General features: G+C 50.3%; 1 protein-coding gene across 2 annotated transcripts; it reads left to right on the forward strand.

Annotated features, from left to right (window-relative positions):
* Nucleotides 1-874: 874 nt before the first annotated feature.
* ITPKB (inositol-trisphosphate 3-kinase B) lies at nucleotides 875-97,795 on the forward strand. 2 transcript variants are annotated; one of them, XM_032624974.1, is made up of 8 exons: nucleotides 875-1,158; nucleotides 2,516-4,638; nucleotides 83,064-83,163; nucleotides 84,512-84,725; nucleotides 88,988-89,192; nucleotides 91,292-91,393; nucleotides 93,052-93,123; nucleotides 94,515-97,795. In XM_032624974.1, exons 2-8 carry the CDS (start codon nucleotides 2,728-2,730, stop codon nucleotides 94,728-94,730), a joined length of 2,820 nt encoding a protein of 939 aa, XP_032480865.1. In that variant the 5' UTR covers nucleotides 875-1,158; nucleotides 2,516-2,727; the 3' UTR covers nucleotides 94,731-97,795. The 2 variants fall into 2 exon arrangements, with proteins under 2 accessions (XP_032480865.1, XP_032480866.1); XM_032624975.1 differs by having other exon boundaries at nucleotides 875-1,154; nucleotides 94,515-94,730.
* The last annotated feature ends 40,987 nt before the right edge of the window (nucleotides 97,796-138,782 follow it).

A 138,782-nucleotide genomic window follows, 5' to 3' on the forward strand; every position in this document is an offset into this window, starting at 1 on the left:
TGTAGAATTTAGGGAATTATGGAAAACACACTTGCAGCACCAGAGCTTAAATGGGGTAAGATCCCTGACCAGTAGTAATTGCTGATGTTGGGGGAAAAAGTCTCTTGAAAATCATCCAGCTGCAGGAGACTGAGCAAGGGGGTCTCAGGCTTTCTTAGTTCCAGGACCATCCTTTTTCTTAAAATACCCTTGAGAATTGAGTGCAAAAATATGCCAATGTCACATTTGCTGTGTGCATTTAGTAACAGAAAAATGTGCAGTGCAAAGGCGTGTTTATACAACTAGCAATTGTACTGCAAAACCATCAACAGCTCACAGCCCAACCAGTCTTCCAAAATACAAGTGTGAAGCATTTAAAATCTGCAACTTTGCAACGAGGTGCCCACAAAGTACCTTCTTCGAATTTGCATATTTGTGTACAAGAACACAAACCGTTTATATAAGGCTTTAGCCCGTTTTAAATGTTAAAAAAAGTCCCCATGAGTTGCTTTGCTTAAAATGCACGCTCAAACTTTATTAAAAACATTTTTCAAAAAATGTTTCATAAAGCTAGCCGTCAGCGAGGCTCACTGGAGGGTGTGGAAAATGGATCGTATATCTTTAACCCGCAGAAGTTAAAAGGTTTTTTTTTTTTTGGTTGTTAGCTAACAATGGAAACTTTTTTTTTTTTCAGTGTTTCCCTCCCTCGGTCTTGCCAAGCAATAGAAAAAAAAGAAGAAAAGAAAAACTTGTTCCGCTGAGTTCAACCCCAGACAGGCTCACAACTTCCTTCCTGCTTTCCTCCCCCAAGCCCCCGCCTTTCTCCCTCCTCCCTCCTCCACCCCAAACCACCCCCCGCCCCAACTTTTTTTTTTTTTTTTTTTTTAATCGCACATTGAACAAACACTGAAGTAGCCGGGAGCAGACACTGACAGGGGTAGTATCTCCACAGCCCACAAGGGCGTGCAGGGCCGGCCGGCGTCGCCACCGCCCGGATCTCCCGCCCCGGCCGAGGAGCTTTCCCTCTTTTATCCCATTCCCCCCTTTTTTTTGTCTTCCAAAAGAAGTGAGGAAACCATTTCCGAGCTTTTTGACTTTTAAAGCCGTCTTTCTCCTTCGAGGTCTGCTTCCCCGGGCCATGTAGTCTGCACAGGACGCGGGAATCTTGAGCAATTGTAGGTAAGTTTGGCGGCTTTTTAATGGCTCTCGCCTCCGAACCCTCTTTCCCCTCTCTCTCTGCTCTGGAGCGAATCTGAGGGTTCCGGGTTCTGAAAAGGCGCAGAGAGGTGGGCCGGGGAGACGGGCAAGGGGGTTTGATTGGGGAGGGTGGCGTGGAGAGGAGGGAGAAGCGAGTTTTCGGCGTTTCCCGTGCTCGCCTTCCGGGCCGCTGACTCCCCGCCGCCTACCTCGGCGCGCTGCAGGCGTCCACGGGCTCCGGCCGCCGGGCAGCCGGCTTGGCGCCGGGCGAGGCTGCCCAGGATGCGGAGAAGCCCTGCACTCGGCCGCGCCGCCTCCGGGCTTAGAGCGGGGCCCCGGGAGGTTTGCAGAGCCCGGGCTTCCGCCCGGCTGCAGCCATGCACACCCTGGAGTCCTTCCGAGTGGGCAAGGGTCCCGGACCCCGCAGAGGCAGCCGCGTCCTCCGGCACAGGGTGTGCGGAGTGCGGACTCGCTGTCCGCGCGCGTACACACACACACACACACACACACACCCCTACGCGGGGGGCGACAGCGTGCGGGGGGGCGGCGTGTATTGGTTCCGGTACAGGGGACGAGCAGCGCCTCGGCCCCGGGCTCGCGCAGACGCACCCACACTCACAATACACACTTGTTTGGGGACTGGCGACAAAGCCAGTGCTGAAAAATGCCTAGGCTGCGGCCCCGCCGCGCGCCCAGGCCGTCGTAGGCCGAGGGACACAGCACCAAGGCCAGGGTCAGGAAGGTAAAAGGCAGGCACGCAGGGGTCTTCCTAGATCCGGGCTCAGGCAGCGACCGGGGAAGGCAGGTCCAGCTCAGGTTCCCTCCGAGTCGGTCCCTGATGGCCAGAGAGGGTGGAGCGAGGAGATCCTGAAGCCCAAGGCGGGTGGGGGGAGCTGCCCCGTTATACCGGATGCAAGCAGTGTTTGCAAAGCCGAGGGGACCCAGAGACGGTGGAGGGGGTGTCCTCACTCTCGGAGAGCTCGGAATCTGCCGCGACCCGCACATAGCCCGCTTAGCAATCAAGTGGTTGTACAGTCCCCCGCCCGTCCGCGCGGCTCTGGAGGCAACTCTTAGAATTTGGAATTTGAAGGGACCTTCAAGCGCATCACAGTCTGGGGCGAAGGGTGGGAGCGCACTCGGAAAACACACCCACAACCTAGCTGGCGACCGAGGGCCCCCGGGGTTTGTGTCCTCGCCGTGCCGCACAGCCCCTGTAGATAAGATGCCCAGTGGCACCGATCCCCGACAGATTGGGGGATCCCAATACCAGTCCTAGTCCGCTAGCCGTCCCCCGCACCCGCCCTCTAGGGTCCTGACTTTTCTCCCTGTGTCTCCACAGCGGCGCTGTTGTTTACGGAACTCGGCGGGGGCTGAGCCCGCGGTCTTGCCCCCCGCCCAACGCCCAGGCCATGCCACCCCATCCGCGCGCGGAGCCGCGGCCGCCGGGCCTCTGGGGCTGAGCCGGGAGCCGAGAGCCTCGGGAGGAGGAGGCGCCGGCGGCGGAGCCGGAACAGGAGCGGCGGCGGCGGGCAGCGCGGCGGACCCAGTACTATGGCTATGTACTGCTATGCACTCAACAGCCTGGTGATCATGAATAGCGCCAACCAGGTGAAGAGCGGCGGCGGCTCTCGGCCCAGCAGCAGCGAGACGCCCCCGCCGCCGAGGAGGGCCGTGTTGAGCCCCGGCAGCGTTTTCAGCCCCGGGAGTGGCTCCTCTTTCCTCTTCCCCGCAGCCGAGTCGTCGCCGGAGGAGCCCGGGAGCCCCCCGGGCTGGCGGAGTGGCCGGCGCAGGCTGAATAGTAGCAGCGGCAGCGGCAGCGGCAGCAGCGTGGGCAGCCCGAGTTGGGCGGGTCGCCTAAGAGGCGATGGGCAGCAGGTGGTGACCACCGGTACCCTCTCCCCTCCGGGGCCGGAGGAGGCCAACAGGAAGCTTCGAATCCTACAGCGCGAGCTGCAGAACGTGCAGGTGAACCAGAAAGTGGGCATGTTCGAGGCACACATCCAGGCGCAGAGCTCCGCCGCTCAAGCGCCCCGCAGCCCGCGTTTGGGCAGGGCTCGATCGCCCTCCCCGTGCCCATTCCGCAGCATCAGTCAGCCCCCAGGAAGGGACCTGGCTCAGAGTGAGGGGCGGAGGACAAAGTCCTGGGGGGAACAATGTCCGGAGACTTCAGAGGCCGGGAGAAGGGGAGGGACGCCCAGCCAACGCCTCTCGAAGGACAAAGAGGGCGTAGCACCTTTCCCCGGCCCTGCTGCCCCGGCAGGATCAGCGGCTCAGGGTCCAGGTGCTTCGGTGAAAATGAGGAAGCCGGTCCCGGCCGGACCCCATTGTGGCTCACCCATTGCTATGGAAGTTGACAAGAGGGTTTCTCCTCCTTTGGGAACTCAGAATTACCAAGCTCCCCCGTTGGGGCTGGTCGGAGTGAACCTAATGATGGCCACAGAAGTGGCAGCGAGAGCCACATCCACTGGGCCACACCATCCACAGGACCCTGCCCTCACTGAGCTGTCTGAGAGGGCCCGCGAGCTTGGGGGTGTGTACCTTCGAGAGGCCCTGGCCAAGAGTCAGGGGCAGTCTTTGGGCAGTGAGACAAGTCCGGCCCCAGAGAGGGGCGGGCCCTGCAGTGGAGAGCCCCCTGGGAAGGTGGGGAGAGGAAATCTGCCCGGTGGCATGCCAGGCTCCGGGGCGCCTGAAGGGGACAAAAGGCCAGAGGAGAGGACTGTGAACGCGCAGAGTCCGGCGGACTCCTCTGAGGCCCCGAGCTGGTTCATGCAGCCCAGAGACTGGGGCTCAGTAGGCTCCGAGGGGACCCAGAGTGGGGCCCTAGTGGCCAGGGAGGCACGGCCGCGCTCCAACAGAGTGGATGAAGGGTCTGCGTCGCTGGGCTTGCTTGGGGGCAGCAGCTCAGCACAGCCAGGCCCGGGGGAGTTGGAGGCGGGGATTCCCTCTGGCGGAATGCTGGAGCCTTTGCCCTGTTGGGAAGCAAAAGATCTGAAAGAACCTCAGTGCCTTCCTGGGGACAGGGTGGGTGTGCAGCTTGGGAGCTCCAGGGTTTGGCTGGGCTCCATGGAAGAAGCGGGTCTGGCCTGGACGTGTGTCACAGGGGTACAATCCGAGGGGACTTGGGGAAGCCAGCCTCAGGGCAGAGATGCCCACCCCAGCCCAGAGCAGCTCTCCCCAGATCAGAAGGACAGGCCTTCCCGGGGAGAGGCCTGCAGCCGAAGCAATATCCCTGCCGTCATCATTACAGACATGGGTGCCCAGGAGGATGGTGCCTTGGAGGAGGCGCAGGGAAGCCCTCGGGGCGGCCTGCCGCTGAGGAAACTGTCCTCTTCCTCTGCGTCTTCCACTGGCTTCTCCTCCTCCTATGAGGATTCGGAGGAGGACATCTCCAGTGACCCCGAGCGCTGCCTGGACCCCAACTCTGCCTTCCTGCATACCCTGGACCAGCAGAAGCCCAGAGTGGTAGGTCTTGCCCTGAGATTTTTCTAGAACTTGTGCTGCTTTCATGCCCACGTGTCCCTTTTTCTTACCTTCTACTGAGTCAGAAAGACTCTGACCAGGGCCCTGGGGCAGTCACAACTTATAATTCTCTCCAGGTGTGTTTGCTGGGGAGGTACCTAGGCACTGGCCATGCACTTTGTAGCTTGGACAGTGAACCGGAGTCATTTCTGTTGTTATTTCCATGTACATCTTAAAAGACATTTTTTAAGGTATCTCTGGTAGGTCACCACTCATTTTGGGGGAACATAATATTCATGGGTGTTACCAAAAGCTTCCTGGTGAATCTCCAAAGATAGTGAACAGAGCTGCTGAGTGTAGCTTTTGTCTGATCAGGTGAAACACTTAATTCTGTGATTCATTTGGGCAGAGGAGAACTGACAAGGATGTCATCGAATTAACTCAGACTCTACCAATAGGCTAGGAAAATGAGTGACGTGATTCTGGAACAGGGCCCTGAAACCTGCAGATGTGGCATTGGCCGGTCTTTTGGGTGAACAACCACCTAGCCTCAGTAAATTGTCAGGACATTGCAATATTTGTGGGGCCAGCAGAAGATACAGTTTGATGTATGAATTAAAATGAAAACTAGGCTTTGAGCTAAGCAGATAGTTTCTTTAATAACAGGATATTACAGTACATGAGGTTGAATTGCATCTGGGTGATATCCCTAGGGTAGATACCTCCTCATGGATAGGCTCATTGGCTGGTACAGGTACATTTCAAGTACGTTTTCAAGTGCATCTCTTGTGATTCAGCACACTGACATCTTGTTCTGGCGATGGCGGTAGACGGGTTTATTTCTGTACACAGTTCATCTCAGTCCTAGGCTGTTTTCACTTTTAGGAGGATCAGAGCATCGTGTGAAAGATGTAAGAGTTGAAGCTAGCACTTCTGAAAAGGTCTGGACTTTCTCTCCGCTTTTCCAGAGTCTGGGGAATTTCCTAGTTCGGCGTGTAAGGGGTTCTTGTGCTACCTTGGGCGAAAGTCTGTATTTCATTGTAGTAGGTAGTCTTCCGATTTAATCTTGAATATCAAGTACTATTCGCTGTACCTCAATAACTTAAACCACAGCAACTGAGAACTTTATATTTCTACTCTACATGCTGCTCTAAGTTATTCTGGACTCCAAAGCATGTGTCTGTCATACTCCCACTTCAGAAATCACAGTCTGAATCTTTGTAGACCAGGCATTTCTTTTCATGAGACTCTGCCTTCTGCTGACGATGGGGAGGCAAATATGTATGCAGAATCTGGCCCCAATCAGCCTGGCATTTTGTGGCCAGCACAGGGCATCTGGCACGGGCACACCACCTTTAGAGGAGGGATGGTCCACCTGGAAGGGGACGGATGGTGGTGAAGGGCAGGTGGAAAATGCTTCTCACTGAAGGTATGGCTCAGGTTTCTCGGTCTTCTTGCCCACAATTAAAGGTCTATGAGATGGTCCTCTGTTCCAGTCCTCCCTTTGGCTTTTTATACCCTGGAGCGTAGCCAGCATAGCCAAGTTGTTTTAACTTGTTCTCCAACTTTCCATTTGCCCTTTCTAGTGGTGGATTAGCAGCTCCTACTGGCTGGCTCTCAAAGTATTTTGTGTGTCCCAATGTTTGAAAAGGGCTCTTGTCTGGAAGTGAGTTAAAGGGGAGATAAATAATGATAGATGACAATTTTATTTTTTTCATTTGCCAGAGGGATGCCAGCTGAGAAACCAGAGGATTGAGTGGTGTCAAGGTAGCGAACGGGTCCAGAGGTAGCAACGAGGCCTGCCTGTGGTCCAGCCTACCTCCCTTCTTTAAACAAGGTTTCAGACACCCACAGAGAAGGGCCAGGGAAAAAGCCCCTGCCAGCCTCGCTCTCTGGTCATGTGCGGCTGATAGGGAGTGTCTGTGGGGGAAAGGGTGGGTAACCAACTGGAAATTATGGGATCCTAGGGACTTTTGAGCTTTTGGTTGAGTGCTTGCACGATACGCTCAGTTTTCTTTGTCACGTACAGATTGTTGTGGCGGAGCCTTATCTGTGACACCAAAACATCTCCTCCTTGAGTCAAAAATCACTTGATTACCTGAGATTGATATTTTGTCTACAGAAGGCCAGACAACTTGATTGACGGGGCCTTTTGGCTCGGCTGTTCAGTGTTTTATAGATAAAACCCCAGCCGGCGCTGTTTGAGGCTCTACAGTATCAATACTCGGTCCTCTCCTCGGACTGTGCTGCTTCTGTCTACGCTGCTGCACCGCACTCAGGGGCCCCCGTCCTCACCCGTGCGCACCCTCACACATACACTCCCAGCAGCCCGTTCACACACACAGGTTGGAAATTGCATGTTCAGCCTCTGGTCACACAACCAACCCCTGACCTTCAGACCCATACTGAGAACACTTTTTTTTTTGTGCTGCTGTGTCTTTGAGCAGGGTTAGACCTTTCATGCCTCGTGTGCGCGGGCGGTTCTTTGCTTCTGCGGAGGGATGACTGTGTGTGACGAGGTGCGCAGGCAGAGGTGACAGCCCCGCAAAGCCTGGAGCCTGGCTGCTGGGTTAGCTCTCCTGCTGTGTGGCCTCCCTGCCAGCTCATCACTGTGAGAAGTCCCAGCGCCAGCGTAGGGGAATTCGAAGATGTCCCTGTAGTTAAAAACAAAGTGCAAAGCAGGTTGTTTGGAAATGCACTCTGAAACTTACTTAGTCATTTAGACTATGCACATTCGCTAGAGGCCTTTTTACTGAAAGGGAACGTGTTGAGAAGCGCCTCTGCTCATTTGCTTCCACGGGCAGGAGCTGTATGCAAAGTGCTTCAGGCCTTTCCTACAGCTCAGGCTTCAGATATGCCTGTCTCTGAAATAGAGTGTTCCAGAGTTTCTGCTCCTCTGTGTCTGTTTGTAAAGGAGCAGGCGCTTGAAATTTGCTCACAAGTAGTTGTATCACGCGCTTTGCGTTCAATGGCTTAAATTCGGACGTGTTCACATTTACGGTTTTCTGAGATCTGAACAGAAGCGAATTGCCCTGAGGAAGAAGGGTGTTCTCTCTTGTTCTTTAAGACAACTAGAAATTAATCAACAGCTCTTGACCTCCCTGTGTTATGCCATTTAAAAGTAACTGGGCCATTGAGACACCAGGTTTAAAGTGCTAAATTAAAATAAGCATGCATCTTCCAAAAATAGGTTTTCTTGATTTATTCCAAAATTGTACTATCAGTCATGTGTACAAAAACCAAAACAAAACTCTGGTCTAGTTACCTGGGGGACATTGAAGGAATTGTAATACAAAATCCTTGCCTTCTTGGTGCTCACTATTTTTTCAGGGCCATTGGAATTTTGTTTCCTTTAGTTTTTTGTGTGTTGACTAGTTTTGTTGCCTTTTTTAAAGTAGAAAACTAACTAATATATATGGTAAAAAAATTCGAGCAGTTTAAAATGGTTTTATGTGGTTTTTAAAAGTGTGAAATTTTTATTTGAGGGTAAACCCAATTAAAGTTTAAAAGCCTTAGAGGGATACTTACTTAAAAAAGAATATGGTGGTAAGTACTTTTAAGTGGGAAATTCTTATCTGGAAGAGAATATGGAAGGTCCAGATTTATCGGGTCACGAGTTCGGGTTGCATATGCTGTTTTCTTAAGATGGGGCACCCTTCCCCCTCAGGTGTGCAGCCAGGATCTTTCTGGAAAGGCTTCAGGACTTTTCAGATCTGGGAGGACCCCTAGTCATTTATGTGAGGTTCTGGGTGTTACCCTGATCTGTTTAAGAAGGAGGAAACCAAGACTCAGAGGGGCAAAGGGACCCAAGGGCTGCAGCTCTGGCTCAGATTCCTCCTTTTAAAATACGCATTCTGCGTGAGGGCGAGCTCATGGGGGCCTGTAGAGTTCTAACTCTCTGTGACTATGTAATTCCAGACATTTGATTCAAAACCTGCTGTATGTGAAGTACGTATCATGGTGTCTGGAAATGTGACAAGATTTCTTTGGTGTGGACCTTGGGCAGTCGAGGCCGAAACTGGGCACATTTAATTGTGTGCTTTTCCTTAAGATCCATTAATTATCTGCCTCTCATCTCTCTTAACTGGAAGAATGGTTCTTTGTAATTTCACATTGAAAAAGTATCATCAAAATAAATGAGTACAATACCCAAGATTCTCGTTAATGGTTAGACTGATTGATATTAGAGGCTGTGCTGGTAGGATGCCAGCACATTAACCTGACAGTGAAAAATGCATTGTTCTCTGAGGGCTTCGGCCTCCTCAGATAGTTAAGTTTGGAAACTGAGGCTTTGCCTCTGCAGAGCCAAAACGTCAGTTCAAAGACCTCGTTTTATCAAAGATGAAAGTAATTCATCCAGCTTGAATCCTTTCAAATAAAGGTGGGACACAGAGAAAAAGAGAGATTTGTGTTTAGGCATCACAAAAACACAGCTCAAGATTTACCAGCCTTTTAGGTTTAACAAGGAAAAGCATATTAAACTGGACGGCTTCTGCTTTTAGAGAAATGTATTTCAGGTGTTACAGAAAGCATTTTCAGAACTTTGCTTTTTAGCGCCAAATTGCTACCAAGCCACTTTTTCTGATTTTGTTGGTACATGCCAGTTAAACGTAGTTACAGATTAGATTAGTTCTCTGTAGTTTATTTATATTCCTGCGAGCATCGATAACATTGTTTAGGCTTATTTTATTTTGTCAGGTTTCAATGTAGTTGTCTAAAGGCAGAATTTTAAAATATTTAATGGTAAGAGTTTTATATCTTGGTTGAAAAAACTTTGTAGACTTCAGGTAATCAGTGATTCAGGATTAACTCACGAACTCTTCTAACTTGTGCTGTGGACACACTGTCAGCATGGAAGGATCTATCTATATATATATTTTAAATTTATTTAGGCTGCACCAGCTCTTAGTTGCGGCACTCGGGATCTTCAGTTGTGGCATGCCAACTCTTAGTTGCAGCATGCATGCTGGATCTAGTTCCACGACCAGGAATCGAACCTGGGGCCCCTGCGTTGGGAGCGTGGAGTCTTATTCACTGGACCACCAGGGAAGTCCTGGTCTATGGGTTTTGATAAGAGATGAGATCTTGGCATTGTAGGTTATACACATTGTTCCCTCCAGTCCATGACAAATGTGCCTTGCAATGATTTTTTCCTGACTGGGTGGAATTGACATTGTGAATGGTGTATTTTTCATGAATTGGGGAGCTCATTGTTTGCATAATCACACCAAACCCAACTGTGAACTCTCTTGTAACGTGAAAAGCCAGTTAGAGTGCCAACCTCCATTGTCTCATTGGGATATTTGGGATTTTGTATGTCCGGTTCTCTTGAGACTGTGTGCCCTCCTGTGGTTGCATACTGTTATCTTAGTTAACTAAGGACTGTGGTACTACAGGTGGCCTCAACGACATGGAAACACTCAGCATTGTAGCATTCCCTCAGACCGATGGGTCCAGTCTGCTAGACTGTGGAGGCCACCCTGGGGGTCTGGAAGAATCTGGTCCAACGTGGTCCCATGATCCTGTAGTCGGACATGACTTACTGTAGTTCTGCCATCAACTATCTCGTTGTGGTTCCCCCAGACACCTGGTCGTTCATTTTTCCAGGGGTGTATTATTATTTTAAAGACAATTCAGGTCTCCTGGGCTAAAAGACACTATAGATATAAATATGATCTCATTAGGGAATTAGGCCTCTGTTCTTAGAATTTAAAAAATAACATTTTTTTTCTATAACCTACATAAGTATCATAATATAAATCTGAGTCTGGGAGAGGCTTTAGAGCTCATTTTCTCCAATACCCACATTTTACAGGTGAGGAAAGCGAGGCCAGAGCGTATTCAATACAGTCATGTTTACATTTTTCTTTTCCCTTAAAAAACTTCATTAGTGGACAAACTGCTTACTCACCTGGGGAGATCCACCTTGGCTTTAAACATAGGTCGTGTTTTTAAAATGTTTGTTAAAGGAATGGATGAATGAATGAATGATAGACAGTAGCTCTGCTGCATTATCTACCCATAAAAGAACTGTCGAGTCATCCGGGAGAGGAGGAACAAAAAAAGGGAAAAAAGAACAATTAAGGCAGGCTCATTGCTTATTCCTGTGACCTTCCTGCCATAGGAGTAGGGGTGCCAGACTGGGGTTTAGGAGACCTGGGTGAAATCCCAGTCTGCACATGGCCTGCAAGCCCTCTGAAAAATGGAGAGAGTAGGCATGACCTCATGGGGTGGGGAATGAGAGTTCAGGGATGCAGTGTTCTAAAAGTGCCTCGGATGGCTCCTGGCACATGGTACAGGCTCAACTAATGTTAATGGAGGTGGAATTAGGAGACATCTTAAGTACTGGTGAGGCAGTGTCCGTCTGGAAAATTCGTTGGGTCCCTTGGAAGAAATGCTTGGTAGCAACTCTAGGATTTTGTTGAGGTGCCACTTTCACCCAGTACCATCCTGGAAGATGATTCTGCCTCACCCAATACGGCTGCAATGAAATGGATTTCTCAAAGACCGGTATTCACAGGCTACCCGTGAATTCACACGCTATTGTGGGACCACAACAGCTTCCTGAAGTGTATTTCATGGAACATTGAGAAGAAGGCTGGTCTTACCCTCTGTCTCTGTTTCCTAGTGTAGTTTCCTTTGGTTCAGTTATGGGGCTGGGGATCAAAGACCAATACAAGCCTCAGGGAACAAGGTCAGTGACGATACCTTCTCACAGAGTGTGTGCAGGGAAGACCGCTCTGATGTTTCTCATGGGAAGGCAGGGCCCTCCAGGCTTTCTCTGATGAGGAATGATTTATGATCATCATTTCACTGGTAAGCCAAGACGCAGGCTTTTGACTAACTTGTCTGGTGTGTTTCTCAGCAGTTCCATTAAGAATTCACTCCTTAGGGCTTCCCTGGTGGCGCAGTGGTTGAGAGTCCGCCTGCCGATGCAGGGGACGCGGGTTCGTGCCCCGGTCCGGGAAGATCCCACATGCCGTGGAGCGGCTGGGCCCCGTGAGCCATGGCCGCTGAGCCTGTGTGTCCGGAGCCTGTGCTCCACATCGGGATAGGCCACAACAGTGAGAGGCCCGCGTACCGCAAAAAAAAAAAGAATTCACTCCTAGAGATCTGATCTTTCCCCTCCATTGAGCTTTACTTGGGCGTTTTATTTACTTGATATCACTTTATGGAAACCCATTCAACAAAAGGTATCTCTTCAGGCCGCTAGTCAGTAATGTTTTATTTTCTGAAATGTTTATTTCTATTTTGCTTCAAACCAGCTGATAAGTTTTATAAGTAACCAAAAGTAGGAGCTGCAGACAGGAAAAGTGGTGAAAGTGGCACCTCAACAAAATCCTAGAGTTGCTACCAAGAATTTCTTCCAAGGGACCCAACGAATTTTCCGGACAGTAAGCAAAAGCGGAATGAACCTCTGCAGTTCATATTTATGTATGATTTAATGGGGTAGGGGGGAGCGTGGAGGGGGAGTATACTTGTATACTCTAAGTATACTTGTTGTTTTTTATGTTTTTATTTTCCCATCTCAGAATGAGTAGGAAAAAACTTCTCATTCGACCTGGTGGTAACCAGTATTCAACTGAAGAGACTCCACCCTCTTGAAGGTCACTGTTATCCTGTTAATCTAGCATTTTACCTTTGTGGTAAGATTCTTGGGTGGAAAGGGAAAATAAAATGATACAGCATCTCAGACAAAGGCATTGAGATCATTTCCATTGACCTGGTGACTAAGATTAGGGTTCGCCTAACCCAGAGATGATATATGTATTGTGAGGCCCAGTAAGGCTCTGTCCTTGGAGAGCTTGCCGAAAGGGTGGTCTGGTCCATTCGCTCATGTTTATAAAATTGGTCTTAATGCATCCGGAGGGCAGGAATGAGGTACTTTGGCCTTGGGCTTTGGGGGCTGTGACAGTTGTTTTCTTTCTTTACCCTTCTTAATGGGTCCTCTGCATCCTGCCCCCCCCATTCCATTTAATCAGGAGAAATAAACTGATTGTTTATTGTTCTTCCAAGAAGAAGCTGTAACACATTTTATATTAGCAGTGCTTAATATTTTCATTCACTATGGGGAGTCTTCGGTGTGCCCCGGGACGGAGGGATTTGCCATCCACCGGCTCACCTGGCAACTTCTCTTGGTATGCTGACAGTTGGTGGGACCCCGGCAGTTACCGGGGAGGTCCCTGCACCCCCAGGCGGTTCCCAGCGAGTGTTTTTCCAATTGCACTGACATTCTTTCCAGGCTCAGCTCAATTTGTTTTCTTCTTCTCTATGGTAATTGATGACTGAGTCGTAAAATGTATAATTCAGCAGGATCTTGTGTTAAGTGCTTCTTCCACAGTCGTGCAGGAGCTGGTGTTTGGCTAATCCTCTGCTATACATGGGTGTGTAAGATTTTCTTTTTGCAAGTTAGCTATCTGGAGAGTAGGTTTAATACAATACATCTCATAACTACGGGGAAAGGAGACCGGCTGGGGTATGGAGAGGAACTCAGGGAGTATCACTTCTGTAATTCTTATCTAACCTGAATCTATTAGCAGGAAACTGAAAAGGCCTGTGTATGACAATGAGATAAACAGTTTAATCTATTAACAATGTCAAGTGGAAAATCCAGCCGCAGCCAGTAACTTAAGAAATGGCTCGGAGGTTTTGTTGGGACAGCAGATCCTGAGACCCAGGTTGCTGAGCCAAGGGTAGGAAAATTGGTTGCTGTATATTCAAACTGGGAGGTTGGGAAGACACCGGTTTGAGAAACTACTGAAAAATCCTTACGGATACAAAAATATGCTAACGTAGGGGACATTTTGAATGCGTTATAATTGATATTTTAGTCTGTGTGAGGCCATTGAAACCTTTTCCTCCTCTTCACCATTGTCACAGCATTTAAGTACTCATTAGTATTCAGCATCTTGCTAATTCCAGGTAATTTAGGACATGTAAGACCTTCTCTGAGAACTTTCCTGGGCATACTCTAGAAGTGCAGTGTGCTGGAAAGACTAGGACTCTCAGATTCGGCGATTGGCCTCTTTGGGCTTTAGTGTCCTCATCTGTAAAATGGGTGCATCGATAATCTTCCTACATCATGTGGTCTTTTGTGAGTCTTAAATGAGATTGTGTCTGTAGAGTCATTTTGAGAGTGTATTCTTTCCCGCCTAAATTTTTTTTTCACGAGTGCTATGATGTTGCCTTTTTCCCCCAGATTTTCTCTTGATTTCTACAGTACTCATTTGTTTATTTCTGTCCTGCACACTCTAAGTATACTTGTTGTTTTTTAATAAACAGTGATCTATTTTATTTTTTTAATTGACGTGTAATATTGCCTTATAATATTATATTAGCTTCAGGTGTACAACTGTGACGTTGTTTTTAAAGCTTTCCCAGAAGAGGACGGACCAGGGCAATCACTGCACCAGTGCAAGATATTCCCACATCTGTGTTGCTGAAAGAGAAATCGCTAAGGACTCTGTCAGAAACAACCTCTATGTCCACAGCACAGCCAGTTCTGACGTGGGCATGGCAGTGGGCCCGGGGAGCAGGGATGAGTAGACATTCGGAATTACATCCTATTTCCACGCTGCGGCTGCTCAGTAGCGCCGCCTCCTGCCCAAGGGACCATCGAAGCCAGTGCTGACTGTGGACGAAGCTTCATGCCCCTGTGGTTTGCTAACTGGTCCATGGAGATGCGAATGTGCGAATGTGATGGACCTGAGGAAGGGCTGGAGGGAGCGAGGAGGGGCCGCAGAGCAGGGGTCTGATGCTCCTGGAGCAGGTCAGCTACTGAATAATTGAGAGCAGACTCCGCTCCATCCAGAGTCCGAGCATGCTTAACGGCAGCATTGACTTTTCCAATACCGAGTTGTGGTTTTCCCTTCCGTGTCCTGGAAAGTGAAAGGGAGGAATTCGGCAGTCTTGGGTGTTTTTAAAGCAGACGTTACGTTCAGCAGCTATTTCCCGGGCACTTCCTAAGTATGGCCGGGCCCTGGGCTAGATCCCGAAACCCTTTCACAGGGCTGGACCTCCCTTCTGGTGGCTGCCCACGTTGAGAGGCGGACGTGGCCACCCCGTGGCTGCCAAGCAGCAGGCATTTATCCACCGCCTCTGTCTTCAGATACCTGTGCTTCGGAGAATGGCTTAATTGATGCTATCCCTGTCCTTGGGGATGTGCCCTCTAAGGCAGAGTGGATGCCAACAGACAGACTTGAGATTTGTGAAACTCAAGAACGAGTTGTCTAGCCATTAAACGAGCACATTCATTAAATATGAGTCGATAAATAATGAACCAGTGTTGGCATGGGAAATGCAGGAAGCTTCAGTGCGTGTCGTGGAACAGGGAGTAGAGGAATTGAATTTGGGCGACAGCCACTGAGGAGAGTCAAGGCCTTGAGGGGTTTGCTGTCTCTGTTAGAAGTGGTCAAGCAAAGGGACTATTCTGGATCCAAAGACTCTGCGAGGTTGGAAGGGAAGAGGGCACGCCCCTCCCTCCGCAAGCCTTAACGCCCTGCGTTGAACACCACACAAATTGATGCTCAGCAGATAAAGGATGTAGCGCTTGGACGGCTAAAATGGGGCCTCGGGAGGACCCCCATCCCCACCCCAATCCACCAGAGGGACATGGTCAGGAAAACTTGGGAGAGACTTCTGCTCAGTGAGTGTCTGCTCAGTCTGAAGCTTTGGAAGAGCCCTGGGGGTGGCTGGGCTGGGGGTTGTGTAGACCCTTCCAGGGAGAGAGCCCTGGTGTGGCGTCAGGGCAGTCCTGGGTTTGAGTCTAAGCTCTGCCACTTCCTGACTGTGTGACCCTAGAGAAAGGTTTTACCTTTCTGTCCCTCAGTTTCACCATCCGTGCAGTGGGGCTGCTAATACCAGCCTTAAGGTTGTGAGCCTTAAACGAGGTCATGTGTGAAGTGCCTGGCACAGCGACTGGACATACTATAAATGCTCAATAAACAGCAACTGCGAGGACTTAGAGGCAACCGTGCTCTCGTTCCTGAGCGTATTATGCTGAACCTGCAAGTCCACCATTCTCTTTGTTTAGGTGAAAGTGACGAGGGTAACCAAGGGAGTATTGCTTGCGGGTGCCCTTCTTCCCCTAGCAGAAAAAATGGGGCCTGGGGGCTCGTTGATGCTGAGGTTAGTAGGAGGTCTGTGCTAGAGTGGGGAGGAAGTGAGAGGGTCTGCTGGAGAGGGGGCTCCGGCCAGCCACACCTGAAGCCACGCCCTCACTCCGTCCCAGACCTTGGCAGGGACTTCACTTCTTTGAGCCTTGGTTTCTTCATTTCCCATGTGAGGATGACAACCCTCTGTCACGCGCTGTTGCGAAGATGAACTGAGACCGTGCGGCCCGAGGACCTGGCACAGAACAGGCAGGGATAGAGGCAGCCCCTCTTCTGCACCTGCAACCCCCAGTTGCGACGCTAACTTGCCTTCACTGAGTGGCCTCAGCCACCTCATCCCAAAGTGCAGTTACTTGTAAAGGATGATGACCAAATCGGCAGCAGGACTTATTTTTCCAAGAAGGTTTCTCAGTTGCAGGAGAGGCCTCACTTTGTCACCAGGGCTCAGAGCTTAAAGTTTAAAAAACAATCCATTTTATTCAGTAGCTTGGCAAGAGGTGTCAGGTTACTCACCAGGGACCAGCCTCTTTTTATTCTGTTTTGGAGGTGGAAACTGGCTGAGGTCACCCAGGCCCGGGAGGCCCAGCCTTTGCAGGCGAGGAAGCCTCCATCTCTTCTCTCCCCTCCCCTCACTCCTCTGCTTTCTTGGTGTGTCTTTTAGAGTCACCATTGCTCGTAAGAGAGAGAATGAAATATATATACATGTGTATGAGTAACATCACCGCTTTGTATAGCTGTGGCTCTTCCTGCCAGGGAGGTCTCTGAACTTGTATGGGATTTAACTGGCCTCCATTGCTTTCCTGTGCCGTGTCTGGTGGCGGGCTGGGTACGTGCTTATTAAGATGTTTCTTCTTCTCTTTCTTTTTTTTTTTTTTTTTTTTTTTACATCTTTATCTTCTCTTTCTTAGAATAAGGAGATGCTTTCTTCCATTGCAGACCCAGTTGAGGTCTTGAGGCCCAGGCTGGTGGTCTCTGTAGCACACTTTGCACACCCCAAAGGAGGGTGAGCAAAGGAGAGCCTGCCCAACGCTTCCTAGCCACACGGCTGCTTTTTGCCTTTGTCCTGGCTGAGCAGACCCGGCCTGCTGGCCTGTTCTCAGGGCTGGGAGGGTGGACGGTGGTATGGAGGGAGAACGCAGTCAGGCGGCCGGGCTCAGCTGGACTGACCTGGGCATACCAGCATGCTTTGGAGTTCCAGGAGGGCCTGTGGGAGTCTGTGCAGACCCTGGCTGGAGCTGGGGCTCTGTGGCCACAAGTCCCCGCCGAGCAGCACAGACTGTTCCGGGGCCAGACATCACCATAGTCTTGGGCACCCTGCCTGCTAAACACGGGCTTCTACTTTGCTACACACTCGATGTGTGATGTGGAAATCCCTCTTTCCTTCTTGGCTGTAATATGGGGTGGCAGCCTGTGGTGTGTACCCTTGGGGTTCGCATCCTTCCTGTCTGCCGCTGATCCATGCTCACCTTCCCACCCCAAGATGGCCACTAGGCATCCGGGCAGAGTTTCCAGGCCCTAAACTGTTGGGTCCTTCACGTGACGTCACTGGGCCACGCACCTTTCTGGAGAGATGGGTCTCAGGGCTGGCCTGTGCTAACATCCCCCCTCCCCCGAGCCCTAGTCTCCTCCTGTCCTTTGCAGGGATGGAGGGGCTGATGTCTGGAAGGAATGAAACCACGAAAGGAACTTGTTAGTATGTGGCAGCCTTGACCTCAGAGGCGGTCTGGAGAGTGGGTGCACAGGACAGTAACTCCCTATTGCCCGGACCTGGAAATATACACAGGACGGTAATGAGTTTCCATCCCGGGCTAAAGCCACATGGAGCAGCGTCTGGGATGCTGTTTACATTGCGGTATCACACTGCACATCAGAAATCAGCCCGCTCCCTCCGGAGAGCCGCCTGCCCCCTCACTGTGGGCCGGCTGCTGGTTCACGCTGAGAAGCTGAACAGTCTTGCAGGTCAGAGGTTCTTCCTGGCATCCTTTCTTTGGCATTCTGCACTGGCCTAGATTTTCTGATCTGTCACCATTGGCCTCAAGTACCACATCCCCAGGGGAAGGCAGGAGTGTCTCACCAGGAGATGCAGAGGAAGGGAGCTGGCCCTAAGGGTCGATGGGGATGAGCCTGGCGGGAAGTGCCCTGAATGTCCCAGGTGGCACACTGCTGGGGATCATTAGCTTGACCTCCAACCGTGGTCTGCAGACATGTTACACTGATTTTTGAAATAAGATTTCAAGAATTTCAGAAAATAGTTCAGTATGACTCCATGACCAGGTATTGTAAAAGAGGATGTAAGTCCCGAGTCGAGGTTTTGCAAAGTCAGCTGCATGGAGGATGGGATGGAGGGGATCCAGCTCAGTAATATTTCTTATGAAATTCGCTGGGAGTTATAATGTTAACAAAAATTCAGCGTGCGTTAGCTGGCGGTGCAGCTGTTACAGACGCCCAGCAGTCTTAGGCCACACGGCAATAATCAAACAACGGTAGCCAGGATTGCAGAAGTATCTGTTCTGTGCCAGGCACGTTCCATAAGTTACGTCATTCAATTTCTGTAAGGTGTATATTACCTTCCTCCTTTTACAGCGAGCAGACCAGGGATCAGGCAGATGAGGTTGCCAGTCCCAGGGGCACAGCTGGGCATTGGCAGGGCTGCGATCTGAACTCATGGGTATCTCCCAGCTCCCTGCTCCTTCCGTTGTCCATCACCTGGAGGAGAGAGGAAGGGGCTGCAGCTCTGTGCAGAGGGATGCTGAGTCAGTTCTGGGCTCCGTGCTTCAGGAATATGGGGACTAACTGTACTGAGTACAGAGGAAGATGCTGGGCTGACGAGGGGTCTGAACCACAGGCCTTGGAGATGGTTGAGGGCACTAGAGTTGCTTGTTGCCGCGGACATATTACATCTGGAGGGGGGCAGGAGAGTTGCCTTCACATGGTTGCCTTGGAGTAGCATTTTAGTCTGGTTCAAGATCAGTTTTCTGTTCACAGGGGTGGAACTGAGAGAGGATTCTTTTCCTTCTAAATGAATGGGCCTTTGTACAGAAACACAGATCGGTAGATGGAACCGCAGCAGAAGCGAGCTTCTGGAGTTGCCTCTCGGCCCCCGGCCTGGTGGAGTGGAAAAGTGGAGAACCCCTAACCCAAAAGGGCAATGAAAAGTGAAAGCTCCTCACTGCTCGGACAGAGCTGGGCTGTGAGCCCCTCACCGTGGCGGGAGGGGAGGGCATCAGGCATTCGTCCTGCAGCCCCCAGGGGCCCTGGGGACTCGCCTGCCCCCTCCCATAGGAGAGAGAGGGCGGTGCTGCCCGAGGACAGGGGTCCCCGCAGAGCAATGATTTGTATGTGTCCCGTTTCCTCAGGCCACCCAGAGGGGCGTCACTGGTCTCTTCGTTTCGTGGGTTCCTGGATTCAGTTATACGGTGCAGCCCCAGGCGTTCTGGCTCCTTTCAAATGGCACAGGTGAAAGCCTGTCCTGGGTTTATATTTCAAACACAGTATTAGCACCTCACTTGGAAGTGGGTGCGTCATGTTGCGTCACCTGCCTACAGACTTCAGATAAATTAGGAGACACTGGATGAGCTAAGGGAGGAAGTTTATTCCAAAGGGGCAGGTGGCCGGGAGGCCCAGGCTTCACACAGGATGACTGCCTCGGGGCTCCTGACCTACAAGAAGAGACTTTTCTGTGCATAGCTTCAGTGGGCAGAGCTGAGACCTGAGGGTGTGAGCTCCGAGGATGCCGTGCGTCTCCTTAGAGAGGAGCACAGCACTGTCACCACGTGAAGGTGACCCCCGCTGAGCACCACGTAGGGGCCACGTGGGGCAGCGAGCAGTGCCACAGGGCAAAGGCAGGCCGGGGCGGAGGGACCACCAGCCTCTCACGGGGTCCCTCAGCTTGTCAGTTGGGATTCTCAGCCTCGGCTTGGCCTTCTGAGACTCTGAAGAAAGTCTCACTTTTAGGAGGGGACATCTAGCTGCTTTCCAGTTTTTGGTTCTTTAGATAGAGCTGCTGCGAACCTTCACGTACAGGTTTTTGTGAGACCGTGAGCTCTCATTTCAATGAGCGGAATGTCCAGGAATGCAGGCGCTGGGCCATAGGCTGTTGCATATTTATTACGTTTTTTAAATAAACTGCCAAGCTGTTTCCAGGGTGCCCACACCCTCGTACGTTCCCACCAGCAGTGATGCCGTTTCCCCGCATCCTCGCCAGCACGTGGTGGTGGTACTAGTTTTTATTCTAGCCACTCCGATGGCTATGCAGGGCTGTCTCTTTGTGGCCTGATGGTGTTCAACATCTTCCCATGTGCTTATTTGCCATCTGTATACCCTCTTCGGTGAAATCACCTGACTTAGAAAAATAAAAAAATTCCGCAGAGTTGCTGTGAAACCATGGGCAGGGGTCAAAAGCCTTGGGCATTGGTACCCCGCCCCCGCATGAGCTTCCCCTCTGAGGGCTTCAGGTTGGGGGTGCTTGGTCGTCTCTGAGGTCCCTTCATGCCCCCAAGCTTCTCTGACTCCAAAATAGCGTGGTGACCTAGAGCAGCGCCTCCTTGGCGGGACCGCGGTGTGCAGGAGGGAGGTCCCGGGCGTCCTCACCCACACACTGTCAGCTCTTGTGTCCTCAGGATCCCGCCCAGGCTGACTCATGGGTGTTATATTTAAGGAAAGGTGTCGTTGGGCCTGGAAATAAAAGGAAAAACAAAGGAAGAACTGTCGAGTGTCTCCGTGCCCCCTCTGGGCCTCCTGGAAGTTTGTGGCCCAGCAGGCCCCCGGCCCCCAGATGCTCCTTTCCTCTGCGTCTCCTCAGCGGGGCCTGTGCTGTGCGGTTTAGTTTTGCAACAGGGTCATGCTGAAGGTCCCAGCAGTGCTTCCCTTTTTATGTTAATTAAACAAAAAATGTGTTTGTGTAATTTAAAACGGCTAAGGACAGTGGTGACTGAAGTCAGTTTTCAGGGTGCACTGAATCGCACCCTCTCAGCCTCGCCTGCTTGGCGGTGTTGTTGATCTTTCTCCTCTTGCCTCCTGTGTCAGGAGTAGGGGCGGCCGGAAGTGGTCTTGAGTGTTAATGGAATTGCTACCCGTTTGAGGGCCTGCTGGAGGGTTTGGTCTCCACTGGGAAGCAGGGTAGATGACATCTGCTTAAGAATGTAATTATTTTTGTTTTTCTGCCTAATGATGTATATGGGACTTTACAGCACGTGAAATAAGCATCCTTGATCTTAGCGTCAGTGAGTCATAAGAAATGAAAAGACATGGTTGTTTCTCCCTCGGTATAATGAAGTATATAATATTTGCAAAATCTCCTTTGGTGAAAGTGTACAAACAATCTATCATAAAGAACGAATTGTTTTCTGTGTGGGCTTAGAGGAGTTTCGGAAAAAGAGCAGAGGAGTGTCCCTTGAGCCTGGCCCCGGGCGGTGGAGATAGTCTCCTGAATGTGGATGGTCACGGGCTTTTTCCCCGTGGCCCGTTAGAATATTCCAGCACATTGTAGTGGTCATTTGATTGGGTCCAAGACCAAAGATAGAGCTGAATCACATGATGGTTTGGTTCAGAATACTTTTCTGGTTTGGTACTTTTTGAAAATCTAGGTTTATTTCTGGTTTGAACTTGTTCAATAGAGTTAAGAAAGAAAAAAAAAACTCTCTTGTTACGTCCCTCGTTCAAATTAAAATTTTATGTTTGCACTTGGTTTGAGGTTGAATAAATCAGACGTATTATGGCTATTGGTGAGAAGTTCATTTTGATTCAAGTCACTTCTCCAGATAGCATCACTGTTATAAAACTCATTTCCCATGAACTTGCATTCTTCCAGGATGGTGTGTGTGTTGACCTCATTTCTTAAATATTCTGGATAATGAGAGTTACTCTACTTGCATTAGTACTTTGCAATGAACTAGAAGTAATAAAATACTTAACGTTAAAACCAGCAGAGGTTTTGTTAAATGCACAGACTTGGTTTTCTTGGGACCAGGCGGAGGGTTTTATCTACTATTTGCAACTAGCTAACTTTCAGGGAAGGGTGAACTAACTCTTTATTCCTACGGCCCACAAACATTTATTGTGTGCTGACTGCATCCAAGTTGTGCTGACAGGTAGGGATCTGTATATTAGTGAAGCTTAGTTCCTACCCTCTAGGAATTTTCAGTTCAATCGAGGAGGCAAATGACAATACCTAACATCTATCCTGCGTTTATTTATTTCACTTTTTTGTTTTGTTTCGTCTTTTGGTTTTTATGGCCGTGCCACGCAGCATGTGGGAACTTAGTCCCCTGACCAGGGATCGAACCCATGCTCCCTGCAGTGGAAGCTCGGAGTCTTAACCACTGGACCGCCAGGGAAGTCCCTATTACGCATTTATTATGTGCTCGGCATTGAATGAGGAGTTAAGTGACCTGCCTAAAATCACAGTAGTAGAAGAGTCAGAGTATGAATCCCGACATTCTTATTCTAGAATAAGTTTTCTCAACTTTGGCACTATTGACATTTTGGGCCATATATATTGGGGGACTGTTCTGTGCACTGTAGGGTGTTTAACAGTATCCCTGACCAATAGCACTCCCTCAGGTTGTGTCAACCAAAAATATCTTCAGCCATTGCCAAATGTCCCCCGAGGGGCAAATCACCTCTGGTTGAGCCGCTGCTCTAGAGCTTGTCCTAGTAACCATGGCTCTATACTGCCTACCCAGGTAATAAGTGCTTAGCACAGTATCCATGTGTTTAGAATGATAAGTCCATGTCGGAAGCAGAGGACAGATGCCACTCTCTCTGGGGTCATTGGGAAGAGAAGTCTCCAAGATAGTGCTGTTTGAGTTCAATTTTGGAGGAATTCACTTAGGTGGAGAAAGGGGAAGGATATTCGTAGTAGAAGGACCCACAGGCACAAAAGCATGAAAGCGTGAGAAGACAAGGCGGCTTTAAGGGATGACCGTTCACTCTAGACCCTTCACTTCCCTCTCTTGATGTTGTCTTGTTTCCTTAGCACCAGGCTGTGTTCACAGCAGCCGTGTAATTCTTACTTTGAATCAAAGGTGTTGTATCAGTCAGGATGAGCTCGGTTTTGTCGCATGACAACCTCGCAATCAGCCGTTTAAAACATCAAGCGTTTCTCGCTCATGCCGCCTGCCTGATCTGGGTCAGCTGTGGGCTCTACTGCTTGTCGTCTTCACTCTGCGACCCAGGCTGGTGGTGCAGCCACTGTCTGGAACACTGCTGGGCACCAGGGCAGAGGGGTGGCGTATCCCATCCTGGCTCGTAAAGCTTCAGCCCAGAAGTAGCATCTATCACTTCTGCTCATATTTAATTGGCCAAGCGAGTCTCGTGTCCTCAACTTTAAGGCGGCAGGGGATTCGAGTCCTACCACGTGCCCGGGGAAAGAACCGGAAGTGTGCTGCAGACAGCACTCACGTCTACCACAGGTGTCAAAGGTCCTCACCTGGGATGCGCGACCACAGACACCTCATCCTCTCTTTGAGGGCCTCCTAGCTTGGCTTTCAGTGATGGCCTATTGCCAAAGCCAGTGTGAAATCGCTGAGCAAAAAGAGAAAATTAAACTATTAAGATTCCAAAAAATTTTAATACTCTGAATAAGCCAGAGAGGTCCTCGTGGGTTAGGACCAAGTCACAGGCCCTCATTTTAGAGTTTGGACGTTGGGGGTGGGAATGGGAGAAAGGAGTCGAGAAAATAAGACCTGGATGCCGTAGGTTGTTTTATGGAAGTGGGTCTAGTTGTTCAGGACACTGGTAGTTATCTCAACACCCACCCAGGAGGCTTTCCCTGGCTGGTCCTGTAGTAAGTAGAACAGCTTTCAAGCCCAAGCCAAGTAGCAAGATGGTGTCCTTTGTGGACTGTAAATTTATGGGGCTGTTCTGAGACAGAAGGAAGCCCTGGATGAGAGCAGGAGCCACCGAGAGCATTTGGGATGATTTTAGAAAGTCTCAACCGATGCCTTATAAATAACCCAGGAGCATTTTCCTTGCTGGAAACTCGCTCAGACCGCGCCTCTGTCCCAGGCCCTGGGGTGAGGAGATAGAGACAGAGGCTGGCTGCAGTGGATCTAAAATGGGAAAAAACCGGAAACCTGTGGGGAGGATGCAGTCCTTGTCACCCCTAGGCAGAGGGGGCACAGAGGTCTTAGAAAAATAGAAATAAAGATAGCAATCGTTGGCCACTTCCCTCCCCAATGAAGTGCTCTCTCCAAACCTGGTTTCCACTCTGTTTCCAAACTGTTTCTCCCCGTGGTGTGCAGGGAGACAGGGCAAGTGAGGTGGACAGAAATGGGGAGGGCGGGGGCGACACACAGGCATCGACCCTCAGGGAGACAGGATGAGTCACAATCTGGGAACTTGGAGGTAGGGACTCCAGGCACCAGAAGAGCTGAGAACAGCCAGCTAGGTCCAGAGTCTCCTTACCTCTGCGGTCTTGCTGGAGCGTGTGTGAGTGTGAGTGTGAGTGTGAGCGTGCGTGCGCGCGCGTGTGCAGCTGTAGGGGCGCGTGGGGTGCCTGTACCCAAGGGAGGGCTGCGATGCCAGGTGTGCAGTGGGGTAGCGTTCCTGACCGTCCTGCGGTTTGCTGACAGCTGCCTAACCTGGGTTGCACGGGCTTCCTCCCTCTGCTGTCGGCTACCCCAGGTGCTCCGTGATGCACGGTGGCTCCTTTCCATTTTTCACACCCCCATCCTGTCCTGTGCTTTCTCCCTCTGAGAGCATCAAAGCCGATGGTGCCCCTCAGCAGGTTATGCAGGACCAGACGGGAACAGACAGGTGGGCCTGTGGGGTGCAGGGCCAGGGCCAGGCCAGCTGCCCCTCCGCCCAGGCCAGGGCTCCCCAGTCAGGACCAGCGTCCCTTCAACACCTTTTTCTCGGCTGTAAAGTGGGCATCCTGCAGGTAGCCGAGCAGGAGCTGTTTGCAAGTGCACGGGCTCTGGGGACCTGTTTGGGCGGAGGAGGCCTGTAGCCCAGCTGCCTTTGCCATCTTTCTCAGTTGCCCACTTAGTGTGGGGAGGCTGTGAACTCTTGCTAACCCTTCACTTATCCTCGGATTGGCACTGTGCCCACAGAGATCAAGAGTGCAGGGGACCCAGACTGCTGTGGCCCCCACAAGGGCCCGACCCTTCCCAGCAGGGCTCCGAGAAGGGCTGCTTCCTGGTGAGCCCTACCCACCCCTGGGGAGGTGGAAGGTGGTTAAACCTGTCCTTCCCCGCTCTGAGGTCTCCGGAAGACACAGGTGCTATATATAAAACTCAGCGATTATCTCACTCTTGCTAAGTTTCCACCCTGGCTTGGCTCACTGTAGCCACCGCAGGGAGATTTCCTGAAGCCCTCCTCCCAGTCCCAGGGGCTGGGGAACTCTCCCCGCGAGGGCATTGCAGGGTTTGCTTGGGAGGAGGGTGGAAGGGAGCGAAGGGCATCTAGAAGAGTGATCAACCTCACGCTCAAGCTCCTGCTAACTGACTTGGGGCCCCAAATGGCCCCAGCCTGCTGTGAAACCCCTCTTTCTTGCCCTTCACGTGGGGCCTCGGGGCCAGGGACCAGCGTGGTGGGTGAGGGATGCTAAGTACTGGCAGACACCCCAGCAGTTCAGCTCAAACCTGGAAGAGACAACGGACTCCTGAGCTATTTCTGTTGTCGCCTCCATGACAAGGGAGAGGAGGTCCGGAAGGGCAGGTTTCCACTGAAGCTTTGGTGACTCGAAATTCCCCTGCGTGGTTTTTCTAGCTGGGGCGTTGCTGGCATATGCTGGGTAGGACCCGTCTCATAGTTTGGGACTGCCCAGCACACTGCTGGCCATCTAGTATTTTCCACCACTGGGCAGTATTTGCCAGTAGTAACCCCCCTGTCCACTGTGCACCCCCGCTTCCAGACACCCCCTGGGGCCAGGCCACGTACTGTGTCTGGTTAGGAACCACTGCAAGGAAGTAGTTACTTGGGCAGCATCTCAGGAGGACACCAGTCACAGCCAAAGGATTTTGGAGAGGTGGGGAGAAGACGGGGGTGGGATATTAGGCAAACACCTTGCTAGCTTGAGCCGGGTATGGGCCTCATATATATATTTTTTGGTTTTGGTCATTTATTTATTTTTTAACATCTTTATTGGAGTATAATTGCTTTACAATGTTGTGTTAGTTTCTGCTGTATAACAAAGTGAATCAGATATACGTATACATGTATCCCCATATCCCCTCCCTCTTGCATCTCCCTTCCACCCTCCCTATCCCACCCCTCTAGGTGGTCACAAAGCACCGAGCTGATCTCCCTGTGCTATGCGGCTGCTTCCCATTAGCTATCTAGTTTACATTTTCATTCCATCTTCTCTGAATCAGCACTGTTACCTCAGGGCCGGCTTCATGGGTGCGTGGCAGTGCAGTCACACAGGGCTCCGTGCTCCCTGCAAAGTCCCCACCCTTGGGCTTAATGCTCTGTAGTCGCCATCTTGAAATTCTTAATAATTCTGTCTTTGAGTTGTGTTTTGTAAATGAAGTCCTGTGAGACAATGGAGCCCGGGTCCCCTGGGTTGGGGCGCCACCTGCCTCCTTTCCCCACCCCCCAGCAATGGCTGATGTCCCAGCAGGGAACTGGGGGAGGGGTCAGGGAGGGCCAGGATCTGTGCCACTGGTGTCGCAAGGTGGGGCGTGGTGGCCATCCCCACCCCAGGCTGGCAACGCCACAAAGCAACAACTTATTGGGTCGAGCCTCACTCTCCCTCCCCATCCACGTACCAAGAGTGTCCCACACGGAGGTTGTGATCCTTTGGGTGCTCCCATCCTGGGGTAGGTGAGCCCGTGGGGAGAGGAGACCTCTCTGCCCCTGACCTGGCGGCTGGTGGGAGGGGACCCAGCAGCCCCCTTGAGTGGCCAGAGTCATGGGGTGAGACGCCTGGGTCCCGTGAGGGTCAGCATTAGCCCAGAGATGTTAAACAGCAGAGAATCAACACTGCCTCCGGTAGAGAAAGAGAGACTGTGGAACAAAGAAAAAAGTTTTATATTTTACTACCTTTCCTGGCCCTTTTCCCTGCATTTTGAACAACAGGTGCTACTGTTTTCACTTTGCCCTGGGCCCTGCAAATTATATAGCATTCTTACCTGCCGTTTCTGTTTAGCTCTCCTTCCCGTTTCTGGAAGGAAAAAAGACAAGTAATTAAAAGGGATCACTGTGAATGTAGGAGATTCCATGTGTTTTCTCCCTCTGTCCTTCTGAAGGTCATGGTCACCAGCCTCAAACTTTTCCAACAATACCTGTTGGCACAGCAGCTTCTACAGGAAGCAGCAAACGGGGAAGAGAAGAGAGAGGGGAGGGGAAGGGAGATCTGTCTGTCGCTGGAACGTGGCTGGAGTTCTTGGTCAGTCAGTCAGATCTTCCTTAGTCGGTAGGCTGTTTCTTCACAGGCACTTACTGTGTGCCAGTTCTGGGCCAGTACTGGCCTAGGCAGGACACTGGAGGGATCCCAGACAGGAACCATAAAGCCAGGTTCCAGGAAATGAGGCTCCCCTGTCATCGGCAAGCTGTATTAAGGGATTGTCTGTGAGCAGGTGTAGATAGTGTCGCACCAAGCAAATTACACACACCTCGTGCTCGGCCTGGGGGACTGTGCCATAAGACATGGCCTGCTGGAGAGAGACCATGCGGCCGACGTGACCACACATGAGGTGAGTCTACAGACAGTGGACCGGCGCTGCCCAGAGGCAGGGGAGTCATATTCAGACAGGGCAGGCGCAGGGAAGTTTCTGCTTCATCGGTGAAGCTCTTTTGGGGGAAGTTGGAGGTCAGGAGCCTCTGTGTTTCTCCAGGTTCTCTACCGCCTGCTGCATAGCTGCCAAACCTCCCAGGACCGTAGCGACGCCTGCCCCACCCCTGCATTTGAAGCATTAGCCGCTTCTTGTCCATTACTATATCATGCTTATCAGACCTTCCTAGAGTCATCGGAGACCTCGTGAGGCCAGACGCAGGCCATCCTCCTACCCATGGGCCAGCCACATCCAGGGCAGCCCAGATGATGGCCGGGGGTCAGGGGGGCCATCTCCATGTCCAGTGTGCAGGCAAAGGCCTTTGTCCCTAATCTGGTGCCTGGAAGAGGGGGGAGAGCTGGAGCAGAGGCACGGAAGCCTCACGTATGGGATATACTTATACTAAAAAGTTACCGTTCTTTATCTGACTCAAACTTAGCTGGGTGTCCTGTACTTTTCCTGGCAGCCCTACTCCAGAGGGCAGTTTTGTCCTAGGCTTTGTGAAATGTGTGAATCCAGAAATGAGCGTTGGAGGCCAGGAGGCCTCTGGAGGTCCCCTCTTAAGGGGCCAGACGTCTGGGGCTCTGCTGCCCAGTGCTGTCACCTGCTCACTGTGCTACCTGGAGTTGTCCTTAGGCCTCTTTTGTAAGATGGGGATAGAAAAGCCAGTGTCTTCTCTTCTTCCACCTCCCCTGACCTCTCTCCCGGGATGGGCTACAATGAGCCTCCTGGCAGAATCCACAGGGCCCGGGGCTTCGAGGGGGCTGCGCAGGCCCCCTGCCTCATTAGTTAAGATGCTCTCGCTGTATCAGAAAACTGCAATTCTGCGGGCTTGAACGGTAAGGAAAACATAACGTTTCACCTTAATTAATTAGCTCCAGCATAGGCAGCTGCAGTGCTGGGTAATTCACTAGAGCAGCAGAGTCACTCATGTCCTTTGCATCGATCTGCTCCGTCCCCACAGCACGGTGATGCCCCTCTTCTCTGGGTGGCAGGACAGCTGGTGCAGGTCCAAGTGTCCTGTGTGGAGGGAAAAAGGGGATGACTCTTCCTTGTGTCTGAGGCATCTTTCTCAGAAGATGGCTGGCAGATGGCCCCGTCTCGCTGAACAGAATGTGTCACAAGCTTGTGCCCAAGTCCGCCTGTGGCGTGGAAGTGACTTAAAACCATTAGTACACGTTTACTCCTGGAAAGCTTCACCCAGCACAGTTTTGCCGGGTTCCTTCAGGGCGGATGTAGACACCCAAACACTATCAGGTCCCTTGCTCTGTTCCCTGCCTCATCCTGCAAAGGGTTTGAGGCAGTGTTGATTATTTCCTTTGTTCTTTTTGATTTTTAACATAAACATTAGGGAGAAAGACTCTTAACGATAACCATGATCAAACGAGGGATTTCACTCATTCTGAGTGTACTTTGATAAGCTGCGTAGTTTTGTTTTACATACGTGTAATCTGACTGTAGTATTGATAGTTTTATCTTTTGATTTCATCATTTTAATGTCATCTCACATTTTCATTTTCATGAATTGACATGGGGTCATCTGCTTGTCATTTTAAGTGAATATAATAGTGATAGCACCTAACTTTTATCAAGTACTTACTGTAGAGCAGGCACTGTTCTAAGTGTTTTCTATGGATTAGTTTACTTAATCCTCATAGCAGCCTATTTTCAGATGAGGAAACTGAGGGACACAGTATCTAGAAAGGTACTGCAGCCTGATTCCTGAGTCTCAGCTTTGAACCGCTATGTAATTTACACGGTCATGCCTTTACTGTAGCAGCAATGAGCATTTTCATAAAAATTACCCTCTCTCTACTCCCTTTAGTAACTAATTTGGAAAATGTTCCTCTTAGTGGTATTGTCGGTCAGAGCCCAAGAACATATGGCTGTGTCATCTTTCCACCTTACCCTCTGGAAAAACTGAACCAATTCAGGGTCATCTGCAAGGTCTAAATGCTCTGGCTTCCCTGTCACCATTGGGTTTTCTTTCTAGTTTGGTATTGTCTAATTGTCCCTTAAAATTTTTTTTCCCCTAAAATTTTAATTTGTAATTCTTTAGTTAAAGTGAGACCCTACATGTTTCCTTGTGATGATGCCTTTAATTATGCAAACTGGCTGCTTAATCCCCATTGAGCAGCCATGTACTTGAATTGCGGTATTAATGGCCCGTGTTGATAGCATTTTTCTATAGTAAGTGATCAGTTATATTATTTACAAATGTCTTTCTATTCTGTGGTTTTCTCTGAAAAGCATACTTTATTTTGCAACAGTGTTTCATTCCGATTTATTCTAATCTCTTTTTCTCCCCCCTTTGAAACTGTTCTTAATTGCCTGGCCTGGAAATAGGGACCATGTGGTACTGGAGGGCAATGATTTTTACTGACTTTTCTTATGCAACCAACCTTTGTGATGGGTCCTTGGAGGACTGAACTGTGCCTCACCCTGTGAAGACTGGGTTTTTTGAAAACCCCCTTTTGAACTCCCAGGAGGCATTTTGGTGGAGAGCTGGTGCCTGGGTGCTGGCTAGCTGGCGGCTGGCCATATCCAGCCATCCCCAGCCCCCGGGCCATCTGTACACCTTGGCAACCGAGTGGCAGTGGCGACCCGACCGACACACCCAGGCCCAGAAAGCCAGACAGAGTGGCGGCTGGAGACTTCACGGAATCCTTGTAATTAGAAAGGGAAAGAGCCTGTTAGCGCATGCGGTGTCCTCCCCTCCCACAGGCCCAACCAGCTTTAGAAGGTGGCTTGTAATTTGCTCTGTCACCTGGAGCACTCAATTGAGTTTCTGGGTCTTTGAAGTCCAGGAGTTGGACTAAATCGGTGGTTTTTAACCCCCTTTTGGGTCTTGTGCTTTTGGAAAGTGGTTGAAAGCAGTGCACCCTTTCCCTGGAAAAATGCACATTTCAAAAACCATTTTGCATTCTCTTTCAGGACGTGTGCAGCTAGAAGCCCATCTCAACTTCATTCCACAGTCTGCAGGTTTAGAACCCAAAGACTCGTTGATCTCTGAGGTCCCTTTTTAGCTCAGAAAGTCCAAGTTCCAGAAAGTTTCCGGTCAAGGAACCTGGGATTAGAAGTGGGCAAAGGAGAACCTCTTGTATGTACTTGGAGGAAGCAACTGTCCAGCCCGAAGGGTTTTACTATCTGGTTTGTTTGTTTGTTTTGTGTTGTTTGTTATTTTCCAGGGTTGAGTTCAACTTTGTGATACCGTGTTCTTTTATCTTATTCTTTCAGAATTTTGTAGTGCCTCTGAAACTATCGAAATCTTTTAGGGTTTTGGGGGTGGAGATGGGTTCCGAATGCTTTTTGACATTCCTATCACAGGAAGGGGGAGGGGAACATCTGCCCAGATGTTCCTGGCAACTCCCAGCAGCTATTAGCCTTTGCCTGCTGACCCTTCGCCTTTAGCAGCTTGGGACATGAGAGAACGGGCTGGTTGCATTGATGTTTTTGTGAGCAGATGGGTCCTTGGGAGTTGGAAGAGGGGGAGGAAAATTTCTTCTGGTTCATCAGAGTGCTTTCCCAGCACCTCTGGGCCTGCTTGGTTAAGAGGCTTTGCTTCAGTTCCCAGGGACTTTTCTAATTCCTCAAATGACCTGCCTGAGAGGGAGCTGAAAGGAATGACTCGGGTCTCAGAGATCTGTTCTCATGGGTCAGGAGAAAAGTCCCAGTGTAATTTGGTATTAGCTGGAGGGGAGATGCCCACAGTCACCAGCTGGGCCTCCAACTGTCCAGGCCAGCCCAGCCTCCTGCAATGGGACGGAGACAGTCACAGATACAAGTCTTTCTGGTTGGAGGTTGAAGGTATGTGTGCGTATGTGTGCACACAGCTGCTTCTCGATATTTGGATTCGACCCAGGAAATTGACAGGACTTGGGGCAGGAGGGAGAGAATCAGAATCTTCAACCCCGATTTTATGTTTCTGGGATCTCTTCCCTCCCACTGGCCGTCAGAATGTTTATGTAAAATGTGGGGCAAGTGATAAAGGAATTAGCCCCTAAATATTTTACAGAATTTTAGGATGATTTTGCTGTGTGGGAGAGTGGTCTGAGTGTGGGGAACCTATGGACCTGTTTCTACCATAGTTACTGGTACTTTTTTAGTTTCCTGCGTATTCTGGAACTCACCTCTGAACATTTAGCACTTTTAACCAAGCAGGAGCAATGCTGTGATTCTTCTAGAAAGCACACACACGATTTTGCCAGTAGTTCTCCCTTCCAGTTCAAAGTTTTGAGGGGTTTTTTCACAGTGCAAGAGAGCCTACAACTTTAAGAAAGTTTATTCCAGCACAAGATTTCAAATGAAGCTGAAACTGTGTGAAGTCACAGTTTTTCCTGTATCAGCTGAGGAGGCGAAAGCCTCTTACTCCTAGACTGGGCACTGCATTGTTGAACGTCCATCAGTTACCGTTTAAGTAGCCAGTGATCCCTGAAAAAAGCCTTCCTGTAAAGTTGCCAAAATGATGCACTGCTTTGTTTCAAGCCACTGTAAACTCTCTTTCCCCATGTCATTTTTATCTCCAGTGCTTTGGTCAAGGTCTTTTTCTGTTTGTTTCTGCAGAGTGAGAAAATGTTGCATTCCCCAAGAAAATCTCCCGGAAAGACAGTTTTCATTGTTGCCTGCTCAGTTCAGCTCTTCATAATGACCCAGGAAAGAAACTTGCTGGGTTTTTCTCCAGTCTCATACATTTTCATCAGCACACACAAGTTTTACACAGGAAATTCTCACAACTTTGACCAGTTATGTTGGCTGTTGCGGGGTGGGTGTGTGGCTAGCCTGGATCATATAACAATTTTTAAAAAGATAAGTCATTTTTATTACTTTCTTAGTCATGTACAATTACATCGGGGACCTAGTTTTATAACAGTTAATAATTTGTAAATGATATTTTATGGCATGCTAAATAGATTTTTCTTAAGTGCTTGTACTGTTAATGTTCCTTCTGCTCTAAACTCTTAGTTTAGCAGCCCCCTTTTTTCATACATATTGAATTCAGCCTAAGACTGAATTATCCCAGGTTCTCTGGGCTGTGAATAAATAGTATTAGAGCCTGACCCTCTCAGTGTTTGAGGTCTAGGGAAATACAAGCTTAAGTCTGTCGGTTTCATTTGCGGAACTGGTTAGTACCCTACGCAACCGGTCAGTACCCTCCACAAGCTGTCTGTGGCGTTGGGCACAGTGTTTTCTGAATAAATGAAGGGTTTTGTTTCTTTGTGGGTTTTGGGGTATCAGCCCTTACACAAAAGTTAACTAACAGTGAGACCAGAAGTTGTTGCTCCTGGGGTGTGAGAGGGATGGGGAAGACATAAGAGCCGGTGAGTTCGGTAATTCAGTGTGGGCTGAATTCAACATACTCGGCGGTATGAAAAACGGGGGCTGCTCAACTAATGAGTCATATAAATAGTAACAGTACAAATACTTTAGAAAAACCTGTTTAGCGTGCCGTAAAATACCAATTACAAGTTATTGCTAACTCAGTAAATTAGGTCAGCAGACCTAGCTTGTCCCTTTCGGTTCTCACAAAATCCCTACAAAAGAGCTATTCTACCCATTTTACAAATGCCGAAACCGAGACTTCGATAAATCCTCCCAAGACCACGGAGCTGGCGGATAGCGGCACTGAGATTCCTTCCCAAACGGTGCAGTGGCGGACCCCAGCCTTTCCCACCGCCAGGGCACCGAGCAAACACCCAGGAGAGGCTATTAGGTCCCCCTAACCCGGCTGCGGGCAGAAGCACGGACCCGCCCCTGCCGTCACGTGACCGCCGCGGGCGCGCGCCCCGCCGCCGAGCATGCCGGGAGACGGTGGCCCCTTCCAGGCCGCGGGCTTCCGCGAGTGGGCGGCGGGCGGCGCGCCCCGGAGGAGCACGCGCTGGGTGGTTGTGGCCGGGCGCGAGGAGGAGCCGCTGGGCGGCCAAGCCCCTCCGAGTGCCGGCTCTCTTCCGACCTCCCTGGCAGGGCGAACCAGAGCGGACGGCGGAAGGCCCGCCGCTCCGTCGCTTAATTGTAAACAGCTCGAGTGGGAAATGAAGTCAGGCTTGGCCCCCTGGGTCCCCGGTGCAGGCTTCGCTGGTTTCAAGGGAAGCTCAGACCTTCACACCCAGGGGCGCTGCCCCTCGCTTTTTCTCATGCTTAGGCGATAGGACTTTGTGTGCAATCTCATTTTTCTAGCGATGTGTGCACCTCTTTTCCCCTTCACCTACTCAGACATTCCCGTGTTTCTTCATAATCACTTTCTCCTACTTAAACATACACACTTAGCCCTTGGCAAGCGAAGTGGAATCTTGGGTCCTTGTCAGACCTCAATGTTTAAGCTGCTGAAACGCAGGGCATATTTGGTTTAGATATTTTACTGTTGTGAAAATAAACCACCTCCTGCAGTCTCACCAGCTCAGATTTTTCCTCGTTAGGGTCAATGTAGATTATCTACTGGAGGAAAAAATGTTTAATTAGAAAGGAATGAAATTATTCTAACTCCTGGTTCCTTGAGACTGGGGGGAGCTAAGGCAAGGAGCAGTTACATAGATGAGTACAAAACATACCAGGGACTAAAGAAACCCCTGTTGAAATGCAATGTCTGTTGGCTCCTGGTGATGGACTTGCCTTAACTTTGCTTTCTGGCTCACAGCACGTGGCCCCAGGTTCCCTGGCTCTGGGTTTCCCTGTTCTTACTCCGCTCGAGTCTTAGAGAGTTCTAGACCGATGAAGTGGGAAGGCGCCCTGTTAATGGGTCTGCATTACCACCTGCCCGGTAAAGAGACTGAGCAGTTGTTCCATGGGTTTCTTAGAGCCAAATGATGGGAATTAAATCTATGCTCTTATCTATGTGTAAGTGTGGTCGCTGCCTCAGCTCCTCTCTCTCTAGGCATAGTGCCTGTTGTTTCCTGCCTTTTTAACAGAGATGCAGTGAGGCCCCAGGAAGATGACAGGCAGCACGGCAGAAGGTAACTCTTGGTACCTCACTGTGATGAGATAGAGGGGGAGTCTCAAGTTGATCTTTCTGTTAGGGAGATAGTTGCCCTGCTCAATAAATACCTGGTGCAGTTTTCTTGTCTCTTTCTGTTCTCTGGTATTTTCTCTGGCCTTAGGCAAGCATTTCCTGCTTTTTCTGATCCTCTCAGTGTGTGTGCAGGGGTGTTAGAGGAGGAAGGAGGAGGAAGATTTCTGATAAGGGAGCAGCCGGTGAGCAGGAAATGGCTATTTGGTACTGGTTGTTCTGCAGAAGTAGGGAGTGTCTATGGTGCTGATGCTGTGAGGTCAGTGAGAAGCATTCAGTTCATGACCACGAGCCTTCTCATCACAAGCGGGTACGTTAGTGAGGGTCCCTGAAGTGTGCTCATTTCAGGCCCAGTCAGCAGTGGGCGGAATCCCCACCTCTTCTACTCCCTGCCGTGCTGACAGTTCACTGAGCAGGTCTCCCATGTTTCCGTGGCGCTTAAAAGATGAGGTCCTTAGAGGACATGGGGAAAGTCAAGTTTTCGAAGTAGGGCTCTTGTTAGAAGATGTTAGTGTCCTCAGAGCCTTACAGGAATTCTCCTGTTGGGATTGTACTTTCTGTTCTGTAGAAATGGTACTTCCAAAAGCAGGAAGTTCCCGGCTAGTATAGCAGGGAGCCTCACCTGGAGCTCACACTGACCCTGCATGGCTGGCTTCTGAGTGCCAGGAGTATCTGAAGCTCTTGGAAGCGTGTTCACACGAAGAGTGGAAGGCACTGTGTACTGCCGTGCGATGCCCTGTGCGATCTGAAATCCAGAGTCCAAGGGAAAGCTCAAATGATGACAAACCTAGGTCCAGAGAAAGACACAGACCTTTACGAGACAGTGAATTGCTTCTGAGGTCCACAGCGTCTCCTTTTGTATTCTCTTCTTCTCTTTCTTGACTTCTGTTTGGGCTTCTGTTCCCGTCTTGCTCTGTGCTGAGCGGGTTAGCAGTCAGGCAGTGTAGCCCGTGGGAAGAAGAAGCAGGCTCTGTAGTCAGAGGCTGAGTTTCAATCCCAGCCTGGACAGTTACTGGTATCATCTTAGGCAAGATATTTATCTTCTGTGAAAATACTTCCTGCATTGGGCTTATGTGGGGAGTGAGTCATGTAAGTCTCCACGGTGCATACGTGGTAAATGGTACTAATTGTTTTTGTTTTACATCGATGAGGCCGTGCTACACTGGGCACTGCGGAGAATATCCGAGTGAGGACTGCTCTCAGAAAGTTGACAGTAAAGACGATAATAGTTAACTACTGTGGGTTTACTATGGGCCAGGCATTGTTCTCAGCGTTTTCAATCTCTTGGCTTATTTAATCCTCTTGATGGCCCTGTGAGGTAAGGCTGTTAATATATCTGTTTTGCAGATGATGAAACTGAGACACAGGTTAAGTAACTTCTCAGGTCTCAGAGAAAATTCTAGTATGTGAAAATAGGCAGCCTGGCTCTGGGGTCTGGGCTCTGAACTACTCTGCTCTCCCCTGCCTCTCAGTATAGGCTGTTAGACTAGGGAATCAGTGTGGTCAGCAGCCAGTGGGTGCCTGGTGGTGCTAAGACCCTCAGAGGTCATCCTCCAGGCATCCTGCCCTTGAACCTTTCCTTACTCTGTCCCAGTGCCACTGTGACTGGGAGGCCACCTACTCAGCTTTCCTACTAAACAGACGGCCCACTGAATGCTTCCCTTTTGGCTGAGACCTTTCCCTCTCTCTTGGCCTGATAGACCCTTATTATCAATGTGTTAGAAAGTCAGGCCTGTTCTTTATGGAAGATGGTTGGGGGGAGAGGAGGCCACGGGGGGAGAGGAGGCCACAGGGCCTTGGAGAGTTCAAGAAACCCAAGGGAAACTTAAGGCATTGTTCCTTGGCCATCAGCTGCTCCCTGGGTCCTCCCCAGCAGTTTGTTGCAGTTTCCAGATGACCCTGGTTTGATATGAGTTTTCCAGCTCTTTCTTGAGCTGCCAGGTTCAATCTTCTTCATTTTAAGCAAGTAAGTGCAGCAGGTTGGAGAGGCCTGAGCTGTGACCAGCACAGCAGAGCGAGTGGTGCCCAGGGCTCTTCCTGGAGCTCATCAGCGGATCTGTGAGTGCCGAGTCAGCCGCAGGGGAGGAGAAGCCAGGCGCAGGGCTGAGTTCGAGCTCAGTGGCCTGGCGGGGAGAGGGTTGCCCCATCCAGGATGCAGCCTTCCAGGACCTCCTGCACGTGACGCCTCTCCTCTTCCTGATGCTCTGGCCTCAGTCAGCAGCTCCCGAGCTTTGGGATGGGCCACGTGCATCTTTTCTGTTTGTCTCCAGCTGCTGGAGTTATGACCCATTCAAATGTGAGTGAACAGTACCTGTCACCGAGCCTCTGTCTTTCCAGGTGTGGTTAGGTCGGGCCCTGCTCTGAGCTTGGGGAGAGGCGAAATGAAGTGAAAAGACACACACTTCCCAGCCTTACGATTCTGAAAGGCGCTCCTCCTCTAATTAGCTCACAGCATCCACATTCTCAGTTAAGAGAGGTTTCTCATCACCCATGCATTCAGCTTCCCGAGCCCTGCCCCTCTGTCCTGAGGCCAGCCGCGTGCAGTCCAGAAATGAGCTGTAACTGCTGCTTTAGAGGCCTTAACGAGTCAGTGACCTTTCTCATCTTTCACATCAACAGAGATTTCCTGAACATCCACCCCAGGCCAGACACCATGCTAGGTGCTGCAGAAACAGAAATTCAACGTATCTTCTGCCCTTAGGAAACTGTCCAGTGTGAGTGATTCCTCTTGGCCCCTTGACAGTCACATCCATGACATTTAGGGAACAGAAAACAAGGTTTGAACCGGTTGGGCAGAGAAACCCAAAGCTGCCCTTCAGCCTGTGGTGCTGTCCTGCCGCGGGACAGTGCCACACCGTCTGTCTGGAGGGGGCAGTGTGACACATGTGCCTCTGGGCCTGGTAGCTTTGACCAGCCCTGTCCCAAGAGACTGTTCGCTCCTCTCTGGGGCCCTTTGTGTTGCTGGCTGTCCTTGCCCACTGTGACAGGGCCCTTCCCTGGAATGATCTCTGAGGAGCTGCTTCAGCCTTCATGCACGTGGAAAGGCACTTTTGGGGGATAACGTGTAGCAGAGGACCGGCCACATCACCAAATTCTGCCCTCCTTTTAGGGTTCGGCTTTGGAAGTTACTTTTCCCTTTGAGGGCTTGGCTTGGGCAAGGAAGGCTCGAGAGCCCGTCGCCCCTCAGTCCTAACCCCTCAGGCCCTCACCCACCTCTGTGTGGTCTCCCAGGAGACACCAACAATCCTAGCTAAGGGCCCTGGCCTGGGGCATGGCTGGGGCCCAATGTGCCAGGCGAGGCCGGAGACCCGTGGCCTCGCTGGGGCAGCCCTTGCTGGGAGAGCTCAGGGTTCTGGGCAAAGATCCTGAGAGTTGTGTCTCTCTCACTCATGCCACCCGGAGCGGGCTGCCGGCGTCTTCCCCTGTAATCACCCACCCTCCAGCCCCGGCAGTTGTGCTGAGAAGTGACTGAGCCCTGATTAGAGTGCTGGGAACCACGTGCAGCCCGTCTTCATGTGAGATGTGCTCCGTGTCAGCTTCCCCCTCAGCGTGGAAGTGGCTAGATGTCAACTGCAGAGTTGGAGAACCGGAGCAAAGGGATCCCGGACCCGATGTCCGGGCAGGGAGGGTGCCAAGAAGAGGAACCGGTGCCTTCACTGGCTCGTGCCAGAGCTCTGTCTCCTGTGCTCGCTCGTCTCCAAGGCGGGGATTCTGTTTCTCGTGTTTGCCGTACTGTGTGTTCGTGATCTTTTCAGATTTGCTTATTGGTGGAGAAAAGGGAAAGAAACTTCACCTCTGTTGAATATTCGCCAAACACTGCACCGTGCCCTTCAATGCGTTAATCCTTCATCACACCCCACGGTGATTATTTCCGCCATCTCTCAGCCAAAGAAACAGATGCAGAAAGGTTTAACCACCTTGCGACAGGCACGTAGCCTGAATCAGTGGATTTCCTCCTGGACCTACCAACTTGTAGTCGACGCTTGCCCATGTTTTCTGGTTCAGTGAACTATATGGTTATTATTCTCAGATGATTACAACTCCAAATTCAAGTGAACCAGTTTGTTTAGTGGTTCCTGGTATGATTTGTTCCCAAGAAGGCTGGATGAATGAACGTCAGGGTGCGTCCTCTTTTTAATCAGGGACACTCTACCTGTCCTTATGTAGGAGGCTGGCATCCCTGAGTGTGATCCGTGCTGGGGATGTTTCCTGGGAGTGGGGACGGGTTGTGCCGAGCTCCCTGCAATCCCTAAGGGGGACTCAAGCCTAAGGGGGAGGCTGGGACCATGTCACCTCTGCAGTGTCTCAGCTCTGAGATTCTGTGACCTTACTAAGTGGGATGAAGCACTTAGAAGATATGCAGAGCCCTCACTGGACGTCAAGGCGTTGTGTGTTGTCTCCCTCATTGCTAATGCCAGCAGTGACTTCTCCGGAGAAAATCGGTCTTCTTAGTGGTCACTTTGTCTCTGAAGGGACCCTGAGAAACAGGAGCAGCTAATGCTCCAACTGGAAGACGATGTCCTCAGGAAACGGAGGAGAAGGTGCAGGGCCTGGCCCGCCACCGTTTCCTCTCTCAGCTGTGGCCTCGTCAGAGGTGGGAGCTGGCATACGGGGTAATAGAATAAGGTTACTGTCCACCTGCCAGGGTTGTCCATTACATCTAATTCCAGGTACCAGGAGCACTTTTTGTGGGCCAACCTAATTCTCATTTAATCCCATAGCAAAACTATGAGCAAAACTATTATCCCCATTTCACAGATAAGGCAACTGAGGCTTAGAGAGATTAAATAATTGGACCAAATCATACAGCTAGTAATTGGTAAAGCCAGGATTTTAACCAATTATATTGAATTCCAAAGACTCTCAGGTAGGGCATTAGTGAGCGGGTAGTGGGCGAAGCTGGGTGTCCTAGGTGAGGGGCAGGCAGGAGCTGGAGGGACGAGGGAAAATGAAAGTGGGAATGACAGTTGGAGGGCTGGGGGCCATGAGTCTTTTCCCCTGCTCTGCCTTTTTCTCTTTTCTTCTTGGTCCTGGGCCTAGGGCCCTTCCGCCCTCTCCCTGCCCACATCCTCCTGCAATGCCCCCGCACTGGGGGTACCATTGGTGGTGTGGGCCTTGCCATATTTTCTCCATTGCCCTCCTCCACTTCTAGCCATTTCCCCCACCTCCCTTCCTTTCCCCTCTCTTCCTTCTTGCTGTCTGTCTGCCAGTTTTACGGCACGCCGGACTCCTCGGAAGGACAGGGTGAGGATGGGGTGGAGGCAAGTTCTCCAGGGGCAGCGGGGGCTCTGCAGTGTCTCAGGGTCCTCTGCCATGGGTGGGGAGGGGAGACAGGACCACGGGGAGGTGCTGGGGCAGCGGAGCTGGATTGAAGGGCGGGAGACACCTGCAATTCACGAGCTCAGCCCCCGCCCCCGGTCTGCCGTATATAACTGCTGTTAAACCGGCATCAGCCTTACGGCGCAATGGGTATCTTTAACACCAAAATACGGACTCCATTCTCTTTTATTATTGATTTTGGCCTACCATTTCACTCAAGGTAATTCTGACTCCTGTGAATTTCTGTGATTTATCCTATTCACTGTCCCGCCCAGCTTTTTGCAAGGGTAGGAAGAATAAGGAGACTTGAATGCAAATACAGCCCTGGCAACTTTTTAACTCTGGACCTAGAGACATTTTTTGTCTGTCACAACTACAAGGGAGGGGGTGCTACTGGTATTTTATGGGTAGAGGTCATGGACGCTGCTCAACAACCTACATGCACAGCAGAACAAAGAACTACTCCATCCGAACTGTCAGTACGGTAGAGGTTGAGAAACCCTGATGGCTGAGTCTGAGTTTCTTCAGCTGCAAAATGAGGGTCCCGATCCCAGGCTCCCTCACTTGGGAGGCTCAAATGAGATAAGATATGCGAAAGTACTTGATAAAACTGTGATGTGCAATATGGGCGTCCAGTTCATCTGGTCAGTTATGATGGAAGGCATTCCAGACCAGTTAGTCCTGCTGTATTCACCAGTTATAAGAAGTCATTGATATCAGTGAAAAGGCTGTCTAGGATTAGACTCAGGAAGGAACCCTGTGGGGTCCTAACAGAAGCATCCCTCAAGGTTCCGAAAGGTCTGTTGTCAATAGTCCCCAGGATGTAGTTCAAACAGCTTCAAAACTGTTCAGCCACACTCTCGTGCAGATTTTATTTCTCTGCTTCTTCATGCAACTTGGTGAGATATAAACACATTCTCTGTGGCATTCTTCCTGGTTTTGTAGCCTGCATCCAAAGAAGAAACGAGAGTGGTTTGTTGAGATTTTTTTCTTACTGAATGCATTAGACTGTTAGCAATTTCTCCTTTTCTCTGTTTGTTCACAAGTCACTTGTTCTGTAATCCGGCCCTTTGTTTGCCAGTTGGCAGCTTCCAGAATCCAGGTTGGCAGAACATTAGGCAAATGCATATCGACCTGTCTGTAGTCCTCTGAGCCTTCTCGTACTCTCTGTGCTATCTTAAGGGTTACTCGTAGTGATTCTGTGAACACCCAGTGGAGTTCTTTTGGGCTGTCCCTGAAGACAAGTATAGTAAGCAGAGTGCGCTGGGAGATCCCCTGTGGCTGGGGCCCTCGGATAACTTGAGTTCTCTTAAAAGAACCACACGAGGCTTTGTGGGGAAATTGGGGTCATCCAGGAAAGGGGAATAAGATACACATCAGCCCCCGACGTAACCCTTCCGTCTGACCCATGGTGTCAGCACATGATGTGAACTCATGGGAGGACTGCCTGCTATGGACATAGAAAGTGGTTCTAAAGTCTAGAAATTAAGTTCTTAAAACCATGACTCTTAGACAAGCGTTTCCCTAATCTCTGTGTATAAAGAGGTTCTCAGCATTGCTTGATGGTATTCGGTTTAGACCAGCCAGGAAAAGGCAGGAGAGGTGGAAGGGGGTGATGGAGGGCCCTAACTCCTAACAGAAGCCCGAGGCAAACTCAGTGTCTTTCGTGCTCTGCTTTTGGGCTCCTGGGCCTCCCATTCCACGCAGTAAGTTTAGTCCAGCTTCTGGAAAAGCTCTGTGCTGTCTGCTCCCAGCAGTTGACCAGAAGGTCTGTTGTAACAGTGTGGCCTCGAAGGGCTCTTTGGTCCTCGGACAAAAGCAGCAAACTGGACCGAAATGCCTGCTTTGTTCCCTGACCAGCGAGCTCTGTTCCAGTCGGGTCTGAAGTAGCTCCAGGGCCAGGAGACCAGAGCCGTGGACTTAGGGCCAGATGTTGAGATTTTATTGTCTGCTGGTTGTTGGTACGTGTTAGGAAAAGAGGAGGAGGAGAAATGAGAGACAGCGTTCGCACTGGCAAAAATACTTCCACAAGGTGCTGTCGCATGGTGAGTTGGCCTGTCTCTTTCGTTCTTTCCATTTCTTAAGAAGTTGGCATGTTCCTCAAACTTGAGTATTTATATTCTGGACATTAATAGTTATGCAGGTGAAGCTAAGTTTCTGGAACACCATGTGCCCTCCAGCTCTTTCTTTGGGGTTCAGCCGGCTGGTGGTGTGATGTGACTTTTCCTTAAAGTGGTGGCTCAGAACTAGCCAGCATGGCCCGGACCCGCAGGCTCTCTAGAGGCCAAGTTCAGCCTCAGCTCCTTTGGGGCCGGGTGGGGTGGAGATCGGCCCTGGTTTCTGTTGAGGATTTCAGGGCTGCAGAATGAGGGCGCTTTCTTTAGAAGCTTACCCCTTTAAAAATAAGTTCCAGTTTCCTATTTATTTGAAGAGGCTTTTGGACTTGGGTTTTGGAAACCTCTTCCCGCCATTTCACGTGACTTGGGACACAGCAGCTGGGAAGATGTTCTTTTTACTCAAATGGAAAGTTGGACTGGGCTGGGGCCTACAGAAAACTTGGGAAAGCTTAGAATACAGACAAGTGAGATTTAAAAAAATATATAAAAGGCATTGTGAGAGGCAGCTGAGCGTAATGGAAAGAGTGTAAACTGTGGAGTCAGATGACTTGGAGTTGAATTCTAGCCCTTCTTTTTGGGCAGATTGCTGAATTTCTTCTCCTTCATTAAACTGGACACCTATACGGTTGTGAAGCCTCATGAAAAATTAAGGTCTAGCATCGTGCACATAGTAGGCCCTTGATAAATACTGACCCCCACCCCCCACCTCCCCACCCCAGGCCTTTTATCCTTGTTTTCCCAGAGCTGTTATGTTTCATTACCGGCCCTTCATAAGTCACCATGTGGTCTCCAGCCGGTACCTGGGAGCCCAGGACAAAGAGTAGCCGCTATGGACTCTGGGTGGGTCGTGGTTGGGCCTCCCGGGACCCACTGCAACTTGCCTTGGGGATTAGGGCTGATACAATCTAGAGCTGCTCCCAGAGCTCTTCTGTGTTTATTTTTAGTTTGGGGTCATTTAAAACTGAACTCATCACGTACAAAGACTCCATGGGGAGAGATGGAAGCAACACAGAAGAAATATTTGGAAGCAGAGTACACACAGCTGTTGAGGTGACAGGACAGACTCCTGGGCATTACAGCATTATTATTTATCAGGGAAAGTTGAAATTGGTCAGAGAACAAAGTTTTCCTTAACACATCAGTCTTAGTACCAGAAGTCTCTTTTTATTGTTCCTGCATCAAAATTATTTGCTGTGCTCTGTATTGGGCCAACTACACGAGCCAAAATACTGTTTTGCAACTTGGGAGGGGGCATGTGTCTGCTAATTCTAGGTCCTCCGTTTCCTCCTGTTGATTCAGGCTCGAGCTAAGACGTTTATATACGTTTGGGGGCTTTTTCTGGGGCTCATTCTAGAATGTCTGCTTACTGTGTGTACAGCTGCACTCGGCCACTGCCTGCTGCTGACACTGGAAGCCTTATGGCCTGAGGTTGGGAAGAGAATAGAAGAAACTGATCTTATGAATGTGTCTGCGGTTAATTTGAGGAAAAGAATATGCATCTTACTCCCAAGGAGAATAAACAAATTTTTTTTTTAAGTGTGGAAAATTTACTTTTTTTTTAAAAAAAATTGAAGTATAGCTGATTTACAATGTTGTGTTAGATTCTGGTATACAGCACAGTGATTCAGATATATATATCCTTTTTCATTATAGGTTATTACAAGATATTGAATATAGTTTCCTGTGCTATACTGTAGGACCTTGTTGTTTATCTATTTGATATAGAGTAGTTTGTACCTGCTAATCCCAAATCCTAATTTATCCCTCCACCACCCCCTTTCCCCTTTGGTAACCATAAGTTTGTTTTCTATGTCTGTGAGTCTGTTTCTGTTTTGTAAATAAGTCCATTTGTGTCATATTTTAGATTCCACATATAAGTGATATATTTGTCTTTCTCTGTCTGACTTACCTCACTTAGTGTGATAATCTCTAGGTCCATCCATGTTGCTGCAAATGGCATTGTTTCATTCTTTTTTATGGCTGAGTAGTATTCCATTATATATACACACACCACATCTTCTGTATCCATTCATACATAGGTGGACACTTAGGTTGCTTCCATGTCTTGACTATTGTAAATAGTGCTGCTATGAACATTGGTGTGCATGTATCTTTTCGAATTAGAGCTTTCTCTGGATATATGCCCAGGAGTGGGATTGCTGGATCATATGGTAACTCTATTTTTAGTTTTTTGAGGAACTTCCATACTGTTTGCCGTAGTGACTGCATCAGTTTACATTACCACCCAAAGTGTAGGAGGGTCCCTTTTCTCCACATCCTCTCCAGCATAAAATTTACCATTTTAACCGTCTTTAAGTGTGCATTTCTGTGGCACTAAGTACATTCACATTGTTGTGTAGCCAACACCAGAGCCATCCATCTCCAGAACCTTTTCACCTTCCCGAACTGAAACTCCATACCCATTAAACACTAACTCCCCATCCCTCCCTCCCAGCCCCCGGCAGCCACCATTCCACTTTCTGTCTCTATGAATTGGACCACTCTAGGTCCCTCATATCAGTGGAGACATATAGTATTTGTCTTTTGGTGACTGACTTATTTCACTTAGCATGATATCTTCAAGGTTCATCCACGAGTCAGAATTTCCTTCCTGTTCAGGGCTGAATAACATTCCATTGTAAGTGTAGAGCACATTTCGTTCATGCATTCATCCATTGATGGATACTTGGGTGGTTTCCACCTTTTGGCTATTGTAAGAAACTAGTTTTGACATGTTGGAATGAAGGCCTGCTTTCCCTGCCTCCTCGTGAGGTTGACAAGTTGCGTGGATGGTACTCTGTGTGAGTGAGTGAGGCACATCTGGTTGTGTCTGAGTGTCCGTCTGTCTGTCTACGTTTACATAAATTGTTAGGGTATAAGAGTCCTGTTTAATATCTGGAGAAACTCTCCCTGCCCACCTGGCTTGTCACAGAGTCCTGACGAAAGGATAAACAGTAGGCGCGTGCAAGGCAGGCTCTCGACACAAGAGGAGACACGCGTGGCAAGCTCCTCCCCTGGGCCCAGATGGAGTTTCCCTGCTCTGAGCAGCCTCTTCTGACCAGCCCCACCTCACCTCCTGTACTAGGATGGCCTGTTTACTGCCGGGTGCTGCCGTGGTGGGAGATCCAGCTGGGAGCCTGGCAGCCTGGGGCCAGCACCGGTCCTGTAATTCCCGGGTTGTGTGACTTTGGCTAAATCACTGAACCTCACTCAGTCTCAGTCTTTGCATTTAAGAGGACCTTTTTTTTTGGTGTGCGTGTATTAAAGGCAATGTAGCAAAAGCTGTTAGCCCAGTACCTGGCTTATGGTATGCATTCCCCCCCAAATCTTTGTTCCCTTTCTCCTCCCTTCTCCACCAGATGGTGAGCACCTTGCTGGGACAGGCCTCGTTTTATTTACCTGTGTGGCCTCGGGGCCTAAACAGTGCCTGGCTCACAGTAGCAGCGGCTAGTTCAGTGCTTATGACATTATGCCGGACTATATGTAAAACAGAGGCTCTGCTGCGACAGGACTTCCCAAAAGTGTTCTGAACAAACAAAGCACCAGTGCAACGAGGGCAGGGCCCCCTAAGGAGACCCCTTTGAAGAAAATATTGTTTATTTGGTTGGGTAGATTCTGGCTTGATTGAAAAACAGAAACCTAATACTGGTCTCATTACTTTTTTGCTCATCGCCTCCTTGCCTGTGTGTAGAGTACCTCTCAAAGATTATTGGTTGGGACTTTAAAAATAGGCCAGTTGTCAGATATCTTGGCAAGAAAACATACCCCAGTAGCTTTAGGTATTTTCGTAAAGCTAAGCATCTCTCCTTGGAGAGAGCTCTTTGGATGAAGAGTCACTAAATACCCTGAGGAAGTCGGAGAACAAACTCCGTCTGTCCCAAGCTAGTGGCGTGGAATCTGGATGTCAGTAAAGTGGGGAGGGCTTGTGTGTGGGCGTTGGGGGCCGAAGGATTGGTGACTGGAGCATAAAGGGTTCAAATCCAACCACCACCCTCCCTTCCCCCCCACCAAGGGTGTCTGTCTTTGGTTTGACCAGTGAATCATACCAGCCTCCGTGGGTAGTTGGTGACTTGGGCAGAGAGGAGGATGCAGGGATTGTTCCAGACGCCAGGTGGAAGGCAGGGGAGAAGGTTCTGGCATAAAAGCTCTGTCCTGGGCTGGATAGGCTCCTCCCACACATGGGAATGTTGCACTGGCTCTGAGATCCCGTGGCTCTGAGCATCCCCCTAATTGCGATGGGCCTCGTTAGCATCGGGCCATGGGCCCAGCAGTGTGTCTGCCGTCAGGGTTGCTTTGGCGACGAGACCTCCCTTCCTCCTTTCTCCTCGTGGCCTTCATTATTACCTAATGCCAAATATAGTGGGATGGGTGTGGCTCTTCTCTTTGTCTTACAGGAGACGCTAAACAGATGGGGCCGTCCTGGCAGAGCCGGGGGTTTACATTCTGGGTCTCCAGGAACAGCTCTGCCCAACATGGCAGCTGTCACATAGAGGGCTGCGGTGATAAAGGGAGCACTCTTCTTTTCTGGGCCCTTCGGGGCTGCAGGGATCGTCTTTACAGGAATATCACTAGTCTAGTTTGTCATTTCAGAGGGACTTGGAATCGGCGCTTAGCTCTATAAGATGGGTTAGGCCCAGGGTTTTTTTTCCCTTGCCTTGGATTTGGGCCAGACTTGGTATATAAGCTTCCACTTTTCCTTATCCTAAGGAAAATTTAGGAAGGTTGGGTGCTTTCTCCTGTTTCTTGTTTAAAAAAATAAACAGGGGGGAAAAGGTTGTTGCAGACACCCTTGGCTGGTCCTGGTTCCCAGGGGCAGCTCTACCCTCTCCCCAGATGCCTGCAGGAGCTGGTGAGCTCCCTGAGGAGGTGTGGGATGCTGTCTTTTGACCTCAGCCTCTGTTGCCTCGCAGAGGGCCACGTGTAAGGGGCCCTTGAAGGTGCGGATCGATCACGGAGCTGCCCTGGCCCTCACTGGCATCTGCTTGGCTGTCTCTGCTGCAGGCAGGGCCGAGGGAGGGCAGGAGGCACTGTGTCTCCAGGTGAGTGGAGCTGCTAGGACCAGGATTTCAGGGGACTCCTCGGTTTCACTGGCTTCAAGTCTGCAAGCTCAGAAGCAGACTTCGTGTCAGAGCTCGCTCACGTTCCTTTACGCTGGAGGAAGCCGTTTCCGGGGACAAAAGGCAGAGGCTCTTTTCCAGGCTGACCCCTGGGCTGGAGAACAGAAACCAGGGAGCCTTGGGGGACATGGAACACAGCAGATGGCAGCTGAGACCCTCCGGTGGCCCCTAAAAAGGCCCACTTTTGGCAGCTCTGTGTGGGCAGTGGGTGAGGTTTTTGTTTCCATCCAAGGATGAGAGCTGTGGACTCATGACCCTGAAAGAGCTCTCTAAACAAATAATTCATGGTTCCATACCTCATGGGCTAAATATTCGGCAGCATTCCTATTTCCTATCCCTATGCTCTGTTTCTGCGTTCTCCTCTTAACCAGAGTTTACTTTGCTCCACCCTGAACTAACTTAACTTCAGCCCACGTGTAAATGACGCTATAGAAAGATTCCTTTTTTAGGTATTCCTTTTTGCTCACCAACTACAGAACTCGAAACTCAAGGCAGCAGATGACTTGTACCACATCAGTGAGGCAGGGGTTGGTCCAGGGCCGCAGCACTCCCTGGAGGTTCAGGCCGTGCACCCAGCCAGGCGAGCCCTCTGGGGGCTTTTGTTGTCACACAGTCAGATCCTCCCCAGCAGCACCTTTCCTCTCCCCACGTGTCCTCCTGCACCTCATGTTCTGCCCCTCCCATCGCCATAACGCAGCCACAAGTAGCCCCCAGGCACATATACACCCAGACCCTTTGGGTGCCCTTTTCCAACATTGTGCATAGCTAATACTACAGAAGGGAATCCTAGGTGGGCAGGAGGCACTTTTAGCGCTGGGTTGGTCTGTGCTGGGTGGAGGGCGCTCACAGCTCAGGCTGGAGGAGGCGGGGCCTCTCAGAGGCTGGGGAGGGGCGGTGCAGGAGCTTCGTGTGTTCCCACTGGGCGTGTTTTCCCAAGGAGCCTTGCTTGAATGGTCCGATCCTTCTGAATTTATCCCATTTTCCCAAAGCCCAAGGTGGATCCCCAGCTCTGGACTGCAAAATGCTGGAGGGGACCCGAGTCCAGTAATGGTATCTGTGTGAACCCGAGGGAATTTTTCCATGTCCTTTGGTAACTAACCATGCCCTCCTTTTCGGTCAATACGAGGCACGCCCAGAAGTGGAATTAGGCTCACTGGGCGGCTAAGGAATTGGAGACGTTCTCCAGCCAAAACCAGTTGGGAAGCCTGCTAGCCCACATGGCTTTCCCTTGGGTTCTCCTGAAGTTCCCTGGGAGTCCTGTGGGCACGGGCCTTATCTACCATGCTGGACGAGCTATTCGCTTTCCTGTGGCAACTTGTCCCGTTAATCGGGGGTGGGTATCGTCATCCTCCCCCGACTCTTCACTCAGCTGCTGACACCCATCATCAGCTCCTGTGTTGCTCCACATCTATCTGCTCAGGGAAGGCCTCTTCCCGAAGACTGCCCATCAGTCCCCTGCCCTCCTGGCACTCAGAAGCCGCTTCACTTCCCCAGATCAAGAGCTCTGTAATCAAGAAAGGGGATTTTTCTTTTTCCTTCTACAGTGTGTTTGGACTTTTCATTAGTTCATTTTATAAACACTGAACTAAACACTTGTTACATGCTAAGCATTCCAGCTGAGCGAGACCCACTGCCTGCCCTGGAGGAGCTGGAGGTGTAGCTGGTCACAGGGGTGCAATCAGGTCCGGAGCCTGGGAGTGGCAGGGCAGGGCCGTGGGGCACACTGGGAAGCCTCCAGCCCAGAGCCATCCGTGAAGCCTTCCTGGACGCGGGGTCGGTGGAGCCACGTCTTCGCTGGTGAGCTGGACATCGGTGGCTGGACAGGGAGGGAAGATTCCATGTCAGAAGGGCCAACAACCGAGAGACTTGAGAGAGTGTGGTGGGACCGGGAAATGGTGAGTGAGCGGCGTCCCAGGACTGTGGGGCAGGGGGTGGGGAAGTGCCGGAGTGTCTGTACCGAGGGTACTGAACATTGAGCTCAACGGAGGCCGAATTTTGACGGGCATCACTCTCAGTAGATCCAGATATCCTGTGAGTGACAAGAGGACATGTCGAGGTTTGAAAACGGCAACAACACATCTAGGTGTAGAGAGGCAACTCCGACGACAGGGACTTTGGGATGACTCTCCGACCATGTTGTTCCCGTTGATGGGCTGTTTCCCTCCTGGTGCATGGAAGGCTACCTCCTTCATTCCCCACCTTGGTTTCTTTCGATGGACCTGTCGATCAGTCTGATCCTGAGTTCTATATTCTGCTGCCCCGGGAATGCTGACCCCTGGGCATGAGTGGCGGAGGGCAGGAGGCAGGGTGCCAGGATGGAGAGGACAGCACAGTGGCCTCTGAACCCCCCTGTGTCCCTCTGGGCGAGTCATTTAGGCCCCTGTGCCTGGGTTTTCTTATCTGTAGATGTGAATGACTGCACACTTTCTGGCTTCTCCCTGAATGGCAAATGATAACCCTGCATGCGTGCATTTGTAGTCCTGTACCTGGCCCCCGCAAGGGCTTTCACTGGCTTCCTCCATTGTGGAAACGACTTCCTGCCTGAGGAGAAAGGGCTCTTAGAGACCCCAGTTCTGGGTCATGTGTGATTTCGGGTTTGTAGGGACTGTACCTGTGCATGTCCCTTTTTGGTTTAAAATAAAAAATAAAAAAAGAGCTACCTTTCGCCCACCCCTCCCCGCTCACCGCCAGAAGGGCTGCTCCATGAACCCAAGTGTAGGCATTCCGCACAGGCTTTTGAAGGAGGTTGGTGGGGTCTAAGGGCTGGCTTCTCTGCTGCCTGGGTGGTGCTCATTTCCTACCGGAAGCCTTGTGCCAGGTGGGCCGGTTGGAGAGGGCCTGGTAACAGACGAGCAGGAGTTTCTCCTGCCCTGAGTCCTTCGGGGATGAGTCTGTACTTCTCCCACATTCCCTTCTGGTAACGCTTGGGTGGGTTCCATCTCATTCCCCTCGCTTTTGTTCCTAATAGCGCCACATCACTACTTCATGCTAAGGGCAGGAGAGAATTCTGTTGGTGAGAATTGGGTGCTGTACAGGGGCTACTTTTCTACTGTTTCAAGTTCATTTACTGTTTGTATTGGACATTTCCCTGAGACCCATCAAGCCAGATGGTTTGTCAGTATGGAGCACGCCTTGGGGAATTAGCAGGATATCTGTGCCTTCTTTGGCTGGAACTTAACATTTCCCACTTGGGATCAGCAACTAATAAACTCTCTTTGCAAAATACCTTGCACTATCCTCATTTCCTTAATTTTTTAAAATGAAGTTTGGTAAGATTAAAGCTCTGCTCTGGGGCATAGATCTTGTAAGGGGCTTGGTGGTTGGTTTTCTAGTCCTCCTATAACCTGGCCTTGGGTAGGTGGCTTGGCCATTTGTCAGTTGAAGATAGGAAACAGGCATAGAAAAGAAGGAATGATGTGTTGCCCACATTTACAGTTTTGGAATTGAAAATCAAGCCTGCCACCTCTCCTTATCCCCCCCCACCCCGCTCCGCCATATTTCACAATTGACTTACACTACACAGCTAGTGGGAGGGATTTTGAAATGGGTAGGGGCAAGGGGACATAGCGTGGTGGAGAGAAATGGGTTCTCAGTACACAGACATGGACTCAAGTCCTGGTTATGCCCCCTGATGAGTTCTGTGACCTTGAGCAAATCATGGGATCTGCTGAGCTTCTGTTTTCTTATTGATGAACAAGGGTAATTTAGTCCCTGCGTTGCCTGCCTCACAGGTCTGTTTTGAGCGTCAAGTGACATAGTATATGCAGAAGAGCTCCATCAACTCTGCGGATGTGGAGGAAGGAGAGGAGAGGAAAAGGAGACATCACCGTGTTGGCAGCAGGGTCTTTTATGCTGGGCTGCTCAGAGCATGAATGGGGAACTGTTGTTCTGGAGTGGGATTCCCCCCTTCCTCTCTGCCTTCGGACACCTGTCACAGATTCCCAAGCTCTGTCTCTTCCACCCAGGTCTGCACATGTCTGTACAGGACAGGTGACAGTTTGCTGTGGTGTGGCCGCACCCCTGGGGCCTGGCTCCCCTCGGAGCGTCCTGACGTCATGGCATCAAGTAGGAGGGAGGGAGGAGGCGTGGGTCCCTGGGCGGACAGACTTGTCCTGGGCAGAGCTGCCTCGGGTGACATAACCCAGGGTGACACAATCCAATCTGATGGCCACGCACTTTGGGAGGTAGAGCTGTAGCCAAATGCATTTGGATTTTCCCCCGAGGACACCCCTCCTCCTGAGGCTGAATTTGGAAGTGAAAAGGGGACTGGAGGTGGGGAACCAAAGTGGGAGGTGTCCCGGAGGCTTGGAGGGCTGCCCTGCCAGTCTCCCATGCCACTTCCGAGCTTCATGGATCTCCTCCCCAAAGAGGTATGAATCTCACTCACTCAAGGGGGCCCCGCTGAAGACTGCCGTCAGCCCACAGCATCCCTTCTCTTCATACCAAGTGCGAGTTAATCCTAGGTGGTTTGTTAACAGGGCATCACCTACCGAGGACCTAATACGTGCCAGGCAATGTCCTAGTACAGCTAGTCCTTAAAACAGCCCTGTGAGGGAAGTATTATTATTAACACCTCCACTTTACAGACCAGGAAGCTAAGGCTCAGAACCATTAAGTGGCTTGGCCTAGGTCACACAGTGGGCAACATGCTGGAGCCAGGGTTCTGATTTCGGCTTGCTTGGCTCTGAAACCTATGGTCTACCTTGCCAGCTCACCTTCACTGCTGGTCAACAGAAGTCCTCAGGAACCCCGAATGGCTTGCTGAATGTTACTTCTGTTTTCCCAGCTCTTTGGGGCCACTATGACCAAACACTAGCCCAGTGGTTCTTCCCTAGGCTGCACACTGGAAACGTGGGAGCGTTAAGCAATCCCGATGCCAGACTGCAGTCCAAACCAAATAAGTCAGACTCTCTGGGAGTGGGACCCAGGCAACAATGGTTGTAATGCTCCCAGGTGGTGCTGTGCAGCCAGGAGTAAGGACCACTGCACTCGCCCACCAGGCCTCTAGCCGGCGGTGCTCCTTTGAGTAGCGGAAGTTAGATGGTGGCAGCTGCCTGGGATCCTTCAGGAGGCCAAGAAATTCTTCAGCCCGCCCTTTAGGTGGCCCACCTCCATGGCTGCTACAATCTTTCCAGATAGCTCTGCCACTGACTTTTCATTTAATGATGTCAGACAGCCTATAAGCTTTTTTTTTTTTAAGTTAATTTATTTATTTTTGGCTGCATTGGGTCTTTGTTGCGCTGCACGTGGGCGTCTCATTGCGGTGGCTTCTCTTGTTGCGGACCACAGGCTCTAGGTGCACAGGCTTCAGTGGTTGTGGCATGCGGGCTTCAGTAGTTGTGGCTCGCGGGCTCTAGAGCGCAGGCTCAGTAGTTGTGGTGCACAGGCTTAGTTGCTCCGCGGCATGTGGGATCTTCCCGGACCAGGGCTCAAACCCACGTCCCCTGCACTGGCAGGCTGATTCTTAACCACTGAGCTGCCAGGGAAGTCCCAGCCTATAAGCTTTATAAGCAGCATGAAAACTCCCAGTCTGGGTTTCTCAAGACAGATGTGGGAATGAAGGTATTTGTTTTGAAGAGGGAGGTGAGGTATTGTCAGGAGAACTGTGTGTCCTGCAGGGATGCCAAAAAGATGGCCAGCTAGTAGACCTGCATTCACTCCCTTTTTCAGCACTCGGGTTGAGGCATGTAAATCTTGCAGGTGGGAAACGCTAAGCACAGATCCAAATCTGTACAATGCAAAAATATGCAAATTGGGTTTTAAAATAAAATACTATATTTAATTTTTAAATCAAATCTTCTACCTTGATGTAGGTGCCCCAGGCAATTGCAGGAAGGCAGCCTGACACCTAGCAGAACTGGGTTAGATCTGGGCCTTGGATTTATCAAAATTTCTACACTTACCCACTCTGTGCCCTTGCCAGGGTGGTGGATAAGCCTGAGAGAACGGACACAGTCTCTCTCACACAGTGCCAGGCATGGAACGCACACCCGATGCATATGAATCCTTTCCCCTTCCTTCTCTGCCCCATTTTAAAGACGGGGATGTCTGTTGCTCTGCAGTAGTGAACCTGCCCGGTCAACCCAATGTTAAGTGAAGTCAAACCCCTCAAGAGCAGAAGGCCTGGTCTAGGCAGGATCCACAGGCTGGGAAGAAAGGAGCTATTTGGCTTCTCCGTGGGAACTGGCAACAGCCCACCACACAGTGTTAGATCTTCTCTCAAGACCACCCGGTCTGACGTGGTAAAAGAAAGCGGATGGTTAATTTTCTGACCAAGGTGCTCAGCTGAAAGGCCACCGGAGGTGGCACTAATAATTCTGCCATCCCTGGTGAATTTTGGTTTCAGAGGACAGTACCTCTCAAAGGCACTGTCAGGCACAAGGACTTCACCTCACAGGCTGACCATTTCCTGTTTGGGGACATTTTCTCAGCATATGAAGAAACACACCCACCTAGCCATCACAAGGCGTGTGTGTGTGTTGGAGTGTGGTGTGGCCTCACATTCACCCAGCAAGAGGTGGAACATTCTTCCCCGTTTATCGCAGGGACAGGCTAGCGCTCTTATGTCCAGTGGGCTTCAAGGCAAGAGGGTAGCATAAATCCCTGTGATGACAGAAGGCATTTAAAATGTCTCCTGGACAACAGTTCTTGGCTTAAGTTCCCTTGATCTGACTTTTCTTCGGCTTGAGTTGCATCCCAGCTAAGCTGAAAAGCCAGGGTCCCCTTTTTGCTTCCTCCCCAGATTTGCTTCCCTTTTTAATACAAATCGTGGCTAACTTAATACAATTAATCACGGTAAAGTCAACTGTCCAGTAACTCGTCCACCCGCTGTTCTTAGACAAGGACCCTGAAACGTTCAGTCTTATCTCTTTAGGGGAAGAGTTTCTGTTCCTCCTGTCGGTACTCAGGTGCCCTCGGGCTTTCCTGCCTTCCACCTCGCGGCCAAAAGGGATTTAGAACCTCAAATCTCAAAGGAATGCGAATTAAATTTCCAAAAGCGTAGCGCTCTTTCCGGGTCGCGCTGATTTGGGCGGCTCGTGAGCCCAGTGCGCCGGTCCCTGCGCTCCGGCCCCGCCCTCCAGCGCCGCGACTCTTCAAGGCAGGGGCGGGGCCGCGGTCACGTGGTCGGCGTGAGGCTGGGGGGCTCAGCCTTCTGACTTTTGGGTTAAGTTTCAACCCCCTGCTGGGGCCAGGGCGGCTTGGGAGTTCACTACCCGCCCAGAGATGTGTCTTAGGCTTGGAGGTAAGCAGGTTAGAGGCGTAGACGCGGGGCCAAGGTGCCCACATCAGTAGGAAAACAACAGGTTGTCAGAGGCTTTTCGCATTTCACTTTCTCCCACGCGTGGCATCGCGTTAACTCTTGTCAGGTTTCTGCCTGGTTGGGAGTGAGGGCAGTTCACAGTGGTGAAGAGGGATATTTCTGAAGTCAGATTCTTTCTTAACCCTTTCTCAGGAAATATAATATGGAACAGGAACGTTTAAGTTTCTTGAAAACGTTATACGTCCATTGTAGACAATTGGATAAATCCAGAAAACTATAAAGAAATGAAAATCACCTATACTTATCGTGTTAGACATTTTTAAGCATTTTTTAAAAAAATTGCTTTCATACTGTCAAAATGCAATTTTAAGTATACTCTTTTGGGTTACTCTGATAAGGTACAAATTTTCCATTCTCTTATCTGCTTTCTCTCTTAAAAATCACTTCAAAAGGGAAGCAGAATATTAATGCAGGTCAGTAACCACAATTTGGCCTTTTTTGAGATTCTCCCAAGACCACGGAATTTCAGAGCCAGCTATTGTTTTTGAGTTTATGTGGTTAACCCTTCCGTTTTGTGGACTGAGACTCAGAAGTGACATGACAAGCTTGGGGTTGCCGAATTAGCTGCAGATCTCCCCAAACTCCAAGAACACGGAATATGACAACTCATTTTCAGGTTGGAAATCTAAACTAAGAAAGGCAGAGAAGGGTACAGGGGAAGTAGGCAGTCAAGTTAGAGAGGGACAATTTTCTTTGGAATTTTGATACATTCTAATTTCTTTTTACAAATGGAAATAAAATGACGTTTTCTAAAATTCTAAATAGATGCTGTCCCCATTGGAAGAAAACACCAGCAAGGAGATGGATACATAGAGAGGCAGAGGTCTCTGTTTAGAGAGGCACGCATTTCTTTGGGATACATGGCCGTATCTATGAAGAAGTCAGCCCCCAAATCCTCTAGCCAAAATCCTGGAGGCTGTGTGCTTTCTCCTGCTGGTCTGTCCTCCGGGCTGCCACCATTCTCCATTCGCCCATTACTAGCACCTTCTCTGGGGCCTGCCCCTTGGGGATGCTCCACTTCCTGGCATCCGCTCTGTGCCTGCCCTGTTTCTCTTCCTGGGAGAATTCATTGACACTCCTTGTCACTTCCTGGGAGGCCTCTCTCTTCACACAGGAAACCTCTTTCCTGAGAGCAGCCTAGAGTAAGCCTCTTGTGAACAGGGTTGTCAAGACCATGTAAAATCCCAACCAAAGCCTTAGCGCAGCTTGGCTCTTTTTGGAATAGATAATTCACTCTTTTTCTCTCTGACTGGGACGGTAATGATAATAAAAATGGACACCTATGAGACAGGAAGGAAGGGGGCAGGGCACAATCATTAAAAGAATGACACAACCATTAAGAAGAACAGGATACCACAAAAACTGGTTAGAACCTACTAGGCCCAAAATGGCAGAAGACTTGACTTCCAGTAGACCTTGAGCCTCATTATACACTCATTGTAATACATCAGCATATGCTAAATGACACACCCACAGGTGCCTTGACAGTTCCAAGGCCGACCATAAAAGGCCAAAAAATGGGTGGTGCCCAATTCCTAGAAATTCCCACCCCTTCTCCAGTATAGTTAGAATATTCCTCCCCCTCATTAGCCTATGAAATTACCCCGCCCATAAAAACTAACCACCCCCCACCTTGGGGCCTTTTGAGATAGACCAGAATGCATTCTGTCTGTGGAATGTGTTTCTCCCAGTGCCCTTTCCAACCCCATGCCCTGGGACGGCCTACACTCTGTCTGTGGAGTAGGTATCTCTCTAAATAAACCTGTTTTCACTTAACTATGGCTTGCTCTTGAATTCTTTCCTGCACGAAGCCAAGGACCCTCACTTGGCGGCCCATCCTGGGGACTCACGCGATACCTGGGACATGACCATCCTCTCACACCCCATTTTTTCCTACAACACCTAGAGAGCATTTAATGCTATCTCACTGTGTCCCATGCTCATTTCACAGATGAGGAAACGGATGGGGCACAGACAAGCTTACCGGGAGTCATAGGGCTAGTAAATGGCAGAGCCAGAATTCACACTTGGCCTGGCTCCAGAGATCATGTTTCTAACCACTAGACTAGACTAATTGGTTTCCTACAGGGGCTCAGCCCTTTCCCTGTGTGACCGCATACTATAAGAGGTCCGCAGCCAGCTACGCAGGGATTTTATTTTCTTCTCTCCTGAGCCAGAGTCTGAGGTCTTGAACACTAGGTAGAAGCCTTGGTTCCTATGCTCTGTCCTAAGATTGCATGGCAGCCAGTTTTCATTTTGTGTCATTTTCTTTTCTTTCCCCCAGGCCATTTTTGTCATGTTTAATAACTAATTGTCATTTAGTAACCGGTTCTTTTGTCAAATTTTTCATAGCAATAATGTTAGAAAAATAATCTTGGTCAGCTTCCATGTCCCGGTTTGGGTTTGGACAAGTGTAGATGTGTGACCAGAGAGCATATTCTGGAATTGGACAAATCTGTTTAAATATAGATCACCACTGACTGGCAACATATCTTTTTAAAAAATTCCTTCATTTGATGTTCAAGTAATGCCTCTACAAGCTTGATACAGCGAGTGAAATAATATAAGTGAAATACCCGTACAGGCGGGATAATACATTACAAGATGTATAGAAGTGAAGTTAGTCATCTCCCCCTTCAACGCTGTCCGTCTTCATCAGTGTTAGACACTTTCTTCTCCTGGGCAATTTACTTAGCCTCCCCGAGCTTGTTTTCTTGTCTATAATGTGAGCATGATGCCCCGCTTTGTGAAGGACTGAGCGTGATTTATGTAGAAGGTCCTCTTTATTTATTTAAGGTTTTTTTGGATGTGGACCATTTTTCAAGTCTGTATTGAATTTGTTACGACATTGCTTCTGTTTTATGTTTTGATTTTTTGGCTGTGAGGCGTGTGGGATCTTAGCTCCCCGACCAGGGATCGAACCCGCACCCCCTGCATTGGAAGGTGAAGTCTTAACCACTGGACTGCCAGGGAAGTCCCTAGAAGGTTCTCTTCAAATGGTAGTTGTTTGTGGAACCCCCCCAAAAGAGATATGAAGGAATTTATTTACAAAACAGAAACAGATTCACAGACACAGAAAACAAACTTAGGGTTCCCACAGGGGAAAGCGGGGGTGGGAAGGGGGATAAATTAGGAATTTGGGATTAACAGATAGACACTACCGTATATAAAATTGGTAAACAACAAGGGCCTACTGTAGAGCACAGGGAACTATATTCACTATCTTGTAATAACCTATAATGGAAAAGAGTCTGAAAAAGAATAGATATATATATATGTATAACTGAATCACTTTTCTATACACCTGAAACATTGTAAATCAACTATACTTCAATAAAAATAAATAAATAAAATGGTAGTTGTTACGCAGTGGGAACATATGTCCGTTAGGGCTGCAGTAAGTTGCGTTTTTGCCGTGGAAAGGGGCTCGCTAGCTTTCCCACTCGCTCTGTTTTTCCAGGCTCCTCCGTCTTGCAGCCTCTGGCACAGCCCGGAGCTCGGGGGGAGCGGGCAGCGGCCACTGGTGACTCCCAGCGAGGCCCAGAAGGCGGGTGGGAGCTCACCTCTCCGCTCCAGCCAGAGTGGGTCTGGGTCTGGGTCTGAGTTCCAGGCCTTGTGATCCTGGGCCTGGGCTTGTCTGAGGTTCAGATGAGGTTAGAGAACTCAGGAGGAAGGAGAGACAGCCTTAATGCCCCCTCCCTCCCCCTCAAACCTCAAGCAGCTCTTCATGCTACTCTCCTGCACACACACCTCTTCCTGCCTTCTCCACCTTGACACACAGGTCTCTCCCCAGCCCGGTGGCATCTTGCCTGGTGCTAATAATAGAGAGGGGTATCTTGCCAGGCAGTGTATTCAGGAGGCTGTCCCAGCTCTGCTCTGGCAAACTTGCTGGGCTGACTTGGTAAATAGCCTTTGTGAGCAGAATAAGCCTTTGTGTGTCCTGGAAACTCGTGCTGTCCCTCCCTGAGGGCAACACCCTCCTGGAAGTGTGATGGGGATGCCTTTGGCCTGGAGATCTTAGGGAAACCTAGTTTCAAATAGCCCTAGACTTCCAACCCAGCTGGGGTCTGGGAAGGGAGGGCTTGCAGGTTTGGCCAAATTGCTGTCCCAGGTGCTGGGGGAAGAAGTGGGAAGGCGGGGTGTGTGTGTGTGTGTGTGTGTGTGTGTGTGTGTGCGCGTGTGTGCGTGTGCGTGTATGTGTGTAAATGTGAGGAGGCTACGCTGCATAGTTCTACCTAAAAGACAACACAATATGCTTATGGTAGTCCTTTTCAAGGCCCTAAAGCAGAAATCAGAGTGAAAGAAGAAAAGTAAAAGATCTCCAGTTTTCCTATTTAAAAAAATCCCCAAAGCCTACTCTCCAGTTCATGTGGTGGTTTTTGTAACTTGCTTGTATGAACTTCTTTAGAAATTGTTCAAGCATCCCTCCGGGCAGCTACCTTAAATTCTTGTTAAATGAATGCAGGATATATGTCCATTAATGGATTCAATAAAACACTTCCAGATTTGGGGGTTATTCTCCAGGCACTTCTGCTAGGTAATACCTCGCACTTGGATGATGTTTTGTGGTTTGCAAAGCACTTTCACATCTGTTTTCTCACTTAGTTGTCACAATAACCTTGGGAGCCAGGCAGGGCATGTCTTGTTATTATCCCTGTTTCACAGATAAGGAAGCCAAGGTTTTGGAGGGTTCAGTGGCCTGCTCAAGGTCACACGGGGAGCGGAGAGGGCCCTGGAGCTCAGGCTTTCCTTAACTGGCCTGCCTCCCACTGAGATGAAACAGCAGGATGGTTCCTGGGACCCAAGATCTGGGGGTGGGGTGGGGGTGTCCTTGGATTAAATTAATTCACAGTTCTTTTAAAAATAAATTTATTTTTGGCTATGTTGGGTCTTTGTTAATGTGCGCGGGCTTTCTTTGGTTGCGGCGAGCGGGGGCTACTCTTCGTTGTGGTGCGCAGGCTTCTCACTGCGGTGGCTTCTCTTGTTGCGGAGCACGGGCTCTAGGCGCGCGGGCTTCAGTAGTTGTGGCTCGCGGGCTCTAGAGCGCAGGCTCAGTAGTTGTGGCACACGGGCTTAGTTGCTCTGCCGCATGCGGGATCTTCCCGGACCAGGGCTCGAACCCTTGTCCCCTGTATTGGCAGGCGGATTCTTAACCATTGCGCCACCAGAGAAGTCCCCACAGTTCTTTATGAGTGTGTGGACCTGCTGGTTGTGGCTTTTCTTCATTAGAATTTGCACGTAAACAAAGATGGCTGACTTCTGTGCCAGACCCAGCCTGCTTTCGCACCATGCACAGTGGCGTGGATTAGCGTGGGGGTGTCCGTGATTCTTTTCTCTGCATTGCTTTACACATCAGAATTGCCCTGCAGGTAATCGTGAGTTAAAAGACCATACACAAAGGCATCAGACAGCAGCCAGATGTTCATTTTAATAAGTGGAAAATATGACTCCAAACTGGGGCCACTCTGACCCACCAAGCAGGCACATTAGCCATTGAGGATGAAGTCTTTGTCTTTGGATTGATTGTAGAAGATGTGGGAGCAGGGGCCCAGGGTTACGTAGTTCTGTTTCTTTCTCCCCACTTTTTCTGTTTGGTCTTGCTTAGATCCTCTGACCAGACTCTCTAGGGTATTCTACCAAAATTCTGCAGAACTGTGGGCAGGATATTAAACAAGGCTCAAAAGGATGAGTTGGGCAGGTACTCAAGTGGAAATGTAGCTGAGGGGATGGACTGGAGGAGCCGGAGGTCAGCACTCAGGAAAGCTTTGTAAAGACTTGAAGCTTGTTGATGGTAACAGCCTTCATGGGCATAGCACGTTGGAGCGTCCTTTATGCCTTCACCTTTATGCCTTATTCCATATCAATCTCACAACAGCCAAGGATGTGAGCCGAGCAGTTAATAATATCCCCGTTTTATAGAGGAAGTAGAAACCGAGAAGCAGGGAGGTTGAGTAACTTGCCGAAGGTTCCACAGCTAGTAAATGGCAGAGCTGGGACTAAACCCAGGTCTTCTGACCCTTGCTTAGTTGAGTGTTCTTTCCAATCTGCTTTCCGGGCTTCTTCCCCTTCTCCTCCCCTCAGCTGCCCAGGGGGTCCTGGCCATCCCTCTGCTTAGAGGTAAGAGAAGTGATAGTGAGAATTTTTCCAGTGCTGAGATGTTTCTGGAAAAAAGTGGAGCTGTATCTGTGTCCTGATCTGTGCTTTTTAAGGTTTAGGGTAATAGGACTGAGTCTCAGACACTCAGCGCTGGAGAGTGCTGTGCAAGCGTTTCCAGGTGTGGCCGGTTTCTTGCACGCTGCTAGTGGAAAGTAGTAAGAGTTCCATTTTCCTGTTTCAAGCGAGCATTTCCCCCTTGGGGTTATAGTAACCACTTCCTCCTCAGCACCCAGTGGAACATGGTAAACACCAGTTACAGAAGAGTATTCCCTTCTGAGAGCCTCATCGGGTTCCTTTTTTTCCTTTTGTCTTTAAATACACACACAGGGCTGTGAAGGATAGGTCCCTTTCCCCTCTGGCGTAGGGTTTTCGGAACACAGAAAACCCACACACAAGTCAGGTGCAGGTCTGCCGAGGTGCTTTGTCATCCTGCTTCATTTTGGAGGGAACTGGGTTGGAGGCAACTTAGTAGGAATACGGAGCCGTTAATTATCGGGGGTGGAGGGGGACACACTGCATCACATCGCAGACTCGACGATGGTCAGGTTGTTAGAGAGGATAAGGAACAGACCCTGCAGTGGTTCTTTTGAAATTGGCAAGGGGAGCAGAGCAGGACTTGGTGGTTAGGTAATGATGAAAAGGAAGCAAATAGGGATTCTAGAGAAATTAAAAGGGTGTGGGGAATATAAGGAAAGGGTCAGTAAAGGATGAGTAAAATGTCTGAAGATATTGCTGATTTTAGATATTTTTCAAGTACTTTAATACTGAAAAAAAGATTGTAATTGCTGGTTTGGGGTTACAAGAACTTCTGAACCCACCCCAGTCTTTCTTAGAGCCTTGAAGACCGTTAAATCCCATCACCAGAAAATGCTTATGATGCAGATCACCCTGATCACCCCTGACTTTGGAGGGTGGCAACTGAGATTGACCAGGAAGTGGAGGAGTTTGAGGCATGCATGGGCTGTAAAACCTCCTGACTCTGTCCTCCAGTTATGCAGTAACTGAGCCAAAGGAGGGGGAAAAAAGTAAAGCCACTCTTTGTGTAGTTTGTGCTTAATCTTTATGCGTTATTTTATTTTATTTTTTATTTACTTTTGGCTGTGTTGGGTCTTCGTTGCTGCGTGCCGGCTTTCTCTAGTTGTGGTGAGCGGGGGCTACTCTTCGTTGTGGTACACGGGCTTCTCACTGCAGTGGCCTCTCTTGTTGTGGAGCCCAGGCTCTAGGTGTGCAGGCTTCGGTAGTTGTGGCACATGGGCTCAGTAGTTGTGCCTCGCCGGCTCTAGAGTGCAGGCTCAGTAGCTATGGCGCACGGGCTTAGTTGCTACGCGGCATGTGGGATCTTCCCGGGCCAGGGCTCGAACCCATGTCCCCTGCATTGGCAGGCGGATTCTTAACCACTGCGCCACCAGGGAAGCCCTTTATGCGTTATTAAATAGAACAATACAAGAGCAGATCTCCGAGAGATCTCTCGACAGGACAAGAAGGAGCTTCCTGCAACTCTGGCAGGGCTGCAGGGCAGTTCAGATATAGAAACTTAAATTGCACACAGGCTTGTAACGTTTCTCACTTTGCGCAGATAGATAATAAAGCTGAAAGGCCAAGAAACAAAAATATATGACGTATATCTAATGTATATGATGTGTATTATGTATCAATCTATAGCTATGCTATACTCTGTACTCTGCAGGCTCCAGAAGACCTATCAAATATTTCCATATGTCTAGAGAATTTAGGAGGATCCCCTGATAGGTAGGAGTTGAGACTGGCTACAGGTTGGGTGTTGGCTGAACTGGTTACTAGTACCGCCCCCGGTTGCTGTTGCTTGTGTTTAGACGGACCGAGGCGTCTGTGTTGGCCTTCCTCATATCATCTCCACTCCTGAGCAAAACTGAACCTGTTTCCACAATTTCTCCAGTGCATCCCTTTTTTTAAAAATGGGAATATCTAGAAGAAGAATTCTTGTCGTTACACTTGGTACAGTTTAAAGCATGTTCTCCACTTGTCAGAAGCAGGATTCTGGTTAGGAAGGGCCAGTGTTCTGAACGTGGTGGGGATTTCTCATCACTGGAATTGGGGGACAGAAACCAAGTGCAGGCTCTGTACCTGGGACCTACTTCCTGTTTGTCTGCCCAAGTTCACACCTCTCTTAGGAGCTGAAGTCTGGAGTGAGATTATTGCACCCCTAATCAAACATGGAATTCCTTCCAGGCTTCACCTCCCACCGATGCCCACCCAGGGCAGCGCCCCTCACCTGCCCACAGACAGGCTCATATCTCTGGCACAAGATTCCTTCCCACTTCCCTGTTGGCAGGATCCCAAGGTCTTTGGAAGCACCTACTTTGAACAGGGATCTCGCCTCCAGGCTAGAGTGGGCATGTGAAGGAGCTGTGCTCTCACACCCAGAGACCAACAGTCATGGTCCAAAGCAGAGAGCTGTTGGTTTTCTTAAAAGTCTGTCTTCCTCTCTTACCTGGACGATTACAGCAGCCTCAAAACTGATCTCTCTTCTCTGCCCTGCTTTCTATTCCCCAGGTCTGCTCTTCACAGGCTGAGTGAGCCTGATTTTTTTTTTTTTTTTTTTTTTGCGGTACTCGGGCCTCTCACTGTTGTGGCCTCTCCCGTTGCGGAGCACAGGCTCCGGACGCGCAGGCTCAGCGGCCATGGCTCACGGGCCCAGCTGCTCCGCGGCATGTGGGATTCTCCCGGACCGGGGCACGAACCCGCGTCCCCCGCATCGGCAGGCGGACTCTCAACCACTGCGCCACCAGGGAAGCCCGTGAGCCTGATTTTGACACTCCTCTCCCCAAACCCTCCAGTGCCTTTCTGTCTCACTCACATAAAATCCAACATCCTCAGTGCAGCCTGAAGAGCTCTGCCTGAGTGAACCTGGTTTCATTCCACGCCCCCCTCTGCTCACGCTCCATTCGGCCACTCTGTTGCTCTTGCTGGCCTTTGAACCTGCCCAGCACGCCCTGTCCCAGGCCTCTGTACTTGGCTGTTCCCTTGGCCAGGACCAGGAGGTGTGCAGGGCTCAGCCCCTCACTTCCTGCAGAAAGGGCTTCCCTCAGCGCCCAGCGCAGATGGCGCACCCTCCCCCTGCCCTCGGCCATACCCTTTCCTCCACCTCCCGTTCTCTTTCTTCAAAACACTTGCTGCCATCCAAGGTACTGTGTATGTATTTACATGATGTACTATTTATATATTTATGCCTTTTTCTACTTGGAAGGGAGGGGCTTTGCTGTCTCCACTGCTGCGTCCCCCATGCCTAGGACCCTGCATGTGGTAGGTACTCTATAAATATTTGTCCAAAGGCCAGCAAAGAAATGCACCCACAAGCTGCAGCATTTATGGAGCTCTTGCTTGGGCGTCGTGTTTGTAGCAAGGGGCACAAGGATGAATCTCATAGCCCTGCTCGTTGCACAACGTTGATCTCTTCTCTGTGGGAGGGTTTCACACATAATTCTGTTCCCCACTCCTGTTCTTGCCTGTGCTTTTTGAATATTGGGAAGGCCACTCACCATGTGCTTCTAGCTGTTTGTTATCCTCTGCTAATGTTCCTGGGCTTCCAGAGTTCCACGGGGTCCCGTTCAGGGAACCGTGTTCAGTCTCGACCTTGAGGAGCCTACCCAGAGGGGAAGGAAGGCTGCTTCTCGCTCAGATGAAGAGGCGTTTTGGAGGGGGCTGTGTTCTCAGATCAAATGCAGGGAGAAGCACTGAAGCTGCTGGAGGAGATACAGTAGCAGCGTATTCATGTCACCTGTTTTGTGTGTGTGTGTGTGTGTGTGTGTGTGTGTGTGTGTGATCTGTACACTTTTTTAAATTATAAAAGCAGACTAACCACACGCAGACATTTAAAAAATAAAGCAAAAGGGCCTAAAACCATACTATCATCATAACCCTAAAATCTTAACTAAATCTATTGATTCAGTTGATTATTAATTGGTTACTTTATATTCCATCTTAATTCAAAAAGGTTTGAGGATGCTTACAAACATATGTAGTGCAATAGAATATAATAAATAGCTAAGAAATCAAAGGGTTGAATACGTTTGTAGAAGTCAGTATAAATTTAATATGCAGAAATGCGTACTAATGCAACTATTCATATAAATTGGTATAGATCTTCCTGGCCTTTTTTTGTTTTTTTTTTTTTATTTTTGGCGCACCACACGGCTTGCGGGATCTTAGTTCCCCAACCGAGATCGAACCCGTGTGCCCTCAGCAGTGAGAGCCCAGAGTCCTAACCACTGGACCACCAGGAAATTTCCCCCTCCTGGCCTTTTAAATATGCACATTCTTCACATTCTCTTCTGCTTTCGACCCTGCTTAACATTTTACCAAATTTTCCATGTTTCCTTCTAAGTCTTATTGTTCAGGACCGAATGATAAATCCCAAGGACAGACCCCTAATTTATTTAACCATTCCTCTATTGTTGGATCTTGGGTTATTTTCAATGCTATTGTTAAATAAACAATGGCCTAATTAACATCTTTGTGCTTGTAATTTTTTCCATATTTTAGAGTATTTCCTTAAGGAGATTTCCAGAGGTAAAATAATTAATGAAAAGTTCAGACATTTCTATTGCCTTTGAAACATATTCGAGGGTTGCTTTCCCCGAGGGTCCTGTGCACTTGGGATGTCTCCAGCAGACTTCTATGGTGTCCTGGTCTTCACAATCACTTGTATTGATTAGTTTTCTGGGACTTTTTGCTAATTTCATAGGGAAATCGTATATTGTTCTTTTCATTATGTGTTTGTTGAATTTTGTGTATGTTGCCAAGTTATCTGTTGGCATCTAAGAGGCTTTTTTCACCCATTTCTTTGAGTTCTTTGTGTACAAAATGTGTTAACCCTTCCACCATAATGTATTTTGTAAAATATTTTTTCCGGTTGATTTGACTTTTATTTTGATTTGGGGGTCTCTTTGCCTTTGATACTTAGAAATCTTACAGTTTGGATAGTCAAAGCTCTTGTTAATTTCCTCCATCGTTTCTACCTCTTTCCCTAGAGACTGTGGTCCAAGTTCATTAGCCCGGCAGTCCAGGCCTTGGTGACCTTGGCTTTCTTTTCCTCTGCCAGAGCCTCACCTTCTGCTCTCTTCTCGAAACCGTCTGGTCAGGAAGCTCCATCAGTGGCATAGCTAGCATATTTGGCACCTGGCATGGATGATTTTTTTTAACACTCCTCTCTTCTGTATGACAGAGTTATTTTCAGTGATAATTAAGAGATAAAACAAATAATGAAAACGGCCAGAAAAGAACTGCAGACAGTGAAACTTTTCTCTTACTGAATTTTGTGTATATGATCATGGCAGTAGATAAAAGCTGTGTGTTTGGTGGGGGGACTGGGGGTTAGTAGTGGAGAGAGCACAGCTGGACTGTTTGCTCTCAGTAAGGATAGACCCTTCTGGAGAGGAAGGCTGACAAAGAGAGGTGACAGACATACTTGTGGAACCAGCTTTGGCCTGTACGGAGAGACCTGGATTCTTCTCTGCTGAGCTTGTGATCTGAGCAGGTCCCTTCCCTCTGGGCATCCTCTGTGGTGATGGACCTGCACAGGGTGGCCTGAACGGTGGCTGCTTCTTGCTCCGATGGTCAGAACATCACACAAGGTGCCTTTGGGGGATCTGCCTTCCTTGTGTGTCCTAGTCCCCAGGCGGCCCTGCCCTAGGTCTGCGGGAGGAAGCCGACCCACAGTGTGTTGTGTGCAGGCCAGGACCAGCCTCTGACAGCGGGGAGGCCTGGGGGCCCACCCAAGGATACCTGCCTGGTTCCGGGGTCTGGGGCTCTCCCTGAGGGGCTGGCCCTGGTGGCGGGACCTCATGCAGGCCTCAGAGGCTGCTGCCTCTGGTTCTTGACCTCTGCGTGAGTGTCAGGCTCCCGTTCCCGGTTTAGGAACCTCCAGCCTTCAGCCAGACTCCTTAGTGAGGGCTGGGGATTGCGGGCACGTCTCCCTCCTGCCTTCCCACCCAGGCTCTGCGTCTAGGGGGCTCCCAGCAGTTTAGTGTTACAGGCACGAACTGCTTCCTGACCCTGGGAAAGTAGTGTGCTAGGGCCTAGGGGTTCAGCTGTTCGCTGCCCTCAAGGATGGCTCTCTGTAGTGGGGGTGAGAGCCGGGGTGAGTTGAATACACTCTAAAAGGAGCAGCGAATGCATGTACAAGGTACAGAGTAGCAGGTCTGCAGAGGAGGAAGCAGTGAGCTTTTTCATGCGCTGGGCAAGGGGAAGTGGGGTCTGGGGAAGGGCAAGGAGCAGGTGATAAGTGAGCATGCTTTGAGAGAATGGAGGAGAACTCTCTGGGCAGGTTAGGGGAGGGCTCTCCAGCCAGAGGGAACAGCACAAAAGGCTCAGAAGCGTGAAGCAGCAGGATGTGTCTTGGAGGATCGGTCAGTTTTTCTTCAGCATAGGGGGTAAAGGGGCATGGCTGGGCAGGAGCGCTTGAGAGTCCATCTGAAGGAGTTTGGTCTTTGTCCTGAAGGCTTTGGGGAAGCTATTGAATGAAGGTTTAAAGCAGGGAGGGGTGGGCTTCCCTGGTGGCGCAGTGGTTGAGAGTCTGCCTGCCGATGCAGGGGACACGGGTTCATGCCCTGGTCCGGGAAGATCCCACATGCCGCGGAGTGGCTGGGCCCGTGGGCCATGGCCGCTGAGCCTGCGCGTCCATGAGCCTGTGGAGGGGCCACAACGGTGAGAGGCCCGCGTACTGCAAAAAAAAAAAAAAAAAGCAGGGAGGGGTCTGCTGGAATTGGTGTGATGAGCTTTACATTTTAGAAAGATCTCCAGGGCAGAGGTGTGGAGAGGGGCCTGCAGGAGGGCACACCTGGAGAACAAACAGGAAGGCTGTCAGATCCAGGAGAGATGGGAGGAGCAAAGGGGTGGCGCAGGTAGGGATGGGAGAGGTGTTAGGGTGGTAGAATCGGGGGCCTTTGGCCATCTCCTGGATGTCCTGGAAACACAGTACCAGGGTCTCCTTAGCTCCCCTGAGGGGAGATTCCAGGGTCCCCCACGTAAGTTGTGATTCTCATAGTTGCATCAGGGCTGCTGGGCGGGAGCTACAAGGCCGGGCATTGGAGCAGGACTGTGCCCAGAGCCCCTAGAGCCCCCAGCCACCAGGAAACCGGTTGGGGGTGAGGACAAGCAGTGGGGCTCCTCCCCTCTGGATGCTCTGGGAAGGAGTTGGTAACGCCAGGAGCAGGGAGCACTTGGGCTCCGCCCTCTGAGCGCCTCTGGCTTTTGGGGAGGCGCCCTGATCGGGTGGCCCATCGCCGAGTCCCCACCCCCTAGCCACAGGCACGCAAGCCATGGGATCCCATCCCGTGCTCCCTGCTCTTCTCGTTTCACAGTCGCTCTCTCCCCAGCCTTCCCTCATGTGTTGCCTTCGGGAGGACTAAAGGATGGAGGTGGGACCAGGGCATTTACCACTGAAAGCTCTCCTTGTCTGGGAGAAGCCCCTTGGCGGCTAGCCCTTCGAGTCTGTCATTTCGTTCTTATTTTCAGCAGGTTTGGGGGAAGAGAGAGGATGGGGCAGGGGCTCTGGCTCTGGCATGGCGACTGTCCTGTGAAATACTCAGAGGCCGTGGGACCCTCTGGTTTTCCCCTAGCATTTGAGTGTTAAGTTTCATAGCCAGGACGTGAGGCTTCCTCCTGACCCGCGGCAGATGCCATGGCGAGTGTCACCTCTCCAAGCCTGGGCGCACTGTCCGCAGATGGAGAAACAGAAGCTCAGGGAAGGAGGCGACTTGTCCATGTTACATGGCAGTGAGTTGCCTGCTTACGACCGGTTGGGGTCCTAAGGCCGTCCTTGGCACTCCGTCCCCTTCGTCTGTCCTCGAATGCCGTCGGGGGTCGGGCAGGTGACGCACATGAACAGGGCCTGGTGACAGGGGGCGGAAGGCGCGTCTCAAGGTGTGCAGTTTATCTCCAGCCCACATTCGGTCGCTACCGGGAATGTGGGCCCAGTATTTCAAAGAACTCTGGAGATGTGGATGTTTCTGTGAAATGTCCCGATTTTTAAGTGTTGGCAACTAATTTAGAACAACAAAAAAAATTGTTGCCAAAGAAAATAAGTCTGCTGGCCACTGGCCGGAAACTCAGCCCTGCATCATTGGTCACTAAGTGGCTTTCCTCTGGGTCTGATTCAGGGTTGAGGGGGAACTCCACTGACTGACTTCCCTGGCAAAGGGCAGGGGAGAACTGAGCTTGGGAAGTAAGGGAAGAGGAAACGGTCCCAGGAGCTGCCGGTGCATTCGCGTCATGCTGGCCAAGCACCGTGTAAACAGCTCAGCCGCCTGCATTCGCAGGGCAAATACTTTCCATTTTCCTCTTGGGTCACCCTGAATTCTGGGGTTCTTTGGAGGTTTATCGCCTCACTTCCTTTTCCAAAGATTGAAATGACGATGGCTTGAAAATATTTTCTTCATTTGGGTTTTTCCTTGGTGACCTCATTCAGAGACAGATGTGCCCTAATAATAGCATTGAAAGTTGAGGGGAATAAATCAACCAGCTGGTTCTGTTCCCTAGAAGTGATCTTACAGTTCCTAAATGTGGGCTGTCCCCAGGGACCCAGGGGTGCGGGCGGAGCCTGCGACAGGGCCACGGTCATTGTGAGACTCCGGAGTGTCCCTCCCTCTGGGACAGAGTCCCCGCGGCTCTGTTCATCCAGGAGGGCAGCGCTCACGTCTCGTCCGGGCTCCCAGCTTAGCTGCCGGTCTGCCGGCACACGGCGGGTGGACATCGCAAAGAAGGTTTGCACTTGTCACAGATTGTCAGACAAAGCTCTCACTCAGCTCCTGCCTTTTCCCTGTGCCCAGAGGCCCGGAGCTTGGTGACACCTAAACTCAGTCTGTCTCGAGCAGTCCAGTCCTCCAAAGGGTCTCTCCAGTTCCTTTGGTTCAGGGCCACTGGCCGGAAGGACCCTAAGTCGTTAAGCCCCTACCTCAGCCCCTCCCATTCCAGAATACATTTTCCAGACGACCCACTCACATCTCTCAATAACGTTTCACTTCCTCTAACTCAGTAGGAAGGGGATGAAACACGTCTAAGAGAAGCAGAAGCATTCCATAAGCTGCACAGGCAAGAGGGGGACTTCTGTGGGTCAAGCTTTGAGGTAGATAGAAAAGGTACCACCCATACGCAGGTGCTGATCCTGGGTTGTGGGTTAGCTTCTCTTTAAATCCGAGGGAGAGGACAGGAGGGACTGCAGCGGAAGCCGGCTTTGCCCATCTCTAACACAGGAGATCCCCACCACAGTGTCGTGAAGGTCCGTCCCCCATGTAATTACCCCAGGAGCTGCTGTAGAGTACCTCAAGATAAATTAAATGTTAATGCATTGTAGCCTAAAGCCAAAAGGTGATGGAAACAGGGATGGGGTGTCCTTGCTTCCAGGGTGCCAGGGTGTGGGAGACCCCCTTGCAGTTGGGCATGCAGGCTGCTAGGGATAGCGGTTGGGGCAGGAGCCCCAGGTCTGTCCCCTGATTGGGACCCAAGCCTGGCTGAGCCCCTAGGCCCCTGCTGCTCAGGGAATGAGAGGTGAGTCCGCTGCCTGTTTCTCAGGGCCCCGGGAGGCTCCTGCTACACAGGAAAGTGCTAAGTAAGCACTCAGGGCCCCAGTTGACAGAGATGCACGGGGACCGGCGATGAGTCAATCTATTTATGAAAATCACACATACCGACACAGATGTCAGGATGACCACCCCCGCCCCCGGGGTCATCTCACAGCTGTGCTCTGAGAGCTGACAAGTCTTGTTTATACTTGGGGGTTCACTGGTGTGTCTTTTTGGCCTCCAGCAGTCTACACGTAAACAGGTGCACGACCGCCTCGCTGAAACAGGCCTGTGCCCTGAACAGCCCTGGTCGGGAGAGGGAGGCCGGGTGACTCAGAGCCGGCATTAGTGTTGTACCTCAGCCTCTGGTGGGCAGGGCTGCAGCAGCTGGGTTTCTGAGCCTCTGCGAGTCTGCCTTCCCATTTGCTGAGCGCCGTTTAGCCACAGGCAAATCAGTGTAATCTGTCAGAAATATGAATTGCACCAGTATGTCTTGCTGGGAAATATTTTCTAAATATAGCTAAATATTTGATACTGCACATGATTTGTTCTCATGTGGTATTCATGCTCTTCCTGAAAAGTTTCCTTGTTAGAAATTCCTTTGGTGGGAGTTCCCCCCAAATCTGACTTTGGAGTTAGTCCAGAGTAAGCCCCTTACCAAATCCCTTACAAGTGCTTTCTGGGTTCTCCGAAACTACTTAAAAGGTAGTATTTTGTCTGTGAATGTTCTTGGCCTGGAGAAGTAAACTTTCAGCAAACTGGAGATTGAGGAAATCTTGTCCCTTCTACTATGTACACAGTAGGATCCTTAGGTCCTCAAATTTATAACCAGAAGATTTTCAATCTCAGGGAATCTCGGAGAAAATACAGGAGCTGCTAACACAGGAGAAGCTTGTTTCCATAAGCAGGGCTGTGCTTGTAAGTAAGAGCTGGGGGCAGAGAAGAGGACTTTTCTGATTCTTCCTCATTTTGCAGAAAACTTCGTTTCAGATTGCTGGCTTAATTTAAATGTCATCTTCCAGCATGGGATGAAGCAGTCTGTTTCCACATGGGCCACCTGTCAGAGCCCATGGGTCCTGTTGCTGGGCTGAGCCTCCCTGGGAACATTCCTTCAGACTTTGGGTCCGTGGGGTGGACTGGGGCAGTGGGAGGTAAGGGTCTGCAGGAAACAGAAGGACCGCTGGTGGCTTCCGTGCGAGGCCGCCTCCTTATGTGCCGCCTCTCACACCCATCCTAGAAGGGCTCCTGGGCGTTCTGGACTTCCAGAAAGTCTCTGTTTAAGGCCAGCCCCCAGCTCCTCCAGGGTTCATTTCATGGCAAGGAATCGGCTAGTTACTGGGGACCCACTGCCTGCCGTCTGTGGCCTTCACCCTCTGCCCTTTCCTCTTGGAAAAGTGGCCCCTGAAGGCCAGGGCTGGGATAGAGGAGGAGGTGATCAGACCCTGCTGCTAATTCTGCTGAGCGAACGCAGAGTCTCCTGTGTGTGTCATCCCACAGACAGTCTCACGCCCTCAGGGGGCTTACAGACCAGACTGGACACAGGAGAGGTTTGTAGGGTAGGTGGTGTTCCCATTTTACAGATAAGGAGGAAACTGAAACTCAGAGAGGTTTGGTAACTTGCCTAATACCACCAGCCAAGAATAACAGGATCTAAACCTAGGTTTATCCGGCTATAAGTTTACGTGTTACAAATGACCAATGAGGCAGCCTAGCAGAGTGATGGAGAGCTTGGACCCTGGAGCCAGACTGCCTGGGTTCAAATCTTGGCTTTGCCACTTATCATGTGTAGAGCCTTGGGCAAGTTGCTTAATGTCTGTGCCTCAGTGTCCCCATCTGTAAAATGGGCTAATGAGATGACCTGTGTGACAGGTTGAGGTATTTGTATCATGCATACATAATACTTACCAAGCACTTGGCATTGTGTCTGGCTCTAGAAAACAGTTGAGACATATCACCTATTTGTTACTAGAATAGCCCACAATGCTATTGGCTCCACCACACTGCCCGCCTGGCCTTGCGAGCTGAGAAGGAGGGGTTGAGCTGCAGGAGCTGTGTTGGGGCTGGGGGTGTCATGACTGGCCCCTGTGAGGAAGTCGCCCAGCAGGGGCACTGGGGGGTGCTCAGCCGTCTCAGGCCTTTGGTGCCAATTGTCTGTTGACCAGTGAAGACCTTCAGTAAATTTCCACCCTCTGTAACTCGGCCTTGTTTTTTGCATTTTAACCAAAGTAAAAATAAAATCTCTGGGGAGGGGTGGACGAAGCGGAGGGAGGGAAGGGACCTGGTGTGTGTCGCAGGGGCCACCTCCACCATCTGGGCAGGGCTCTGGATGCCCTTTCCCAGAGGAAAGGCTGAGCCTTTCTGTCCTGTGAGCTTTGTCCGTTAGGAAGTCAGCTGCTAGAGGCTGCCATTCCCCGTGCCCCAGGGCTCTTCCTCAGCCCCCTGGCCACTCCCTGTTTCCTGCAATTGTTGCCTCCCCCCCCCAACCTCGGCTCCAGCGGCCCCGGCAGGCTCCTGGTGTGAGAGGTAGGCTAGGCCCCTGCGCACCAAAGCATTTCCTTTGCTTTCAGCTGCTTCCCCTCTCTGGCCTCTTTCTTCTAGCGCTCCATTATTTTTAGTTCTTAAGAAGATGAAGTCCAGGAGGGAGGAGGAAGGAGAAGCCAAGCCTGTGACCTTCTAGATCAGAGATGGAGCATTTGCCGGGCCTTCCTGGTAGGGAGTATTTGGAGCATTTCCATTTTGGGTGAAGGATACCTCCATTCCTTGGTAACCAAAAAAAAAGGCTGGTTTGGCAAGACTGTGAGCCCCTTTGTTGCCAGCTCCTGTAAAGTTAGGAAGAGGGAAGGAGGGTGGATCTGGAACAGTCATTGGGAGAAGTGCTTTCTTTGCTGGGTTGACTAACCAGAGTGAAAGAATGTCCTCCAGACCCTCACGTGTACATGCGAAAAGGCCCTGGGGCTGGGGCCCGCTGTCCTGGAGCCTGGTGGTGTGTAGTGAGCCCCAGGCAGATTGAACAGGAAATCCCCCCAAGTATTCCCCCTGGAGATGTCTCTGGAAAGCTCCAAGCTTGAGCATGCCAGCATAAAGAGGTATGAGCTGGTGGAGGTGTATTTCAATTCCCAGGAGATGGCACGCAGCAGGGCCTGAGCACCGGCCGTGTGATGGACCTGTAAAATTTTCTCATCGGTCACGCAGCTGGTAGTATTGTACTCCCACTGTGTGTCCAGCCTGGGGGGGGCGTCCAGAAGTGTTAGGACAAATTCCGGTTCTCCAGAAGCTTACCCTCTGATGGGAGACACAGCACAGGACACAAGAATCATGAAGTACTCAAAGCCTATCCTGCCAGCGGGGAGGATTCTTGGAATGGCCTGTGGCTGGTCTGAGAGGCTTTATGGAGAAGGTAGGGCCAGTTCACGGACTCCAGCACCATCAGCTGTGGGGACAGGTGGGATGTGGATAAAGAAAAGGAGGGGGGAGAACACTGCAGGTAGAGCACCTGCGGGAGCGGGGACCTGGAGGTGGGGTGGGCATGGGACAAGAAGGTGGCCAGCCCTGCAGGATCCGAGAGGGCATCCGAGAGCATGAGCGTAGGAGAGGAGGGTGGGCAGGTGTCTGGGGCGGCCCTCTGTCCCTGGTGGGGGCCTTGATCCCGCCTGTAGGCGGTCAGGGAACTCTTGGTGGCCAGTCGGGCCAGCTGGGCCTGGGCGGACTCCTCAGGCAGGGATTCTGGATGATGGTAGGGGAGGGAGAATGGCAATGAGGGATGGACCCCTGTGTGCCAATCTGGGTGCTACCCTTGTCCCAGAAACTGGGCCTCTGGTTGCGACAGGAAGAAGGCAGCTGCTCAGGGTTTTCCTGGCCCTCGGGAAGGGCCAGCCCGAGCTGAACACTTGTATCAGGAGCTCCTGTTTTTCAACAGGAGCTCTGGGCCCTGACCGGGTCCTACGCTCCAAACCCGGAGCAGAGCAGCCCTCTGATCCGACCAGGAGTGGATGGAGAGGACAGAGCACCCACCCTGAGCGGGTCCCTGCCTCTCATGCCCTCAGTAGCCAAGGGGTCCAGGCCCGCAGGGTCTGGTGAGGGCCCGGCCGTCCTCATTCTCCTGCCCTAGAGCAGCCACTGATGCTGTGGGAGGTACGTCGCCCACCCCACTGCCTCAGCGTGATTCCGACCATCTGTGGGTGGGTTCCCTGCAGGACAGGTGAGGAAACGCTGGGCCAGCCGTAGGACCCTGAACCACTCATCCTGTGGGAACACTGTGTGGGGTGGGGAGAGAGGTAGGGATGAAATTCAACATAACTCAGGTCTTTCTCAAAGAGTGTTTCTGCATTCGGTTTTTAGGGGAGTTTCCTTGTCTGTTAAAGGGGAAAGACGGTTAGTCTTAAAATCCAGATGCTTATTTTTAGCCAGAGCTACCTGTCTTGCCAAGTCCTTGGGCTTTGTTTCTCCTACCCTTGGTGTCTTGGTTTTGAAAGGCCTTCCCTCCTCTGCTCCAGGCTCCCAGCTCACTTTGGCAGGGGTGGGTTTGGCCCCAGCCAGGTTTCTAACCAGGCCTCCAGGACGGAGCTATTGAGCCAGGGGCCCCTACCTGCCTGGGCTCGCACCCAGCTGCCGTCACAGGAGGGCCCTGCCAGGGCGAATACAATGAACAAAGTTGTCTTGCCCTGGCTCTGCCTCCTGGGAGAAGCACAGCCTTTTCCCCAGCGAAGGAAAGAACGATCACTAGGGAAACCCAAACTGCTTTTTAGAAAGACCAAAAGAAGAAAAGAAGGAAGAAAAAAGCATTTTTCCCAAACATGGACAACTCAGTGCCTTTTGCTCAGACTTCTGCAAGGCCAGAACAAAGGCACTGACACAGAATGAACCTTCCTGGGCACGGGCGTCTTCACCCACTTTCAGCGCTTTGTTAATGTGTCTTCCCAAAGTGGGTGTCAGTGAGGCTGTTCTGGGAACCACTTGGAAAGGAGGGCAAGGCGGGTCATTATTCAAGCCTGCCCCATCTGAAAGGTCACTCTTTTGACAAAGCACTTGCTGTTTATCTGAGGCTATTTTTTAACTGGAGGAGAGGCGATGGGGGCCCAGTTATCCTGTTGGCTGAAACAAAACAAAATCCTCGGAGCAAACCAGGAAGCTGTGTGACCTTGAGCCAGTTACTTAACCTCTCTGAACATGTTTCATCATTTGCAGAATGTAGATAAGCATCAGTGCTGTGAGTGAGGATTACATGAAATATTAGCATAGTACCTAGCTACATGTTAGGCATTTAATATGTGATTTCTCTGCCTCTTTCCCCGGACAAGCCAGGTTATCACCACTAACCAGCACATATGCACAGGCATCATAGATACATGCACACGTGTGCAGCAAGGCAAAGGATTCTGGCAATATTGCTTTGGAGAGTCATAGGGTCCAGAGATAATTTCCCTTTTCTGATATTTTAGAGATTTCCCTTCATCTCTTCCACTCAAAAACAACAACAAAAAAAAGGATACTCTTTATAATTATCTAAAAATAAAAGTTTGGCAAGTGATCTAACTATTTAAATAAAAAGGGAAGTACTGGAGGAAAGAGTAGAATATTAGGGGAACAGCTCAGATGGGAAGGGGGTTAAGAAGAGTGTGTAAACCCTCTGTATAAAATGAAATCCGTTCAGCAGTCTCACTGTTTATTATGTACTTCTCTGGTGCCTAGCAGAGTTCCACACGTGTGAAATGGCGTTCTTTGGGGAACTCTTCTTTATCCTTTTAGCAACTTTACTGAACTTCTGGACCAGAAACTGGTGTCGAGGCACCTGGACGCCGGCCGGCTCTGCTCTCCCTGAGTCACAGAGCTCGAGGCCCCAGGAGCCGCCCTGTGTGTTCGCAGTTGCCATGAACATCCAAAGGGAAGTTCTGTAAGCAATTAACCACACAATTAGCTCATCTTCTTGCCACCGGCGATGACTGACCCTATGGAAGTGCCCAGCGGATTTTTGCCAGTCTCCCATGCCTTGGAGGAGAAAACTGTTTCAATTAAAACAAAACAAAACAGACACAGAAGTACAAACAAAGTGAACATCTAAGGTTCACCTGTCCAATGACGGTATACAGAGCACCCGTGTACATGTGTACCACCTCTTCAGTTCTCTCAGAACTGACCAGGTAGAGTGGGCCTCAGGGCAAGTGTGATGTTATCGTGCCCAGTTTACAGGTGAGAACGCTGAGGTCGGAGAGGTTCAAAGGCTTGCTCACAGCTGCAGCCGGGAGGTGGCAGAGCCAGGGATCGTTCTAGCTCCAAAGCCTGGGTCGTGTGCTGTCTTCTGGAAACAAAATCCAACGCTGTGGCCTGCCTCAGAGGCAGAGGATTTTAAACACACTCGAGACGGAGGGGAAGAGCGCGTCGCTTCAGCCTGAGTTTGCAGGGAGGAAACAGCGGCAAGCCTGGCAAAGCCAGCGGGAAGGGAAGCTGCAGGAAGGGCCGGCTGCCTTGGGTAAAGAGGCATTGTCAGGAGCTGTCTTCAGGAGGCCTGCTTCTCCAGACAGGAGACAGTGCAGGCACCGCTGGGGCCGACAAGAGGGCAGCAGAGCCCGCAAGACCCTGGAAACTTCAACTTACTTCCAGAGGCTCTGACCAGGTTCCCACCTGCAGGCCTAGCTGACTGGCCCTGGTGGCCTCTCCAGGACCCGCGGCAGGGGGTTGCCGAGTATCTGGTGGAGCCAGGTGCTGGGGGTCCTGGCTGTCGGGAGGGTACACTCGCCCAGAGGAGAGCTGGGGTGCAGGCGTGCCCTGGGCACTGTGGGATCACCCAGGAGGGACAGCTCAAGCAGAGGAAGGGCCTCCGGGGTCTCTGAGCTGCCCGGGGGTTAGCGGAGTCCTTTGCCTCCACTCCATTGCTTGCGAAAAATTCCTGGTGGCGGAAGGTGTCAGCCTTGCGGTGTCTGAGGGTGGGCGAGCCAGGGGTCGCCTGCAGAACCTCATGGCCCTGAGAGAACACGTGTTTCCTGAACTGCAGGTACCTCCGTGTGTGGATGGGGGAGGAGAGCTAGGCCTGCAGACATCCTAGGGCATGTGAGGCAGTCCTCCAGCAAAGGAACAGCTGGCCCCCGTGTCACCACCCCTTCTGGGCCGTGCATATCATGCAGCTGATCCTGATGACAGCTAAAGTGTCCTGTGAGTGGGGTGCCTAGAGGCACCCCCAGCCCCCAGCCTCGGCTCTGGGTCCTTGCTTCCCCGCCTTCCTCTCCTCATCTCCACCAGTCCTTTTGGCCTGTTTGATGGAAGTCAAAGAAAGGCCTGCCTTTGAGGTCATCCACTTAGCCTTTTTATTTAAGGCAGTGTTCCCTGCGGCACGAGGCGGATGACTGGCTGGGGGAACCAGCCAGAGGGTGGCGTTTACCCAGGAGCCGTTAGCATCCCTGGGAGGCTTGGAGTCCGGTTTAGATAAACACAGAGTCAGAGACGCTGCCCAGGCTTCCTCCCTTGGGCCCCACTGGCCAGTGGACCGTTTCCGCGCTGGGCTCTCAAGGGCTCTGGGTGAGTCCAGGCCAGAGGGATGAGAAGCTGCCCTTCCTCGCCAGGGCCACCCCGGGCGCCCTGAGGCTCTTCGTGCTGAGCGGAGAGGTCGCCACACAGGGGTATCGGCTGTCAGGGAGTAGATGCACGTCTGCTGTGAGGCCAGAAGTCTTCGGGCAAAGAGGAGGAGGGAAAAGTGAGAACCCCCGAGCCTTCCAAGGGCACCAGTGGCTGGAGAGGGCTCAGCTGGGGTTGGCCAGGTTCTGAAACTCCCTTTCCAGGTGACTTCTGTCACCTCAAGCTTAAAGAGGGGTGGGGTTTTGTTGTTACTAGGCTTTTTCTCCTGCTACAAATCCCTCTCCACATTCTCTGAATATTTCAGCTCCTGTCAAGTCAGGTATGAAGGGAGGGAACTGCCCAGAGCAGCTTCAGAGCCCCAGGCAGTCTCCAGCAGCTCTGAGTAGTAAAGGACCAGCCTCCACTCCCCAGGTCTGGCTGTTTTCTGATCCTTTTGAGCTCCTCTGTGTGAATTAGGGCCCTACCTTTTCCTGCGCAGCCGAAGTAGAGAACATGACCCCACCTCTTACAGAGTGAGGTCAGGGCTGTAACAAAAAGGCCGTGCCTTGCACTCAAGTAGAAAACAGAGCGAAACAAAATCAGTGCTTATTTAACCCAAGAGTGCAGTCGTCTAGGGATTTGTGGAGCTGGGTCATCCAAGCCCATGAGCCTGAGGTGTCACCTGAAAAACCTCACTTCTGGTCTGCAGCTGGCTTACACCCAGCACAGAATCAAGGTGAGAGCTGTGTGTCGTCAGCCCACCCTGTGGCTCCTTCCCTGCTTAAGAGGCAATCGGCTTTGTGGGGCTTGCCTTTCCCTTGAAGTGCCGCCCAAGAACATCCCAAGTGTAACATTCCAGCCACAGTCTAGGAGCGATTAGCTGGTCTGATCTGACTCATGGGAGAGCCTTGTGTCACCTGGTGGCTAAGCTGGAAGTGGCACCTGCCCAGCCCTGGAATGAGACCTACTATCTGGGGTTTTGATGGCCAGCTGTGGAGCCTCTCCCAAAGGCTCTGGGCTCCTCTGCTGAAGAAACAGCCGGAAGACCCCCTACCCCAGAGCACTGTCCTGCCAGCCCAGCGGCCTGGCCGCCCAGGGGAACCTCCTTGAAGGAATCTCCTTGTCCTTCCTGCCCAATCTTCTGTCCCCATCACCTTGCCCAGCGTGCTCTGGGCTGGAAGGACCCCTGCTTGTTGACAGGCACAGCAGTTGATGAATCGGTTTGAGGTTCCCAGGGTGATGTGGCAACCTACTGGCAGGGAGGAGAATGGAATGACTTTGGCGAAGCAACTCAGCTTGTAAGATTCTTCATCTTACAGAGAAAAGAATCCTATCTACCACCAGGTTGTTTGAAGATGAGAAATGAGGCTGTAAGGAGCCCGGTCCAGCTCCTGTCACATAGCGAGAGCCCATAAGTGATGAGTCATGAACGCTCACGCCAGGCCCAGTGCTGGGGGAGGCTGGCCGTCCGTCCGTCCTGTTGCACATCTAGGGAAAAGAGCCCTGCCGGTGAGATGACCACGGATGCCAGCTTGCAGGGAGTTTCTAAGAGCCATTCCCTTTGCTCTGTCATGCCCAGCGGACTTAGGAAGAACACCCCAGCTTATCCATTAGGTAGGCCATTTTATCTATCAGATCTGCGTGTAAGTAGCGTGCCAGAGTAGAGCTTGGCGGAGTCAGCTAGCTGACTCCTCAGATTTATACAGGAGGACCCCGCCGCCCAGAGAGGCCAGGGGGCCTGTCAGGCGTGTGGAGCTCTGGGGGGCGTTCCAGGAAGGGTCAGCAGAGGGTGTCCAGATGACCCTGGTGATTGGGAGGTGATGGAGGGATGGGGCCAGTGAAATCAACTGGCAGCCAGCGCTGCCGAGGGGGAGGGACCAGGTGCCCTTTGCCACACCGTGTTCAAGGCATTTGAGAGCTGCCTGTGTGTGTGACACAGCTCAGCTTGAGAAATTCGAGACCTGGGACTGTAGTCTGATTGCAGAGAAGTGACTGAGGCTATTGAGACTCTCCCGGGAGGGAAAAGGTGATCAATTCCTCTGGATGGAATTCTTCCAGCTTGTTGGGCTGCCCTCCTTTCCTGCCTCGTCGGCTGTCTTTGGTGGGGAAGAGGACCATTTCTGAGGACTGTGTCTTCCTCCAGCGAGGGGCTTGCAGGGAGACTGTTAGCCCAACTGACCCTCTGGGACCCACCACCTGCAAGCGGCTTCTACCTAGAGTTGGTGGTTCTTAAATGGGTGTTGTGGTCTCCCGGGCATCGTAAGGGAATCGATTCTCTGTCATCTCCTGCCCTTTTGTTTCTCTCCACTCCCGTGGGCCGGGGGTAGGGGCGGTGATCACCCTGCCGCCGTCTTTCCTGGGCCTTTCCTGGACCTGCGTTTCTGTTTAATGTTTGGCAGCGACTCTAGGCACTGCCTGGGTACCGCTATTTAAAACTCACAGGAAAACCCCCTGCTTGCTGCTGCCAGCACAGTCGAGAAATCCCGTGGTGTGCAAACCCGCCCCAGTGGAATATTCCACCTTGGAAGCAGGGGGACTCTCTGGCCTTGGCCATATGGGGCCCAATTTTCATGTTGAAGAAATGCTCCCTTGTGGAGGAGGTGTGGGAAAGAGGAAGCTACGCGGAAAAAATGCCCCATTTACTCAGCTCAGCCGTGTTGGGAGGCTCTTGGATCCCGCGAGCCATCAGAGGACCCCACCCTGGAGCACCCCTCTCCTTTCTGGACCCCTGAAGAGCGGTCCGGGAACTAGAGGTTTTGCAGCTCAGATGCCCCTGCTGGACTCGAACCTGGCTGTTCTCGCCCAGCTCTTTTCCCTCCTGCCTCCCGGGTCCCAGGCCCACTGCCCAGTGTGTCCCCGTGGATCCCCAGAGAGCTGCATCCTGACAGGGTGGGTTTGGTCCAGCCCCAGGCTCCGTGACCTTTATTCCTGAATAACTATGGCAACACCGCCACTTGGCTCCGGACTGACTGTTCCTGGGATGACTTCAGGGGCACCCCTCCTTGAACTCAGACCACTAAGACTCTTCCACAAACACCCCTGTGCCCATGAACTTCTAATGGCTTTACCTCTGGGGCTCGCAGACGCAGCCAGGATTCAGGCCCAGGGCAGCCTGCCTCCCCAACACCACACTGCCCAGAGTCCAAGCATCTCGGCCCCGCGTGCAGAGCTGGCCTCGCCCTCTAACCCTTATCAGCCACTGCTTCCGGCTCCCATTCCCAGCACATCCGGCCCAACTGCTCCAAAGCCCAGTCCCGGACCTCTCTGTTCCCACAGGCCCCGCTGCCTGCAATAGTCTTCTTCTGCTCCCTCGATTGTGCCCCCAGCCTGCGTCTGTGGGGTCAGCCTCTGTGATGACCTTCCTCCCCGGCAGGCATCCATCTTTGGAGGCCCCTGACCCCGGCAGCGGGACACATCCTCCCTGGGTCCTCTGCTGGCACCGCATCTGCAAATGCAGTAGGAGGTGACACGCTACAGCTGGGTGATCGTGGCCTTTCTAGTCTTCCTCTGAGGGGCCCTTGCTCTTGGGATGCGAGAGGTCATTTTTCGGAGTCCTAGAGTGTCCACTGATCCAGAGAGCGTGGGGGGGGGACCAGTTGTCCATCCCTCACTAGACAGATGAGGAAGCTGAGGCCCTGAGAAGGGGGCATGAAGAAGGGCAGTGTGGGTTTAGTGGTCCCCTGATGGGGGAGTGGCGTGGGATGGGGTCCGCCCTGGATGGAGAATGCTCTGCCCTCCCCCTCCTCCCACCCCACTCTGAACCCGTCGGACCCTCGTCCCCTCTGAGCTCTGTTGCAGGGGTATGACCAGCAGGTGGTGAGAGCTGTGCACTTCTCTTCTGGACAAACCATCACTTGGTTGGTCATTCCATGTAATTAGGTTTTCCCATTGCTGCCCTCGTGCATTGTCTGTCCTGAGTGTTTGTGCAGCCTTCTGGGTGCTTAGATAAGAAACGCTGGCTTTCCTTAGCCTTCTTCGGAGATCTCCCTCAGAAGGATCTAGGAAAAACACCCTTGTCGGTGAGGCCGGCCCTTTGTCACATGGCCTGGCAGAGCGCTGACCTCGCTTTAGACTAGGTCTTGGCAGTGGAGTGAGGGTTTCTGGGGTGGGGTGAACATTGCCAGGTTCGGTAGGGAAGAATTCTTCTCCTTAAACAGATTTTTAACTTGAAGCCTTGATGACAGAAGCAGCTGAGTCTCACCAGAGAGAAAAAAACGAAGGAGACTGATTTAACCTCGGGCTCCAGCAGCTGGAGTCAGTCCAGCAACCTCAGCGTGGCTGCTAGCGGACGCTGCAGGACAGGGAATGAGGAACCGCCTCTCCAGGGGTCCACTGTCCAGGCAGGAGCACTCCTCACCTCCCTCTTCTGTAGAATTCCCAGCTTCTCCTTCCCAGCGCAGAGCCTTGGGGGTTTACTGTCTGGATTTGCTGGTCAGGGACCCGCTTCTCAGGAGCTTGAAATGCTTCACTTCTCATCACTCCCTTCAGGGGCTCATGTCTGGGGACACTTGATCTTCATGTCTACAGCCCGTTCTTATTAAAGTAACTTAGGGATATTTTTATAGAGAGAAATGTTTACAGCTGGGGATAAAAAGGATTTTCTTTAAAGTAGTCATATAGGTGAAGGTTTAAATGCGGCTTTATCACTTACTTGTCTGAGGCTTGGGTTCTGCAAATGGAAATAATGATTACCTTGCATGCTTGCTGTGAAAATAAAATAAGAAGGTGCTCAATAAATGTTAGTTCTCCTTTCTGTCCAAGGAGCCCCTCCTACACACACACACACATAGAGTTTTTACTTAAGAAATGTCTTGAGAAGGAGAAGTGCAGTGGAGAGAGAGTCCTGCGGGCTGGCTCACCCCTGTATGCACCAAAGCCTTGGAGGCTCTGCTGTCCCCGGGGAGTTCCCTTTAAAGTCTCCTCAAACCTCTCACAGGCAAGAGGTACCTCTGCTGGCACCGTATCTGCAAGTGCAGTAGGAGGTGACACGCTGCAGCTGGGTGATCGTGGCCTCCCTGGTCTTCCTCTGAGGGGCCCTTGCTGTTGGGATGCAAAAGGTCATTTTCTAGAGTCCTAGAGTGTCCACGGATCCAAAGAGCATGTGGGACCAGCTGTCCATCCCTCACTAGACAGATGAGGGAACTGAGAGGGGGCACAAAGAAAGGCAGTGCGGGTTTAGTTGTCCCCTGATGGGGAAGTGGCGTGGGATGGGGTCAGCCCTGGATGGAGAACGCTCTGTCCTTCCCTTCCTCTGTTCCCAGAGCCTGTCAGATCCTTGTCCCTTTGATTCTGGGTGTTTTGCTCAGCCTGTTTGTAGAATGGGACAAAGCCCATAGATGCATGCCACGTAGTTGATGGAGGTGAAGTCCTCAGACTCACCTCTTGTCCTGTGCCACAGGCAGGGGGCTCCCCGGTTTTGAATTCATCCTAACCAGAAAGTAGTAGTTCTGCTTCTAATGTAGAGCTTTTCGTTTGCTTGTTTCTAGAGCAAATCATGGAGGAAAATAAAAAACATGGTGCATTGGTCTCCCTTTGTCATGTCCTTCAAGAAGAAGTACCCCTGGATCCAGCTGGCAGGACACGCAGGTAGCCACAGCTCTCCCGGACTTTCTGACAGGATGTCCGGCTCTCTGGGGAGGCGTCCAGCGCGTGTGGGGGACGGGCCTGGCCCTGGATGCTCCCGGGGATGAAGCATCTGAACAGGTGCTCCCCGAGAGACTTCGTGGTCTGCAGTCGCAGGCATACTTGAGAGACGGGCCTTAACACTGCCTCAAAAATGCACATGGACACCCGCCCTCTCCACAGTCTGTGCCACCTCTTCACAAATCACACACATTCCCCCCTCGGTCTCTCTGTCTCTTTCAATCTCTTTCTTTCAATCTCTCTTCCATTTTAACTCAATAAAACAGTTGAAGTCATCAGTCTTTATAGCTTGCCTGCCATTTGTCACCTGGGACAAAGAGACAAAGCTAAGTGCTTCCCTGAGTGCCTGTTGTATCCCCTCATCAAGGTGTTCCTCTGGGTGACAATACGTATGTAGATATAGTGTCAGCCCCGAAGGAGCTCGTAGCTGGTGGGAGAGGCAGGCAGGTCGCCCCAAGAGTGTTAAGACGTAGTGGAGTACCGGCTGCAGTGGCCACGCCCTGGGCTAGCCGTGAGGTCTCCAGGTGGCCCCTCAGTGACAGGGGAGGATGTCTAGGGCTGTCTAGCCCACTCATGGTGGTCCTTTGGTGGGCATCGTCCCCAGGGGACAATTCAGTGGCCGCCCGTGGATTTCAGGCCAGCACAGGGTCTGACATTTTTTTTTTACACCCTTAACCACGTTGGCCCAGACCCCAAGGCAGGTGGATGGACACCCTTCCTCAATACTTACCTGAGGGTGTGGCTCAGAAGGAACACCACCCAGCTCTGCAGAGCCTTGGACCGCTGCTTCTCAGCCAGTCTCCCTCTCCTGGCGCTAAATCCGGTTCTAACAAGGCTTCTCCTCCACTGAGACCGGAGACACTTTCGTGGCTGGGAAGCAGGGTCGATGGTGGGGTTGGGAGGTGGTAGTCGCACAGAGAGGGGTGAATAGGTCCTGGCACAGACCTCTCACTTCGTCTTGTTCACCCTCCTGCGGTGAGCACTGGTGTGCTTCCATCTTCAGAGGAGGAGCCTGGGGTCGGGGAAGTCCGGGAGCCAGCCCAGAGTTGCCTGTCAGGGCACGGGGTGTGGCCGGGGCAGGGCGGGGACTGGGACTTGCACCCACTCCGCTTAAAGGGCTCGGTCCACCGGTGGAGACCGGGGCACACCTTCAGCCCCGCGCTTGGCAAGCTCCACGGCATCCCCGAGAGGCCCGGGCCCTGTGACGGAGGGCATGCCTGGCAGGGGCGGGGGTCAGAGCGGGGAGGGCTCAGGCTGGGGACCCAGGGCCTCCTCCCACCTTGCTGTGCAGGGAGCTTCAAGGCGGCTGCCAATGGCAGGATTCTGAAGAAGCACTGTGAGTCGGAGCAGCGCTGCCTGGACCGGCTGATGGCCGATGTGCTGAGACCCTACGTGCCTGCCTACCACGGGGACGTGGTGAAGGACGGGGAGCGCTACAACCAGATGGACGACCTGCTGGCCGACTTCGACGCGCCGTGCGTGATGGACTGCAAGATGGGCGTCAGGTGAGGCAGCCTCCTCAGATGGGGCACACCCGCCCCTCAGCCCCCAGCTGGCCGTGCGGCAGATACCAGGCACGGCATTCCAGGCTTCCAGGAGGCCGGGCTTTCTGGGCTGTCCCTGAGGCCTCATGTGGACGAGGCCGGGCCAGGGGTCTGGTTGGACCCCGCTCTGGTCATCTCACATATGTGCTGGCTTTGCTCAGGACGGCCCCTTCCCTTCTCTGGTGAGCCAGGGGCCGGCGGGGTAGGGGCCGGTAGCCGGTAGCCGGTGGGACCAGAAACGGGACCTGGTGGATGCGGAGCCTCCCCAGGGAGAGGGCAGAGAGAGCTGCCCATCTGGTCAGGTGGGATGGCTGGGGAGAGCAGGGGGCGGCTTCCCGTTAATGTGGGCTGCGAGGGGGAGACTGGAGTAGAGGCTGTTCTCATCCCACCCTCCCCCACCCCCCACACCCCAACACCGAGCCAAAGAGGCAGCCGGTTAGCAGATTGTGTTGATCTGCCAGAAGAGACTTGCGCCTGTCATAAGGGTGCAGTGGAGTAGAGAGGAGCGCGAGAGGCCCTGACAACAGTCACCAGCTTGCCGCATTCTGGACTGGGGCTGGCGGTGACCCCAGCCCAGTGGCTGCGTGGTCCAGGGCACAGGGCCAGATGGGTATGTGGGCATGTGTGTGGAAATGGGTGTGTCCCCCCACACACCAGGCTCCGCCCAGAGAAGACCTGGGAGGGAAGGAGGCGGGAGGAGTGGGCTGGAGAAGACAGGAAGTGGGGGCAGAGCCAGGAGGACCCGAGCCCCAGGTGCCTGTGCTCTGGGCCCTGCTTTGGCAGCAGGGTTTTCTCATCTCCTCTCAGACTCTGACTATTCCAGTCTCAGGAGTCGTGGAGTAGGTCCTCCCCGGCGGGTCAGCGGCTGGTGAAGTCCTCTGAAGCCTCAGAGAGCCGCCGACTGCAGGTGGCCAGACGGGACGGCCAGACACGGGCCTCCTCCATCCGGCCCGCCGCTCTCCGGGGAGACCAGGCTCCGAGACGCAGAGCTCACAGCTGGAGCCTGCGTTTACCTTGGATGGTTTAAGCGGTTTTATTTCTTATAAGAGGAGTTTGAGAAAGGGGTGTGGTGTGTGTGTGTGTGTGTGTGTGTGTGTGTGCGCGCGCGCCCGCAGGAAAGAAGCAAGCCAAACCAGTCAGTTTTCCTTCCTTCCTCATTCCTCCTGGGAATTGTGTCATAAAATCAGACCCTGACCCTGCAGGCGGACCCGCTGTGTTCCCTTGGCTTGGCCCCGAGGGCAGGGAGGAAGGGGTGGGGAAGTAGAGACCCTACTCTCTGCACTGTCCCCAGCCTCTCCCTCCCTCCATCCAGGGGTCTCACCATCTCCAGCCCACACGGAGAAGATAGAATGTCCCTCCAGCCACCACTCGGCCACTGCTCTCCCCAGAGTCTTATTTCTGTCCCTGGAAGGCCTTCCCGTGGTGCACCAGGATGTGCCCTCTCAAGGGGAGACACAAAAATATTCTGATCGGTATTCACTCAGACCGGGGCCAAAAAAAGTACACCCTGTGGGTAGAACGTGTGGCCAGTCCTAAAAGGCTGCCATGGTGCCTGTCTGTTCCCTGGGAGGCTGCTGGGGACAGGAGCCCCCTCTCTTACCAAGGCTGCCCCATCCCCCTGCTGCCTGGAGCTTCTGTCCCACTGCACCCAGGGCTCTCAGGAGAGACCCAGAGTGACCAGCAAGGCTGGGACGTGTTTAACCCAGTCCTGGGCAGGGCCGCCTGGAGGCTGAGGGAGGAGGTGTGTGAGGATCCCCTATGGAGGGGAGGAGGTAGGTCTCCCCAGGACCAGTCCCACCCCAGCACCCCCTTCCCTGTCTCACGGGTCCTGAGGACGGGGTGGAGGCCCTTCTGTGCTCCGCGGGCGCTGGGTGTTCCTTACAGCCGCCCTGGCAGATGGGACCATCCAGTCTGAGCAGTCCCTTTGACACCAGAGGCTAAGGGACTCCCCAGGGCCACGCAGCCACACAGCCTGCCTCTGCACCAGGCCTCTGAATACCAGGTCGAGCCTGGGCTGCAGCTTGGCACTTCCAAGGGTTCTGTGCTTGCCAGAGGGAGGAGGCCGCAGCCCAGGGCCACCACCAACCCTGAGTCCGGGGCATGAGAGGTTGAGACTTGTCACAGACTTGTCCCAGTGGTGGAAGGGCTGACTGGTCAGCAGGCCCAGCCATGGTGAGGCCTGAGGAAAAGGTGATGCAGCCACCTGTAGTGTCCTAACGAGGGGTGTCTTGGGACCCCGGTTCCACATGGACATAAGCTCACATTGCTCTAGGGCGTTTTCTTAGGTTTGACTCCGTATCTCTTGTGTGTCATGTAGCCTGCCGTGGAGAATCAGGAGTTTCTTCCCGACCTCTGGACCAGGGCTGGCAGGTGGAGACCAGAGCTGTCTGTAGCACCTGTGCCCTGGTGGGAAGCAGGTTGGAGAGAGCATGGTGGGAAGTGGATGGCTTTGGTGTATCACCTGTTGGCTCCCCATGGGCTGGCTGACCTTCCTGCTGGGGTGGGCAAGGTGGGCCGGGCCAGTGTCAGGACACCAGGGTTGGGGAGGCTTTGCAGCTCACCTCCCGGTGGATCCCTGACCCCACCACCAGGCTCGTGACCCCTGTGGGCATCTCTGCCCGGCCCTTTTCCTCTCCCAGAGGGCGAGCAACTCTGCCCAGACTGTGCTGCACAGGCCCTTTCTGGAGCAAGCCCCATGTGGAAAGGGATTTGACGGTGAGGGCTGCTTCCTGCTTAAGGAACTACTGAGAAGTCTTTGCAGAAGTGCAACACCCACCCACCCGCAGGCCCCTGCAGTGCGCTCAGGAGCACTGGGGATGGCAAACCCTTTGCCCACCACGCAGCACACACACACAAATACACACATGGGCCAGCATGACACAAGTCCATGCAAAAGCAGCCTGCCTCACAGCTCTGCATTGTAGCGCTCATCAGCACTGACCTGGCTCTGCACGCGGTAGCGTTTGTACGTGCACGTGTGTGTGTGTGTGTGTGTGTGCAAGGGCACAGCCAAGGACAGAACCTCCGTATGGTCTGCATCACCCGCTGGAAGGTCCTAAACGACCAGACCCAAGTTCACCACCAAGGATTTGCTTTTTTCTTGAAAGAGTTGCTACAGTGGTTCTGGAAACTTATCTTTTAAAGGATTTGACCAGTCTGTTCTGGGTCCCAAGCCGGCAGGTTGGAGGTATGGTGGGAAGTGGTAGAGCAAGGCCCCGGGGACAGATGGAGAGTGGAGGCTGGGCCTGCTGTCACAGGCCGCTGTGTGGGCAACGCCCACGCACACAGGCCCAGGGAGACGACTTCCCTCTACTCAACTGACGCTGCGGATTCCTGTTTCAGGAAGGGTCACAGGCAGCAGCTGAGCCCACTGTGGGGGAGAAGGGGAGCTTCAAATAGAAGCAGGGAGGAGGGTGGGCGTCTGTGATGTGCAGCAGGGGTGACTCACCCCGTTGGCGAAGGGGCCAGGGAGGCGGCCTGGGGCCGGGAAGCCGGTCTCGGGCTGCCCAGATCCTGTACTGTCCCCAGTCCTGTTACCTCTGCCAGTTCCTAGGGGACCCTACCAGCCCGTGCGGAGGTCAGGGCGGTGAACTGTTTACTTGGCCACGTTGTCTTGAGGCCTGGGGTCCGAGGGGCAGGAAGAGCCCAGCACGTCTCTGTGGTAGAAAAAGAGCCCCGAGGCTTTGCCTCCCATCACGGGCTTCTCCCTCCAGCACTGGGGCCACTTCGGAGGCCGCCTTCTGGCCTGAAGGTGCCCCCTCTTCGGAGAGAGCCCTTAGGCTGCCGGGGCACCAGGGAGATGTGGACGAAATGCACTCCGCGACTCACACAGGTGCTGGCTTACGAAGCCCTCGCCTCGTGGAAGGCAGCCGGGGGGACAGCTGGATCCTGCGGGGACCCGCCCTCAGCCCCCTGCCCCACCCTCACGCCAGCAGGACGAGCTGCCAAGCTGCCCCTCTTCCTCGCTCCTCTGCTGATCCTGTGAGGTGCCCAGAAGGAAGAGCTCCTTGGGCTTTGTCGGGCCTTCCCAGCGCTCTTGGAACGAAGCTGCTCGCATTAGGCAAGGCTGGCCCGTGCTTGGTTGACAGCCAGGCCCAGCGCAAGCAGATGTGCACCTGTCCGGGACGAGGCTGACTTGGCTAAGCTGACTGCCGCCCTCGGGCAAGGCACCAGTGGGCCTCACTCTGGACACTGGCCCTCACGTGGCTTCCCCTCCCTCCCAGGACCTACCTGGAGGAGGAACTCACCAAGGCCCGGAAGAAGCCCAGCCTCCGGAAGGACATGTACCAGAAGATGATAGAGGTGGACCCAGAGGCCCCTACCGAGGAGGAGAAAGCCCAGCGGGCTGTGACCAAGCCGCGGTACATGCAGTGGAGGGAGACCATCAGCTCCACGGCCACGCTCGGGTTCAGGATCGAGGGCATCAAGGTGAGGACAGCCGGCGGTGGCCTGAGCCGCCCCGCTCCTGGGTGGGGAAGGGACTGGGTCCTGGGGCTCCAGCAGCATTCACCCAGCGGTCCTGGCTGCTCTCAAGACCCTACAGAGGCTGTAAGATTCCTCCCCATACGGACCCAGGGCATGGGCAGCCAGCCCCCAGGGACAGACATCTGGGGAAACCGGCCTACTCCTTGGTCTGGGTCTGGGTGGGATGGCCATGTAGGGGGCTGGGGCCTCGGAGCAGGGCTGGCTTCTAGCCCCACCCAGCGTTGAGCCCTCCGCCGAGGACCCTACATCTAGCCCAGACCATGCCCAGCACTGAGAACCCCACCCACCCAGGAGGCAGCTTGCTGCATGCCAGTGCCGGGAGCTGGCTCATATTCTGCCCAGGGCCCGAAAATCAGGACTGGCAGTGAGATGCAGCCAAGAGAGGGAGCGTGCCGGCTGCCTCTGACATCCGAGCCATCTGCCTGGGAGGCAGAACTAGGCGCTGCTCCTCCGGTCATCAAGCCCCTCTGGGGAGGCTGCACCGAGGCCACTCCCAGCATCGGGGCCACCTCATTGTCTTTTCTTTCCTCTCACTCTCCCAAGAAGCGCCTGAGAATGCTCTCCCTAGACCCAGGCTCCCACACGCCTCCTTTGCTGCTAGATTGGAGAGCCTCTGCTCGGACACACGCTTCACCCCAAGGAGCAGGGCTGTGAGGCGCTGGCCCCTCGGTCTCGGGCAGCCGTCCCTCTCAAGCAGAGGACAGTCCGAGCGTACTCGGGTTTCTGTTTTCTGCCCATTCTTGGCCCACGTTGGCCAGCCCTCGAGTCAGAGTAGGGCAGCGGGGAGCCCTGACTCATGAGCGAGAGAAGCTAGGACAGCCTCCTTGCTGATGGCGTTGTCTGGAAGTTCCTGCGGGGCAGTGCCTCACTGCCGATGGTTTCGAGTGGGGCAAAGTTTTCGCCTTCCCCTGTGACAGCTGCTTTATGATCTCTAGGCTTGAGAAAGCCATCTGCCCCTCCCCTGTCTTCTGAAATCGGCTTTTGCTGTATTTTTGGATCCAGTGGGAGAGTAAATTATACGCTCATCCTCTTCCTCTTAAGGCTCCTTTCCTTTCTGTATCTGTTTGAAACAGTCTGCTTTGCCCTTGACCTCTCTCTCCGTCTCTCGCTGGATCTCCTGGTCTCTGTCCACTGTCCAGCTGCAGGAACGGCCGACAGCCCATCTTCTCGGGCTGCGGGCCACCAGCTCCGAAAGAAGCCAGCTGCCTTCACCAGCACACCCCCGCCTCCCCCATCCCTGGTCCAGGAAAGGCCCTGCAGAGACCCCTGTGGGGAGGGCCCAGCCCTCGGCTCTCTCCCTCTGCCCAGGGTCCTGCCTATTCTTGCAGGGGCAGCGGCAGCGCTCAGCTCCACCCTGGTGGTGCACAGACGCACGTCTGGGGGCCTAGTGGAGCCAGCCTTTCTCACCCTTTGATCTTAAAGAACAGCTTTCCTCGTAGAGATGCTGAGCCCCACGTGTTGCCTGAACAACCTGGAACAGACATAGTACCGGGCTCAGGAAGTGGAGCCATTCCGTGCTCTGGGTGGGGAAGGGAGCGGGACGGGCTGTGTTTTATCCTCGCTTTCAGGGAGCCTAAGTAAGAGACCTTCCATTACAAGGGAATCGAGCTGAGCTTGGGGCGAGGAACGCCTCTCTCCTGTGGTGAGGGAGGGTGTCCCTGGGCAGCAGGGACCTTCAGGCACCCTGGTTCTGGGGACCCAGCCCCTTGTGGAAGCAGAGGCCCGTGCATCTCCCTCAGCCCCCAGTTGCTCACACTCAGGACCCTCAGGATGGACGGGTGGGCCCCGCAGCCTCACTCCTCCAGTCTTGGTCCAAGCGCCCCTCGGGCCTCCGGGCCTCACTAATGCCGTTTACTCTGCCTGGGATGCTGGTGCCACCCGCTTTGTTCTCCTCAGCCAGGGCGCATGACAGGCCCCCCCGTGCCGTGCGGTCGGATTGACCACGCGGCGCCTGCCTCCTTGTGCCCCGTGTGGGCACCTGGCTGCCCGGGGGTCAGCCTGGGGCTCGTGGCTCTGAGGCACTGTGTCATTCTCCTTCTCAGAAAGAAGATGGCTCCGTGAACCGGGACTTCAAGAAGACCAAAACGAGGGAGCAGGTGATCGAGGCCTTCAGAGAATTCACTAAAGGAAACCGGAACATCCTGGTGAGTCGGGTGCCCCCTGTGAAGGGGTCGGGCCGTGTGGTCTCCGGGCAGGGGTAGCTGCACCCCCTCTGGAGGTTCTTGCCCAGCCCGAGACAGAACCGAGGTTCCCACACAGAAAACCCTGGCCCCAAGCTTCTGCTTGGAAGGTGAGGAGGGAGGTGGTGTGGTTGTCAGCCCATCCAGCGGGTGAACACGCGCTCACTCTTTCCCTTAGCCAGCAGCTCAGCTCCCAAAAACGTCTCCATCCCCTTCAGAGCAACCCCTTCCGATGCCCATATTCCTCTAAGGCCAAGTATTGTGCCAAGTGCTCATCAAACCCTCGTAGCAGCCCTCTGCCGCGGGTTGGCATCCTTGTCCCCATTTTACAGATGAGGAGACTGAGAGGTCAAGGGCACACAGCGAGGAAAGGGGGAGCTGGAGCTCACACCCAGGTGGGCCGGCAGCCTGCTGGTCCCTGTGCTTCTAGGCCTGGCTGGGCCTCCACCAGGCTGAGACTGAGTGAGGGAGGTGGGCGGGCATTGCGGGGCGAGGTGCCGTGTCACCCTCCCCAGCCAGAACTGATGGGCTCTCTCTGAGCCTGGAGGTGTGGGTGGCAGAAGTTCACAACAAAGTGACTTCATTCGCCGCAGGCAGGCTGCTGGACAGAGGCTCTGAGCACTGAGATCAGCTGAGGTAGGGTGTGTTGAGTCCCCACACCCCAAGGACAGGGCGCCCTGTGACACTCAGAGACCTGGGTACACCAGGGACCTGAGCCCTGGAGTCCCTGTGAGAGGCACCATCCCCTGCACAGGCTCCTGGGATGCTGAGTGGGGAGGGCTGGACCCAGACAGCCTTTCTCCAAGGAGCCTCAGCACCGGCTGGAACTGGGGAGTTTCCCTACCCACCTTTTCCAGCTGGGAGACTTCGCTTGGCCATGGTAAGAGCTGAGGCTTCAGTCACGGGACAGGCACCCCAACTCTTCCATAGCTGGAGCCTCTGGACGCCGGGTCAGCGGCCGGGGAGGATTCCGGCTCCTCAGCAGTTTGCCACAGAACGCGTGCTGCCTGCGCCCGGACGAGAGGGATTATTCCTGGTCCTGAGCCCCAGGCTGGCGCTGCTTCAAATGGGCATCAAGGGACCCTACGTGCCTGTGTGCGACAGGCTTCCCTCGCAGCCCCTGGGGAGGGCGGGCACCCCCAGGGCCAGCACAGCTCTGTGGAGAGGCCACTGGCAGAGATATTTGTGGCTCTGGCTCTCTTATTCTGTTCTTTTCAAGCGTTCAGGGCACTGAAGTTTGTATCAGGAAGACAAGCACCATGGCAACCGGGCTCTCTGGGTGCTGCCTCCACACTGCTGGCGTCCCAGGATAGACTTAACCCTCATGTGAGGGGCTCCTGGAGGCCTCCGGGCTGCTCGGGAACTGTCCCCCGCTCCCCCGTCCCCAAACCGCGCCTCCTGTCACAAAGCAGTGTGTAGTGGAGGGAGTGTGGCACCAGAGCCCCAGCCGCTCCACCTTCTTTGGGCCTCAGTTTCTTCATTTCTAGATGAGGAGGTTGGAATAAGCAGGGTGTAAGGCCCTCTCACGCTGATGCTCAGAGACTCTAACGGGCCGATTAGCACCTAAAATCCACCTCCCACACCCACGTGTTTAAAAATCTGGTCATCTTTTCTGTTCCCAGATCGCCTACCGGGACCGGCTAAAGGACATTCGGGCCACCCTGGAAGTCTCTCCCTTCTTCAAGTGCCATGAGGTAGGTGTGGGGCTTTGTCCTCGGGGACGGACAGCCATGTTCCGTGTGGTTGGCCACGACCCCTGGGCACGCCCGCCTGAGCTGTGTGCCTGACCCCGGTGCTAGCAGACCTGCTTGCTCCTAGACGGGCCGCCCATAAGGAAGGAGTGGGGCATACGGAGGGCCGTCTCGGCCTGGCTCTGCCCTGTGTAGCTGCACTGGGTCCGGCCATCCTGGAAATGCCCTCTTCTTCCTTTGTCCTCACTGAAGCCCAGTGTCCCTGGGTCCTTGGCTTCTCCTGGGGTCTCTCTGTCTTCTTAGCTTTGTGCAGCGTGCAGAGCTTCCTCCAGCTGGCCTGCTTTCTCTGGAGGACAGCCTGGGGCCAAGGCTGAAAGGACCTGAGGCCGAAGAGCCGCCCATGACCTCCTGCGTGGACAGAAGGACCCGCGGCTGCCCACTTGGCAGCCCCAGGCTTCGTCTCACGGCTTTGCCCCCCCTTCTTCAGCACTTTGCTGTTACTTCCTGAAAAACTGTTTTGCTGTACTCTTTCTGGAGTTTCACTTGGAAACTTCAGGTCTAGACTGAGGCCAAATGAACTGGGGCTTCTGCTTTTTTCCATCCGGGAAGAGAAAGCCCTCTTCTCTGAGCTCAGCACATCCAGGGGGTCTTCCCTGCCCTGGCCAGGGCCCTGGGAGCTAGAATGACATTTCAGCGCCTCCCCACACCCCCACGTCTCCTTCGGGCCTCACACAGGTGACCCAGGGGGTTGGAGGGTGTGTTCATATTTGGGAAAGCGCCTTACCCTGCGCAGGTGCTCTGACCACAGCAGGGAGGGGTCTTGGTGCCCGCTGTCCCTGGCAGAGACTGTGAGCAAAGACCAGCCTCAGAAGCCCTGTCTGCCCAGGACTTGCAGCAGGTGTGCTCCCGGGCTGGGGGTGACCTGAGCCTGGCGGCCCGCCCTCCCCGAGGGGCTGTGAGTGCCTTGGGACAGGGTCCTTTCCGGTCTCCCCACAGACAGGCGTGTGGCATCTCCTTGGCACCTCCCCCTCGGGCAGTTGGGTGGCACTCAGAGATGCTGAGGGATGGGTCAGCTGTGGTCTAGAAATAGAGGAAAGTGTGCAGGTTGGGACTGGGGGATGGGGACGGGGTCTGCCCTCCTGGACATTCCTCCCTGGCAGTGTGGGCGGTCATCGTTCTGGGTCCCATGTCCCCCGTCCATGGCGTGGCCACTCGGGCAGGCTCTGCCGCTCAGGTGAGAATGGGGGACAGAGCCCATCGGCTGAGCAAAGCTCGCTCCACTTCCCTGAGGTCTCAGGCTTTTTTCCAAGCCCCCCTAAGGTGCCGGCTTGTTGTCTGGAGGGCAGGGCAGGGCCCCGGCCCTTTCCCTGCCTCACCCCCCTGCTCCCCTCCAGGTCATCGGCAGCTCCCTCCTCTTCATCCACGACAAGAAGGAACAGGCCAAGGTGTGGATGATCGACTTTGGGAAAACCACGCCCCTGCCCGAGGGCCAGACCCTGCAGCACGACATCCCGTGGCAGGAAGGGAACCGGGAGGACGGCTACCTGTCGGGTCTGAACAACCTCATCGACATCCTGACGGAAATGTGCCCGGGCGCCCCCCTCTCCTGAGGCTACCCTCCGCCCCACCTCGTCGCCACCCTGGCGTCTTCTCCCCCTTGCTTCCCTTCTCCTTCTGAATTTTTCCTTCACTTCCACCTGGGTGCAAGCCCTAGAACTGACCCTCCCAAATGGCACTACAAGACACTTTGTAGACGAGATGAGATTTTCTAGTTACTGACTGATTGAAGGGTTTGGAGCCGGGGCTTCCGTTTTGCTTTCTCAATAGGATCTCTTACTGGCAGAGAAATGCCCAAACCCAGTCTTGGCCGCCTGCAGGGAGGTCAGTAGGGTTTAGACCTGGAGGGAGGTTCAGGTAGCCGTGGGGTTCCTGGCTCCAGCTAACAGAAGAGCCCCCCACCCCCAAGCGGCTGGGCAGGTTACCTGTGGAGGCCTGCTGCCCCCTGGTGGCCAGTGAGTGCTATTGGCACCACTGTTAGGCACAGCCGGTTCCTGCCCCATCCTCTCAGCCTGGGGATGGGCTGGTGCTGTAAAAATAGGTGCCTGGTGCCAGGCTTTCTGGTATTTGGGGCACAAAACCACTGGGAACAGAATGTTGGCCATGAATAAAGTACCCTCTGCCTAGCAGCCTGGGGACTCCGAGAGATGCCGTGGTGGCCTTTGTAGGGCCGCTAAAGCAGAGACCCCATCCATCCGGTATTGAAACCCTCCAGCATTGGGACAGACCCAGGAGCCAGAAGTCCAGACCCAACTTGACTGTGCTCTCTGACACTGGCCTTCCCAGGAGGGGGCAGGCAGGAGCTGCGTTCTCCCGTCTGTGATTTTCGCCCGTGAATTCAGAGGGACATTCTGCAACCCTGAGCTTCCAGGGATGCCACCCAACCCCCAGAGCCACTTGTACCTCCCACTCCCCGCCTTGCTGTGACAGGGTCCTCAGGGCTGGAGGGCAGTGGGCCAGGGCCCAGGCAGCCCCAGGGGAAAAAAGACAGAACCTGCCAAGGACATTCCTCTCCTGTCCCCTCACCTCCCAACTTCCTGGTGCCAGGTGGTCCACCTCCTGCACACCCAGGCTGCTCGTGAGGCCCAGGGTCCCCAGCAGTGATGGGGCAGAGCTCCAGGCCAGCGCTAAGCAGGGAGGAGGCAGGAAGCTGGCTTACTGCCATCATTCCCCCACCCCCCACCCCCACCCCCGAAATAAGTCTTAACGGCCTGAAGGGCTTAGACCCGCTTTCCCAGATACGGTGTGAGCAGCTTCCAGAGTATGTGGAGGGTGCCAGGCATCTCTTCCTGGGGTCTCTAGGTTGCTTGAAGATTCACAAGGAACCAACTGTAAGCCTTATTTTAATTGTAAAGCAAGTAGGTCTACATTATTGAGAAGAATGTAAATTTGCGTGAGTTGTAAAGAACAAAAGTCCAGCTCTTTGGCCATTTGGAGCTGGACCCCAGGTGTTCACCTTTGCTGTCGGAGGTTGGACCCATTGCTCTGCAGGGAGCTGGTCCAGGGACACTTGGAGATGATGTGTCCCCAGGGGTGTGTGCCTGGAGGACCAATCCAGGGGGAAGCCTTCCTGGGCTGCCCCCTGTCACCGCAGGGTCTCTGGGGGAACTGTCAACTTGCCCACGTGACACGTTCATTTCCCTTTTCATGCTGGGTGAGTGACGGTCGGTGGGGGCAGAAGGTGGGACACATGAGGATGCATAAGTACAGAGTTTAAAAATGGAAATCAGTTTTGAACTTCCTGGCTCTTGTTCAAAACAGCAGTGAGCTCCCGTGTGGGCTGCCTTGCTAAAGGTCACACCCCCTCCCGGCTGAGCACGAGAGACCTTGTGACACCACATGACCCTAGAAGGCAGAAGCACCAAAGTCAGCCCGGGGTCTTGGGAGCTGTAGTCAGCTGGGTCAGAAGGGACCCCGGGGGTCTGGGCTGCTCCTGTCTGCGGGGAAGGGACAGCATTAATTCAGATGTAAAAGTTCTACGACTATGGGCTGGCCAAGTTACCCTCATTCTATCTATGAAAAGAGTTTGCTAAAGCAAATTAATGCTATGAACAAAAATTACAGGGGACCAACTTAACCAATTTAAGAGAACAAACTTTCCAAGCACTTTAGGCAGGTACCAGTTGTTTGCAAACAATGTGCTAATATGCCAGTGACTTGTCCATTAAAGGAGGCCCATAGGGCCTCTTACTGGCGATCCTTTGCTTTGAGTTACAGTATATATGTGAATGGTAGAAAGTGGCATCTTTCTAGGGTTAATGCTATTAGGGGTTTGGGGGGTTTGTAGTTCCCATGCTAGTTCTCTTGCATACCTACTCTCTCTCTCAACCCATTCTCCCCTCTGTCCCCCCACTCCCTTGACCGAGCGGGATAGATGGATCCTGGAATGTGATTTCCCAGAACCCCTGCCCAGGCGGTCTGAAAACCTTCCCCAGCCAGCCTGGTCCAGGCAGGGACTCCCTGGGTCCCGGCCGTGCAGGTGCCGGGAGGGTGGGACGTGGTGTGCACACCTGCGCACAGGTGAGTGGGCGCCCTTTCTGCCCTGTCCCCATGGGGCCCCGGGGCCCTTGGGGTTCAGCACTGCTCAACAGTGGAGGGAGGTATCTCAACTGCTTGTCCCAGATGTGCCTTTAGTGTCATGTAAGAAGTTTTTAAGTTATATTTATTTTGTCGGGTTTTTTTAATTGCACAAAACACTAAGTCTGAGAGGCTGGATTCTGTTCCTCCTTTAAAGCTTTGCCTTCTTTCTGAACTTCCTTTCCCACCCAATGGAAAGAGCCGGATGCAGCCCTGGCCATCCTCCCACCCTACCCCACCACCCTCCTCCATGGACTCTTTCCACGCTTCGCTGTATTTAGCTTTGAGTTTCTCTGCGTCTGGTCAACCCCCATGTGTATATAACCCAGGCCGTTGCTTGGGAAGAAGCAGGGTGCTCACCCCCTGCCAGTGCCTTTTTCTGGAGGAGAGAACTCCCCTGAGCATCCTCCTTCCTCCTGCACCCCTCTCCCCGCCACACCTTTGGAGAAAACGGAGCTGTTACAAACCCCCGCACAGTGCCTGGCAAACAGACTGCAGATGCTCTGTACCTTCCTAAATAAAGGCCCTGGAGACCACGGTGCTGGGTGCTGTCTGCGTGTGGTCCTTGTCACCCCAAGCCCTCCAGGAGTGTCTGGGGGTGAGGGGGTCTTTGGTTGCTGGAGGATCCAGTGGGGGCTATGACAACCCCCAGGGGTGGGGGTCAGATTTGGGTAGTATTTTAATCTGCAAAGGATTCTAAACACTCTTCAAAACTGCTCTTTTCTGCTCTCTCCATGAAAACTTTTACATAGCAGCTCAGGGACAAAGCAACAAACTGCTCCCCACCTCCCCCACCCCAGCTTTTGCTTATGGAGCCTCGCTCTGTACGAGGCACTGGGTGCTTGCATCTGTAGTCCCCTTTGGTCCCTGTATTAACTCCATGACTAAGGCTGTATAGTCTACAGATGGGGAAACTGAGGCTTAGAACAAACACCTTGACCTAGGTAATAAGTGGGAAGCAGGGATTCAGATCCAGAATTTGTCTGGTTTCAAAACCAATTGTCTTCCTCCCTCCCTAGGGAGCATCTAGACGGCAGAGAGCTTGGCTTATCTTTACCCTGCATCCCAGGCGCTAAGCATCGGGCCTGGCACATAGTAGCTGCCCAGCGAGGGTTTGATGGACTAATGAATGGCCGTGTGGCTGGGATGGCCAAGAAAGACAGCTGAGAACAGGAGCCCCTGCAGCATATCAAACATTCACCACGCACTTCCCTTCAGGCCTCTCCAGCTCTGGATAGCTAGTGGCTTCATTTGCAGAACTCAGAATTCTGTATCTGGGAGCTGGTGCCTCCTTCCTTTATCATTCTGAAAAATTATAGGACAAAAGTACAAAAAGGCCACAGTGCCTCTGCACCTTCTGTCCCTTCTGCCTGGACTGCTCTCCCCAGGTTATCATGTGGTAACTATGCTCATTCCGGATTCTCACACCTGTATCTCATTCCTGCCCCACAGCTGGCTCAGTGGGCTCCAACAATTGTCTACACAGGTTCACGCAAACTGCTTCCTGCCCTTCCTCCCCTGTCAGCCCAGAGCCCCGGGAGGTACCCAGCCCCGTGCCCGTGTAACCCTGAAGTCTGGGGGATTTAATCCCCCTATGGTACAAACTTTTCCCCAATGGGAGATGAGAACAGGTCAATTGGTCCCTGCCCCTTCACCACACCCCTCCCTGATGGATGCAGCCTGATTGGCTTCCCCGAAAGTGGTGCTATGAGATCAAGCAACCAGCTGCACTTCGTGGGGCTTGCACTCTGACAGAGCAGCAGGAAATAAGCCTCCTCCTCAGGCTTTTCTCCCTGGGGAACCTGAACAGTTACACCATCGTTTAGATCTTGGCTCACATGTTGCCTCCTTGGAGCGGTCTCTGAACCCCCAGCTAAAGCAAGCATACCCCAGCCGCGCTCTCCGTGCCCTGTCTCATCTCCCACACTGTTGCTCAGGGTTCAAAACCATCTACAGGACTTGGGGTCTGTCTCTTCCATTGTGACACTGCCCCTGAGCGTGGGGACTTGAGCTTTTAACTGTTGTTTTCAATGTCTCACAGTGCCAGGTACAGGTGCTTAGGGAATGTTGATGGGGTCCCTGAGCACCCTGCGTGACCATGGCAGTTGGACACACAGACACCCCTTCTTAGGCAGGAGAACAACTCCCAGGTCGGGTGGATTCTCTGGCCTTGGTCCCCTCCTGCGGTCTTATCTGCGCCCCTTTCAGCCAGCCGTTCTCAGTGTCTTTCTCCAGATCTTGCTGTTGCCAGTAATTGACCAGTAAAGGCACTCAACAAGTACTTTCTGGAATGGGTGAGTGACACGCCCTCTTCTCATCCTTTCTGCTGTGGTTACCCCCCACCCGGGGCTTTGTGATCACCCCCAACCCATGTGGAGCCCCTGCGGCCATGAAACCCCGGCTTCTTGTGTCCACCTGGGTTTCCCTGCTCAGCCTCCTGTGTCCAGTGCAGGCTGATGGAGATGCTGCTTCAACCCTTCCGGGGTGGTGCCACTGTCCCCAACTCCCGCCCTCCCTGGGACTTGGGCCACCCACCGGAGGACGCTCTCCTCTCAAGCACTACACTTAGGGCACCTGGAGCACCCAGGCCTTCTCAGCTTCTGCACCCCTCATCCTGCTAACCTGGAGTGGACGCCACACATCCCCTGGAGGCTCTGGCCACAGAGAAAGGACCAGACCCCAGGCCATGGGGAGACCCTTAGAGGAGCCTGGGCACCACCAGGGCGCCAGCCCCTGGGTAGGGAAGAGTTGTTCTCTGGCTCAATTAATGGGATCTTGGGTCTTTCTGCCTGCTTCAGACAAACTTCACTGGCCAAGGCGGCCTGTCGAGCTCTGCCTGCCCTGGGAAGGGAGAGTCAGCCTGGGAACCAGTGGAGCTCAGGGAGCCTGCTGCCTACAGGCCCCATTCATCCTGGGTGGAGACGGGATCGGCGGGCGAGTGGGGTTCTGAGTCCTTCCAGCGCGGTCCAGCCGCCTCAGAAGGGTTTGACCTTGGTCCCAGCAGCAGGGAGAAGTGCCACCTCTTTCCCTCCATGGTTCTCAGCTGGCTGGGCGTCTGCACAAAACATCCGGAAGCAGCTGAGCACAATCGTCTGCTTCATGGGGAGAATCTACCCCAGTCAAGGCGCTGAAGTGAGTTTCCATCCGCTGCGGATTAAGCCCATTTCAGTTATATCCCCGGGAGCCAGGCTGGCTCTGTGGACCCACTGGACTCGCGGTGGGATGGCTAGGGGCCCAAACTGCTTCATCCCACGGACTCTACAAGCTCCTCTCTAAGCAGAGGCCCATGGTGGCCTTTCAGGCGTCAGGCAGCCCTGTGAGCACAAACCCCAGAAGACTGACGGCTGGTGCCAAGGGAAAGCGCTGGCCCTCCCAGAACGAGGGCAGCCCACAGAGCCTCGCCACTGACTGGGGCCTGCCCTGCTCGCCTTCCACCTGCCCCTCGCTCCACTGGACCACCTGCTGACACAGCTACCTCGCTGCCTCCAGACCGGTGGGCAGGCCGACTTCTCAACCCCACCCGGAGGTTCCGCTTTCTAGGGTGACAGACTGTGCGGGACAGTCCTGCGTCATGGGGAACCTGAAGGTCAGTCACCCTGCTGCTTCCCAGGAACACTTCTGGCACCAGCCACCTCAGCTGGGTTCCCTGAAACACGGAACCCAGGGTAAAAGCTTATGAGATAACACTTCATTGAGAAGGGCGGTCCCAATACTGAAGTCTGGGGAGTCACGTGGCTTAACACAGTGGTTTTTCACCTTTTGAGGATCACAGATGGCTGAGATAATCTACAGGGAGCTATGAGCCCTCTTCCCAGAAAAATGTCCATAAGCACATACATAAACAAACGTATGTACAAATTTAGGGACTCCTAGACACCCCCCAAAGCCCCTTGAAAATATCCCAGATGGTCTACGGGCCCTGGTTTAAGAACCCTTGGATTGTAATAGCCCTTCCTAATAATACATTAGGGACACGTGCCCGCCTCCCCTCGCTTCATGGACATCTCTGTGCATCAGAGACCTGCCCGGCCTCTGCAACCCCCCCTTTCCCCTCCCTTAACCACGCAGCCTTCTGTACAGGCACCACCTTTGAACTACGGCCCACCTGCTTTTAAGCAAATCTTTATGGGAAACAACCATGTCCATTCCTTTATGTACTGCTTCTGGCTGCTTTCATATTAAACAGCAGAATTGGGTAGTTGCCAGAGACTGAACAGCTGCAAAACCTTAAGTATTTACTATCTGACCCTTTATCAAAAAGTTCTCCAACCCCTGCCTTAGAATAACGGTGACCACTGATGAAGAATTGCTACCTGTCAGGAACCATACCAGGTAATTTAAGGCTACATAGTTTAATCCTTATAAAAACTTCATGAAATGAGCTTTGTTAACCCCATTTTGTACACAAGAAAGAAGAGGCACAGAGAGGGTGAGTAACTTATCTAAGATCACACAGCTGATAAGCAACAGACCAGGTTTTGAACCAAAGCTCGAGATCTTTCCATGACCCTGCATGACTGAGTTTCCTCAAGCAGCAGGGCTTGTCCCTACATCTGGCTGCCTCACAGAATTGCTGGAATGGCCCGTTGTCAAGCCAGGAGTCCTGGTTTTGGCGACTGTAAACCTGACCAGGCCCTGGGAATGTTAATCCCAAGCATGGCCTTCTCCTGGGGCTGGGGGATGAGCTGCAGAACCCCCAAGACCAACAGGCTGGACCTGGTCTCCAGCCAGCCTGGGGGAGTCGGGGGTGGAGGGAGACCCTGGATCAGGTGCTCTCTGATGAGGCACTGTTTGTCTAGGCTCTGTGGGACGCTGCAGGGAAGTGCAGCCTGCACAGCACCGTGACACCAACACTCGGACTCACACTGCTCCCCCTACCCCACCCACAGCAGACCGTGCAGAGCCAAGTTTTTCCAGTTCACGGGCTGACTCACACGCCTTTCCACAGAAAAACAGAAGACGCATCCTAGCTTTCGAAAACACCAGGAAACAGCACGTGTGTCGTTTTTCTCTCTTTACTGTGACAGCTGTGGCCTGCTCCTGGCTTTCGGTGTGCCGTGTGCAGGCCTGAGGTGACAAATTCAGCAGAGAAGTCAGGAAGGGAGTGGAAAGTGCTGAGTGAGAAGAGGGCTTTCACACTTTAGCAAGAGGTGAGGGCTTGCGGTGATTTCGTTTTTTTAAGAAGAAAATAACTAGTTTGATATAATACTGACAACAATAATAATATAAGAAAGAGAAGTGCTTCCCTGACTAGGTACCTGTCTCAAAACATAACCCAAAGTCACAGACTGGGTGGCTTAAACAACAAAAATTAATTTTCTCCCACTTCCGGAGGGTGGAAGTCCCCGATGAAGGTCGGGCAGGGCTTGGCTTCTGGTGAGGGTTTCTCTCTTCCTGGCTTGCAGATGCTGCCTTCTCACTGTGTCCTCACACAGCACAGTGGCCGGGAGTGGGAGAGTCAGCTCCTGTGTCTCTTCCTCTTCTGCTAAGGGCACCAGCTCTATCTGATTAGGGCCCCACCATTATGACCTCACTTAACCTTTATCAGGCCCTCACAGACCCCATCTCCAAATACAATCACTTCTGGGGATTAGGGCTTCAACATATGAATGGGGCAGGGAGAGACACAGTCCGTAACAGAGCTCCTGTGCTACCTAACTTCAGGGACTGTTTCCAACTCCACCTTCCAGTCCTGTACCTTCCAAACTGGTGAATTAGTAAAGCAGTTTGGGGGTGGGTTTGGGGCGTGCAACGCTAGTTTCTGTGGTTTGCAATGTGGTTTGCAACCTGTATTTGGGTTATTTTAAAAATAGTTTCTGCAAATCATGGACAAACAGCATCTTACTGAGACAGTTTGCTGTCGACAGCAGCCCTGTTTTATTTCAATGGGAAAAAATGCCCAATTTTAGTCATGCTTTCGAGAACACATGCTGGAGTGAAATCAAGACTGCAGCCTACAGAGGCTGCTGAAATAATGCGGCCACTTTAGGGGAGGGTGCCCCCTTCTGGACAGTCATGTGCATTATAAGGTACATGAAGAAAAGGAAGATGGGTGGAGAGTTCGTTGAATTCCCAGGTCTGGGAGCCCCGCTGCTCAGCGAGACTCCTTCTTCTGCTGTCCCCCCAGGAATGCCCTGGGGAAGAGAAAGTTCCCTTCCTCTCATGGCTTCTCCAAGCCTAGCTACATCTTTAACTAACAGGGATGCAGTGGCCGTGGCAATGATGAAGGAATCACCAACTACCATTACAGAGGGTTCAGTGTCAGGTGGGGAGGCATGGTGGTGAACACAGTACGTACATTACCTCATTTAATCCTTAAAACACCCAGCTGAGGGAGGTATTGTTAGTACTACTACCTGTGCTGTCTAAATCAGGGAACTGAGGCTTAGAGAGGTTAAGTAATTTGACCAAGCTTGCACTGCAAGTAAATACCAGCTGTGGACCCAGGTGTACAGGCGTGGCATGGAGGTGGGCAGTAAGCAGGCACATGCGATGCAGTGTGAAGAGGGCCATGTTGGGGTAAACATGGGGCTCCATGGGGCACAGAGGAGGGTGCCTGATCCAGGAGAGGCACAAGAAGGCCACTGGAGAGAGTCTTTGCAGAGGAGGTGCCACCCAAGGTCGGTTGACAGGCTTAGTAGGAATTATCTGGAAGGGGAGGGCAGGTAGAGGGAAGAGAACCTGCAAAGCCACAGAGGCACATGGGAGGACACGGGTCAGCTGTCACTCAGGTGGCAGGAGTATAGGGTCTGTGTGGGGCTGAGGTGGCGGATGGGACTGGGGGACGGGCAGGGCCCTATCACAGGGCTGGTGAGCCCAGTGCAGTGCGTGGACTTCCCCCCAACCCTGATAAGGGGCCGTCCTATAGGCTCTTACATGAGGACGTGACGAGATCGCCATTGGCACATGGCGGATGTCTCTGGCTACCTGTGCCTTGGGGGTGCGCTGCGGGGACGGACGAGGTGAGGGGATTCATTAGGAGGAGGTTAGGATAGGCCAGAAGAGAGATACTGCGGTCCTGAAATGAGGCGAAGGCGGTGGGCTACAGAGATGTGAGAGACGCAGTGTGGGTGCCCTTCCATGAGTGGCTGCAGGATGGCTGGGCCTGGGGGCCCAAGAGTGACCAGCTGGTAGATTGGGGCAGGGTGGCACCACTCCCCCAGGGGAAAGGCGGGGAGGAGGAGCAGGATCGGGGTCGGGCTAGGGGGAGCAGATGATGAGTTTAGTTTAGAAGTCCTGAGTTAGAGGTTCCTGGGGCACATCCACGTGGAGCCGTCCTCGGACAACTGGGCACACGGGCCTGGAGTTCAAGAGCCAGGCCCAGGGGAGAAACGATGCTTCTGGAGTTGTCGGGATAGACTGTGGGCTTCCCCAGGGAGGCCGGAGCAGGGAGAATGCTCACAGTATCACCAGAAGTAAGAAAAGCAGAATTCAGAATTGTATGTGCAACTCAGCCCGGGTTTTTGGAGTTAAAAGGAAACCATCAGATTATTAACGGTGTGTTTTGTGTGTGATGGGATCATGAGTGCTTTTAATTTCCTTCCTTACAGTTTCTATTTAATCAAAACTCTCCCAAGCAAGCATAATTTGCTTTCATAATCAGAAATTTTGTTTCAGTCACTACCTCTGTAACCAGATCATCTGGAACCCTCCCAGCAGTGGTGGGCACCCCTTTCCGAGTCCCTCAGCCCTTCTGGTGCTTATCACACACGGTTGTATTTGCTGAACTGCAGGAGGGTCCAAGTCCTGGTCATCCCAACGTCCTCAGCTCCAGCCCAGGACCTGGCACACAGAGGTGGCATGATAAATGTTGCATGAATGGAAAAATAAAACCTAAAAGGCCTACCACAAAGCATGTACCCCAGAGCCTTGACGGTGCCCTTGTCAGGGTTCACAGGCTTGGGCAGGGGACAGGAACTTGCTTTTTACGGAGCTCTCAATCCTTGGCAAAATCTGTTTATAAAGAAAAATATATTTGTAAATGCTAGTGAAATGCTAATATGAAGTAAGGATCAGTAATGAATAATATGTCAACTCAGAAATGAGCTCATAAACAGCAATGCTACTCATTGACATATATACACTACCAAATGTAAAATAGATGACTAGTGGGAAGCAGCCGCATAGCACAGGGAGATCAGCTCAGTGCTTTTTGACCACATAGAGGGGTGGGATAGGGAAGGTGGGAGGGAGACACAAGAGGGAGGAGATATGGGGACATATGTATACATATAGCTGATGCACTTTGTTGTACAGCAGAAACCAGCACAACATTGTAAAGCAATTATACTCCAGTAAAGATATAGTAAAAAAAAAAGATGCCATATAAACCCAGATTCTAACCACCTCCTCCAAGGTACTCATCACTGGGTGCTCCCATATGTATGCACAATGCACACATTAATAAACTTCTGCCTGTTTTTCTCTTGTTAAAAAAAAGAAAAGCAATGCTACTTTCATAGGGGAAATTTTGGTGGTAAATAGTCCCAAGTTTTTAAAGCATATACATACCCTCTGACTGAGCAAAACTGTCCAGGTGTTTACTTATAGATACCATAGCCCATATGTCCGATGACACTGACACAAGTATATTTATTCCAGGACAGCAAAAGATTGCAAACGCCCTCCGTGTCATCGTGGGGAGTGTCTAAATGCATCCTTCTAACGCAGCTGTTACAAAGAACGAAACGGCTCTATCAGTACTGAGAGGCAACCCGCTCCAGAGCATATAGTTAATTGGAAAAAAGCTAGGTTGATAACAGTGTATGTTCGTTATTGTGTAGACTCTTTGGCAACAATACTTGCTTCCGGGGGTGGGGAGAGCTGTGGGTGGGATCCTGTGTGAGGGGTCCTCTTCTCGCTGCAGTGTGTCTTTTTGTTACTTTGAGTTTTGTACCATGTTTAGGTACCCCCATATGAAAAAATTAATAAAATAAGATAAATAAATAGTTAGTGAGGCACAATACCAAGCTATAGCAAATACATATTTTATTTTATCTATTAATTTCTTTGGTTGTACCACACGGCCTGTGGGGATCTTAGCTCCCCGACCAGGGATCGAACCCCAGCCCCCGCAGTGAAGGCATGGAGTCCTAACCACTGGACCGCCAGGGAATTCCCAGCAAATACATATTTTAAACCACAGCGTGTTGTATTTTGTTTTCCCCTTTTCAGACAAAGTTCTGCTCAGAAACACGAACCTCTCTCATTTTCAGGCAGCGTAACTCTCCTCTCTATGTATCTTAACAGATTCTCTTGAAAAAAGTTTAGATGAAGGACCGGTTTGGTTGTTTTTTTAGAAAATGAGATTGAGGGGCTTCCCTGGTGGCGCAATGGTTAAGAATCCATCTGCCAATGCAGGGGACAAGGGTTCGAGCCCTGGTCTGGGAAGATCCCACATGCCATGGAGCAACTAAGCCCGTGCGCCGCAACTACTGAGCCTGCGCTCTAGACCTCGTGAGCCACAACTACTGAGCCCACGTGCCACAACTACTGAAGCCCGCATGCCTAGAGCCCATGCTCCACAACAGGAGAAGCCACCGCAATGAGAAGCCCACGCACCACAACAGAGAGTAGCCCCCTCTCGCCGCAACTAAAGAAAGCCCGCGTGCAGCAACGAAGACCCAACACAGCTGAAAATAAATAAATAAATAATTTAAAAATGAGATTGAATGTGCCATATCTGACTTTCCTGCCCTTTTCTTTCTTCCAGTCCCACGAAGGGGTCGTTCAAGGAGCTACCAGCTGCTATGTGGAGCAGATTAGGTTGCAGGTGGCCTGTGAGGATGGTGGTGGGCTACTGGGAAGGTGCAGGTGGGTTGGAGGAGCCATACGTGGAAAAGCCCCTGACCCTCATCTGCCTGAGGTTGTTGGACCTCTCATTTGCTAACTGGTGTGAGAAGAACCAACCTTGCAGGGTCCAGAGGTGGGAACTACTGCTCGGAGCTGTGTGGGCTTGAGCTTCAGTTTCCTTCCCTATGACATAGGCATTACATCAGGCTCAAAGGATCACAAAGGAGGGAAACCCCTGCACCTTCCAAGCAGGATAGAAGCTCTGGATCCAGCCCCAGAGCATCATTCCCTTGGATTTCCTGTGAATGGTGCTCCCTGGAACCCACAACCTGGGCCTTTGAGCTTTATTCCAACTGGAGAACCCCAGGAACCACCCTTGAGGGTCTGTGGTGGACATTGGCCAGATGGTGGCTTGGGGTGTGATCAGAGGGAACGAGTGTGTCCTAGGTCCCCAGGGGAGTGGGAGGTCAGTATCCAGGAAACTGACCAAAGAGTGAGTAGGACTTTAAACAGTGTGGGGTCAAGAAGCAAAGGAGCACAAGAGCGTGAGAGGAGGGGTCCAGGGCAAGGTGCTGAGGGCCTGGTTTTGCTGGGTGCTGGGTGAGGGCCGGACAGGCTGCCCCTTAAAAGTGAAGGGCCAGGCTCACAGGTGGGAATTTTGTTGGACCCCACAAAACAGAAGGAGAGATGGTCCTCAACATTCTTCCCCTAGACGCTGCCTGGAGTCTCCCTCCAGGCTGTCCTCCCACTCTGCTGAGGCCCAAGAGGTCTGGCTCCCCTGGCTACTGGATGTGGGCATTGTGATTCACACAGGCCTTGTGCTGGCAAACACCCAGGATCTTTAGAGAAAAGAGATTTGTGATTTGGGGGCCTGTTCAGGCTTTAGTTTCCAAGACCTGTACTTCTATAGGGCACCAGGGGGCTCAGGGCTGAGTCAGACTGGGAAATTTGGGACATTACTAAATGCACCAACATACATGTATGTAGACTACCAGAAGGAGAGGAGAGAGAGAAAGAAGCAGGGAAAAAAAATCATTAGAAGATATGTATGAAAGACAGACTTTTAACATTTGATGAAAATCACTAATCTACACATCCAAGAAGCTCAACAGACTCTTAGTATAAACACAAACACTTCATAGAATAAATCCTGGAAGACAAAGATAAAGAGAAAATATTGAAAGCAGCAAGAGAAAAATGACTTGTCACATATAAGGGAACCCCAATAAGATTATGGCTAACTTCTCATTAGAAACAATGAAAGCCAGAAGGCACTGGCATGACATTTCAAAGTGATGAAAGAAAAAAAAAAAACAGAGTCTTATATCCAGCAAAACTATCTTTGAAAAATGAAGGTGAAATAAAGACATCCTCAGTTATAAAGACAATAAAATATGTTGCTAGCAGACCTATCTCACAAAAAAATACAGGGAGAAGGGAGAAACAGAACTATTTCTTTTCACAAGCAGCATGATCTTGCATATGGAAGATCCTAAGTATCTACTAAACAAACTATCTGAACTAATATACAAGTTCAGCAAGGCTGAAGGATACAGGATCAATATAGAAAACTCAACTGTATTTCTATATACTTGCAATGAATAATCTGAAAATACATTTAAGATCTATTTAAAATAACATCAAAAAGAATTAAATAGGAATAAATATAACAAAAGAAGCGAGAAACTTAACCTCTGAAAACTACACAACATTACTGACAGAAATTAAAGAAGACATAAATAAATGGAAAAGCATCCCCTGTTCATAGATTGGAAGACCTAATATTGTTAAGATGTCATACATCCTAAGTTGATCTACAAATCCAATATAATCCCTATTAAAATCCAAGCTGGTTGGATTTTGCAGAAATTGACATATTGATCCTAAGATTTATGTGGAAATAAAGGGATCAAGAATGGCCAAGACAATCTTAAAAAAAAAAAAAAAAGAACAAAGATAGAGGACTCATACTTTCTGATTTCAAAATTTTCTAAAAAGTTAGAACAACCAACAGAGGTGTGACCAAGATGGCAGAGTAAGAAGACCCTGAGCTCATCTCCTCCTGGCACATCAAAATTCAACTATTTACAGAGCAACTACCTATGAGAATGACCTGAAAACTAGTAGAAGAGATTTTCCACAACTAAACTAAAAGTATAAAGAAGGAACCATAATGAAATGAGTAGAAGGGGTGGAGATATGATATAGTCAAGACCCATATCCCTGGGTAGGTGACCCACAAATGGGAAGAGAGTCACAACTGCAGAAGTTCTCCCCAAGGAGTGAGGGGTTTGAGCCCTACATCAGCCTCCCCAGCCTGGGGGTCCTTTACCAGGAAGATGAGTCCCCAGAATGTATGACTTTGAAGGCCAGCAGGGCTTGCATATAGGAGAGATGGAGGGCTGTAGGAAATGGAGACTACAATCTTAAAAGGTTCATGTAAAATCTCACATGCTCTGAGACCCAGTGCAGAGGTAGTAATTCAAAAGGAACCTGGATCAGACCCACTTGCTGATCTTGGAGAGCCTCCCAGAGAGGCAGGAGGAAACTGGGACTCCCTCTGGGCACATAAATGCTGGCAGCAGCCATTTGGGGGAGCTCATTCTACCACAAGGACATTGGTGCTGGAAAGCACTATTTTGGAGTCCTCCCTCTAGCCTATTAGTGCCAGAGGCTTACCTGCCACCAGTAGGCCACCACTAGCCTCAGGTGTCCCCAGGTCCCACACTCAGCCACCCTGGAACCCAGCCCTGCCCACCAGCAGGCTGGCAGCCCATTCACAAGGCAGGGTCTAGCAGCCAACCAGACCATGACCCATCCCTGCTGACCAGTGCATTCACAGTAGTCAGCGCTGCCACAATAGAAGGACCCATGTAGCCCAGAACATATAGTTCTGGTGACAAGAGGGGAGTGGGCCACTGGACCCCATTGAACTTCTCCTATATAAGGCCACTTCTCCAAGATCAGGAAAGGTAACCAACCTATCTAATACCTAGAAATAAACACAGAGAATTAGACAAAATGAGGAGACAAAGGAATATGTTCCAAATGAAGGAGAGATAAAAGAAGAACTAAGTGAAGTGGAGATGAGCAATCTACCTGATAAAGAGTTCAAGGTAATGATCATAAAGATGCTCAACAAACTCAGGAGAAGAAAGGATGAACCCAGTGAGAAACTTAACAAAGATTTAGAAAATATAAAGAACCAAGTGGAGATGATGAATATAATAATTGAAATTAAAAATATACTAAAAGGAATCAACCAAAGATTAGTAGATCAGTAAAGGAATGGATCAGTGAACTGGAAGACAGAGTAGTGAAAATCACCCAAGCTGAACAGAAAAAAGAAAAAAGAATTAAAAAAAAATGAGGATAGTTTAAGAGACCTCTGGGGCAACATCAACCATACTAACGTTTGCATTATATGGCTCCCAGAAGGAGAAGAGGAGTGAAAGGGGCAGAGGACTTATTTGAGGAAATAATAGCTGAAAACTTCCCTAACCTGGGAAAGGAAACAAGCATCCAAGTCCAGAAATCACAGAGAGTCCCAAATAAGATGAACCCATAAAAGTTTATACCAAGATGCATTATAATTAAAATGGCAGAAATTAAAGTTAGAGAGAGAATCTTAAAAGCAGGAAGAGAAAAGCAACTACTTACAAGGGAACTCACATAAAGCTATCAATTAACTTTCAGCAGAAACATTGCAGGCCAGAAAGAAGTGGTATGATATATTCAAAATGATGAAAGGAAGAAACCTACTACCAGGAACACTCTACCTAGTAAGCCCATCAGTCAGATTTGAAGGAGAGATGAAGAGTTTTACAGACAAGCAAAAGCTAAAAGATGTCAGCATGACTAAACTGGCTTTAAAAGTAATGTTAAAGGGGGCTTCCGGGCTTCCCTGGTGGCGCAGTGGTTGAGAGTCCGCCTGCCGATGCGGGGGACACGGGTTCGTGCCCCGGTCTGGGAGGATCCCACATGCCGCGGAGCGGCTGGGCCCGTGGGCCATGGCCGCTGGGCCTGCGCGTCCGGAGCCTGTCCTCCGCAACGGGAGAGGCCGCGACAGTGAGAGGCCCGTGTAACGCATAAAAAAAAAAAAAAAAAAAAAAAAAAAAAGGGGGCTTCCCTGGTGGCACAGTGGTTGAGAGTCCGCCTACCGATGCAGGGGACATGGGTTCGTGCCCCAGTCCGGGAAGATCCCACGTGCTGCGGAGTGGCTGGGCCTGTGAGCCATGGCCACTGAGCCTGCGCGTCTGGAGCCTGTGCTCCACAATGGGAGATGCCACAAAAGTGAGAGGCCCGTGTACCGCAAAAAAAAAAAAAGAAAGGTTAAAGGAATTTCTTTAAGAAAAAAGAAAAGACCATAAATAGAAATATGATAATTATGAAAGGAAAAAATTTCATTGGTAAAGGCAAAAATACAGTAAATGTAGTAGATCAACCACTTATAAAGCTAGTAGGAACATTAAAAAACAAAAGTAGTAAAATCATCTATATCAACAATAAGTAGTTAAGGGATACACAAACAAAAAAGATGTAAAATATTATATGTAAAACATTAAACATGAAGGAAGGAGTAGAAATTAGAGGTTGTTAAAATGCCTTCAAACTTAAGAGATAATCAACTTAATCATGTATGTATATGAAATAATCATAGTGTTATATATGAACCTCATGGTAACCACAAACCAAAAATCTATAATAGATACATACACAAAAAAGAGAAAGTAGTCTGAATATAATGTTAAAGATAGTCATCAAATCATAAGGGAAGAGAGTAAAATAAGAAGAAAGGCACAAAAAAGAACTATCAAGGGCTTCCCTGGTGGCGCAGTGGTTGAGAGTCCGCCTGCCGATGCAGGGCACACGGGTTCGTGCCCCGGTCCGGGAGGATCCCACGTGCCGCGGAGCGGCTGGGCCCGTGAGCCATGGCCGGTGAGCCTGTGCGTCCGGAGCCTGTGCTCCGCAGCGGGAGAGGCCACAACAGTGAGAGGCCCGCGTACCGCAAAAAAAAAAAAAAAAAAAAAAAAAAAAAAGAACTATCAACACAACCAGAAAACAATTAACAAAATGGCAATTAGTACATACATATGAATAATTAGTTTAAATGTAATGGACTAAATGTTCCAGCCAAAAAACATAGAGTGGCTGAATATATTTTTTTTTAATTTAAAAAAAGACCCATATATATGCTGCCTACATGAGACTCACTTCAGATGTAAGGGCACACACAGACTGAAAGTGAAGGGATGGAAAAAGGTATTCCATGCAAGCAGAAACAAAAAGAAAGTTGGGTAGCAATAATTATATCAGATGAAATAGATGTAAAACAAAACCTGTAAAAAGAGACAAGGACATTTCATAATGATAAAGGGATGAATCCAGTAAGAATATGTATAACAATTGTAAGTACATAAGGGCCCAATGTGTGAGCACCTAAATACATAAAGCAAATATTAACAGACATAAAGGGAAAAATTGACAGTAACACAATAATAGTAGGAAATTTTAACACCCCACTTACAACAATGGATACATCACCCAGACAGAAAGTCAATAAGGAAACACTGGCCTTAAATGATACATTAGGTCAGATGGAATTAATAGATATGAAGAGAAAATTTAATCCAACAGCAGAATACACATTCTTTTCAACACATGGAGCTTTCTTCAAGATAGATCACATACTAGGCCACAAAACAAGTCTCAATAACTAGAAGAAGATTGAGATCATATCAAGCATCTTTTCCTGCCACAATGATATGAGACTAGAAATCAAATACAAGAAAAAAATTAAAACTCACAAACGTGTGGAGGCTAAACAATACACTACTAAACAACTAATGGGTCACTGAAGAAATCAAAGAGGAAATCAAAAAATATCTGGAGAGAAATGAAAATAGAAACACAATGATCCAAAATCTGTGGGATACAGTAAAAGCAGATTTAAGAGGGAATTTTGTAGTAATACAAGCCTAACCTAGGAAACAAGACAAATCTCAAATAAATAATCTATCCTTATACCTAAGGAAACTAGAAAAAGTTTGCGAATATAACCCAAAAGTAGTGGAAGGAAAGAAAAAATAAAGATCAGAGCATAGGGCTTCCCTGGTGGCACAGTGGTTAAGAATCAGCCTGCCAATGCAGGGGACATTGGTTTGAGCCCTGGTCTGGAAATATCCGACATGCTGTAGAGCAACTAAGCCTGCACACCACAACTACTGAGCCTGCATGCCACAACTACTGGAGCCTGTGTGCCTAGAACCCATGCTCCACAATAAGAGAAGGCACTGCAATGAGAAGCCCATGCACTGCAACGAAGAGTAGCCCCCACTCACCACAACTAGAGATAGCCTGTGCATGGCAGTGAAGACCCAACACAGCCAAAAATAAATAAATAAAATAAAGAAATTTATTTTAAAAAAAGATCAGAGCATAAGTAAATAAAATGGAGACTGAAAAAACAATAGAAAAGATCAATGAAGCTAAGAGCTGGTTCTTTGAAAAGATAAACAAAATTGATAAACCTTTAACCAGACTCCTCAAAAAAAAAAAAAAAAAAGAGGGCTCAAATAAATACAATCAGAAAGGAAAATAGAGAAGTTGCACCAGCACCACAGACATACAAAGGATCATATAAAGATTACTGTGAACAATTATGTGCCAATACAATGGACAACCTAGAAGAAATGGATAAATCCCTAGAATCTTACAATCTCCAAGACTGAATCAGGAAGAAATAGAAAATATGAATAGACTGACTACCAGTAATTAATTTGAATCAGTAATAATAATAATATTTTAAAAACTCCTAACAAACAAAAGTCCAGGACCAGATAGCTTCACAGGTGAATTCTACCAAACATTTAAAGAAGAGTTAACACCTATCCTTCTCAAACTATTTTAAAAAATTGAAGAAGGAATGCTTCCAAACTCATTGTACAGACCAGCATCAACTTGATATGGAAACCAGACAAAGATATCACAAAAAAATAAAATTACAAGCCAACATCAATGATGAATATAGATGAAAAAATCCTCAACAAATATTAGCAAACCAATTCAATCATACATTAAAGATATACACCTTGATCAAGTGGGATTTATCCCAGGGATGCAAGGATGGTTTGATATCTGGAAGTCAGTCAATGCAATTACTAACATAAAAAAAACTGAAGAATAAAAATCATGCGATTATCTAAATAAATGCAGAAAAAGCTTTTGACAAAATCCAACATCCATTTATTACAAAAACACTCAACAAAGTGGGTAGGAAATATACCTCAACATAGTAAAGGCCATACAAGACAAACCCACAGCCAACATCATACTCTGCAATGAAAACATTTCCTCAAAGATCAGGAACCAGGCAAGGAGCCCACCCTAACCACTTTTATTCAGCATATTATTGGAAGGCCTATCCACAGCAATCAGACAAGAAAAAGATATAAAAAGAATCCAAATTGAAAAGGAAGAAATAAAACTGTCACTGTTTGCAGATGACAAGATACTACATATAGAAAATCCTAAGGACACCACCAAAAAATATTAGAACTAAGTAATGAATTCTGTAATGTTACAGGATACAAAATTAATATATGGAAATCTGCTGTATTTCTATACACTAAAAATGAACGATAAGAAGAGAGATTAAGAAAATAATTCTATTTATAATGGCATCAAAAAGAATAAAATACCTAGGAATAAATCTAACCAAGGAGGTAATAGACCTGTACTCAAAAGACTATAAGACATTGATGAAAAAAATTGAAGATGACAAAAACAAATGGAAAGATACCGTCCTCATGGATTGGAAGTATTAATATTGTTAAACTGACCATACTCTCCAAGGCATTGTACAGATTTAATGCAATCCCTATCAAAATACTAAAGACATTTTTCACAGGACTAGGACAAATAATTCTAAAATCTGTATGGAAACACAAACTACCCCCAAATAGCCAAAACAATTTTGAGAAAGAAGAACAAAGGTAGAGGTATCACACATCCTGATTTCAAATTACACTACAAAGCTGATGCAGGGGACACGGGTTCGTGCCCCGGTCCGGGAAGATCCCACATGCCGTGGAGCGGCTGGGCCCATGAGCCATGGCCGCTGAGCTTGTGCGTCCGGAGCCTGTGCTCCGCAACAGGAGAGGCCACAACAGTGAGAGGCTTGTGTACCGCAAAAAAAAAATAAATAAATAAAAAATATTTCCCCGTCGATTGGTTCAAGATGGTGGAGTAGAAGGACGTGTGCTCACTCCCTCTTGTGAGAGCACTGCAATCACAACTAACTTCTGGACAGTCATCGACAGGAAGACACTGGAACTCACCAAAAAAGATCCCCCACATCCAAGAACAAAGGAAAAGCTGCAGTGAGACAGTAGGAGGGGCGCAATCACAATAAAATCAAATCCCATAACTGCTGGGTGGGTGACTCACAAACTGGAGAACACTTATACCACATAAGTCCACCCAGTGGAGTGAAGGTTCTGAGCCCCATGTCAGGCTTCTGAACCTGGGGGTCCAGCAACAGGAGGAGGAATTCCCAGAGAATCAGACTTTGAAGATTAGCTGGATTTGATTGCAGGACTTTGACAGGACTGGGGGAAACAGAGACTCCACCCTGAGGGGGAACACACAAAGTAGTGTGCACATCAGGACCCAGGGGAAGGAGCAGTGACCCCACAGGAGACTGAACCAGACCTACCTGTTAGTGTTGGAGAGTCTCCTGCAGAGGCAGCAGCTGTGGCTCACTGCGGGGACAAGGACACTGGCAGCAGAAGTTCTGGGAAGTACTCACTGGCGTAAGCCATCCTGTCCTGGAGTCTGCCATTAGCCCCACCAAAGAGCCTGTAGGCTCCAGTGCTGGATCACCTCAGGCCAAACAACCAACAGGGAGGGAACTCAGCCCCACTCATCAGCAGACAAGCGGATTAAAGTTTTACTGAGCTCTGCCGGCCAGAGCAACATGCAGCTCTACCCACCTCCAGTCCCTCTCATCAGGAAGCTTGCACAAGCCTCAGCCACCAGAGGGCAAACAGCAAAAGCAAGAAAAACTACAATCCTGCAGCCTGTGGAACAAAAACCACATTCACAGATAGACAAAATGAAAAGGCAGAGGGCTATGTACCAGGTGAAGGAACAAGATAAAACCCCAGAAAAACAACTAAATGAAGTGGAGATAGGCAACCTTCCAGAAAAAGAATTCAGAATAATGATAGTGAAGATGATCCAGGACCTCACCTCAGAAAAAGAATGGAGGCAAAGATTGAGAAGATGCAAGAAATATTTAACAAAGACCTAGAAGAATTAAAGAACAAACAGATGAACAGTACAATAACTGAAATGAAAAATATATCAGAAGGAATCAATAGCAGAATAACTGAGGTAGAAGAATGGATAAGTGACCTGGAAAACAGAATGGTGGAATTTACTGACACGGAACAGAATAAAGAAAAAAGAATGAAAAGAAATGAAGACAACATAAGAGACCTATGGGACAACATTAAATGCACCAACATTCACATTATAGGGGTCCCAGAAGGAGAAGAGAGAGAGAAAGGACCTGAGACAATATTTGAAGAGATTATCATTGAAAACTTCCCTAACATGGGAAAGAAAATAGCCACCCAAGTCTAGGAAGCACAGAGAGCCCCAGGCAGGAGAAACCCAAGGAGAAACACACCGAGATGCATAGCAATCAAAGTGACACAAATTAAAGACAAAGAAAAATGATTAAAAGCAACAAACATAAAATGACAAATGACATACAAGGGACCTCCCATAAGGTTAACAGCTGATTTCTCAGCAGAAACTCTACAAGCTGGAAGGGGGTGGAACGATATATTTAAAGTGATGAAAGGGAAGAAACTACAACCAAGATTACTCTACCCAGCAAGAATCTCATTCAGATTCGATGGAGAAATCAAAAGCTTTACAGACAAGCAAAAGCTAAGAGAATTCAGCATCGCCAAACCAGCTCTACAACAAATGCTAAAGGAACTTCTCTAAGTGGAAAACACAAGAGGAGAAAAGGACCTACAAAAACAAACCCCAAACAATTAAGAAAATGGTAACAGGAACATACATATTGATAATTACCTTAAATGGATTAAATGCTCCAAACAAAAGACACAGGCTCACTGAATGGATATAAAAACAAGACCCATGGAGAGACCTTGAAGATGGCAGAAGAGTAAGATGTGGAGATCACCTTCCTCCCCACAAATACATCAGAAATACATCTACATGTGGAACAACTCCTACAGAACACCTACTGAACGCTGGTAGAAGATATCAGACTTCTCAGAAGGCAAGAAACCCCCCATGTACCTGGGTAGGGCAAAAGAAAAAAGAAAAAACAGACAAAAGAATAGGGACAGGACCTGCACCTCTGGGAGGGAGCTGTGAAGGAGGAAAGGTTTCCACACACTAGGAAGCCCCTCCACTGGTGGAGAAGGGGAGTGGGGTGTGGGGGGGAAGCTTCAGAGCCACAGAGGAGAGCACAGCAACAGGGGTGCAGAGGGCAATGCAGAGAGATTCCCACACAGAAGATTGGTGCCGACCAGCACTCACCAGCCTGAGAGACTTGTCTGCTCACCTGCCGGGGCGGGTGGGGGCTGGGAGCTGAGGCTCGGGCTTCGGAGGTCAGAACCCAGGGAGAGGACTGGGGTTGGCTGTGTGAACACATCCTGAGGGGGCTAGTGCACCACAGCTAGCTGGGAGGGACTCCAGGGAAAAGTCTGGACCTGCCTAAGAGGCAAGAGACCATTGTTTTGGAGTGTGCGAGGAGAGGGGATTCAGACCACCACATAAACAAGCTCCAGAGATGGGTGCGAGCCATGGCTACCAGTGCGGACACCAGAGATGGGCATGAGACGCTAAGGCTGTTGCTGCAGCCACCAAGAAGCCTGTGTGCAAGCACAGGTCACTATCCATACCGCCTCTCCCGGGAGCCTGTGCAGCCCGCCACTGCCAGGGTCCCATGATCCAGGGACAACTTCCCCGGGAGAACACACGGTGCACCTTAGGCTGTTGCAATGTCATGCTGGCCTCTGCCACCGCAGGCTCGCCCCACATTCGGTACCCCTTCCTTCCCCCAGCCTGAGTGAGCCAGAGCCCCCGAATCAGCTGCTACTTTAACCCCCTCCTGTCTGGGTGGGGAACAGATGCGCTCAGGTGACTTACATGCAGAGGCGGGGCCAAATCCAAAGCTGAACCCCAGGAGCTGTGCAAACAAAGAAGAGAAAGGGAAATCTCTCCCAGCAGCGTCGGGAGCAGCAGATTAAATCTCCACAATCACCTTGATGTACCCTGCATCTGTGGAATACCTGAATAGACAACAAATCATCCCCAAATTGAGGTGGTGGACTTTGGGAGCAACAATATGTATATATTTCCCCCTTTTCTCTTTTTGTGATTGTGTATGTGTATGCTTCTGTGTGTGATTTCGTCTGTATAGCTTTGCTTTTACCATTTGTCCTAGGGTTCTGTCTGTTTTCTTTTTTTTTTTTAGTATAGTTTTCAGCACTTGTTATCATTGGTGCATTTGTTTTTTGGTTTGGTTGTTCTCTTCTTTCTTTCTTTCTTTTTCTTTCTTTTCTTTATTACTTTTCAATTCTTTTTTATTTTTAATAATTTTTTATTTTAATAATGTTCTTTTCCTTTCTCTTTCTTTCTTTCTTCCTTCCTTCCTTCCTTCCTTTCTCTCTCTCTCTCTCTCTCTCTCTCTCTCTCTCTCTCTCTCTCTCTCTCTCTTTCTTTCCTTCTCTGTATTCTTCTGAGCCATGTGGCTGACAGGGTCTTGGTGCTCTGCCTGGCTGTCAGGCCTGTGCCTCTCAGGTGGAAGAACAAAGTTCAGGACAATGGTCCACCAGAGACCTCCCAGATCCATGTAATATCAAATGGTGAAAGCTCTCCCAGAGATCTCCATCTCAACGCTAAGATCCAGCTCCACTCAACAACCAGCAAGCTACAGTGTTGGACACCCTATGCCAAACAACTAGCAAGACAGGAACACAGCCCCATCCGTTAGCAGAGAGGCTGCTTAAAATCATAATAAGGTCACAGACACCCAAAAACACACCACCAGACACAGTCCTGCCCACCAGAAAGACAAGATTCAGTCTCATCCACCAGAAAACAGGCACTAGTCCCCTCCACCAGGAAGCCTACACAACCCGCTGGACCAACCTTAGCCACTGGGGGCAGACACCAAAAACAACGGGAACTACAAACATGCAGCTTGCAAAAAGGAGACCCAAAACACAGTAAGTTAAACAAAATGAGAAGACAGAGAAACACACAGCAGATGAAGGAGCAAGATAAAAACCCACCAGACCTAACAAATGAAAAGGAAATAGGCAGTCTACCTGAAAAAGAATTCAGAGTAATGACAGTAAAGATGATCCAAAATCTTGGAAATCAAATGGAGAAAATACAAGAAATGTTTAACAAGGACCTAGAAGAACTAAAGAGCAAACAAACAATGATGAACAACACAATAAATGAAATTTAAAATTCTCTAGAAGGAATCAATAGCAGAAACTGAGGCAGAAGAACAGATAAGTGAGCTGGAAGATAAAATAGTGGATATAACTACCGCAGAGCAGAATAAAGAAAAAAAGAATGAAAAGAACTGAGGACAGTCACAGAGACCTCTGGGACAACATTAAACGCACCAACATTCGAATTATTGAGGTCCCAGAAGAAGAGAAAAAGAGAGGGACTGAGAAAATATTTGAAGAGATTAGAGTTGAAAACTTTCCTAATACGGGAAAGGGAATAGTTAATCAAGTCCAGGAAGCACAGAGAGTCCCATACAGGATAAATCCAAGGAGAAACATGCCAAGACACATATTAATCAAACTATCAAAAATTAAATACAAAGGAAAAACATTAAAAGCAGCAAGGGAAAAATAACATACAAGTGAATTCCCATAAGGTTAACAGCTGATCTTTCAGCAGAAACTCTGTAAGCAAGAAGGGAGTGCCAGGGCATATTTAAAGTGATGAAAGGGGAAAACCTACAACCAAGATTAGTCTGCCCAGCAAGGATCTCATTCAGCTTCGACGGAGAAATTAAAACCTTTACAGAGAAGCAAAAGCTAAGAGAAATCAGCACCACCAAAATATCTATACAACAAATGCTAAAGGAACTTCTCTACTCAGGAAACACAAGAGAAGGAAAAGACCTACAATAAGAAACCCAAAACAATGAAGAAAATGGTAATAAGAACATACATATCGATAATTACCTTAAATGTAAATGGATTAATGCTCCAACCAAAAGACATAGACTGGCTGAATGGATACAAAAACAAGACCCATATAAATGCTGTCTACAAGAGACCCACTTCAGACCTGGGGACACAAACCGACTGAAAGTGAGGGGATGGAAAAAGATGTTCCATGCAAATGGAAATCAGAAAAAAGCTGGAGTAGCAATTCTCGTACCAGAAAAAATAGACTTTAAAATAAAGACTATTACAAGAGACAAAGAAGGACACTACACAATGATCAAGGGGTCAACCCAAGAAGAAGATATAATGATTGTAAATATTTAGGCACCCAACACGGGAGCACCTCAATACATAAGGCAAATGCCAACAGCCATAAAAGGGGAAATCAACAGCAACACAATAATACACAAGATGGACTTAATTGATATCTATAGGACATTCCATCCAAAAACAACAGAATACACTTTCTTCTCAAGTGCTCATGGAACATTCTCCAGGATAGATCATATCTTGGGTCACAAATCAAACCTTGGGAAATTTAAGAAAATTGAAATCATATCAAGTAACTTTTCCAACCACAACGCTATGAGCCTAGATATCAATTACAGGAAAAAAAATCCATAAAAAATACAAACACATGGAAGCTAAATAATACACTACTTAATAACCAAGAGAACACTAAAGAAATAAAAGAGGAAATCAAAAAATTCCTAGAAACAAATGACAATGAAAACACGACAACCCAAAACCGATAGGATGCAGCAAAAGCAGTTCTAACAGGGAAGTTTATAGCAATACAATCCTACCTCAAGAAACAAGAAACATCTCAAATGAACAACCTAACCTTACACCTAAAGCAGTTAGAGAAAGAAGAACAAAAAACCCCCCAAAGTTAGCAGAATGAAAGAAATCATAAAGATCAGATCAGAAATAAATGAAAAAGAAATAAAGGGAACATAGCAAAGATCAATAAAACTGAAAGCTGGTTCTAGGAGAAAATAAACAAAATTGATAAACCATTAGCCAGACTCAACAAGAAAAAAAGGGAGAAGACTCAACTAAATAGAGTTAGAAATGAAAAAGGAGAAGTAGCAACTGACACTGCAGAAATACAAAGGATCATGGGAGATTACTACAAGAAACTCTATGCCAATAAAATGGACAACCTGGAAGAAATGGACAAATTCTTAGAAAAGCACAACGTTTGGAGACTGAACCAGGAAGAAATAGAAAATATAAACAGACGAATCACAAGTAATGACATTGAAACTGTGATTAAAAGTCTTCCAACAAACAAAAGCCCAGGACCAGATGGCTTCACAAGCAAATTCTATCAAACATTTAGAGAAGAGCTAACACCTATCCTTCTCAAACTCTTCCAAAATACAGCAGAGGGAGGAACACTTCCAAACTCATTCTACGAGGCCACCATCACCCTGATACCAAAACCAGACAAAGATGTCACCAAGAAAGCAAACTACAGGTCAATATCACTGATGAACATAGTTGTAAAAATCCTCAACACAATACTAGCAAACAGAATCCAACAGCACACAAAAAGGATAATACACCATGATCAAGTGGGGTTTACCCCAGGAATGCAAGGATTCTTCAATATATACAAGTCAATCAATGTGATACACCATATTAACAAATTGAAGGAGAAAAACAATATGATCAATATGATCCTCTCAATAGATGCAGAAAAAGCTTTCGACAAAATTCAACACCCATTTATGATAAAAACTCTCCAGAAAATGGGCATAGAGGGAACTTACCTCAACATAATAAAGCCCATATATGACAATCCCAGAACCAACATCCTTCTCAATGGTGAAAAACTGAAAGCATTTCCTCTAAGATCAGGAACAAGACAAGGATGTCCACTCTCACCACTGTTATTCAACATAGTTTTGGAAGTCCTAGCCATGGCATTCAGAGAAGAAAAAGATATATAAGGAATACACATTGAAAGAGAAGAAGTAAAACTGTCACTGTTTTACAGTGACGTGATACTATACATAGAGAATCCTAAGGACGCTACCAGAAAACTACTAGAGCTAATCAATGAATTTGATAAAGTTGCAGGATACAAAATTAATGCACAGAAGTCTCTTGCATTCCTATACCCTAATGATGAAAAATCTGAAAGAGAAATTAAGGAAACACTCCCATTTACAATTTTAACAGAAAGAATAAAATACCTAGGAATAAACCTACCTAAGGAGACAAAAGACCTGTATGCAGAAAACTATAAGACACTCATGAAATAAATTAAAGATGATACAAACAGATGGAGAGATATACCATGTTCTTGGATTGGAAGAATCAGCATTGTGCAAATGACTATACTACCCAAAGCAATCTACAGATTCAATGCAATCCCTATCAAACTACCAATGGCATTTTTCACAAAACTAGAACAAAAAATTTCACAATTTGTATGGAAACACAAAAGACCCCGAATAGCCAAAGCAATTTTGAGAAAGAAAAATGGAGCTGGAGGAATCAGGCTCCCTGATTTCAGACTATACTTCAAAGCTACAGTAATCAAGATAGTATGGTACTGGCACAAAAACAGACATATAGATCAATGGAACAGGATAGAAAGCCCAGAGATAAACCCACGCACATATGGTCACCTTATTTTTGATAAAGGAGGCAAGAAGATACAATGGAGAAAAGACAGCCTCTTCAATAAGTGGTGCTGGGAAAACTGGACAGCTACATGTAAAAGAATGAAATTAGAATACTCCCTAACACCATACCCAAAAATAAACTCAAAATGGATTAAAGACCTAAATGTAAGACCTGACACTATAAAACTCTTAGAGGAAAATGTAGGCAGAACACTCTATGACATAAATCACAGCAAGATCCTTTTTGACCCACCTCCTAGAGAAATGGAAATAAAAACAAAAATAAACAAATGGGACCTAATGACACTTAAAAGCTTTTGCACAGCAAAGGAAACCATAAACAAGATGAAAAGACAACCCTCAGAATGGGAGAAAATATTTGCAAATGAAGCAGCTGACAACGGATTAATCCCCAAAATTTATAAGCAGCTCATGCAGCTCAACATCAAAAAAATAAACAACCCAATCCAAAAATGGGCAGAAGACCTAAATAGACATTTCTCCAAAGAAGACATACAGATTGCCAACAAACACATGAAAGAATGCTCAACATCACTAATCATTAGAGAAATGCAAATCAAAAGTACAATGAGGTATCACCACACACCAGTCAGAATGGGCATCATCAGAAAATCTACAAGCAACAAATGCTGGTAAGGGTGTGGAGAAAAGGGAACCCTCTTGCACTGTTGGTGGGAATGTAAATTGATATAGATACTATGGAGAACAGTATGGACATTCCTTAAAAAACTAAAAATAGAATTACCATATGACCCAGCAATCCCACTACTAGGCATATACCCAGAGAAAACCATCATTCAAAAAGATACACACACCCCAATGTTCATTGTAGCACTATTTACAATAGCCAGGTCATGGAAGCAACCTAAATGCCCATTGACAGATGAATGGATAAAGAAGATGTGGTACATATATGCAATGGAATATGACTCAGCCATAAAAAGGGATGAAATTGGGTCATTTGTAGAGATGTGGATGGACCTAGAGACTGTCATACAGACTGAAGTAAGCCAGAAAGAGAAAAACAAGTATTGTATATTAACGCATATATGTGGAACCCAGAAAAATGGTGCTGGTGAACTGGTTTGCAAGGCAGAAATAGAGACACAGATGTAGAGAACAAACGTATGGACACCAAGGGGGGAGGGGTGGTGGTGGTTTGGGCATGAATTGGGAGATTGACATATATACACTAATATGTATAAAATAGATAACTAATAAGAAATTGCTGTATAAATAAATAAATAAAATACGTATATGCAAAAAAAGAAAAAATCTTTCCACAGAGAATAATTCAGGCCATGATGGCTTCATTAGCAAAATCTACTAATTGTTGAAAGAAACAAAAATACAAATTCTACACTAACTTTTCCAGAATGTAGAAGAGAAGGGAGCACTTTCCAACTCATTTTGTGAGGTCAGCAATACCCTATTATCAAAACCAGACAAACCATTACAAGAAAATGACAGATCAATTACTTTCAGGAACATAGACACAAATATTTTCAACAAAATGTTAGCAAATCATGTCTAGCAATATGCAAAAAGAATAATACTTCATGACCATATGGGGATTATCCTGGGGATGTGAGACTAGCTCAGATTTGAAAGTTAATCAATGCAATTCATCATATCAATAGACTAAATAAGAAAAGATATATGATCATATTAATAGATGCCAAGAAATTATTTAACAAAATTCATCATCCATTCAACATTCAATTCCAGGTAAATAGGAATCAAAAAAACTCCTTAACATAATAAGGGCTTCTACAAAAGAAACTGCAACTAACATCGTACTTAATGGTGAAAGACTAAGTGTTTTTCTCCTAAGAATGGGAACAAGGCAAAGATATGTTCTCTCACCACTCCTATTCGACATTGTACTGAAGGTCCTATCCACTGAAATAAGGCCAGAAAAAGAAATTAAAAACATGCAGATTGCAAAGAAAAAAAATAGAATTTTCTCTATTTGCAGATGACATTTTTGTCTACTCAGAAAATCCAAAAGAACCTTACAAAACAGCAACTAAAACTAACAGGTGAATTTAGCAATGTCTCAGGATACAAGGTAAATACACAAAAATCAAATATTTTTTCTATATACTAGTGATGAACAAATAGATATTGATATTTTAAGAACAGTACCATTTACCATAAATCATGCCAAAAATGATGAAATACTTAGGTATAAATCTAACAAAATATGTGCAGGATTTATATGCTGAAAACTGTAAAATGCTGATGAAAGAAATCAAAGAAGCACTAAATACATGGGTTGATATAACATATTCATGAATGGGAAGACTCAATCTTGTTAAGATGTCAAGTCTCAAAATTCATGTAATCAAAACCCTAGAAGGATTTTTTTGGGGTAAAAACTGCTAAGTTTATCCTAAAATATACATGGTAAGACAAAATAATTAGAATAGCCAAAACAATTTTGAAAAAGAACCTAGTTGGAGGACTCACACTACCTGATTTCATTACTTACTATAAAGCTAGAGTAATTGAGACAATGTGGCACCAACACAAGAATAGACACATAGGTACATATATATAGTGGAATACTACTCAGTCATAAAAAAGAACGAAATAATACCATTTTCAGTAACATGGATGCAACTAGAGATTAAGTGAAGTGAGTCAGAAAGAGAAAGACAAATACCATATGATATCACTTACATATAGAATCTAAAATATGACACAAATGAACCTATCTGCGAAACAGAAACAGACTCACAGACATAGAGAACAGACTTGTGGTTGCCAAGGGGGAGGGGAGGTGGGGGAGGGATAGATCAGGAGTTTGGGATCAGCAGATGCAAACCATTATAGATAGAATGGATAAACAGCAAGGCCCTACTGTATAGCACAGGGAACTATATTCAATATCCTGAGATAAACCATAATGGAAAAGCATTTTTAAAAGAATGTACATATATGTATAACTGAATCACTTTGCTGTACAGCAGAAATTAACACAACATTGTAAATCAACTATACTTCAATTTTAAAAAATAGATTAAAAAGAATAAACACATAAATCAGTGGGACATGAGAGAGAGTTCAGAAAGAGATCTATACACAGATTATGAATACATTTTCAACAAAAATGCAAAAGTAACTCAATGAAGAAGAGATAGTTCTTTCAACAAATAGTGCTGGAACAATTGGACATCCATACACAAAATAAACAACCTTGACTCAAACTTTGCATCACATGCAAAAGTGAACTCATGTAAACTGAACTCATGTAAACTCATGTAAAACCTAAAACTATAAAACTTCCAGAAGAAAATATGGGATAGCATCTTTGTGATTTGGAGTTAGGCGGAGAAACTTCTGTTCTTTTTTTTAATTAATTAATTTATTTATTAATTTATTTATTTTTGGCTGCGTTGGGTCTTCATTGCTGCGTGCAGGCTTTGTCTAGTTGCAGCAAGCAGGGGCTACTCTTCGTTGCATTGCATGGGCTTCTCATTGTGGTGGGCTTCTCTTGTTGTGGAGCACAGGCTGTAGGCACGCAGGCTTCAGTAGCTGTGGCATGCAGACTCAGTAGTTGTGGTGCACTGGCTTAGCTGCTCTGCGGCATGTGGGCTCTTCCCGGACCAGGGCTCGAACCTACGTCCCCTGCATTGGCAGGTGGATTTTTAACCACTGCGTCACCAGGGAAGTCCCCGAAACTTCTGTTCTTTTAAAAATATTGTTAAGAAAATGAAAAGACAAGCCACAGGCTGAGAAAAAATATTTGTAAAACATGTATCTGACAAAAGATGCAACCATCGTATCCAGAATATATTAAAAAAAAATTTTTGTGGTACGAAACACATAACATGAAATCTACCTTCTTAACAAAATTTTAAATGTACATTATGCTACTGTTAACTCTATGCACATTGTTGTACAATAAATCTCTAGAATTTTTTTCATTTTGCATGACTGAAACTCTGTACTCATTAAACAGCAATTCTCCGATTCCTTCTCCATCCAGCCCCTGACAACCACCATCGTACTCTCTGCTCCCGTGAGTTCAACTACTTTAAATACCTTGTGTAAGTGGAATCATACAGTATTTGTCATTCCATAACTGGCTTATTTGACTTAGCAGAATGTACTCAAGTTTCATCCATGTTATAGCACATGACAGGATTTCCTTCTTTTTAAAGCTAAATACTATTCCATTGTATATCTATTCTATGTTTTCTTTGTCCATTCATCCATTGATAGGCATCAGAAACTCAGCAATATGAAAACGAATAACCTTCCGCCAAATGGGCAAAACATCTGAACAGACATCTCACCAAATAAGATAAGAAATAAGCACATCAAAAGATACTCAACATCATTAGTCACACGGAAAATACAAATTAAAACCATAATGAACTGCTACCACGTACCTATTAGGATGGCTTCAAAAAACAAACTGATTGCAAGTGCTGCCGAGGATACAGAGCAAGTGGGACTCTGACTCACTGCTGAAGGGGATACTGAAGGGAATGGTGCAGTCACTTTAGAAAATAGTTTGGTAGCTTCATATAAAACAAACATACGCTTGCCATACAATCCAACAATCCCACAATCTCTCGTATTTACCCAGAAGAAATGAATATTTTATGTTCGTACAAGAACATTCCCAAATGTGTGTAACATCTTTATTCACGATCATGAAAAACTGAAAACTCTGCTTATCTCCGTCAACTTGTGAATACATAAAAACTGTGGTTATCCTTACAGTGAAATACTACTCAGCGATGAACAGGAACAAACTATTGGTACAGGCAACGACATGGATGAATCAGAAACGCATTATGCTAAGTGAAAGAAACAATTATTCTAGTTATAATTATATATGATTCTCATGATACGACATCCTGGAAATGGAAAAGCTACAGTGACAGAAAACAGCAGTGGCTGCGAAAAGCTGAGGTTCAGGGCAGGGCTTGAACACAGGAAACTCTTTGGTGGGAAGGAGCTCTTCTATACCTTCATGGTGGTCATGGTTATACAGCTGTATGTGATTGACAAATTGTACATAGGACTGTATATAGAACTATTCCCTATAAAGGGTGAATTATGTAAGTTATTTCTCAAAAAACCTGACCGAAAAATTAATTGATCTCTGTTATGAATAAAAAAGGCTGGAACATAAAGAAAATAAATCACCCAGCATCACTGTTAGTGTCTTGGACTAATTCCTTCTACATTTCTTTTTTGTGCATCATCACCCTTTACCCTTTGCCTGCTCTATATCAGCTCTGTTCTAGGCATTGTGCAAGTGTTATTTCATTTATCCTTAAGCATGGTTATTATTTACAGAAACCAAGTGTGATGGTCAGTTCTGTGTGTCAACCTCATGTTGCTGTGAAGGTATTTTATAGATGTGTTTAAAGTCCATAATCAGTTGACTTTCAGTAAGGAAGATTAACCCAGATAACCTGGACGGCTGGATTCAATCAGTTGAAAGACTCTAGCAGCAGAACTGAGACTTCCCAGGAGAAGCAACTCCACCTGTTCATGGTAGCGTCTGCTCACGTCCAAGCATTCCAGCACGCCCTTCCTGGTGGCCTGCTCTGCAGGTTTTGGATTTGCCACAATTGCCTAAACCATTTCCTTGCTATCTATGTCTCCTACTGGCTCTGCTTCTCTGGTTGATATGCCTGAAAGATACACCAAAACTCAGAGGCATCACGGATAGGCATCATCTTACTCAACTAGTTAGTAGCTCAGTGGGTCCTGTCCTTTCCCACTGTGTTACTCCACTCAGAGGCGAGACCCTCAGGGACAGAAGAAAGAAACATTTTGACTTGCCTCTCAGTTTAAAAAGAAAGGAATGGCATCCTGACCTTTCCCTCCCTCCCTCCCTCCTCCCCTATTTCTTCTGCAAAATCCCAGTCAGTGAATTCTCTCTCTGGGGCCCCTTCTTTATTTTAAGCTTCTCCCTTCCTCTCTCCTTCCTCCCTACTCAGTTTCCGGCTTCCCCTGCACTAGGTTGACAAGAGCCCCTTCCCTGGTAAAAGAGCCACAGGCTTTCCTGCAGCAGGGCCTTCCAGAGAGGAGCTGGAGTCCTCCCAGCCAGCATCCACTCTCCTCCACCTGTCTCTGGCAGGCAACAGTGGCTATGGAAGAGGCTCCTTCTCTTGGCCCGTTCATTCGGGAGAGAACAGAGTGGATGCCCCAGCAGTGGCAGGGCTGAAAGTTCTAGCATCTTCAGGGAAGGGTGCGAGTTGGCTCAGGCTTTCTCAGGGCTTGGGGTGTGGGGAGTTTGGGGAGTCTTAAGCCTGGGGTTGCAATCACTCAGGAAGGGAGGCCGAGGTGGGTGCCGAGGACTCATTTATTTCATGGCTGTGTCTAAACCTGTGTTGGGCAGTGAGGTGACCATTGCAAGGACAGAGCTGTGGTGACCCCAGCTCTTTTCTAATCTCAAGGCCCTGGATGGTGGGGCACTGGGACTTGCAATCTAGTTGGTGAGACACCCACTCTCTACACCTACACACACATACACTTATCAGCAATCAAAACACATGGACGGGCTTCCCTGGTGGCGCAGTGGTTGAGAGTCCGCCTGCCGATGCAGGGGACATGGGTTCGTGCCCCGGTCCGGGAAGATCCCACATGCCGCGGAGCAGCTAAGCCTGTGAGCCATGGCCGCTGAGCCTGCAGGTCCGGAGCCTGTGCTCTGCAACGGGAGAGGCCACAACAGTGAGAGGCCCGCGTACCGCAAAAAAACAAACAAAAAAAAACACGTGGACTAGGATTCCTTGTTCAAAACATGGGCATGTCTGGAATCCAGATCACATGGGTGACGGTTAAAAGGACCAAAGGTATTTACCCTGCAGAAGAGAAGGGGAGATGGAGACAAGAGAGACACCTTCAGATAATCGAGGGGCTGGCTATCTAGTAGAAGAGGGAGAGGACCTCCTGTACTCCCATCTTATCCTCATTCTTTAGCTCTGGAAAGAACCACTGGGACTGATAGGGAGAAGTTACAGGAAAGTAGGTTATGACTCACCCAACAGGCTCTCACAATTCTCTTTCCATCCCACAGAGGAATAAGGTAGTGAGTCCCTGGTCATTGGAGGAATTTACACAGAAGCTTCATGACCACTCATCTGGCTGACGGTAGGGGGGATTCACAGAAAAGGTAGGGGATGCAGCACCATGACCTCCAAGCTCCCTCCCAACTCTGAGATTTTATGAAGAGCCACTTGACATGCAGAAAAGTAATTTTCAACCAACAAATAAGTTTTTATTTTAACTGCCTTTTTCTATTTTCCAAAATGTTTTCATGAACATGTATTGCTATTATAGTGAAAAAGATACATTTAAAGGCTCAATTTTTTTGCATCAAATCCTGCAAAACCAGATGGTCTGCCTGTGTCCTGAAGAGGATGTAACAATGGCATGATTGACAGGAAATGAATGTGGAAAGCAATCTGGGGAGGTGAGTTTTGAACGGGATGGTCTCGACCTTCACCACTCAAACCAGACTACTGTCAGTAGAGAATCTGATCTCTCCAGCTGGGCACTCAGGGCAGGCCACCTCCACGGGGACGGCCAGACCAATTCCCAGGCTGGGACCTTGAGGCCAAGGCAGAAGTTGAGGCCAGTGACCTTCAGTGACTTCTTTCCTTACACTGTGGTCCTTGGCACATGCAGTGTTCCCCACCTCTGCAAAGTGCGGCTCCCTCAGATGTTTCCAGGCATGCTCCCAAATGACCTGGGGCCTCGGGACTCTGGGCTGCCATACGGCCACAGCAAACAATGCCTCTTGGGTCTCACAGCAAAGAGAGAACAGAGCCTGTAGGTTAATGCTTTCGCTGAAATTGAGAGACATTTTGGAAATCCTGGTCAGTCCCAAGTGTCACCATCGCTTCAAGAGGCTTGGCTGTTCACCTTCTTCCATCTGTTTGTTCTCTTTCTGTCTAGCTTCTTTCTGGTCCAAATGAAATTCTTTAACTTGTGCTTACTTTCATGACTAGTAACCAGCATTTCAGACAGGCAGGAAGCCAACGGACACAAACTTTGCTCCTATCCTAGGTTCCGAGATGGTCCTTTGCACAGAATATTTCCCATTCTAGGTAGAAGGTGGGAGGTGGAATAGGGGGCCAATATGCAGGTGTGCTTCATGTCAATTAGCAACTTGCTGCTTCTAACTCTTCCTTCCCCGTGCAATGAAATTTCTCTGGAACAGGGCCAGAGATGGCACAAGGGAAATAAAAAAATTATCAGAGCTGGTGCTATTTGGGGGAGAGTTTCATGTCTGAGAAACCAAGTTCCCTCTGTGAAGCGACTTGGGCCACTGGCCTTGCTTTGTGGAGAATTTAGTGGGGCTGGACGGCAGGACACTGGCTGAGGGTCCAGAATCACAGAGAATTCCCAGGGACTTTGGAACACTAACCTCTGGCTGCAGTTCTCGCAATGGCTAAAAAGGAGAAACTTAGACCGAAGTCGTGAGCCTTCAGCCTTAGTTTCTTATTCTTTAACTGGCTCCTTATTAACCAGCTAACAACTCCCAGCATGCTTTTGGTGCCGCACCACGTGCTCAAAGGCCCTGCACCCACCTGGAGGGTCCATACTTACAGTCTTTTATTGGTGGGAAAAGAAAGGGGTTTTGTATGTATGTTAACCTTTTCTGGAACTTCTTCTTTGTTTATTTATTTTATTATTATTATTATCTTTTGGCCATGCCATGAGGCTTGTGGGATCTTAGTTCCCCAATCAGGGATCGATCCCAGGCAGTGAAAGCACGGAGCCCTAACCACTGGACCACCAGGGAATTCCCAGGAACTTTTTTTTTTGAGGTACGTGGGCCTCTCACCATTGTGGTCTCTCCCGCTGTGGAGCACAGGCTCCGGACGCTCAGGCTCAGCGGGCATGGCTCACGGGCCCAGCCGCTCCACGGCATGTGGGATCCTCCCAGACCGGGGCACAAACCCGTGTCCCCTGCATCGGCGGGCAGACTCTCAACCACTGTGCCACCAGGGAAGCCCTCCAGGAACTTTTTAATATAAAAAAAAAAGTTTTCATTGAAATCACTGTGCATATATACACCTACATTTTTTCTTCTAAATAGTGTTCTCCACTACTGTCAGGTGAGACAGGAGGGTTCAGGTGGAGTGGGAAGCTGGGAGAACGGGGCTGGAAGAGCTGAAAACCTGAAACACGTAGGAGCCAGACCCGTCACTTGTCACAGGTGGAAAACAATCACACGTGTGCCCAGGCCTGGCACATGCACACGTGTGTGTGAGTGTGTGCATATATGTATGTGTATGTGTACATGTCATGTACATAAGGATCGAGTCTGTGTCTGACACACTGTAGAAGCTCGGTAGATGGTGGCTATTGTTCATAGGTGGGAAGAACAGTGAAGATAGGATGAGTCAGATGAGGCTTTGGGAGCAAATATTTACTTCGGATTTTTTCGTGTGAGTGAAAGAATCTCAACTTGAACAAGTTCATGAAAAGGAAGAAAGAATAAAAGGCAGGGAGAAGGGGAGGGAGAGAGGGCAGAGGCGCACAGATGGCTCGTGCATTTAAACTGTGGGATGGGCAGGGCTGGTACTGCCTTGGGGGTGATGGGTGGCATCCTCCCTCCCTCTTTCACCTCTACTCTTCCCCATGTGCTGACATCTTGCTCCATCCTCATGTCTCCACGAGTGGGGGGACCTTGGCCATTGGCAGATTTGGGCTGACGAACCACCGCCTCAGGACCAAGGAGGAAAACTTGCTTTCCCGTACTCCTGTTAGAAGGATCTCAGGAAGAAGCCGGGTCTTTGCAGGCTAGCCCAGCAAGAGGGACATGCTATGGGCCTGTCTGGGGTGGGGAGAGGTCTGGGAGTGGCTTCCTCCCCCAGAATCCCATGCGCTGAGCAGGGGAGGAGCTGGCCCCTGGGAAATGCAGGTGGAGAGCAGAGCAAAGAAGATTCCAGTCTTGTCTCGCCCTGGTGGGTGCGGTTCCTGAGCTGGGCCTGGGAGCCAGCGAGGATCTGAGTGGAGAGGGGAGGCGGGCTGCCTCCACTCAGGGAGAGGGAACAGGCGGCCGACTCTGGGGGCACCCCCATGCTGGGGGGACAGGATGCTCAAAGCCACCACTCTGACCTCTTTGTAATAAAAATCTATACATCACCACCTCGGCTTTTTCAGAAGATTCTGGATGTGTTTCAACTTTCCCCAGAAACTTAAAAGCAACAGCGGAGGTAAATCCTCTGTCCCCTGACTGCTGGGTTCCCCTCCTGGCCCGGAACCTCAGGAGATGGGGACAGCTTCTAAGGTTTGGAAAGTGCTTATTTCTTTCACTGAAGACATTCCTAGTTTTAAAAGTTTCTTTGCTTTCTAGAGCTTTTTTCTTTCTTTTTTTTTTAAACATAGCTATTTTTGACAAAAATATAAATAATCAGCGGCCTGACTGGAGAGACAGCTGCAGGCTCCCGCTGTGAGCCCCTCCTCTGATTACCCTCCACAGAGCCAGAGCCCGTCGCGGGGCCTGGACTCAGCATCGTGGGTGGAGGGGGCACTAACCCAGGGGCCATTCAGGTCTCCAGGTTTTCCACAAGGACACTCAGGGCCAAGGCCACAGGAGTGGCCGCACAGCTGCGCCCCACAGAAATTGGGAAGAGGGTGGGCACCGGAAGTACCCGAGGCACCCTGGGCCCAGGACGTGGGGCTGCCCCCGGAGCCATGAAAGTGTACCCCACTCACGTGGCCAGACATTGCTCTGTCTCCTCTTTTTCTGCGGGGGGTCCCCCTTCGCCCCCTGCTACCCGCCAAGTGACCATCTCAGTAATTCCTAATTTATGTCGCTGTGTGAGGAGGTCTCAGTGACCTAGCTGGCGGCCATCCTCCAGCACTTTGGGCCACTGGCCAGCTGGGGGCTGAGGACAGGTCACGGGGCTGGGGGAGAGGAGCCACGCGTATAGGACGCAGCTTCCTGCTCAAGGAGCTGCCTGGGCCCGCTGCTTCCTCAGCACCTCTGCCCTCCCTCCCTCCATTCCATTCCTCCTTTCCATAAACTGATTCAAGTTGAGTCCCTCTCACTAGTGACAACAAATCCTAGTTAAGTCCTCGCTCCCAGCATGCTCTCTGCCCCAGCTCTCTTTCTGCTCTGGAGGCCATGCATCTTCAGAATAGATCCACAGCCCAACCACGGCCCCCCCGCCCCCTGCCCCCCATGTATCCTCCCGCACCCCCTCCTGTGACTGACCACAGGTGACCACAAATCTCCCTCAGAGCCTGGGCTCTGGGAGTGCAGGGATTTCTGGACAGCAGATGGCTCTGTGTTTCTCACAGCCCCTTCCCTCTGGGTCTGAGAACTCTCCGTCTCTTTGGGGGACACTGTTCCTCACCCTCCAGGAGAGGCACTAGAAGGTTCAACCATGTCACCTCCCTCAGGATGAGCAGATGGCGGTGGGGAGGGGAGAGGAGACGTCAGTGCCCCCCCAGGGTTCTTTTCCGTCACGTAGCAGGGCTGGAGGATGCTGCTGACTTCATTTCCCACTGTGCCTTCCCACCAGCCCCCTGAAGCCGGAACCCTCTGCAGGAAGAAGTCTCTGGCCAAAAGCATTCCTGGAATAACCTGAGCACGGTAAGTACTTGGAAGACGCACATCATCAAGAAATGCTCCCTGGGGTGTCTGGGCAACCGTGATGTGTCTTCGGTCATTATGTTACCTCAAGCTTTGCGTCCTGGTTTTAGCAGTGACTAAAGTCAGCCTTTAGGCACAGATGGCATTTCTGGGGCCTCGAAGCAGTCCCTGAGGTTGAGCCTGAAGTCTCCCTGGAAGGTGGACCTTGCAGCAGATTCATTCTTTGGGGCCACAGCAGCATCGAGGTCTCGAGACGGCAGCATCTCTCAGTAGACACACCAAAACGCCCCCGACAAGTGGACGAGGATGGCGGGCCCCAGGGGTCCCAGGCTGACCTGAGGAAACAGCGAGCGGCAAGGCCTTTCCCTTGGGGTGTGACTATTGGGGTGACACGTGGGGATTCACCTCCCACAGCCCCCGGTGTTGAATGCAGCACTGCAGATGTGGCCTCTTTCTGGACCCCAGGTTGCTGCTCCTAAGGCATCGGAAATCAGACGTTCTGTTCTGTCACCTACACCGCACTGCCGCTGAGTGCCAAGCCGCCTGTCAGACGCTTCCCTGGCACGAGGGAGAGCCTGGAGCCTTCTTAATTCCAAGCACGACTTGTTCATTTCACGCTATTAGATTTCATCTTGTTAGATGGCCTCTGCCTCTCAAGAGCTCTTTGAATTCTGATTGGTCTAATATATTTAGTTCCCTTCAGCAACACATTTGATAAGCTCTCTACGTCTTCATTCAGTTATTAAAGAGAACACCGACTGGGCCACGGGCCATGCCTTGAAATTCCCTCCAAGGTAACATCAGTTCAACCAGTCCCTTGTTACAACTGAACCGCTAGTTATAAGTTCTCCTAACCACCCTTACCCAGCTTCTCATTTACACCGGAGACTTGGACAAATAAGTACTCTATACACACGTCCCTCATCAACCCGTCTGGCAATCAAGAGAAGAAAATGAGTTTCATCTGTACACTTATTTTTGGAAAACCCAGTCTGGGCCCAACACTCGATTTAGCCCGCAAACTCCAGGTTGAGAAGGGATCAGATTACCAAACATGTGGGCCTTTGAGGAGTAACTTGTACAAGCCTCCCAGGAGAAGGGGGATGCGAGGAAGCAGTGTGAAGGAAGGCAAGGCCCGCCTTGGAGAAGGGCAACCTTCGTAACAGGAAGGACACCGACAGCAGATACTGCCGAGGGAGAAGGAGGGAGGCATCGAGGACCAGTCAGAGATCTGCCCAATTCTGAAAACGAGAGGACACAGGGATTTGAGAAGCCACCAGAAAGGTCACATGGGTGTTTATTACATAGAAAAGAGGGAAAGGAAGAAAAGGTTTCCAAAGCCATAGTTCTGGGATTTAAAAAAACACAAACTTGGAATGTCGGAGAGATGCCATGCTTTCTATATTTATAATAGGAATATATAAATATGTACATGGAGATATGTACACAAGTTTTTATCGTCATACATGGTATTTTTCAGTACATGTACAGTAAAGGTGTTTGAATTATGCATCTGAAAGCTGGCAGAAGGCTGGAGAAACTGGAACCCTGCTCAGTGCCTAGAGGGCGCTGTAGAGACCCAGCAGCAGTGGGCAGGTCCGCCAGTGGGGGCTGGGTTTTGAGGGTCTGTGGGAGCTAAGCTGCAGGCAGGCCTGGGCCCCAGGCTGCAAGGTTTGGGCCAGGGCAAGTCTGGAAGCTTCCCTAGTCTGTGACGTTAGAAGTTTCTTCCTCTCTTGGAACCCAGGAAGGCTCCAGTCATTGCCATGGGCTGGAAAAGCCCCTTGGCTGGATTGGATCCCAGGGGAAGCTTGTGGAGGTAGGGTGGGCTCTCAATGGTTGGGGTAGAAGTGAGACAAAAAAAGGCCCTGGAGATCAGGGAGTAGGTCTTGCCAGAGAACAATAGAACTGTACGGCGATTCATTTAACATAAAGAAGAGCGACCCAGACAAAGCCAATCACGGAACCAAAAACTGTAGATCACAACACCCATCCATATATAAATTCAACTGATAAGCAACAGAACCAGTCCTCTTTCTATGTATGTTGTTTTCTTAAAAAATGGCACCATGTACAGCAGCATGGAGCTTAGCCTGTGAAGGGGGCCGGCCAAGGGCTCCCTCAGGGCGCCCAGGCCACTTATAGCCACCGTCACCCTCTCCCTGCTTGGAACATGAGCCAAGCGCTAACCCAAAAAGTGGGGTGGACGTGACGTCTGTCCCCCTTCTCTCCTCACTGGTTCCTATACCGGGGCCGGTGGGAGGGTTGTAGGAACAGAAAAGGACCTCAGAGGACAGGGTTGTCTGCAGTCCTACAAGAGCCCAGAAAGAGACCACTGTCCCCTCTTCTCTGGGCAGACTCCTCTTGCCCCTCCCACAGAAGGCCAAGCTGGGGCGTGGGGCTGAGCACAGCCAGGTTTGGTGAGGTGTGGGTGCTAAGCCCGTGGACCCTGGGAGGAAGAGGCCCAAGACCAGGGGCCCTGGAGGGAGAGGAAACAGTGTGGGCATCTGGGCCTGGGATGGGGGTGATGACGGCAAAAGTGGCACCAGCCAGAGGCCCTGCTGAAGGGAGATGGCTCCTGGATGGGGCACGGGGCTCCTCTGGAGACGTTAAGTACCAATCCTGAGTCTCCAGACAGACCCTGGCCTGACTTCTCCCAGCATCAAAGGGACTGTGGGTGTGCACAGGCAGGGGTACGCATGTGTCTGTGCTTCTGCTCACTCCAGGGTGAAAGTGCGGGCTCGGGGATGACCGTGGAGTCCGGAGCAGCCTGGGTGGTTGGCATTTTGGCAAATCCAGACAGGGAGGAAGAGGGGTTAGGAACAGAGATTCCACAGCTAAATCAAAAGCGAGAGACAACTTGTACCAGAAATTAGGACACACGAGTGGGACCCTGTGGTCAACCTCCCCTCTCTGGGGCAGAATCAGGAAGGGAGAGCAGAATTGGGGGCGGGGGGGCAGTGTTTCTGTTTTACTAGGAAAAGTCCTGGCCTCTAAGTCCATGGGGCCGGCTACTCCCTGGCCCTGGCCCTCGCCTGACAAGGCTCATCCTCCAAGCCCTTTGCTCTGAGAGAAGTGGGAAGAATGACGGTTGCCCAAGCCCCTCCTTGTACCCAAGCTATAGATTTTAAACTGACGCACAAGACCCTGGGAGAGACGAATAGCGCTGAGGCTGGAACTCACCCCCCGGGTTTCGGGGGACATTCGGGGTCACTCTGGTTGGGATTTCCCCCATCCGTCAGCAGAGTGGCTCATCCTGTCTCCACGTGGGATCTGGGGTGGATCCATGAGAATCTGAGCATAAGCCTCCACACCTCTGTTGAGCCCGAGAGCGTTCTGAAGTTCTAAGAATCCAACGGGAAGAAAAGTGATGAAAAATACAGGACCCCGGGCATCGCCACCTGCTCAGGCTGACCTCAGCCTCCCTTCCCCTGACAGCCTGGACTCCTGTCTCCTCCAATACGGACAGAACTCTGCGGGGGAGAGGCTCCAGCCCCAGGCCCTGGAGAGCATCTCCTCTCTTGGACCTCCACTCACCTTGCTATTCCACCTGTGGAGGTGGGGATGCTAGAGACGCTGCTCACCAGGTAAGTGGTATCTTTGAGCTGCTCCTCCGAGGCCATGCCCAGGACCTGCCTGGCCCACTCAGTGCCCACTGAGCGCTTGCTGAATGCATAAGAGCAAAACAGGGAGCCTCCCCTGGTGGGCCTGCTAGAGGCCAGCACGGGGAGCCCGGGGAGCCCATAGAGACAAAGGCCGGGCTCCACGGGAGAGGGAGCCTCCCCTGGTGGGCCTGCTAGAGGCCAGCACGGGGAGCCCATAGAGACAAAGGCCGGGCTCCACGGGGGAGTGTGTGTCAGCAGAGGGTTAGCAACTGCTTCAGACTGCTCGTCCCACAGCCAAGGTCATGGTCTCTGGGGAGGGTCAGTGTGGCTGAAGTGGTGGTTGGTGCTTTAAAAGTGTTCACCCACCTCCGATGCCCCTGTGGAAAGCCCTCTAAGCAAGCGGGCCAGAGGGAGTAGCAGTAACAGTGAACAGCCCCTGCAGCCAACAACTGGAGGATTTACATCTCAATTACATATCCCCAGGCCGTTTACACAATGGAGGAGGCTTTCTCTGTCAGCATCACTAACAGGATAAAAACAGCCGGTGTCATTAAATCCTGAGGTGGACCTGGAGCCCATGGCCCAGCTTCTCCCAGGGTAGGATCCGCCCTGGCTGGGGCCCAGCGGCCCAGAGGGAGGT

This window comes from Phocoena sinus, chromosome 1 (assembly GCF_008692025.1).
Source record: "Phocoena sinus isolate mPhoSin1 chromosome 1, mPhoSin1.pri, whole genome shotgun sequence".
Classification (NCBI taxonomy): Eukaryota; Metazoa; Chordata; class Mammalia; order Artiodactyla; family Phocoenidae; genus Phocoena; species Phocoena sinus.

Excerpts from the sequence above, each read along its gene's own strand:
- ITPKB (XM_032624974.1), top strand. The coding sequence starts at position 2,728 with ATGGCTATGTACTGCTATGCACTCAACAGCCTGGTGATCATGAATAGC. Across the intron at positions 91,394-93,051 it reads AAGGAAACCGGAACATCCTG|ATCGCCTACCGGGACCGGCT; the intron begins GTGAGTCGGGTG and ends TTCTGTTCCCAG. Across the intron at positions 93,124-94,514 it reads CCTTCTTCAAGTGCCATGAG|GTCATCGGCAGCTCCCTCCT; the intron begins GTAGGTGTGGGG and ends GCTCCCCTCCAG.